Consider the following 142,325-nt stretch of genomic DNA (forward strand, 5'->3'; position numbering starts at 1 on the left):
CAAACTAAGCTTCCCTACGGCGTGACGTCTTTCTTTCTGTATCACACTGTTTTTATCCCTTAGGAATACAACAAGGTCGTATTTGTTGAAGGTGTTTCCCGCCCATTACGCTTACCACAATTTTTGCATATGAAAAAAAGAACAAACGTTATATGATTGTACCACGGAGAAAACAAAGAACGCGGTTCTAATACTTTGCTATAGCATTATAACTCACAGAGATGGAAGAGAACTTCTTGAGATTTCTAAATGCCATTATTAAATGCAAAATGCTTTATGTTTACTCTACTTTAGAGACAGCCAGTGTTGTCTCAGCCGCAATCAAGGAGGACTGTAGACAGGTTACACATTTTCTGACTATCAGTTAGCTTTATAACCACGGACCCATTCTGACAAGCGTTCTGCACCTGACCTCAGGTTTCACTTTGACTGCAGTCGAAAGTAAGTAAAATGACACTCTCATCTGATCTTTGACGATTTGCGTATTTAAGCTGCAAATATGGAACAGTTAAACAGTTAAATGTAGGTGATACCGTTTGATAAAACAATACGTGTTTTATTTAATGGCATCAATTGATTGCGTGTCGGCGCCGCCTCTTTGACAGTTCTCAGCTCTCAGGTTCTGTTCAGTTCGGTTCTCCTCGGGCTCGCGTGGGTTTTCTGCGGCTGCAGAGAGTCCCTTCCACCCGTGTAGCTACCTGGGCTTCCGGGAGAAGCTTCTAATTATTACGACCCTTTCCAGGAACGAACGCCCTTCAGATACGAGATGGGCGTTTAAACTATTATGACCAATGACTATCGGTGTGGTTTAATTGTCATAATGAAGGGTAGCAAAGCCAACAGTAGTGTGTAATTTGACACGGTCTTATCGCTCTGATGCAGGACTTCGGCAGTCAGCAGATCAGATAAATAAATCGTCACTTAGTGATACAATCAGAATAGCAGGACCAGCGGAGACGTTTGAAGAAAACTAGCAAGGCGGGCGGACATGTAGTGTTGCTATCAAGTTGCCCTTTGGTCAAGGGTGTCGTTAGGGATCAATCCACCCTCCTGACCGGCACTCCTTTCTGGAGGTGAGCACATCTGCAGTGCAGGAGGGGGAACGTGTTCAGAAATTCAGTTCCAGGCTTGAGGCTGTTTTTAGTCCCGGGTACACCACTGTGACGACATAGAAGACAGGAAAGGTATGTTTTGATAATTTGAATTAATATAAGTAGTATTGTAAAGGGTGTGTTATTAATTGCACCGGCGGCATAAAGTTGTTGTTCGGATATGGTACGTTTTCCCCAAGAACACCGAGTTGTAGTGTTCACTTCTGCTGAATTGGAGAAATCCGTTACTATGCGAGGTGATGGGAATTTAGTTTAAGACACAAACAGCAGTCTTTTTCAAACACTGTTTGAAAATTGCTAATGTGAATATAGAGGGAAATCAATTATCCTAGTTTGTGGGTTTCTGTTTAGTTTAAAATATTTTACTCCCGTATACACTTGATAAAATAGTTTGTGCCTGACAGTGCAATTTTGTAAAAAAAAAGTAAAAGTAGTTACAGATGGTTATTATTATTGTTGTTTAGATTAGGCTGTTGAGACTGACTGGTATAAAAGTAAACTGAGTCGTTTCGTTACGGATAAGAGACCGATACCTCTCAGCGCATGCAACTACGCGTGCTATGAGTCAGAGAAACAGTCTTCTGCAAATTATGATCAATTGCACGTAATAAAATATGCTGTGACAGGCAAATCGATCCAATAATCGTTTTATTTCTTACATGCGTCACGAAGGCTTGTTTATGAACATTTACAGATTCCACAGGATGGAGGAAGTTCCAGATTTTCGCCTAGTTTTTTTCACGAAAATACTAGACATTGTTTTCTGCATGCTTCTTTGCTGTTTGTATCGCGCAAATGTAGAATTTCAGCTTGCAACATTGATATCCGGACTTCCTAGAAGGTTGAGAATACCCTAGCACACCTGAAAGAATCTTTCCTGAGAACAGGATGCCCATTTTTCACACGAAGGATTGTCATGTTGTTGTCATATCCAGTCACGTCGTTGAAGCCGATAATCCTGGCTTCCTTCAAGAAAAAGACTTAATTGTTGGCTCAACTAACTACCTACCAAACAGCCTAATGTCCCCAACTTGTTTATAACCTTTTTAAGTTCTTATTTTTTGTTTCAGAATTATTGTACAACTGCTATTCCGTCCAGGTAGTCAAAGAAACTGTGGGACTCTCCTAAGAGCTGGAAGCATTTACTGTACCACACTACTGATTTTTCAGAAGTAACAAGTTTGCTTGAGTTGTGGTGCAACTAAGACATTTCACCATAGACTCCAAGACCCACAGGGGAAAGTTGTAGAGTACAAATATATTTTGCAATATGTTTGTTTTCTTAAGTGCAAAAAAAGATATAAGAAACATGATCTGTCTGCAGGGTGTCTGACCTGTGCTCACTTCATCTCATAAAGCCCTAATTTTTGAGGATAATGCCCTGCATGACGGGAATTAGCTGCTTGCCTTGGTTGTTTCTGAGTAGTAGAGTTTTTTTCCTCCTGAAAACAGTCTTGAAAGCATCAAATCTGCCCTGCCCTTGTGCACAAGAGTTTCAGTTCCTGCTGGGCTGCACTGTTTCATGGTTCAGTTAGAACATTGCTTCTGCTGGCCTCATTCACGTTTTGTTCAGTTAAGCAAAGGAGAATTCTACTATAATCTTCCAAAGTGAAATCATCCCTTCTAGCCTTGTTAAAGGGTTCAAACAGTTTTCCCAGTTTTTCAATCGCCAGGCATAAGTAAATTAATGGTAGTGTGTTTTGAATAAAGCTGAAACAAAGGCTTTGTTTAGCACCTATAACTGAAACAGGAGAGTTCCTTCTGAGGGCATTACTCCCAGGTGATAAAGGCAAGGCATCACGAACATTTATAACACAGAAGCAAACTTTGCAGGAAATCCCAGGGCAGCTTCCGAGTAATGAAGGTTGCATTAGTTTGGAGAAAACAACAACAATAGTTGCTTTTGAGTTTAAATGATGTCAGGGGATTGCTCAGCGCCTGTATACTGAGACTTATCTGTACTCACGGGAGTGAATTAGCAAAATTAATTTTCCCCTTTTGCACATACACTTCGACAACCTTTCTGCCACCTCTGCACAGGGTCATGGGTGCCCTCGTGCCACAGTGATGCTGGCTGGCCCCAGAGACCAGGACCTGCGCCCACACTGGGACCTCGCTGAGGCCACTCAAGTTCGGATCTCGTGGGGCTCCTATCATTGGGCCTGGTAAGGACAAGACTCGACAGCGAGAGATCTGGCCGTGATAGGTTTAAAGGTAGGTTTAAACAAGCTCTTCAATGCCTTGCACTGCTACTGCCCTGTGTGTGTTGGAGTTGCTGGTAGTGCTGCTTTCTGCTTTGTGTTGGTGGAGACAACTGGCTTACCACCTGACAGTTCTGTGTTTGTGTGCTTTTCACCTGGTGCATGCTTTGCAGAAGGATGATTTTTTTATTTAAAAAAAGGGCGGTGTGGTGGCTCTGTGGCTAAGGATCTGTGCCTGTGGCTGGAAGGTTGCCGGTTTGTATCCAGCGGCAGGCAGAGTAATCCTACTCCATTGGGCCCCTGAGCAAGGCCCTTAACCCCAGCTGACCCTGTGCTCTGACCCCAAGCTTCTCTCCCAGTCTGTGTGTCTCATAGAGAGCAAGTTGGGGTATGCGAAAAGACAAATTCCTAATACAAGAAATGGCCAATTAAGTGATCTTATCTTATCCCAAGCGTTTGTGGACTATGACAAGCACTGCACCATGAATGGCTTCCTGCCATTCTTTACTTTTCTCTCCCTCCTCTCTATTTTGTGAAGCTGGAAGTGTGAATGTTTCAGAGTTCAAAATTAAGGACGACAAAGTGAATCTATGAAAGAGGTGATGCGCTCAAACCCATCTTTTGCTGAAGAGCACACTAATTGCATCGTGCTGCTTAATGGTTACAGTTGTCTGGCTGCGAAACGTGCTGGACACTCATGTGGTTTTGTGACAGAATGAGGTCATATGTCTGACAGACAATGACCGATAGGCCTGTGACTGTTTCATCTTGCTCAGTTCAGCACAGAATTCTGTCTTATTTTGTATTTCCTGTCTTCGCGCGCTCTCTCTCTCTTCGCCCCGCACTCTCTTCCTCCCACCCTCTTGCTCGCTCTGACTCGCACAAAGTCAAATCTCTAGAGACCCAGCCCTCAGACAGCAGCAGCTGTGCTAAGCGCAGCCACCCGAGCATCCTGCCGAAAAGTTTCACTCTGTTATTCCAGCCCAAGAAAAGGACACGGGACATGGTTTGGACAGACACTGTCCTGACGTCAGGAGCAGCGTGAGAACGTAAGTTAAAGCTCATCTTCTCGGCCAGTCTGAGTCCTGTTCCACTGCCTGTTTTGTCTTTGTCTTGGTTATTACGTATTCTAAGCACAGAGCTGCTTCCTTTCACGAAAGATTTGAGATTTCAGAAACCTTGGTGTGGCACTGTAAGCAAAGTAGTCTCGCTAACCACATCTGTGAATTTTAGTGACCAGGGTGCTGGCTGGCCTCCATTAGAAGAGAAACGTTTCCCATGTAGAGTTGAAGTTAACAAAAGAGCAGTTGTTCCATGTGTCAGTCTTACCAGCTGCCACTGGCTTGTGGAAAAAACCTTTAGGGGCTGTTGTTTGTATTCATGGTGGTGCACGTTCATGCTTGTTTACGATTGATGGTACTTTTAGGTACTAAAGAACAAAATGCGCTTCTTGTGACTAAGATAGTGAGGATACAGTTATAGGCAAGCAACGAACTGGCTTGCTTTTTTACTGAAATAGGAATTTGTGATGCAAAGACGTGTGTGTCATTTTTTCTGGGCGACATGACAAATAATAAGCTCATGATCTGACAGACTGAGGGGACAAAGGAAAGAGCTGTGTGAGCTCATTACTCAGCCAGGCACCCTCTCATTTACTGTACTTAGTCCATCAGATCTGGTTCACTCGTTTCAGAGTGCTGCATGCTGTAGATTTCGTCAGACTCTAATTCTGGATGTCTGAGAACAGTGGCTTAGCTTAGGCAACTGTGTGCTTGCACAGCTGCTTGCCTCATCACATATGTAAAAAATAAATATCAATGCTGCAAACACAAAAGTTTGTTTCTCTTTATGAAGCCTACAGCCCTGTGCCCTAATGGAGTTTTGTGCATTAGGTACTTAATTTGCTATGCACTAATTGCACTAATTTGCTATGCCATCCTCTCCCCTTGAAAGATGGTGTAATCTATCAAAAACTGTGGATTTCAGAACTGAATTTTGTGCATAAGCGTGGGCTGTAGGAAGGTTCTCTGTAAGTTTATGAATGAAACAAGTGGTCTAGGAAGTCAGTGATATATAGGAGTGCTGACTAATACTTGTTCTTAAGAACCATCTGTTTTTTGTTGCAGTACATTCACTGAGGTTTTTTTCATGTGATGATTTAAGGATGCCCTCCCTTACATACTAGTCTGTTTTATCAGGTGCTTATTACTAACACCGTACTGTAGAACCAGAAATGTGCAGAATGGAATAGTTACTTCACCTTTTCTCAGTGAGCATGTTTGCAGAAGTTACACCTACTTGTAACAGGACTGGGCTGACAGGATGCAGAAGGCAGCTTACCAGTTTTATTGCAACCATCAAGCATTGCAAAAGATCACAATAACAAATGTTTTCATCTCTTACCTTAATTTCAATGAATATTGCTAATCCCGTGAAAGCTAAGGGCTGCTTTTGAGAGGAATTCACGGGACAGCTGTGGATTAACTACAGGGTGTGTGCAGAGCAGATGGCATTGGCCTTGCCTCTTTAAGGACTTTGACCCTGCTGTGTACCAGCTGTGTTCCTTACGTCTGTATGTGGAGAGTGCACATCAGCTGTGATCTTAGGCTGTTCGACAGGATCTGCTTTGCCCAGTTCTGCTTATTTCACCTGAAACTCATTGATATTTGAATGTTAGGGAGATTTTTCTAGGCAGTATTTTTTCTTGTTCTCACTTTCAGATCAGGTGTATATGTAATGTCCTGACCCATGAAAGCTCCAAACCTGAATTAGCAAATAAGAAAAACGTGTTGGTAGAGGAGGACTGTAATTTCCAGTTTAGACACCAAAGCACCAAAGAACGAGGAGCAGAAGACATCAGATGTCCCACGTTCATAGGAAAGCTGGTAGACTGTATGAATAAGAAACTCACTGAATAGCAGCTAAAAGGAAAGTGGCAGGAAAGTGATTCTGTACAATTGGCTCTTTTAATGTGTCTATCGGCCCCATGTTTGCACATCTCCATGCATTTTGCATCCCCCTTCGCCTTTCTTCACACTTTGCACGTTTGCAGCAAGACTTGCTGTGCTTCTCGAGAGGCACTGCTGTTCATGTGTGACTACGTGTCAAACTGTCAAAAGACCAAGTGCGTCTGGGTTACCAGCTTTTTCCTGCCAAGCCAGGCAGTCGTGGTTCTGTAGAACTCGCCCACTCGCCTGCTGGTGTTAGTCCCAGCCAAGGTCTCGGTTGAGCCCTTGACCCCTTAATTGATTTAGCAAAATAATTAATTTGAGGTGTGTGACCGTTTTCAACTCTTAAACTTGAAATGGAAGGCTTTCTTTTGACTATTGTGTTTTATGAGAATAATAAACTTTTGAGTAGCAAAGCGATGTGCAAATAAGTAAATAAGTTTGCAGTAAGAAACTTGTTAGTTCAATCTGTCAGTGACGCCCCGCAGGTGTGTGGGCCTCCGGGACCAGTAGTGGGAATCCCTGGAGGAGAACGCTGTCCCAGTGAGTGGCTGAAGGGGATTGCTTCTGCACTCGCCCCTCTTTATGGCAGCAAGGAGCACAATCACAGATGAGCAGACCTGTGCCTACATTTGTAGTTTTGTTTCACACCGTGTATAAAAATAGATCGGCCTGACGATTATAGCCATTTCCCTTTTTTGTAACTGCTGACATTTAGCAAAGTCTGTATGACAGTGGAAAAGGAAAATCTATATTAATTTGGAGGTTAAAAAGGACAGAGGATTTCTAACTGATGCATGTTAAATGATGTATAGACATCAATTAACACATCCAGAGTGGCTTGACGAGGACGTATTGAATATGTGTTCTTTTCCCTTCCTGTCCTGCAGTAGTTTTGAGCCATTGAGCACTTTTTGGGGACGGCTCTGGTCACTACTGGAGCCTGGATCGTCTCGACTCTTGATCATTATTGCCCTGGACTCTACTTCTGGTTTTTCTGAAAAAACATTTCATGCATTTTTTAACAGCATCTTCCACGTCAGGTCCTTGGGGGAGCTGGAGTCGAACCTAGCAAGCCACGGGCGCAAGGCAGCTTCCAGATCAATTTCAAGTTGATTAGCTAATTGATTTAACCTAAATTGCCTGTGGATCTCCACCGATCAGCTAACACTGAACAGCAGCCAACTGTGTTTTATCCTTATAAGGAATTATTTGCTACCACATTATCATCAGCATGGTCAAATTGTTGTCAGCAATAAATGACTCCTTTTCATTTAGCTCTCTGTGACGCAAACTCCTTTAAAGAAAACGCTTCAGAAGTAAGGAAAGTACATAAAGTGCAGTTAGTGCTGCTAAAGGGGGTTCCACATTTGACTGAATTATGTGGTGCCCTTACTTTTTCACACAACGCTTCCGATTGTTATTTAATAATAATGCCAAAGTAAAATTTGTGTGCGTTATCTGTCACTTGAGATTAGATTTAACTACTGTTAGGACTTGGTGAAGGTCAGATATCTCATAATATGTAAAACCATGGAATCTTAAGAGGCTGTTATTTCTGTCTAGCAACACTGTAAGACTTAAGTCTCTTAAAAGTGTTTTCTTTTAGCCGAAATTCTGATTGCACAAATTATTGCTCACTGACTTTGCAACCCCTGATGAAATAGTGAAACAGCCACCTTATCTCATCTTCCTTTAGTCACTCGTTGAGATGAAATTTATTTTAGAAATGAAAGATTATTTAGTGATGAAGAGACAAAAAAATGCAGTGACTCTGTCTGGTCACTGCGTGGTCAACGTGGGTCAATTGTGGAAAGTGCAGCTGCTTAAAAAGAAGTTTGCGGAGTTCAGACTCAAGGGACAGACGTGGAGATATTGTGTCCTGAGAGACTTTAACCAGACACTTGATGACAGTTTTCAGTTTAGGATGTCTTTGTGAACTGGGTTTTGCATGGGAACTAGTGAAAGGTCTATTTCTCCTTTGTGTAGTCAAATCCAGAGTTGATTGATATTTGTCCTCCTAAAGGCATTTCTCTGTTCCATTTTAGTGAACGCAAGATTACTTTCTTTAGCTTGTTTGAAGGGAAGAGATTGCAACATGTAGTGGTGTTGGTCTCATTTCTAATCAGTTTAATACTTAGTCCTGTATTAATGAAGGGCACTTGAAATAGTCAGGAACCTGAAAAAGACTGTTACATTTTCAGCAATGTTGGGAATAATTTAATGCTATAGTTTAAAGTATGGACCCATTATCCCTGTAAAATGTATATTATTTCTGTACTTGTTTCTCGCACCATTGTAGTGCAACACTAATGGAAATGAAGGTACAAAGTCCTGAATGTCACATCCTCACAGAGATGTAATGAGTTTAGCAAGTTGCTTCAGAAAGCAGAAGCAAATAGAAGAGTGAATATCCTTTTGGTGTCCTGTCCTTTCTCAGGAGAAAATCTCATCCCTGGTTTGGTGGAGTTTTAGCTCCACAGTAGCCATGGCCCCCCAAGAATCCCAGAATCCATCCCACTGCCTCTTTGACCGCTTCACCACCGCGCAGCGCTGCAAAGATGTGCTGGCCTCCTTTGCTGAACTCTGTCGCCACCTAGAGGTTGACCCCCGCGACTACCACCACTTCTACTCCAAGCTGAAGGACAGGTTGAACTACTGGAAAGCCAAGGCAATATGGACCAAACTGGACAAGAGGGCAGAACACCCTGACTACCAGCAGGGACAGGCCTGTGTCAAGAACAGGGTTAGTGATCGTGTCTTTGTTGTAGGGGTTGGCACCTTCTCTCTTGCCAGCTGTCTTTACCCTCTCATTGCTGCTGTCTTCTCAGTATGTACTGCTTTAAATAACCCCTGTTATTGAACCGTTTCTGGAGAGGGTTTCAGTGCCATTCATCCATTTCAGTTTGATATTTCTTTGTTTTTTTTTCAGTGAATGCACTCATCTATCGGAGTGGCTGCTGTGATTTAGGAGGATTTTCTTTTTTCTTTTGCTCTTTAATACATTTAATAAATAAGTTTTCCTTGCCCACTTTCAGGTTGATTCTTCAAGGTTCTAGACTGGTAAAGTTGGAAACGACTGTTAACAGCTTTGTCGGTTTCAGTGTTTAGTGCTGGGGGCTGGACCCTGTGGCCTGCGCACGGCGATTGAGCTGGCTTTCCTGGGCGCCAAGGTGGTTCTGATTGAGAAACGGGATACCTTTTCCCGAAACAACGTGCTTCACCTCTGGCCCTACACCATCCATGACCTGCGGGGCCTGGCTGCCAAGAAGTTCTACGGCAAGTTCTGTTCTGGCTCCCTGGACCACATAAGTAAGTTGGTTTTGATGCACGCAAGTCTCCTTGACAGGTTAAGCAAAGTGAAACCTCTTGGTTTCTTTAGAAGAAACGCATCAGAGCACAGTGGTATTGAGTCCATTAAAGAACTTGGTGTCACTCCATTGCATTCCTGATAGTGCTGAATGCACTCGATCTTGCGTAACAGAATTCTTTACCATCCTGATGAAAGGCCCTGCATGGCTCTGAAGCTTGTGTCGCCCACTGCACAAAAATACATGCTGTTTAGCCTGATTAGAATATTCCCTTTTTCCAAAATCCAAAAAAATCACAGTTGAATCCCAACTGTAGTATTTAAAGTGGCATCGGAGTAAGTGCATGCTCTTTTACCCAGGTGTCTGAGTCATGTCATGGATTGGCTTAGAATTTGTGATCATGAAGCCATGCAAGATGAAAGAGTTGCAAATTCATGTTAAAAATGTTTTGAAGTAATTATACTAAGCAGCATTAAAATGGCAATAGATCTTTTTTTATTCCTTGTACTCATTTGCTGAGCTCTTTATGGCTCTTGGGATATATATACCAAAACGTGTATGTGCTTGCCTGGCCTGATCCAGTTTGCATGCATGCTGCTCCCTGTAGGTATTCGTCAGCTGCAGCTCATCCTGCTGAAGGTGGCCCTGATCCTGGGGGTGGAGGTGCATACATGTGTGGACTATAAGGGCCTCATCGAGCCCCACCTGGGAGACTCGCAGGGGGCCACAGGTAAGGGATCATAGGTCAGGGTTTACTGTCACTCAACCAAAATGAGCAGGAGTGGTAGTTGACCTCCCCAATGACCTCAGTGCACTTAATCTCAGCCTGCACTGCCAGCAGATCTGAAGATATGGGGCTCCGGGACAGCACACTTCCACTGAAGTCACTGGGAGCTGCTTTGTGTACTGGAAAGAATCTTTGGTTTTGCTTCTCCTCTTCCTTTCTCTCCTCCCCGCCTCTCACTCAGTCCATATCTAGGGTCATCTGTAGATTATGGGAGTATCATGCATGTCTGTATTGACCCCATTTCCTCTCCTGCTTGAAAGCAGGCTGGCGAGCAGACGTGCTTCCGGCTTCCCACCCAGTCAGGCAGTTTCACTTTGATGTCTTCATCTCTGCAGGAGGCGGCCGCTTCGTCCCTGAAGGTAACCAGCTTTTTTCCTTTCATTCATCCCTTTCTTTTTTGCTTCTTTTTTATTTATAAGCCCCTCCCTCTCCCATACACACACACTTTTTCTTTCTTCAATCCATGGCTGTGTTGCTGCTGCTGATGGTCCTGTCCTCCTCCCCTCCAGGGTTCAAGAGGAAGGAGATGCGCGGTAAGCTGGCAATCGGTATCACAGCCAACTTCGTCAACCACCACACTGCCGAAGAGGCGCAGGTGTCAGAGATCAGTGGCGTGGCACGGATCTACAACCAGAAATTCTTCCAGAGCCTCCACAATGAGACGGGTCAGCTCGCAACCCCTCTTACCACCTAAGGGACAAACTATTGTTTTTCAGTCTTGCCACTGCATCTTTCTACATGGAAAAGTATTGTTGTTTTTTTTTAGTCGGTGTTGGTAGGCTAGATTTAAAGGAAGTCATGAAGCTTTTTTTAGAACGAAAGCTGTTAATATATGTAAATACATCAGTCGGCAGACTGAGGTAGAAAAGAAGGGCACTTTGACTTGTAGCATATAGAACGTCCGAAGCAATTTTTCAACATTTAAGCAAACGCATTTCTGCCAAAGTTCCTGGGTTTGTACTGTCTGAGGAGGTACACACCCACACAGGCACTGGTGACTGAAGAAGGGAGCATGTAGCGAGGTGCATTTGAATCAATTTAAGGGAAAAGGAGGTTTTATTTGGCACTTCTGGCTTTAGGGTTCAGCCATCTTAGCAGAAATCTGGGGGAAAATGTCAAGTCATACTGTGTGCAACAGACTGAGGCGTCTTTCCCTCTTTTCAAACCCACAAAATCCAGGCATCGATCTAGAAAACATCGTTTACTACAAAGACGATACCCACTATTTTGTCATGACAGCCAAGAAGAAGAGCCTTCTGAGCAAAGGGGTCATTAAGCAGGTGAGAGAGTATTTTCTAACGTGGGGAATTTGAAAGAGAAATTGGTATATTGAAAATTTCTACATGTTTTGAAGAGGTAAAAAGCTAAAAGGTGGTTAAGGGTTTTAATGGCTTGTATGCCCTGTATTATACAGGCTGTGCCAGAGGGTGATGCACAGTCGGCGGAGTAGTGCCTTGACTAGATGGGGTAGAGTTGATTGTAACCGTGTGACCACTTTCAAGGGCTGTGCCTGTCCTCCAGCTAGCACCAAAGCACTGCTGTTTGTGCTGCAGATTTCACAAGTGTCGGTGGCAATAACCTGCCTGGCATGGTGCAGCACTGTCTCAGATGACCGGTACAAGGAAAAAAGAACACCCCCTGGCACAGCAGTGTTTCATGGTTTGCAGACTCTCGCATGTAACCCTTCACAAGAGTCACCCTGCACAGACATAGAAAGTTACAATTCTCTTAAAAATACCTTTTATTCTTCATCAGTACATTTCAGTCACTGCTGTCTTCCTGCACTTTATTTGGTCATTATTGTTCCATTGTGCATTTTGCCTCATGAAAGCAATTGAAAGATGTGATTTATAATTCTAAGCAGAGTGAGCCCAACTCCTGAACAATCTAAAACAGGCCCACTCTGTTCTGTGCCAGGTGTTAGTGTCTGATGAAGCAGTTCAGAGGGATTAACCAGGAATAATCCTTGTTAATTGCACAGATCCGGGCATTACAGAGCCTCTTTCTGGGCCAATGCAGAGCTCTGTATACACTCTGGCTTTGCATTCTGTTCTGTTAGACAACGCAAGTTTTCTAAAGAAGAACTTGTAAAATGACATTGTCATGGAAACATGATGAACGCCGTGAACGTGGGGCTTCTCAGAACAGGAGACAGTGTAAGCAGTGCTTCCTCTCAAATACTGCTGTGCGGTGAGGAGACTAGAATGGTTCTTAAAACATAGTTGTGGGGTCTGTTATTTACTGTTACTCGTATTAGATTAACGCTTCCTATGTTTTGCTCGGTTTGTGTCTGTGATGGATTGGTTTATTAGTATTTTTTTAAAATAAAATGGAACAGATTGCTTAAAAACATGGATTATATCATTCACAGATGTTTGTATGGCGGTTTTTAGTAAGTTTCCTTTCTTGTGAACATTCTGCCATTCAGATGCGAGGTGGGTAAACTGAGACATTTGAGAAACACAACATGATGATGATGATCAAGGCATTTTGTTTCAGAGCAAAATTCACACCCCTGCTTTCTTCTTCAACAGGGCTTGAAGATTTAGCTTGAGTTCACACAGCACAAATTTTGTGCCGTAGTTCTTGTTCAGCCTTAAACAGAATTTTGCAAAAGCTTTCCGATCATTTCTGCTGCTGCTATGGCTAACTACTCCTCTCCCCAAACCAGGACCACAACGATGCTGAGAAGCTGCTCTCCCCTCAGAACGTGAACGCCGAGGCCCTAAGGCAGTATGCGTACGAGGCTGCACACTTCTCCACCAACCGACAGCTGCCCGGGCTGGAGTTTGCGCTGAACCATGCCCAGCAGCCAGACGTCGCCATGTTCGACTTCACCTGCATGTTCCGGGCCGAGGCTGCCTCGCTGGTGCGGGAGAGGGGTGGCAGCAGGCTGCTGATCTGCCTGGTGGGAGACTGCCTTGTCGAGGTGCGTCGCAGGAAGTGCATGGCTTTGTGGTGCCGAACTGGACAGTCAGTGCTCCAGAGAAGAAGCCAGACATTGACAACATTTAGGATTTCAGAGCTGGGCTGAAATGGAGCAGATCAGCTTCTAGCCGAGTGATCTGAATAATTTACTTTTGAATTAAGTGATCAGGAGATGATGGGACCACTGGTGTAGAAATTGAGGTACCCCCTTTGTCCATTTTTAAGGTAGTCAATAGAAAAGACTTCACAAAATTGAAGTTATTGAGTGATATCTGTGTTCAGCACAGCGCTAGTTTTTAGATAAACTAAGGATTCAGAGGCAATGGTCATTTTAACAAGTGATATAAACGATTGATTCAGTTCAGTAGCTGAGGGCACGGGTGATGATACCAATTGTGAGGAGACTGAATGTGCCAGTGAGCCTTGAGGATCAGTGTTAGTTGTCCCTAAACCTGCTGTACAGCTGTCTGACTCTCTTCGGTTCTGGCTGCCTGCCCCTGTCTGTACATGCTTTGCCCTTACTGCCTGTGTGACAGTGTTGGAGGTCATTAGTACTCTAGCTCAAGGATACTGGGTTTGGCTCTGGCTTTGGGCTCCTGTATGTGTGTAATTGTAGCTTTTCACTGGGCCCTGCAGTTTCCTCCCAAATCCTGGAGCCATGCAGGTTAGGTTTGATTGGCTGTTGTCCATATCCAGGGGGTTTATTCCTGTGTGACCAGTGCCGGTTAGGTGTCTAATACAGAGCCAGATCAGTATGACAGGCTGAATAGCTTGTCCCCTTGCTTATTGCCATGCATTTCTAAGTTATAATTAGGAGAATGAGAATGTATTGTATTCTTAACACCCCTTTTACACCTCAGAGCTATAACTATCCCCTCATTTCCTCTGCCTGGCCACCGCATGTCCTGCCTGGGGAGAATGTGTCAGTCACGGTTACGGCTCTGTTTGATGCTGTTTCTCCCTGTCCGCTTGCAGCCTTTTTGGCCCCTAGGCACAGGCATTGCCCGTGGGTTCCTGGCTGCTTTTGATGCTGCTTGGATGGTGAAACGCTGGGGACAGGGAACCCCCCCTTTGGAAGTCCTGGCTGAACGGTAACCACCACTTTATAGTCCTGGGGAGTGGGAGAGGCGTGGGGCAGGCTGAAAGACGCTGCTGTGGTACCACCCCATTTCAACTTAATTCATGATGAATGCCAATGAAGCACAAGCAAGATATACAGGATATTCATTGTAGATGCACAATAACTCCTTCATACAGGAAAGCAGATCCCTTGTTATGCAGACTTATAATTTCAACTTCATTTGAAGCACTTCATCCCAATGTGTCACAGGAGCCCTAGTGAATGTGAGCCAAAGACACAGAGGCAGATTTCCCGGAAGACAGGAGAGCTAATGAGAGGAAAGAAGGGAATTCTAATGGAGAGTGCTTTACTATAATTCCAACACCTCCTCCAATTTAGAGCACTTGCTATGTTTTTTTTTAAAGTAGTTTTTAATTTATTTTTTAATTAAAATGTATAGTGTTCACGTTATTCTTTGCCCAGTGCTACTTGTACTATGAGCAATAGAAAATGCGAAGGAACAAGTAGAGGTTAACTAAACACTGAAAAGCAAAAAGAAAAAACACAACATTTTGGTTGTTGAGTCTCTTCAGGTGTCGTTTTCAACTCAACTGTAAAGTTCCCATTTTTTATTTCTAATTTTCAGTGTGGAATTAATCTCTGCTTGTTCCCTTCTCAGCACACTCCCTGACAAAGCTCCCCACTTGCACAGAAAGTAAAGTTTCTTTACTACTGTATTGAATTGACAGGGAGAGCCTCTACCAGCTCTTATCTCAGACCACCCCAGAGAACACCAGCAAGAACTACAGTGCTTACAGCATCGACCCCACCACTCGCTACCCCAACATCAACCTCGGCTCCATCAAGCCCAGCCAGGTCAGTGTCTGATCTTGGAAAAAGCTGAAAAGGTGACAGTCTGTTTTTTTATTTTAGTATTAACACATTAAGAATATGCAGTTTGACCATTTTTGCCAAAGTGGGGGGAAAATTAGATGCATTTCCAAATGTCATTTTTAACATTTAAGACATTAAAACACAAAATAATGTTTTAAAAGGTGGGTCAAATCCTATTTATTCTGGTCTAATTTTAGATAATTATAAATGCATAAACCATATTGCTTTAAGTTATGTTTTTTGTTTTAAAATGGAATGCTCTTCCATTTTTTTCCCCAAGTGTTATGCTATATAACAAGAATGAAATTAGTAAATAATGATTGTAAAATTAAAGGCAGCTGCTAGTTTTAGTATGACATCTCTTGATTTGGTGTGTCCTAGTAGTTTAACTTTCATATTGCTTTCTATAGTCTGAAACACTGTTTTTATCAGAGTTGTACAGGACAAACTCGTTTGGACACTCCTTCCACATGGTGGAAGTGTTTTTATTTTGTTTCCCCTCAGCTGTTTGTTTCTGTCTCAGGTGCGACACCTGTATGATGTGGAAGATCAGCTGGATGGACACAGGGCCAGCAGGAATCAGGAGAGGCCACAGCACACACGTCAGGGTCAGAAAACATCCCTTTCCTCCTCTCTCTTCACTTCAGAGGTCACGGCGCATATGCACACCTCTGCCATTTCTGATCCAGGTCAAATGGTCCAGAATATGTGATCCTGATCTCTGGTGTTGTATTTACAGTACAAGTTACTCCAGCAAGACCAAATCTGCATAACTGTTTAGGCTTTAGATGCTTAGTTTATCATAGATCTCTGCATTACCCTGAGGGCTGTGCATAGACAGTTAACCCGAGTGCCTACGTTTGGAAAGTTTTTTTTTTTATGCCAACCAAAACAAGACCCGGCACTGTGCGCTCCAGTAATTGATCCTGCATGCCTATATGTTGCCAGGGACAAGTACATCTGTAGCATTTGATCCTGGATAGTAACACCTCCCAGTTTTCCAGGTGGCCGCACAGAGGATTGGCGTTTGTAAGGGCATACAAAAGTACCTTTGTAAAAACAGTTCTTTCATCGGCAAGGCTATGCTCGATCACCATCTTCAGTAATTTCTAATTACTTCGATGCATGCAAATCTGACTTGTCTGCAGCCCACTATCTTAACTGGGATTGGAATTTTTTTTGTGTTGGTCTGATTTTGTGCTCGGTGTGAGTTGTACACATCTAATATCCGCCATGGTTCACCCATTTTAAAATGATGGGCCTAATATAGGAGAGAATGATGGAAGTGGTGTATCCATGCTGTGTGTGAGTGCCCCCTCTGACACCCAGTTCTCTTACCCCACAGACTCAGTAGGTGGGTACGAGGAGCTGCTGTGCTGGTGCCAGCAGCACACAGCTGGGTACAAGAATGTAAAAGTGATGGACCTGACGCTTTCCTGGAGGTCCGGGCTCGCTCTCTGTGCCCTCATACACCACTTCCGACCTCATCTCATGTGAGTACAGAGTGCCACGCCTACTGGCACCTATCTGTAAAACCAGTGGGACGTCAGGCATAGGTTTGCTGGCTCTGCCCTAACGCTTTGAAACTCTTATGGGGGGGGGAAGGAATTTTATGTGTAATGAACAAAAATTCTATTCCTATACCCTCCCCAAGGGGTGTTGCTTGTTTCATTTTCCATTTCATTTAGTTTTAGATGTACTGTAGTAAACGAACAATAATGTCTGAATGTGGTGAACACCTGATAGAAAGTGGCATACGCTGATTTTTTATTTTGAGCTCACAACCGCACCACAACTGGCTTGTCTTGATGGGGTCACGCTGCGCGGTTGCAGCCGAGGTGCTGCAGTTCTTGCTTCTAGGAGTGGTTTGGCTGATGGCCCCTCCCTGTCCCGTTTCAGTGACTTTGCTTCACTGGGTGAAGCTAACATCGCCTATAACAACCAGCTGGCGTTCGACGTGGCGCAGAGAGAGCTTGGCATCACGCCCATCATGTCCGGGACTGACATGGCGGCCAAGAGCCATCCCGACAAGCTGGCCATGGTGCTCTACCTGACCGAGTTCTATAACGCCTTCCGGGAGACAGCGACACCCCCAGGTCCGTACTGGGCAAATCTTTAGCCCGTTAAAAAATCCCATAAGCTGATTAAGAAACGTAATAATAATGTATATCATTATATAAATATTATATAATTTATATAGTGGTTTGTATCCTCAAGTGCTTTGGATATAGGAGGGGACCCACTTCATCCACTATCAATGTGCAGCCATTCTGCACCTGCAGATCAGGGGGTGGAGTGAGAAATCGCTGCACCAGTTCAATAAAGGGGAAACTCCAGGCTGGGCAGAATATGCAAGTCCAGGGTGGAATTTAACCAAAACATTTGGGTAAATTCCCCCTACTGTAGTGAATGTTGTCATGTGATTTTAAATGAGCAGGTAATCATAAGCTTAGTTTGCCATCTCATCCTAAGGATGGCAGATCCAACAGCACAGTGGCCCTGACCACCATGCTAGGGCACTGCTTTGAAACCATTCTGGTCCAAAGGGAAGAGCACCACCTACTGGACAGCCAACACTACTTACAGCAGCAATATGTTGACTAGTCTGAAGCCAGAAAAGGGTGCATTTAAGTAGTTCAGAGTGGTGTCTTGACATGACCGAGAACACTGAGAACAGCATTATGTCCACACCCCACTAGATAACAGCACACTGTCTTATGTTCTACACTGTAGGTAAGAGCTCTCTGATTTCTGACTTCTTGAATCCAAAAAGAAATGATAATGTCCTGATTATAATCATATATTGCTGTTTTTATTGTTATTTGTTTTTGATTCCTATATGTAAGAGGTGGGGCTGTTTTTGTGGTAAAAGCTGTGTCTGGCGTCTAAAACCAGACTGCCCCTTGAGCTGCTTCAATGTGCCTGGATTTTTACAAGAAAGAACATTTCTTGTCTTTGTTAACAAAGCCTGTTGTGTTGTTCTACGTCTGGAACCTACAATTCATTTAGAGTTTTTCAAAGAGAAATTGTGACAATGCTATGAATTTAAGATCAGAAATCACACTGGCAAACCCTAAAGTTTGCAGTAGTTACAGCTTGGCTGGGGGACTTCAGCTGAATTCCCTAAAGTGAATATCAGGAAATACCATGGGTGTGTACTTCTAACACTTTTTCGGATCTTAACTAAGTCTGTGAAGTTTAGTTCAATCTTAATTTTTATTGCTGTGTATGTGTTTTTAACATATAGATACAGAATAACAAACAGCTCTAAAAATGCCAAAGTCCAGGTCTGTGTTTTATCAGCAGCTACTTAATGTAGAAAGGAAAGCTGACGTGTTCAGTTACCAGGCAGCATTTTCCAGCTGGGGGTCCAGGTAGTCATGTCAAGACACAGGCGCACCTGAGACCCAGCTATTCTTATTGTGTCTCCTGGATTCAGAGGACAATAAAATCCTCCCAGCGATGAAGCCCGTCTCCCTCTCCAGCGCCAAGTCCGCCATCTTCTTCCTGAGCAAACTCAAGCACAACTCGCTACAGAGACGTAAGGTAAGAATGGATATTTTATCTGGCACGGGTTTGTTTCAGAGTTTTCACATTAGGGAATCCAGCATAACCCCCTGCAGTGTAAAAAATTCAAAAGAACTTAGAAAGTTGAGGAGCGAGAGGCCATTCGGCCCATCTAGTCCATTTTGTAGTTAGTAGGTAATTGTTCCAAGGATCTAATCCAGCCATTTTTTAAAAGAAGCCAGAGTATTATTGTCTGTAACTTGACTGAGTAACCAGTCGCACAACCCTTTGGGTAAAGAAGTGCTTCCTGTTCTTGTTTTGAAAAGCACTTCTAGTTGTGCCATATGCATAAAAATACTTTAAAACAAACTTGAACAGCTAAAAAGAATATCATAAAATCGAAGACTGTCAGAAATATTTGACCTACACAGAAAGAAAATTTGTGACGTTTTTTCTTTTTGTCTAATGCAGCAGAAAATGGCCGCTGAAAAAGAGGAGAAGGAGAAAGCAAAGATAACGGAGAAGAAAGGCAAAGTATGTTGGAACAGATTTTTTTATTGGTATTACTATTTATTGCCATCTTACTCTGTTTAAATTAATCCAGTTATTCAGTGCTGTGTGCAAATTGATCGTGGGGAAACTCCAGCTTCAGAGCGACACAGCACCGCTTCTTGGACAGTGAAGAAACATCAGTGCTGTTTAGGTTTTCACGGGTGACTGTCATTGCAACTGAACCTTAAAAATTGTTCTCTAAACCCCTACTTGGCAGCACCCTCGGTGCCTGATGGATGTCCGTCTTGGGCAGCTTGAGCTTCAGGGCCACAAAATGGAATTATGTGCACAGAAAGGAATAAGCATGTTGCATTAGGAATAAGCATTGTTGAAGCATGTTATATCTGTACACAGGATAATAAACATAACAAAGTTACTTTGTTGTGGGGCAAAGAAAGGTTAGAAGAAAGCAAGTTATTTTTAGAGTTGAACAAGGGAAAGAAGTAAGAATTCCAGAAAGCATGAGTGAATGTGCTCTTTGGCCCAGCTGGTCTGTGGGCCCAGTCCAGCAGCTCCTCTTGTGTTCCTGCAGCTCAGCCCAGTCAGTCCAGGAGGCCTTGGATCCAGTGAGGTGTGCTATTTCTGTGGTGACCGTGTCTACGTGTTGGAGCGGGTCAGCACTGAGGGCAAGTTCTTCCATCGCAGCTGCTTCTGCTGCAAACAGTGCGGAGTCACTCTGCGCCTGGGCAGCTACTCCTTCGACAACCAAACTGGTGAGCTTGAGAGTGTGCTCGCTTCAGGGCATTACCTCAACGTAGAGACGGAGACAAACCTCATGGCATATTATTGTAAATCAGTTACAAATACAAATAATTTTCACCCTCTGTAGAAAGTTTAAGTTGACTGAAGTTTTCAATGGTGTAGAGAAATTGGTAAGAGTCCACAAGTAGTCACTAGGAATATAAACATGTTTATGTGTTGGGAGGAGGGGTCAACGAAGAATAAGATGTCTTTCTTGGCATGTCATTGATTTAAATGTAAAAACTTAGATTTTTCCTCTTCTGCAAAAACAGTCAACCTTCGTTAAATGAGATTGTTGGTGTCTTCTTTCTCCTGTTAGGCGAGTTCTTCTGTATGCAGCACTCTGAGGATTGGCCGCTGGACAGCGAACGAGAGTCTGCAGGCACCCAGGTACAGCATTTTCAGTGGTCTGAATGAAATCGGTCTGAGATATTGCTTCTTGGAAAATGCATGTGCCAGTACATTGCCTTCACATCAAATAAACCCTTTCAAAATGCAATCTAAAATTGGTGGAATGCTAAAAATCTTTTACAGTGATTTAAGAAAGCCAAAGGCAATCATGTAAAAAAAATGTGGATTATATTGTATATTCTTTTAAATTACTGTGATGATGATTTAAAAATAAGATATAATTAAGGAAGTGATTTTGCAAATGTAAGTGTCCATTTCATGTTTCACAGTTGCAGTGAAGAGAACTCATTATGCTGCATAATAGAAGTTATCAACTTCCAAACCTACCAGTCCATCTCATTGTAATCCTGCCACAACTAGCTATTTTATCTTCTTGCTTAATTTCAGAATTACGGAGCACATTGGATGTAGGACCTGTGAGTTAGCAGATATTTCATCAAACATCAGGGCATTTTCCCAGGATAACCCGTTTATTTCCTTTTTGCTCTAGGATTGTGCAGATCACAGGCAGCCCGATTCACAGACTGTGGATAGAAGCGATAGAGAACATCAAACTGAAATAATTTGCGTGCCTCCACGCAGAGATTACGATGTTACAGACCACCCTGAAATCGTACACTTCCCTGTAACAAAGCCTCCTGTGGACTCCTTACCTGAGGACCAGTGTCCTGTAAGAGTTGGGGAAGGGGAGCATGCTGATGCTGGTGGCAATGTCACTGACTCTGCTGTGGCTGTAATGAGTTCTACAGATGGGCCAAAGGAAGATGGTTCTGCTACCCAGCGTCCTGTGCCTGCTGTCAGGACTTCACGGCTCAGATCACAAGCCACTATCACAGGGAGTGGGGGACTTGTTGAAGAAACTAGTTTAACCAGGACCAATCTTGATAATACAGGTCCACCAGTACCAAAACCAAGAACCTTGGCACTGAGAAAGCCAGCCGTCCCCTCATTAGAGGTAACCCACAACGAAAGGGAAAGCATTCAAAAAGAGGACAAATCTGTTGAGGGCTGGGAGGCTGATCACAGTGGTAAGGGTAGCATTCCCATGTTGATTGAATCCTGTGAGGTTGATCATGGAGGCGAAAGCTCCTCGAAAGAAACTACAGTGGAAAACCCTCCAGGGCCTTCCCTGCTTAAAGATGGCCCAGAATCGGAGAATGCTGAGAGGCACAACACACCCACCCTGAAGAAACTGCAGCTGACTGAGGAAGAGAAGATGCGGTTAACCAGGCTGAGTTTCAGCATCGACTTTGAGGACCAGGATCCTTCTGAACCTCAACCAGGAGGTGATCCCAAGGATACTCCTGACCTCCTGGCACCAGATCAGCCTGCAGGAGAATCAGGCCATTGGAGTGGGCTGGGGGGTGGCATCAGGGATCAGTGCAACAGGAAGTCTTTCAGGAGAAAAGAGGAACAGACTGCACAGGCCCCAGTGGAAACCCAAGTCACTCCCAGCCCGCAAAGCACGCCTAAGTTCTCCCAAATCCAAGAAACTATGGTCGGGGACAGAACCTTAGGTAAGAGGGCACAGAATTATTGGCATAATAGTCATATTAATTGCACCTTAAGTTAACCTTTACTTCTCCTGAGGGTTGTTAATTATGTAATATTAATTATGTAATATGATAAACCATCTTGCATTTGTAACCCACAGTTACCCAAGAAACTGACTTCTACCAGTCAGAAGATGATGATGATGATGATGATGAGGAAGATGACGTCTTTACCGGTGACGCTGATTTTGACCCGCTGTTTGATGAACGGGTATGCAATACTGATTTATTGAAATAAAACGTATGCCTTTTTCTGCATATGTATGTGAAATGTATAGATCTTCCAATTCCTACTGAGACCACCGTGGTTGTTTTCATTAAATAACCATGTGCATTAGCTTAACAGGGTGATTGTACATTGACTATGTTTGGATCTGAATATCCTGAGATCATTTCCATTGCTGCCTGTAACCATCAGGACTGACTTCTGATGATAACATTGTCTCTTGATTATCCGCTCCTAACTGTGATGTTTTATCACTTATATGACTATGTTGCATCTTAAGCATTTCCAGACTATGAACAACATTTAGAATAATAAACAGTGTTGAAACATTATACTCTTATAAATGTTTGTGGTTTACCTCGGTAAAACCGTGGTAAAAACAAAAAGGGTTTGTGTTAATCTAGCAATGGTTACCAAAGCCCCACCCTCTCCAGTTTCAGAGAATCCCTTCTGACCCTCTGGAGGCTGAAAAGCTGGAGCTGCTGAAGATGAGAACCCTCGAGAGACACGCCAAGATGTGTGAGCTGCAGAGGTTTCACAGGGCCCAGGTCAGCCTGCGCTCTGCCATCACTGACCATGCGTTTTACAGACAAAAAACCTTGCGTGCCCATCCTTTCAGTCTAATTATCTATCCTATATATCTATCAAGGTGTACACCTTGCAGAATTTGATTGATTTCTCAGCTGCAGAAACGTGGTGTAACGTAAAAACATTTTTACACATGGCATAGATCTTGACTATATATGTGTGCATCCTTTGTGAAAAGTTGCAAATAGAAAGGAAGAGAAGTGAGATTTTCTTTTACATAGCGGTGTTTGACCCCTCATAAACAATCTTCCCTGACAGTTCCTCTTTCTCACAGTCCATACAGCGCCGCCTAGAGGAAATTGAGGTGACGTTCAAAGAGCTGGAGGAGAAGGGTATTGTCTTGGAGAGGACTCTGCGAGGAGAAATTGGTAAGGATGTGCTGTATTGAGACGATTTAAAGCTTCATCAGTGCTGCACCGCACAACTGCAGGAACTCTTAAGCAATGCAGGAAGGTCTTTACTGATACTGTGGACCAGTGCTGTTGTCATTAGTTGATGCTAACAGTGCTGTGTTCTAGAACACCTCCAGCAATAAGGAAAAAATAAAAATGACAATGGAAAGGAATTCTGGCTCCTTGAAACTGACTGTTGACTATCCCCACCCTTCCCTTTGCACAGGCTCTGATGGGTCCCCAGAGATACTGAATAAGTGGATCCAGCTGGTCCATGAAAAGAATGCCCTGGTCTCAGAGGAGTCGGATCTCATGGTGGCGTGAGTACAGCCTGCTTTCTCCAAAACTTCAAACTGTCTGGAACCCAAAGCCCTATTAGAAGGCCACTAAGGACAACCAAAATCCTGCTGTGCTATAACAATGATTTTGGTTCCCAGTAGTTCAGTTACAGTACAGTTTTAATTTTAAGTGCACGTGTAAAGAACTGAAGGCATGTCAGAATCTTTCAACTTCAGCAGGGCTGGTAAACTGCTTGTCCAGTTGCAAAGCTCTGCACTTTAATCTGCTCAAAGTGATTGCTGGACAAGGGCTGTTTTTGTTAATTCAGCAGGATTTAATTGATAAAAGTTGCTACACAAGTTGAATTGATACTGGTTAAGGAATAACCATGGATAGGAGCGAATATAAGGAAATGAATGATTTTTATAAGGTTTCCAAGAAAAAACAACTCACTGAAATTGTTTGGTGTGGGACTATAGATAACTCTTCTAAATCTGGAGTTCTGCAAGTTCTTTTTAGAAATGCGTGTGAATCCTTGAGTGTCTTAATCATCCTGTATTAGAAGATGCGATTTCTTCTGCCCCTCTCAAGGTCTCGGCAGCTGGAGCTGGAGGACAAGCAGAGCAGGCTTGAAAAGGAGCTTCGCAGTTACATTGAGATGAGTGGTGCGTTACAGTACTCATGCCACCTCTACCGCATTCTGATCTACAGAGATGGGTATAGCCTCACTGTCCTCTGTTAACACAGTCTGGAAGGAAAGCGATCTCCATCTGTTTACTTTTCTTTATTCCAGTGCATCACCAGCACTATTATGTTCCTAAAAACAATTCTAAGCTAATGGACTTTCTGAAGTAATTAATCATCCTGTAAATTTCCCCCTTTAGAATTTTTTTTTCATATCACAGGAGGGATTTAAAACCTATGGTTTAAGATATGGGAAAGGTCACAGATGAGGACTTGGTCTTGTTCTTCTTTAGTCATTAGTAGCCAATGGAGCTAAAGACCTCATCCAGCTGTTTCTTCCAAGACTACAGGGAAGTCTTCTTCAACAGCAGTGTTGGGTATCATCAGTACACTGCTGATACTAATAGTGTACAGTTGCGCATCTGGTTTCCGCTCCCAAATATGCTTTCATTGTGTCCTTGGTTCCTTGCTTCACTGTAGATCCTAAAGTGGCCCATTTGCCTGACTGCTTTCCAGCAGGTTATTCATTTTAAATTATTTTAGAAGCTGGGTTAATTGGACAGATAAGGTTAAATTATTAAAGCACTAATTGGATTACTTGCCTCAATTGGCATCTCTTGTTTTGCACTCTTTAATGCTTAAGTTCTTATTTGTGTTTTGATCCTCTTCATGGCCCTTTTATCTTGACTAATTTAAACAAGGCAAAAGTGCTGCACAGCTTGCTGAATAAGCAACAACAAGGGTGGTCACTCTAAGATCAACCATAAGCTTGTAATTCCTGATGTGTGTGTGCTTGTGTGCGTTTCAGACTCAGTGAAGACTCCGCAGCAGAAGGCCAAGGAAGAAATGGTGCTGGAAGAGATGCTAAAAGTCGTGGATGAGAGGAATGAGCTAGTCACCTTCCTGGAGGAGAAGAGGCTGAAGGAGATCAATGACTGTCTGCATGGGCTGGCTGTGTTGGATCCCAAAAGACCTACCTCAGGAGGCGCCCAGGTCCACTGGGCATGAGTGCCTGGCGTGCATGCACAAAGGTACTAAACACAACACAAGCCTCCTGGTCATAGACACAGACCAGCTCTCAGGACTGCTGTGTCAGGAAATGTCATGCAAAAGCAGAATCAACAATATGGCAGCTGGCCAGCTGGGCCATGAGTCTTCTACAGACAGAGGTGCAGATCAGCCACACCAACTGAAGCTGCTGAATCTCCCGTGAGTGCTGAACTGTGGGGCTTGAGCTCTAGAAGACATCACTGGTCTCGTCACACATCACCCAGGCCAGGGACAGAATGAGTAAAATGCTGAATATAGGCTAAATGTCTGGTGTGAATGTGTGCAACAGAGATGAAAATTATCTGCCTGAGCAGATACACAGAACAGTATAAACGTCACAATTTGTGTGCTACTGGCAAATTTCTATGCATCGGGATAAAAAAGGGCAAATTGATCAGAAATCAAGAGCTTAAATTCATAGACTGTTAAAGAACAAGTCAAAATCCAATCTTGGCTTCTTTGAAGGGATAGGAATGAAGAATAGTGACTGTTGGCAGTTGTGCTGATTTACAGCATAGCTAGGTGAGAATATCTGCAAATGTACCCTGTAGGCCAGTGGTGCATCAGACTCACTTTCTGGGGGCTTGTCTGTCTTTTGGTATATGTTCCAACCTGAGAAGTTAATTAAACAATTTACCTAATCACCTGTATATAGGTTTTCCTTAAGGTATTTAACAACAGATTACACAAGACCTTCACGTCATTAAAGGTATGGTTACCTATAAATTAGCTTCAGAGCCTAGTTAGAAGTATTACAATTATACAGTTATTTAATTAGACCTAACATGAAACTGAGAAAATAGGTGGAACAAAACAGAAATCAGTGATTTAATAGTGACCCATATAAGCTGCTGGATTGTGGCTGTCCAGGACCAGGGTTGGAGATCTGTGGTGTACAAACTCAGGATTTGAGGACCCTGGCTCTAAAAGCTGTGCGTTTGCATTACACAGAGTAAGATCTTTTGCCATTTCTCCTTTTATATAAATTAAAATCTATATTTGTATTATTTTTATTTTTTATTTATTTTTTATTGCTCATCTGCTGAAGAGATAAATACTGATAATGTATTGATTTTCTAAAGGAATGTATTCTCTTAACTTCATAATCTTACATCTCAGGGGTACCTGATAAAAATAGTGCAATGTAAGGAAAACTGAAAATGCCTTCTATAGAAGAAATTGTGTGTGGCTCTAGGTTTATACGTTGTTTTTTTTTAGTCTCATTTCATCTTGGTGTTGAAATAATCCTTCATCAGAGTCAGATCCATTCTTTTATTTCTGAAGGTCAAAACAGGAGCCTGCAACCCAGAGAGCCATAGTCCTGCAGATATATATAAGGCTTTACAAGCAGGCTTATATACTCATTGTGCAGAGGTCTGGAAACTGTTGACTTCTCCTAAAGAAGCAGCTGATTGATACAATTAAATCATTCAGAACTGGAATGAAAATGGGAAAACACTGTGGCTCACTGGGAGCATGGCTGCTGACTTGTGTTGGAGTAACTGTGCACTTGTACATTATCCTTGCAGCCATGATCCGTGTTAAAACCAGGCTTTCTCTCTTGGGGTTATGGGTTCCTTTATATAAACCTACCGATGGAATTAATGTGAAAGTGCATTGATGTATACTCCAAACTGGTGTTTTCTGCATACAGCATGGGTTCCACACATTGTTTACACACCCTGCGACGTGACTGCAGTCTTGTCAATCCTCCCGACTTGAAGCTTGTGTTTTCCTCCTCTGCAGAATGGGATGGTCTTTCTATTTCACAATCGTAAACTTCTAATTACATCTTGACAAATGTTTGAATGCTCTGTTACACTGGTGTTTGTAGTCTTTTAATAATAACAATTGCTTTCACATTTACAGTGTATAGTGCTTTTCTGGACACTCCATTCAAAGAACTTTACAGGTACTGGGGACTCCCCTCCATTAACGCCAATGTGCAGCCCCACCTGGATGATGCAACGGCTGCCATAGTGCACCAGAACGCTCACCACACATCAGCTATCAGTGGGGAGGGAAACAGAGAAATGAAGCCAGTTCGTAGATGGGGATTATTAGGAGGCCATGGTGTTGGTAAGGGCCAGTGGGGAAGCTTTAAAATCTATTTTAAATACCAGGGTTACACCCCCTACTCTTTTCAAGAAACACCCTGGGATTTTCTTTTTTAAATGACTACAGAGACTCAGGACCTCAGTTTTACATCTCATCTGAAGGATGGCTCCTTTTTACAGTATAGTGTCTCCGTCACTATACTGGGGCATTAGAACCCACACAGACTGCAGGGAGCGCCCCCTTACTGGTCCCAATAACACCTTTTCCAGCAGCAACCTTAGTTTTTCCCAGGAGGTCTCCCATCCAGGTACTGACCAGGCTCACACCTGCTGAGCTTCAGTGGGTTGCCAGTTGTGAGTTGCATGGTGATATGGCTCCTGGCATCTTTTGTTCTTCTTGTAAAATACTTCATAGTGCAATGTTTGAGACTATTTTGTATAAACTTTGTGTGTTTATATGGGTTTTATAACTTGACATCAGTATTTTGAGGTCTTATAATGCTATTTTATGCATTAAGAACAAAGACATGCTAGCTGCAGCTGATAATGGATCATACTTCACAAGCTCTACTATGAGTTTTGTGAAAACCCACAGAAACGGCCAAAATGCTCAATTACCTGCTTCTAAAACCTTATGTTCATTTGCCAATTGCTGCTTACCCAGTGTAATTTAAATACTTGATGTAACAAAAATGACAAGGGCTTTATAAAATGCAATGACGAGGCATAATGTATGACCATTAAAAACTTTACATTTATTCAAAAAAAAAACACTTGTAGGCCTTTACTTCTGTTAAAAACACCTCTCTTTGTCTGATAAGAGCAACGAATGGGCTGGCTTTTAGACTACTTCACACCTAAGAGTGGTCTCATTTTTCTTTACACTTTGCTGGATGACCAGTGTAGTGAAACAATGGACAAAGCCATTGCTCATTCGAAACTTGAGTTTTTTTCACCAAAGAAACTGGATAGCCTTGTGCCCCAGGCTGCTCCAGTGGAAGCTCATTTAAAACTGAAAACAGGAGCCACTTCTTGAACCCAATGAGTTGTGCCTCCTAAATCCTGGAAATACACTTAACAGACACTAAATCGGAATTTTAGCCACAAGAAGAAATGTTTGTATTTTAGTTATTAACATGTATACATTTTAAAAATGTTCCAATAGACCAATTATTTACATTTCATATGCTGTAAACAACGAGAACGAAAATCATTATTAACACTAATGATGTTTAGTTTGTGTATTTGACATAAAATGTATGTAAAGGCTTTTTCCAGGTCATTCTGGGTTTACCATCTGCAATGCTCCATTGTCGGGGTACAAAAAAGACACGAACTGCTCAATACCGGACTCGCTTGAAATTCGTCTCTATATATTTATATTCAGGGTAGTCCACCCGGAACAAGCATAAAGGAAAACACTAGGTTATGTTGAAGTACATTCATATATGTATATTCATGTTCCGGCGCTAGAGGCGCGCTATGGAACAGAACTGAGCGAGGCTCTCCCCAGGAACCTGAATAGCCCCATACGCTACCGTTTCTCCCTGAAACATTAGGCGGTACTTATGCAGGTTCCCGGGCCCTCGCTCCTGGTGCATGGCGGGCTGCTGGAGGTGAGTATCCCAGTTTGCGCTGCAGCTACTACGAGCGGAGGGAGAGATGGGATAGGAAAATGGGGGAGAGTTGGTAGGGTTTCTCAGAAAGGCAGCAGGGTGTTGGGGTTGTTCGGCCTTTAAGCAGATCCGAAAAACGGTTAACACCCGGGCTCTTAGAGCGGCATTACGGCATTACATCTAGGTACACTTTTCTTAATAAAGTGAGCAACGATTCCCCTAAAGGAGCTCAGAAGTTTAAAATAGCAGCCCTGTTGTTATTATGATACATTTTTTCCCCTGCCTGCTTTTTATTGAAGTTAAGCTCTTTAAAAGTCTGCCCTGCTGAGAGGGATGACAGCATTCGTTGACAAAAATATTTTAATTGAAATTTAGTGCCTTAGGGGGAGTATTTTTAGCTTTGCAAGATTTCTGGCGTGAAGCCTGAATGAAAAGCAATTCTGTTGCTGGTCCACAGGTGAAGGATGGAGAGTCTAGGACTGCAGGCTGTGACGCTCAGTGATGGCTCCACTGCTTACATTCACCAAGCCATCAAAGGTAAACCACTGGGGACTGGGAGGGATTCGCAAGACTCTCACAATAGAGATGATCAGCATTTATACATACATAGGAACATTATTACATAGGAACAGCTAAAGGTTTATTCTGTGCTAAAAGGAAGCACCTCGCTGAATGCTGAAAAAGGTTCCACAGCTGAATTGTTGTCTGTTTTTTCCTTTACATGTTCCTTTGCATCTTATGCAGCTACCTGTTTGAGAATATTATATTCCTGTTATTTCAAAGTGTGAGAATTGGTTTTTAAAGGAGGGTAAAAATGCAATTATGCTTTTTTTGTTTGCTGTGTCTGCCTGTGGCTTTTCTCTGTGTGTGCATGTAGTGTTTAACAAGTCAAACAGACTAGGTTTGCATAGAATCACTCTTGGGATTGAGTGGTAGCCTTGTGAAAGTGAAATGCCTCATTTTGTCTGTTTTTCCCAGAGGTTATTTTTGAATGCAGTTAATTAGCGAAATGTAGGGCCTATGAGATTGCCTGATAACATCCTTCAAATAGTAATATACATGCTGAAAAAGATGAAGTTGAGCTCAGGCTTCAGTGTCTCAAGAGTCTTCAGTTTTCCTTCTGTGTTTTTCCTCCAGACGGGAAGTTGATAGAAGGAGACACCATCCAGCTGGAAGATGGGACCACTGCGTACATCCAGCAGGTCACCGTGCAGCAGAAAGGTGAGACTGCACAGAGCCACCTGTGCATGAGTCTGTATTCCTGCTCCTGCAGAGCGACAAATGCACAGTATTTCTCTGCAGGATTTATTAACACAAGAAAAGTTACAAACAAGTTGAGTTGATTCAGCCCATCTAGACTGTTTGACAGCAGCTCCATTGATCTGAGGATCTCAAATATCTGTAACTTGAAAGAAACCAGAGTATTGGCTTCAACCACGTGGCTGGGCAGTTTGTTCCACACTCTCACAACCCTTTGGGTAAAAACTCCCTCCCATACCAGCTTTTAGAGGCATTTCCCTATTGCAGTGTTTCAGTGTTAAATCTGAAGAACTACACTAGGTCGTCATTATCATTTGAGGATGTTGAATATTTGTATCAGGTGCCCTCTTGGTCAGAGAAAATTAAGATTTTAAAGGTTCAGTTAAGTCGGCTCAGTTAAGTCAAGCTAACATCAGAACACACTCCACTGGAGCGTGATTTTCAGAAAGCGGTAAAAGATTCAGTAATGAGTAACACTATTTTTTTTAAAGAAGAATGAAGATGACCTACAATTAATTTATATCTTACCTTCAAAATAAACTGTGATTATACCCTTTTGTTTTGAAATCTATTATATGATGTCCTTATTTTACTTTTTTTGCTTTAACTATGATGTTGGTCCACCATAACCCTTAGTAAAAGCACCTACCAGCTTTGAAAAATAAGGTGTTTTCAATCTGAGATTTCTAGAATGTGTTTTGCTTTAATGCCAAAACGATCTTTTCATGTAAGACACCCCCCTCTGTTGAAGAGGAATATACAAGCTCGCTTGTGTTGAAAAATGAAGAAATGTGCAGTTGTTACTCAAAGCGTTGCTCTCAGATTCTCTCACAATGTGTTCAGTTAGCTTCACACTTGGTGAGTGTCTGTGTTGCCTTGGTGTAGCGTGATGTTCTGCAAGGCGCATGCACAGTGGGCTGAGCCATGCCTCTCAGTAGATGTCTGTGGTCAGGAAGTCCTGCGGCTTTTTGCAGATTTCGATCAGCCAGGCTGCTTGGTGAACCTAAAATTGGTTGCATGTTGCACAACCTCGGGGAGGTCTGTACAGTGGACCTGCGCTTAGCTCTACATGTCATAACTACCTGCTGTTTAACTCCAGCTCACCCATGTCAGAATAACCCGTGCCTTAATCTTCAAGTTATTTCTTCACCGTAGCAGAAGACCCCAACTGTTTGATAAAGATGAAAATGAGCTCTGTGTCTCATTTGAGCCCTGTTTGTGTTTCACTTGCACATTTTGTATGAGCCAGGCTCATACTGGCACAGGCAGCAGTGTAAGAGAATGTTTTATTTCTGAAGTTTGGTTTCTGTATGGTATTTACTGTGGCTGCCTCTGCGCTCTCGGGTCTGTGGTTCAGTTGAGGACTAAACATTGCAAAGATGCTGTGTAGGTTAAATGGTGTAATTGTCCGTGTAATTGTCTTTGTGTGTACCCTGCGATGTACTGTAGGTATGTTTCTGGGACAGGTTACAGGCAACTGTGGCCGTCATAAGATTAAGTGTTAATTTGTGTTAACAGATGGATGAATGTTTATGTAGTTTAAAAGGCTCATTTGGAGGAAAGGGGTTTGTTCATGAAATGGTATTGTATGTTTCCATTGTACAAGTCTCTTAGACTAGAAAAAGAGAGTGTTCTCTATAATGCCAAGCATGTTATTACAATGTACAGTATAGTCTCAGACTGATCAGAGCTGCTCTGCTGATTTCAGATGCTGCCATTCCAAAAGGCCTTTTTATTTATTCCTTTTTATTTTACATATACCTGCCTGAAATCACCAGTTGTTTTTTTCTTCTTGGTTGATGGCTGTGATTCTGCAACTGTAGCTTCATCAGGGAGGATCATGATTAAGTGTGGGCAGACTCCTCTTACCTGCCTGGCTTTGTGTCGTTCATCTTTTAACACGTCACAGAAGGAGGTTTAGTGCCCATTGGAGGAGAGATTTATCCCACAGTGGAGGCTGTGACGCTAAGAGCAGAGCCCTTCGCCAAAACCTTCTACTCCAGTTTTTTCCTGCCTGTCATACGACTCCCTGAGTAATGTGTCTTGGTGGGTTTCTGTCCCCTTTCAGAGACCATGTCTTTTGAAGATGGCCAGGTGATCCAGCTGGAAGATGGAAACACAGCCTACATTCACCACACCCCCAAAGGTAGGTCTGAGGTTTAAATTTAACTCTCTGTAAGTCTGTGGAGCCATCTGTCAGCACCATGTAATTTGGTGTTATTTTGGTTGAAGCTTTTAATAGAGCACATCTGAGGTTACTATCAGCTGTTCGTTTCATACAGATTTTAGGACCAGCTGAATCTGCTGGAGCAATCTGGGTACAGTACTTTTCTCAAGCATACAGCAAGAAATAATATCTGTTATTTTTAAGACCAAAGATGGAGTGCCAAAAAGATCCAGTGATTAAGAACCAAGTTGGATTAAAAACCAGAAGATGCAGCATCTCTGAAGTTTAGAACTGCTGTAGAACATTGAAGGTATTTTGTGAATGAAGAGGACCTGCATGAATCAAAACTGTGCATAATAAAACAGTTTGCTTTTTAATTTCCAAACAGTTAGATGCACTGTTTAGCATAGGTTGCATAAATTATGTTCCTGGTGACGCACATAAAACTCAAGGGGTTACACCAGTTCCCCATATTAATGAAGGGAAGTGTGACACCTGCTGTCTTCCCTCCTCCCTAGATGGCTACGACCCCAGCGCAGTGGAGGCTGTGCAGCTGGAGGATGGCAGCACGGCCTACATCCACCACCCTGTGGCCATCCAGGCAGGCAGCACCATTCTGGCTGTGCAGGCAGAGGGCGATCTGGAGGAGATGACAGCTGAGGAAGCAGCAGTAGACCCTTCCATCGCTTCTCTGGAGCAGTATGCTGCCAAGGTCAGAGGGCAAAGGGAGCCAAGCTGGGCTGCTCTACTCTCTTGAATGGTTTGGCGCCCCTGCACAATTGTTTTTTCCTGCACCTTTGCAACCCAGTCGCCATGTAATGTTACTTTTCAGTGCCTGCTCTTTCAGGTCTTGAGAATACACGGAGGTACTGTGCAGAGACGTTTACTTGATAGGATGTGAGATTAATAACTACAGTAATCCAGTCCTCGATTACAGAGGTGGGATTGAAGATTAACGCTCCCCTGTTTTTTTTCTTTCCTGTGCAGATGTGCGAGTCAGATGTGGACGAGACCATGAGCAGCACCAATGGGCTGCAGGAGATGGACTCCGTTGAGGAGCATGCCACAGTCCAGGTACAGTAGAGAGGGCTGGGAGTGCACTGGGCCTCTCTGTTGCTTGCTGTCCCAATCCCTGGTCTGTCCACCCTGTCGCTCTGACTGAGTTCTGTTCACACCCACCCTAGAGCTGCTCTCTGACCATGACCTCCGTCCTTAAATGTGCATTTTGCATTTTAAAGGGACAATATTCGTATTCTACAAACAGTATTAAAATCAGTTAGTCGGCTCAAGGTAATAAAAAAACCAGCATCGCACTTCAACGACTGTCCTGCCCTGGCCAGCGTGACGGATTAGGCTCTTGTCTCCCTGGCCACTGGGAGTGCAGACCGCAGTGTCCGGCCGTGACAGGAGCTCCGTTGTTGCCTCCAGGTGCTGTTGGAGGGGGAGCCGCGGAGCTTGGGGAAGGCTCAGCAGAGTGGGGAGAAGTGTTTCCGCTGTGACTACGAGGGCTGTGGGCGGCTGTATACTACTGCACACCACCTGAAGGTCCTGCGCGTTTTACAGTTTCCCTGTGTCTAAAGTAGCCGTAAAGGTTGTCCAGAACTGGCGCGTTCTTTACAATGTTTACTGTGAAGTAATGTGATTGTTTGATTTGTGACATACTGTAATATCTTAAAAAAACATCTATATGATGACACACAGTGAACATGTGAGTCTGTGTTTTACATTATTAGCTCATTGGGCACATAATGTTTTTTTTTGTTTTAAGTACTGAACAGGTTGTTTTGTTGATTGAATAGTATTGTTCTTTGGCATCTACTCAGCTCATCTGATTTCATTAAACGCCAGGTGATCAGTTTAATATCTGAGTTAAAATTGCCAAAATGAGCAGTTGGACTCTGCATAAGATAGATAGATAAATGGAGGATGATGATGATGATGGAGAATAATAAAATCATAAAATAACTTTAATAACAAGAACAGCAAAACCTGTAACCATGCCTCACTTAAGTGATGAACATTACCTAGCTGCTACTGGCTGAAGTAAGGCCTGATTATCTTTGAGAGAAGTTTAAAATTGGTTGTCTGTCTAAAAAATATGTAACCTAGAAACTAGAATACTAGGTTTCGATTTGGTAAATACTTTTACTTTTTTACCAAACGTTTACGTTTTGCAAATGTTTAATTGGATTTCACAGTGCCTCTGCTGCTGCTGCTAATGACGATGATTATTCCGATTATTATTGTTATTATTAGGTTCATGAAAGAGCTCACACTGGAGATCGGCCCTACCGATGTGATGTCCAGTCATGTGGAAAGGCCTTTGCCACAGGCTACGGGCTGAAGAGCCATGTCCGGACGCATACAGGAGAGAAGCCCTATAAGTGTCCTGAGGACATGTGTTCCAAGGCTTTCAAGACATCCGGGGACCTCCAGAAACACATTCGCACACACACAGGTACTGCAGTCCTCTGCAGGGGAACCCTGCAGGAACTTTCCCAGGGACAGATCTTACCTGCACTGCTCTTCAGCCAGTTTGGCGAGCCCACTGGCTTCCCTCAGCTACAGAAGGCACAGTGCAACATTGTTTTTAGGAGGATGGTGTTGGTCATCATTTTCAAATAAGTGGAAAGCTGAATCCATGTAAACTGTATGCTGTTTCAATCAGTTGTTTTCTTCCATCTGGGAAGAAATTGTTTGTCCAAGACTTCGTTTTTAAGAGGAAAAGATCCCCACACACATTTTTTCCGCATACCTGGAAGAAAAAACCAGACACGGGGGCCTGGGGGCTGGACTCGCGTTGATGTAGGTGTGTCGGCTCTGCAGGTATAGTGAAGAAGGGCACAGCCGTCCTCTGTGAAGGGAGGGCAGGGCCCTGCGCCATTGTAACGGCTTGTATGTTCTTTCGCTCTTCCCAGGCGAGCGGCCATTCAAGTGCCCGTTCGAGGGCTGTGGGCGCTCCTTCACCACGTCCAACATCCGCAAGGTGCACATCCGCACCCACACCGGGGAGCGCCCCTACATGTGCTCCGAGCCGGGCTGCGGGAGAGGGTTCGCCAGCGCCACGAACTACAAGAACCACATGAGGATCCACACAGGTGCGTGCAGGGTCACGGGTCTAATACAGAGCCCTGTGTGTGCTGAAGGGACTATATACAGTGGGAGGTACCCTGATTTGCAGCACATTTATCAACACGAAGCGGTGTACTGGCACCGTTGTGGCATAACCGTGCTGCAACTGCGTTGGCATAATTGTAGAAAGTCACGCTGGTTGTCCCCCGGCCATGCTGTCCGGGCCTCCATCCTGAGATCGGCAGGGTGGCAGCTGTCGGTGTCCATGAGACTGTCCCTCTACGGTTAAAAACTGTCGCTCAACAGAATGGTCTTAGGGAGGATTATAAAACTAAAGTGCAGAAAATGGACAGTGGGCGGCATTTCGAAAGCACTTCTGTTAGCTAAAATAAATAGCTGCGTCAGCATGCGTAGGCTGCCAAGGAACAAGTAAAGGTTTATTCCATGCTGAAAAGAGAAGAAAAAGAAACACAACGTTTCGGCTGTGGAGCCTTCTTCAGGTGTGAAGAAGAACACCAAGAAGGCTCCACAGCTGAAACGTTATGTTTCTGTTCTTCTGTTAGTTATATGAGAATATCAGCAAAAATCTCATTTTTTAAGAAGCAGCAGTAGAAAGAAGTACTTTTCAGCGTTCTAAAGAAAATAAGAAGAGAATTGACAGAGGGTACTCATTTTGTGTACCTGGCTTCCTGTTCTATTTCTGATTTTCTTCTGTAGGTTTCTTGTGTTAGATCCTTAGCTACATAAATAACCATGGTAAACCTTTCTCAGTGCTTTGAATGCACTGCAGTAACTCCGTAACACTACAGGCAGCACGAGTGCTGGAGGCTGAACAGATGCTACACCCCAGTGACACAACCTAAGAAACAAAACCCACCTGCAGCTCTAAAGATGTCTGTCCCTTGTCTGTGCTTCCAGGCGAGAAGCCCTATGTGTGCACAGTACCAGGCTGTGGGAAGCGGTTCACAGAGTACTCCAGCCTGTACAAGCACCATGTGGTCCACACGCACTGCAAGCCCTACTCTTGCAACCACTGTGGCAAGACCTACCGGCAGACCTCCACACTGGCCATGCACAAGCGAACCACGCATGGAGACTTCGATGCCACGGAGGAGAGCGAGCAGGCCCTCTTTGAGCAGCATAGCACAGGTGGAGTAGTACTGTCACCTGGGGCACAGACAGAGTTGAGCTTTCACAAGCTTGTTTTAATGCGCATGCATGGTATAGAAAAATATATGATTAAGTGTATAGCAATTGGTCAGTTAGGTAACTGTAATAGTAACATCTATTCAGTCTACAATATGCTCCAATTTTCAACAGAAAGTGATAAGCAAGAACAGGTTTTTACATTGCATACTACCATTGCCATTTCAAAGTGAACTTTTTGCATGTCACATGGGATGGACAACACGATGCTGCAGTGGTTAACATTGCTGCCTCACAGCTCTGGGACTCTGGGTTCAGTTCTGGTGGAGCTGGTTAAGTGTGTCTTTCCAGCTCATTCTGATCCTGTTTGTCTGTTTTTCTGGGCTCCACAGACGCAGAGGGAGAAGTCTTGGAGCCTCCAAGCAAACAGCCAAGAGTTGCCTTTCTGGAGGGGGAGGAAGGGGACGAAGAGGGAGAGGCAGAGGATGGTGGCAGAACTGTCTCTTCTCAGGTTACCATGGTTGCACATGATGTCATTGGGTCTCAGGTTGCTCTCATCACTCCAGACGGGACTCAACAGGTAGGAGTGTTGGGAAGACAGATGGAGGATTTGGAGTTCTTTTAGTACCAATGATCCAAATTGGGCGATAGAAGCCTTTGGTTAACAAGTTGCATCATTGTGCAAATACACTGCAGTCCTCAAGTTTTTATTAATGTTTTTTAAACTTACAATTCAAAAGGTTTTCCAAAAAACAATGTTTAAACACGCTGAAGTTATACATCCTAGTTCTTGTGTAATTCCAAAGTGAAGTTTCTCTCTAGAAGATGGAAATATCAAGAAGGTCTTAAAGTATCAGGAAACTGATAAATATCATAGAGTTTTTTAGAATTAAAACACTAAGGCTCAGTGGTCTTGGGTCCTGCGTTCGATTCGAGCCTGGGGCAGCTGACATATTGTCCCCTGTCCCCATTTTCCTCCACGTGATGTGCTTTTCACCCCTCTTCCAAAGACAAACCGGCTAGGTTAATTGGTTTCTCTAAATTGTCATGTGTATGGCCCTGTGATGGACTGAGGTCCTGTTAAGGGAGTAGTCCCACCTGGTCTGTGTCCAGAATAGGCTCTAATTTGTGCGACCATTACCAGGCGTAAGGTGCTTTCAAATAATTAAAAATGATTCTGTGCTCTCTTTACCATGTCTGCCTGTTATCTGTGTTGCTAATGCCTGTTGTCCCCAGTGGGAAACGTGTAGGCCTTGACCTCTGCTTTGACTTGATATACAGGTAAGCCTCTCCCATGAAGAGCTGCAGGCCCTGGGCACAGCCATCACCATGGTAACACAGGACGGCACCACCATCACAGTCCCAACGCATGATGGTGACATCACAGGTTCAGGGCCTCACACTGTAACCATGGTTGCGGCAGATGGCACAGAAACACAGCCGGTATGTGAATTCTATTGTCCAGACAACAACAATTCTATTGTCCAAGACAACAAATCATAACAGAGTAAAAGAAGGAACTGGCTTTGTCACAGTTTTGCTCTTTTTCTTTTTAACTGTAGAAATCTTAGTTAAGATGTTTGTTGTCAAGTAGGTATTTTCCTGAATATCTAATGACACAGTAAGATCACTGCATCCTAAGATGGTTAAAGGTTTATAATAATTCTATATTGATTGTTCTACAAGGTGATTTGAGTTATTTGAAATCCAGAAGATGTCACTTTATTTACATTTAAACTTTTTCCCCCTCACCTCACTCTTTCAGGTTGCAATAGTAACATCAGATGGCATGATAACTGGAACCTCTGAGCTGTCGGCCCCTCATTACCAGCAGGTGGCGCTGTTGGCCACAGCAAATGGCACACAGATTGCCGTGCAGGTCAGTCAAATTCAGCAAGGCAGTGTCAAACCCTGCTTACACAATTTAGGAAATTCACAAAGCGCATCCCTCACTCTTTTCGTTATGTGAATCGAAGTTAATGTTGATTATTTATTTGTCTCCATGCAAAATGTCCTCTTTATTTTACTATTGATTCCAAAATTGTATATAGAAATCTACAAACTTATTGTATCTGTGTTGAACCCTCCCAAATGGAAAAGGCCAGTGGCCTTTTCCTGCAGTGGCATGGTGTTCGAGCTGAGGGATAATCTTCACAGACTCCAACTCCCCCAGCCCTGGCAGTGATCAGCCACTCGTGCCACTCTGCTTGGGGAGTCCTGGTCACAGTCCAGTTAATGACACAGGTCAGAGCTAAACTGGTGATGTCAGGGCAACCTGTGGTCTTGGCGTGCACCTCCAGTATAAAGGTGGAGCCATTCTGGAGCTAAGCTTTTTTACCTTTTGTTTCGTGAGCATTGGGAAAAACACAAAACTCTCTTTAAGCCTTTGACTTTCCAATGAATCCGTGACATTGTCTTGTGTGTCTGCCCAGCTGGAGGAGCAGCAGACCCTGGAGGAAGCCATCAGCTTGGCTACAGCTGCGATTCAGCAGGGGAGCGTGGTTCAGGACGAGGTGACAGCTCAGGGGGGCTGCTGAGGAGCAGAGACGGCGCACCGCACAGTTGCCCCGCAGCGGGGAGCAGCTCAGAGACTGAAAAGGCCAGCCCCAGCCCGACCAAAGTGCAGAGACGGGAACAGGAGCCAACTCCCCATTGTCTCTTGCCAGCTTTAACACACAACTTCGTCTTGGCAGGAATTCATGGCTCAAATGTGGAGGTTTGAGAGGGTGGCGGAAGGGTCATGTGCTGTTCATCCGGAAACGAAACAGCCCTTGACAATCTCCAGTTGAGCAATACAGAAAGCAGGAGAAAACTGTGGACATTTTTCCCTGTATTAAAAGTAAATAATAAAAACTCAGAACTGTAAGTGTCAGAAAAGGTCTGGTATAATAGTTTTATGTCTGACTTCAAACTTCACCTTATCAAACAAGAGAATTGACTGTCTTACTTTTTGAAGTCTACTAACCTAATAAATTTTAGAAGACTTGGTTTAAGCATTAAACTTGTTTTTACATGTTTTATAGACTTACCAGGTTAATGGCAGGGTTACTTTTAGGCATAGGCAATAGGGGAGGCTTGGAGAAGCAGGTGAGAAGTTAAGAGAAGCTAATTGCTTCATTGCAATTATAAAGTGACCAGAAGTAGTCAAGACCTCAGTTTCACAGCTCATCAGTAGGTTGGCACCCCTATGCCCCGGTGTCCCTGGTCTCTACACTTGGACGTTTTCATACAAAGAGAAGAGTGCTACCTACTGGTCCACAAACTGTGATGAACATAACCTTTCACCTGGCTGCTTCTCATCGTTGTGTGTGCATCGGGATGATATAATTTAGAATAGAATGTTGTTACCGTTAATATCTCTATCTTGGGCTGCTGGATCTGAGATTAATGTTTAGGTGTGGAATGTGGGAAATTAATACAGTTGAGACATTCCCCTTCAAGTGTTGTAACGTCACTAGGGTGACTCATCTCCAACAAACATGAAAGAGCTGAGCCTATGCCAGCAGCTTCTTGTGGAGATCTTGTGCCTCGACAAGGATTTCCATTTCTTTTGTCTTCCTTGTCCCTTTGAAGTTGGGTTAGAAGCAAGACTGCAGTTTTCTGCTTAGGCTGGAATGACAAGAATGTTTTAGTTTCCATTTAATGTGTCATTTCACATTTTCCTATTCTTTTACTCCAATGTTCAGATCGTCATTTAACTTTGGCCAAATGCAATCAATATTGGTTGAGGTGTGGCATTAAGCTGTTCCTGGAAATGTGTGTCACAGAGTGATCTGATGGTTTCACTGCATTCACTGTACCTTTATCTGCGCTGGCAGAGTAAAAATGTTACTTGAGAGGAAGAGTGTGACTTACTATAATACTGCATGTATTATGATCTGGGTTTCAGAGAGGAGCCAAGAGTTTTGCTAGGCATGATCTTTCAAACTTTATTAAATTTGGCAACTTGATCTTCACAGTGTACAGGCTTCAGTATTTGTCAATCTACCTTCAGATTCTCAAAATACTAAATACTAAATAAAATATTTTGGATGCATCGTTTTCAAATTCTGTCTCAAGTAGAATCTGAGAGCACGGAGGGTGTATAGTTTTCCTTTAAGTAATCTTTTCCTTTTTACAATGTCAGTGTTTTACAGATAGTGATAATTCCTTGCATTTCTGTGATGCTTTTGAGATCTTGGCAGTCCTTAAATAATTGAATAATTGGCGTATGTAATGAAAGCTCAGTCACTGCCTTGCTATGGTATAACAAAGGGTCTTTACACCATTATTTCCTGGCGTTTTTTCACACTAAAACCCCTCCACTGTCCCTAGAATGACCACCAATGCATTTTTATTATATAAAAACATTAAAGCATGCTCCTCTCTTATCACAGTTGTATTATACAGGTTTGTCTACACCTTCTGGGTAGAGAATAAGAGCTCAGGTGAAGGACAGAGCTGCTTTGTTTTACCATTGTGTATCTTTTATTTTGTTCCAGGCCTGTTCTGGCACTACAGTGTTGCCTTGCAAGGCGTTTTGTATTTTGCTCCAGTGCAAAGTTCAGACAACTGGAATATAACTTCTTAGGTGAAATCGTAAGTAAATGCAATACAGATCTTCCCAGCTGCAATGAACCTAAAACTGTAATGTTCTTGTCACTTTTGCGGTGGAGCAAAAGCTTAGTTTATGAGGCCCTTTGTGAGATTGGGCCCTTCTTGTGTGTGATGACATCAGTTTCTCTTTTTCATTGTTATTTTCCATCAATAAAAGGAATTTGGTTAATAATTTTTGGAGTGTGTCCTGTGTGTTAACCCCTGGAATGTTATTATCAGGAGTGCCAGGCTGTTCACTGTTTTGAAGTGATTTTGTATAAGTGAAAGGGTGGAATGGCAGCTGTTTATTGCTGATGTCTCACAGCTCTTGAGTCCTGGGTTTGATTCAATACTTGGGCACCTTCTGATTGGAGTTTGCATGTTTTCCCAGTGTTTGTAGAGGATTTAGTGTAGTAGTGCTTCAGGCACATGCTGGTTAGGTTAAATGTGGGAATGTGTGTGCCCTGCGATGGACAGATGTCCAAATGTTTTACCATACAGTCTAGATGGGATGAATGTCCTGTCCAGGAGATCCAACCTGCCTTGCAGCCTGAATTAGGTTGTAGGCTGCGTCTGAAAATGTTTCTTTTTTTCTGGGTGGGGTTTGGGAGAGATGCTCTGAGACTTTGGCATCCAAAGACATGCAGGTTATGCATAGTGGCTTACCTCAAGGGGTAGTAGAGGCATTTTCTCAAGTGATTCACCCTGTGTCGGATCAGTAGTTCTGCTACAAACAGTGTTCTTGTGCGCACAGCACTGCCAGGAATGGAAATAGGAAAATAACAGCTTAGCTATGTTGTTTTTGGGTATTTTTTGAGTTTCTGTATCCTTGGTGGGGGAAAGTTGGTGGGTATGTTATTCCATCTTCCTAGCCTCTCTATATCCCTGTTTTTTTACTCTTAATGTTCCTCCCATCCTCAAATCCCACCATTTAACCCCGGGGAAGGGCGATACTGGTCCCATAGTCCTGGCATGTCAGCAGTTTTAATTCCAGCACAGCTCTGAATATCTAAAACAGGCTTGGGACCAATGTAACAACTCCATCCATCTCTCAAAATGCTGTTGCTTTGGACAGATGGAGAAAACCTGCATGCATATCCTACTTCCAGGTTTAGGATTTTACCCACTGCTGATTAATTCTCTTATATGGGCCAAACACAGGCAAAAGCCACCAGAAACAGTCATCCCAGGAACACGTCATTGCTCTTATTTAGAGTCACTGTCTGCTCCTCAGGCTGGGACAGGAAATCACATACAGGGCTGCAGCTCTATTGTGTTCCCCACCCCCCCCGCCCTAGTAGAATTGATAGCTGTTCTGCTTCTGGCAGGTGTAGGATTAGATGTTTATTCCTGTAGTGTGTATTGCAGTGAGAAAGGAACAGAACTTCCACAAACCAATCGTATGGCAGATCTGCTTTGAACGTGCAGGGGACCTTATTCAGGATACTGTATGGCAAAGGTAAAGTCAACCCAATTGGTTAGCTGTGAAAACTGGGCCATGAGACACAAGCTAATGAGAAGTGCATATTTTTGACTGAGAACAGGAGAAATAAAACCTCGGTCCTTCGTCAGGTAGTCGGCATCAATTACATAGCAGCCAAACGGGCTAGAAATAGCCCCACTGGTATGTGAGCTTTCTTACGTTCTTGTTTGTGATTTTTGAATATTACAATATTGAGTTACTAAAGTTAAAATTTTATCATGCACGTGTAAGTCAGGAGTGCTTATTGCAAATGATTGCCTAAAAAGAAGGACCGCCAGCACGAATATCCCCTCTTTTTTAGGGGACCAGTCCGTACTTCACAGCGTCTCCATTAACACCTTAAAACAGCAGAACCCGCTACACCAGGACGCAGCTGGTTCCGTGCTCATCCGCATTCCTCAGCCGAAGTCTCGTGATGTTTCGTTGTCTTGCAGGCTTCTGCCTGTTGTGTGAGCAAGTAGACTCTCGCGAGATATGTGGCTGCCGGTGGAGGGGGGCTGGATGGGTGTAGCAGGGAAGCAAAGATGGACGTCGGAGTTGGCGGAGCGTTGGTTGTCAACAATAAACAGCGAGCGATGTTACCCAACAAAGGCAGGGGCGAGTTCATCCGAAATCAGAGGAAGGACTCGGAGGTAAGGGAGGGGGAGTTGGTGCGATGCGATTTGTTTTTGAAAACAAGCTATCTTAAGGTTCTTGGCTTAAGAAGATACGCAGGATACAGCCTTGGTTGCGCTTAGTACATACAGCAGAAATACTCGAACCTTAAAAAAGACCCAATGGCTTCGTGTGCATTTTATATATTGAACTGATCTTCCGTCGTTATTGTGTAAATGGGGAACGCGGGGAAGAGAAAGCGGAGAAGCGACGTTATTAATGCAACACGTAGTTACTAATGGAAAGAAGTTCGTCTCCTGCTGTACCACTTGGTGGTATTCGCCCTTGAAATATTTCCATTCTAGGCATTATTTTATACTGTTAATGTATCCCCAAACTAATTAGCGTTCTGATTTTAAAAAGCACAGACTGAAACGCAGTGTATATCATGGGGATTGTGGCAAAAAAAAACACATCCCGTGTTTCGTTCTAGCCGGTGAGGAAGGATGGGAACTGGCGTTGTCATGGGAACCCGGTGCTGTCGCGGTGGTTGGAGGGGGATTTCAAGGCCAGATCGCGTACCACAGTAAAATGAGGACAGAGGGGATATAGTATTCCTTTAATCTGAATAGACATCCCCACCTTGGCCAAAGAGATGCTGTCAATATTATGACACTTTCGTCTAAAATGACGAAATGCATAGGACCAATCTTAAAGGTCCGGGAGCTAGTAATGGACTCGTTAAACACGGTCTGTACAACTACTACAATAAAGTGGTGTTAAATCATTATCTTAAGTAAATGCAGAGTGGCGTGGAGGTTAGTGAAGCACTAGGGTATCTTCCATCTGGAGCATGCACAGTCTGTCTTTGGCATGTGGGATTTCTATAGGCGTTGACCACTATCTTTTCATTTTTTGCTCCAGGCTTATTGATTTCAGATTTCTTACTGGGACATGTTTAAAATTTGTTGTTACCTCTTTAAAAAATTGACTGACGTTTGTAATTGGTAATCAGCCTGAACTTTGTACCTGTTTTGGTGCTCCTCCTTATCAAGGTGTGTATCCCCTTAAACATAATCCTGTTGGCTTCTACAGAAGGAAATAAAAACTTGATGCATTGCCAGATTATTCTGAATTAGTCTTTTGAGAGGGTATGTTTTTAGTATCCAGCATTCTCCCATACACTAAACCCCTCATCCATTTTCTTGGATTGATCACTGATATCCAAAATTCTGGGTAACAAAACCACAGCCTCAGTCTGTTCACTAGTTATATTAAAATCAGAACTACACGTCTATATGCTTAAAGTAATGTGGGTGGCAAGGTTCAATTCCAGCTATGGGTGCCTGTCTGTCTGGAGATTTCATGCCCCCCTGTGTTTGTGTGAGTTTTCACCAGGTGCCATTGTTTCTGCCAACTTCCTAACTGAATGTGGGTTAGGTTTAGTTTAGGATTAGGAGGCTTTAAATTGACTCTTTCCAGATGAAGAGTTTCAGGAGGATTTTGCCTTGGAGGAGGTTTGTTCCCTGTACTGGCTTTGTGACTACAGTGAAACGGAAGTCAATGGGCTGGATGGACTAAACAGTAAAATAACTGGCTTCTGAGAAAATTGGCCCTGGTGTGAGTGTGTGCATGTTTATGCCTGTGACTGTGGTGCTCTGTGATGGACAGCTGTCCTACATTACCTGTGATTGGATAAAGTAGTTAGAAAATGGAAGGATGGAGGTCACTGACTTGTACACACATGTTGTTGCTTGGCTACAAAAGCAATCCTGAACAGTCAGACAAAAGTTGTGTTCGTGTTTTCCAGGGTTTTTCTGAATCTCCTGATCTAGAGTTTGAATATGCTGATACAGACAGATGGGCTGCAGAGCTTTCAGGTGGGTTGGATATTTCATATATTGTCTTCTGGGTGCTTAAAAATATACAAGCTTAATTACACAAATATTCCTAAAGAATATTTTTATCGCCTTTGTACAAAATTGGAGAAGTCATGTTTTAAATTGCAGTACTTTATTTTTTTCTTCTGTTGTTTTGTAGCTAAGACTATTCCTTCTTTATGATTGTTATACTGGACAGTGATCTTGTGTTTGTCACGAGTCAGTTTTCACTAGATTGCACTGTGCCCTGTCTTGTTTTCAAAAACAATATTGGTGTCTTTTACTGGTTTGTTTTCTAGAGCTGTATAGTTACACAGAGGGACCAGAGTTTCTGCTCAACAAGAAGTGCTTTACTGAAGATTTCAGGACACATGGTACTTTTGATTTAAAACAAGGAGAACTTCTGTTGAGTGGTTAATGTTCAGCATCACAGACTCTGCTTGATTACTGTTTTCATGCAATTTATATTTCTGTATACACCTTTTCTAATATTATTTTGTATTTATTATATATCATTTCTGTAATATCACTGTCTAATACTCATTTTTTATAGATACAGCACTGTTTTTAAATATAGCATTTTAATATAGGAGCGAAACATTGTATCAGAAGCCAACACGGGTTCAGATTTCCCATCCAATCAATGTTCACAGATGCAGTGATAAACATGGCTTTGAGCTTGAAGTCCTTCAGGCTGGTCATCAGTTCTATGCTTTGCCTTCTCAGTGACCGATAAGAAATGGACAGAACTGGACGCCACTCAGCACAGGGCCCATGCGATGCGGCTCCTGGATGGGCTGGAAGTGACGGCCAGGGAGAAGAGGCTCAAAGTAGCCAGAGCTATTCTGTACATGGCTCAGGGTAAGTCGGCAAATAGCTCAGGAATAGCAGCTTGTGGCACTGTCATTAAGGACTGTCCTGTGACTGCTATGGTGTGAAACAGTTGGGAAAGAGTCTGTATTGCACAAGCTACAGGGCATTTTCTTTACATTGTATGTTCAAAATATTGTGTTACAAGCAAAAAGAAGGAATTTTAACCTAACTTGTTCATTTAATCACTGGTGTAAATCTCAGCCAGTTGCCTCTTGAACAATTCCAGAGTGTTGGCTTCAGTGCCTTGTCTAGGCAGTGAGTTTTAGACGCCACCTTCATAACATTACAAAAGGAAAGGTATTAAGTCTAGAAATCTTCAATTGCTTCTTAAATGGAGAGGGTGTTAGGTGTGTAATGCACAGAGGTTGGATGGCGGCGTCTCTGAGGAAGTGACTCTGTGGGTGCTAGAACCATTTCAGATTTTATGAGTTTCAAGCCTTTGTGTATATACAAGCCAGCACCAGATGCTGGGTATTCAAACTAGTTAGATCACTCTGAGTACATTTTCAAAGATGATGAATTTACAGTTAAATGTCATTAAATCTGAAGTGGGTCAAAGTGTCATGCACTTTGAGCGGTACTGTAGTATGTTATTGTAGTATGGTACTGTAGTATTGCCGTATCTTGGCGCCAGGATGTGATATCTTGTTTTCCAGGCACATTTGGGGAGTGTTGCTCAGAGGCCGAGGTGCAGCACTGGATGAGATACAATATCTTCCTGCTTCTGGAGGTGGGCACATTCTCTGCCCTGGTGGAGCTGCTCAACATGGAGATTGAGTAAGAGGGGGAAAGAGGGTGGGGGGGGGGTAGTATTGGATTGCTGTCTGGCTCTGTAACCCTTCTGAGAGAGTTATTGCACTGCAGCGCTGAGCCAGGAGTCCCATTAGCATCATTAGCTGTATGTCAAGGTATCGCATTTCACTCTGAGCTGGTTTCACATCTTGAACTTAATAGCTTGTGGAGTCCATTTGTTTTAATGAATTTGAGGTTTATTGCTTCATACTAAAAAGCTTTGCTAACATTTGCTGTAATGGAAACTGTGCCACTTGGCTTTGTAACCCAAGATAGTTGTGAGCCTGCTTAAGTTGAGCTTCCCCATAGATGTCAGTGATCTCCTCGGTATGCAGACCTCCACTACCACTCAGCACTGGGGAATATCTGATGTGCACTATATTCAGAACTGTTTTTAGTTCTCATTTCATCATTTGAATAAATGCTAGGCACTTTAGACCCTACATCTAAAATAAGATGTCTTATTTTAAAAAATGTGGGATTATCCTTTTTTACCTGTTCATTTTTTAATGTCTTCAAAAACAAAGATGGGATCTTAAGTGTTAAAATGCATGGATAAATGTGTGGGTTTAAAATAGTATTATGTGGACAGGCTTTTCACATCATTAATACCAAATGCCAGCATCCGATCCAACCTGAAATGGCTCTGTTGTGGGACTTGGTTTGTCTTCCTGTGTTACGACAACATTCCTCTGTCCTGTCTGTAGTAACAGTGCAGCCTGCAGCAGTGCAGTACGGAAACCAGCGATCTCTCTGGCTGATAGCACTGACCTCAGGTAAGGAACCCAGCAAGGCCTTCAGACCAGGGAAACATAACGGAAGGTTCAGTGTGATGCTCACTACTTGCTTGTAATTTCATATGAAATCTTAAAATTTGCAATAGTAGCAAAACTAATGACTGAAGCAGTTTTCAGTATTCAGAAGAAGTAGCATGCCTCACTCCATAACACACCGTTTCCTTTTGTATAGAACTACAGCATGCCTCACAGCTTCATGTTGAAACACAATTCAATTTCTCTGTTCTCTTGCACAACTTGTGTGGCAGCTGCCAAGTGTGCTCTGAGTGTGATGTGATTGACATGGCCTTTATGCTGCGGCAGGGTGCTGCTCAACATCATGTACTTGATGGTGGAGACTATCCAGCAGGAGGACGAGGCTGACAAACCAGAGTGGAGGGCTGCCCGTGAGACCTTCAAGACGGAGCTGGGTAGGTCTCGAGAGTGCAGGGCCACAGCTGGATTGATGAGGAGTTCAGTAGCCTTTGGAAATGAGTGAAGTTAATGGGCAACATCCGACTCATCCAGAAAAGTGTTGTTTCTTTTTCTTATATACCAATCTAATTTGAAATGGCCAATTGTTTTAAGATCCTGTGCCTGTGAGGAAATGAAAAAAACCTTTGGTCATGCTCCCCTGACACGCCCATCTATCAAACATTTTACAGACCGCTAGCTCCACAGCACCTGACAGGACATTTAGAGGCAATTGGAGGAACTGCACATCCCCAATTAAACACATCCCATAGCTATCCTGTTCATTTGCTGGAAAGCAGAGAGAGCCTCTACCATTCCAACTTCAGTGGCACTTTTGAGTGATGTCACCTGGGCTGCTGATCTGAGTGAGGACTTGAGGTGGAGCCACTCAGGATCTCCAGCACAATTTATTAAGTTAGAAGTGTTTGTTGGATGTTTTCCCATTTAAAACAGTTTTTTTTATATATTGTATACCGGAAGTGTTCTTTATTGGTGTATTTTTAAAAGAAAAAAAATGATTTCTTAGACTACTTATAAAAAGGCAGCGGTATTCACAGATTATTAGTGTTTAATTATGTGTTATTTTTTGCCATTTTATGAAATAGTTTAAATTCTAATCTAGGAAGTGACAGCATGGATGTAGAAAAGTGAATTGTAATATAATTCTTCACCATGGTCCTCTAAGAGTACTGATAGCAGATAGAGGATGTAAACTTGTTCTGTTGCTTTAAGGCTCCCCTCTCTACAACAACGAGCCCATCTCCGTCATGCTGTTTGGGATGGTGACCAAGTTCTGCAGTGGGCATGCTCCCCACTTCCCCATGAAGAAGGTCCTTCTGCTGCTCTGGAAGAGCATTCTGGTAATTTTTGCTTTGCACTGACTTACATTAAAAGTGTGTTTTCTGCATTCTGCAAAGCATGCCGACAACCTTGGTCAAGCTGGAGGAAAGGCAAAAAGCATGCCATCTGCTATGAAAACCTTACTCCCCTTTCAATGTAAAATTTGTCCAGCAAAATGGGAATATTCTGTGTGCTAGCCAATATAAGAATTTCCAGTAATCAGTTTGCTTTTAAAGATCAACTGTTTGAAGCAAGAATTTAAAGAACTGTTAACAGTAGTATTAAAGAGGAATTCCTTCTAGAATATACAATATACTTACTGAGGATTAAACTGTAGATAAAATAATAAAAGATTTCCAATCCATGGAGCTCACATCCATCCAGAATCAGGACGAGGGCATCTGAGCCAGATTTGGAGCTTTCAATAATGCCTGAGAGTGGTCTTCAGTACTCTGTGTGCTTTGACAGTTCACACTGGGAGGTTTTGAGCAGCTCCAAAACGTAAAGATCAGGAGACGGGAAGAACTGGGACTGCCCCCCTTGCCCGAGGACAGTATCCGGGTCATCCGCAACATGAGGGCTGCCTCGCCCCCTGCCTCCGCCTCTGACCTCATCGAGCAGCAGCAGAAACGAGCTCGCCGGGAACACAAGGTAAGGCTTTTCTGTCAGGCCTTGTTCTTAAGTGGCCTCAGGAGGATCAGACTTGTAACTCGTTGGAATTTGGCATCTTCAGCTGTTGAAACAAAAACTGAAATCTAAGCTAGTATGATGATCGAGTGCGGTTCAAGGTCTAGTTACCTTTCTGTGCTGCATCAGAGCCCTGTGGATGGGACAGAACTAGACTTTTTAAGGTACCCTCTAGCATTTTCTCAGAAATGTGATCGTGCTTAACTTTTCTACTTCAAAATATTATGATTGTTAAATACAACATTTTAAAAAAAGTTTTAAAACCAGTATGCTCTAGATTCAACGATGTCAACATTGAAATCTCCTAATTTATAAATACAAACCTTGCTTTTCTTCCTCTTTCTGTTTCTATTTTATTTTTATATATTCTTTGTAAGTGCTGCCAAATCAAAATATGGATTTACTATATGGTTGCCTGTATAAACTGTTATATGACTACTGTGGCATTACATGGGGATGTGTGCAGTGTGGAGGTGGAGCCCTGGATTAGGGGCAATGTGTTGCCTTAGCAACCACAGCTGTCCTGGCCAATTAAGGACGAGCCGCAGCTGTGGAGGTCCCTTAAGACACACTGAGCACCTCTCCAAAGGGACGAGCAAACCCCCGCAAGGGGAAAACCTTCCAGCGACAGTCCTGGAGGGGATTGTGACGAGAGCGTTTGAGATTGCGTTTTTCCTTCGTTTCCTTTTCTTTTTCTCCTGTCCTGCCGTGTATCTCTACTGGGGGAGGTTAAACTTTTCCTCCCCTGTCCTGCCATGTATATCCACTGGGACAGGTTGAGTTTTTTTTTTGTTGTTGTGGCCACACACTCCTTTTCTTCCAGACTGGACCCTGTCAGATAGGGTAAGTCCAGTCTGGATTCCGCTGTCCCTAGTGGTTCTATTTTCCCAGGATGGACCCGGTTAAGAAGGGAGTCCAGCCTGGAAGCCGCTGTGCAAAGCAGCACATTTTTCATTTGTTTTTCCATTTTTGTTGTTTTTTTTCCAGTTTTCGCTAACCTCACACCAGTGCCTCCTCCCCTCAGAAGGGGCGTCGAGTCTTACCGGTGTTCCCTGTGGCTCCTCCCTCTCCTGCTTTGTTACTCTACAAAACTATACAAATTGCAGGGTGGTGTGGAAAGTTACACCAATCTGTTGCTACTCATAAATTGTAAATGTAACATTTTCCAGGTTTTGCCCATACTGTGAAAAAGCAGGAATTTAATTGGCATCAGTGTCTTGGAACCGTCTGTGGGAAAATAACAATTGAAACGTGTGTACCATGCTGGAATGGTCACATGACAGGAAAAGGGGTTTGTTAGATGATGTTCCCAGATGACCAGTGGAAACTCTCTGAGCAAATAAAATCCTATGGCGAGTATATACGAGGAAACGTGTTTCTTCAAAACATGTCACAAATCATTATCAGGAAAACAACACTGACAAACTCCAAACAGCCCATGATCATTCTTGCCACATGCTTCAGAATGGATGAAAGCCTTGCTGCAGCGAGTGGCACTGCACTGATTGCAGTACATTGCAGTATATTGTTATTGCTTGGGAGTTTTCATGTTAAACAGACATGGTCTAGCAGGGTATGGATCAATAAAATGTTCTGTTAGAAGTTGGCCATCTCTCAAGTCATGTTACTGAGGAACTCGTGCTCACAAAGTCTCTTCTGATTGCCCAGAGGCAAAATGTTTCTTGAAAATGTAGAAGCCAGGCCTACTCGAGGAAATGTGTTTCCTTATTTCTGGAAACAGCCAGCATACACAAGGAAACACTGTGCCTGGAGCACGCTCCCATGTGTATGCTAGGCTTAAGACTCAAGAGGACAACTGCAAAATCCACGTGCTTTTGTTTCACAAACTGTTCATCCACTCTGTCTCCCTCCTGTGTCCCTGCCCACAGGCACTCATCAAACAGGACAACCTGGACGCCTTCAACGAAAAGGACCCGTACAAATCAGATGACCCCCGAGAGGACGAGGACGATAATGACGACAATGACAACAGCCTGGAGCCTGAGACCTTTCCCCTGGAGCGAGACGAAGTCATGCCACCCCCTATCCCACATCCGCCCTCTGAAAGAGTATCATTCCCCAAGGGCCTGCCTTGGGCCCCCAAAGTGAGGTACGTATAGCTTTTAGGATTTTTCACTGCAAGGTTTAGTGACATATAGCTTTCCTGCTGCAGCAGAGCTGCTGGAACAGGATGTAGTCAGACCTTTACACTGGGCTTAGAACTTTTATTCTGAAGCCCAGATCTTGTCTGGTTGTAGAATAAAGGGTTATTATGCACTTGGACTAGACTGGAATTTTGTAGTTTTCTTTCTTTTTCAACACACTCTTGTCAGTGGCTTATTGTTTATTTTTTTTTCTCCTTTTTGTTTTTGATTGCTCTTTTTTCTGTTGTTACTATTGTTAAAAATGAAAATATTTGTTTCGGATTTACCAGTGCTGTTGCTACCGAGACGTAGTGCTGAGTCTTTTTTCCCCATTGTGGTTTGGAAACTCGTCCTTATGTTTGTCTTGCTTGATCGCAATGCTGTTTGGTGTGGTTATGTTTTCAGGTTCTCATCTTGTCTTTTGAGCAGATGTTTTGTGGTGTTAGGGCTATAGCACAATAAGCAGTTAGCCTGACATATGTTTACTCTTCATCTGTGGATTCTGTGGGTTTATTCTTATTTTGAATTCTGAAACATCTTTATTGAAGCCCTGAGTCTCTAGGTCTCTAGATTCATCTAACTTAGCATTTTTTTTTCTCACAGCAGTTTTTTTCCTTCTGTTACAGGGAGAAGGACATTGAAAATTTTCTTGAGTCTAGCCGAAGTAAATTTATTGGTTACACCCTAGGAAAGTAAGTAATAGTTGCTTTACTGAGTTATTTTTTCCATTTTTAAAGCCCTTTGATATACAACCCCCCCCAAAAAAAAACAACAACAAAGTTTTTCTTTAATGTAGCCAGTGAACCCTAATGTCTATATGCTTTGGGTAAGGGCATGTCTTTATAATACATGTCAGAATCATTTAAGTTGTACAATCCATGAAGATCCCCAAACCTCAGTATTTCAGACGTGAGCTACTTTATGTTATCCAGATGTTCTTGTTGACATTTTTGGCAATGATCCTGCTTGTTGGGCATCTTGAGTAATTTCTTCTTTGGACTACAATTCCGTTCTTTTTCCATATATCATCTTAATACTTTGACTAAAGCAGTGAAGGTGCTCGTTGATCGTTTAAATTGAGCTCTTTAGCCAACACGTTGTTGGTGGGAACCCAGGCTTTGTCTATCAGCCTGTTGTGACCTGTATCGGCACCTGTAGTGCAGTTGCAGTATCCTTGAGTGGCTGTGCAGCAGCGCCCCCTTGTGGCTTGCTAGCTTCCTATGATCTAGCATTGAGAGCTGCATTAACACTAATTCTCCTGTAAGGCAGTATAGGATTGCCAGCATGCAAAATGGAGCACGATTATGAATAGTGCATAAAGTAGAGTACAGGAAAATGCACACACATTCCTCAAATCTCCTGTGCTGGTGCAAGTGTTGTATTAGTGAACTGATTTGATTCACAGTTGGGGGGATTGTGTAGTGTAAAAAAATGGTGATTCACAAATGTTTGTGTACGTACAGGGTGATTAGAATATTGTTTATTACATCGCTATTGTCAGCACCTTGTATATTTTTATATATGCCTGTATTCTTTGCACAAATTTAATTGATACTAAATTAGGAAGTGATGATGTTTGGCTACAGCATAATATAATGCTTTATTTTTACAGTTTTAAGATTTATTATGAAAAGCTATTTATTACCATTGTTGGGTTTATGAATCAACAGTGTGATGTGAAGCATTTGTAAATAAGGAGGTAAGGAATACACTTCATAGTCATTAGACATTTCTAAGTGACTTTAATTAAAAATGATTTATTTTTAGTGTAAGTGATTGGTACCACATTGTAACACACGCTTTGGAAAATGGAGAAAATCTTGCATTTGTCACTCAGTGTATTAACTTATGTTGAAAGATCCCCAAATAAGACAGAGTTGAAAGAAACGTGTTTCTGTTGTTCCTCATCACAGTGCTTTTCTTTCCATTGCAGTGACACAGATACAGTGGTTGGGCTGCCCAGGCCTATCCATGAAAGTATCAAAACTCTGAAACAGGTACTGTATTACACGTTGCTAAAACTACTTAAAATGCAAATGCTTTTCTTTTAAAGGGGAACTGCAACACCCCTTTTATATTCTGGGATTAGAAAGAATTGGCATTGATGAATGCATTTCGAACCACAGTAAAATGTACACAGTAACTTGTGAAACCTCCCATTACAACACAAAACATACAATTCATGGGAACTCTTGCTCTTGCCTGTGGCGAGACCAGAGGTTTGCAACAACATCGTGAATTACAGTACTTTCACACTTTCACAAAGTTCATGTTTTTAAGCTAAATTTGAAATTTGTACGTTTTTTCGCTACCATCAATTAATTTATTTTGTTACTGGGATTTAATAATCAGTCTGAGAAATTGGGACTGCAATTCCCCATAAGGCAAGAAATATACTACATCAATTGTAACTTGTTATGAAAAGATTTATTTCTCACTTTTGTCTTGTGGATTTGCAGACTTCAGTGTGTTAGTAATTTATTTATGCAACTTTTACAGCATAAATATATATCTGTAGCTGAAATTCAGATAAGAAAAGAAGAAGAGTTTCAGAAGACTCCACTTTCTGGGGTAAGTGGACTGATTTTGTTTTGTGGAAGTGTCTCTGGAACCTTTACTGATGAAGGAAAGCATGAACCACTTGGTTTAAAAGTATTGTTTTTTTATACCCTGCCCAACAGTACATCCTATGTATAGAAGCAGCCTGGCCTTTGTTTGTGGAGGGTACAGATGTGTCTTAAGCATGTTCATACATGTCTTTCTCTATATGGGGCACTATATGCAAATGCAAAATGGATGAGTATTGGAGGCCATGGAGCTCCACACGCATGTTCTTGCAACTGAGTGTCACTGCCACTGACCACCTGCACATGTTTGTGTTGACAAGGGGGAAGAGGAGGTTGACATGAGCCCGACGGAGCTCCTATATCAGGGCATTCTCCCAAGCCTTCCGCAGTACATGGTACGTCTGGTAGCTCTGTTACTGGCGCTCCTGGAGAGTGCACAAGATTGACTGTTCTCACCCATTATTAATGTTTTAGAACAATCAGAATCATCAGCCTTCAGTATTTTAGAATTAGTCTACAGTATGGCCATTTTATAGATGTATTTTATTCAAAGTTGTTAAACTTCAAAGTTGTTCCCTAAAGAAATTAACTTTTAATACTTTTTGGTTTCAGATGTGGAAAAACATGTTTTCTTTTACTTATCAATGCAAAACTAAAAAAATGAGAAACCTGTAGAATAGAGGAGACGACTGAAGTTCAGGTGCCCCACACCAGCAATCTCAACACAGTAGAAATGCTCAGTTGACATAGGTTAGATTAATACAATAAAATGGAAGATTAGTTTGGTAGTGAGGAAATCATTAGATTATATTTCCAGAAACGTCATGGTGTCAGGGTAATAGCAGAGTGGATTGAGATAAAGTGGGGTATATGGGGAAAATCTGGTTGAGCACAAAATGGTACAAAGTTTATCATGCATGTTTCTCTGTGATTAAAACCTCTGTCCTGTATAATCCTCAGATGGGACAATTCACTCTCCCTCCTACTTTTGTCTTTAGATTGCTTTGTTAAAGATCCTTCTTGCTGCTGCCCCTACTTCAAAGGCCAAGACTGATTCCATCAACATTCTGGCAGATGTCTTACCCGAGGAGATGCCGTGAGTGTTGTAAAACCTGGCTGTGAATTTTCTGCTTGTGTAATTCATTGTTCTCCATTGATACAAAAATTGTTTTTTTTGCAAACTTCTAGCAAATGCACAAGCAGGACTCTAGTTTGAGTTCAACTTAAAAAAAAAAATCAAAGTCTTACAATCTGTGGTCACTTTTCCTTTAGTCTTTTTTTCTGTGCAGTGTTCCATGGCTTTGAGGAACACAGTAGTCAACATGTGTATTACTTTTTTTTAATATTAATGACTTCTTCTAATTGACTGCTGCTCATGATCAATTCAAAATGGAAAGAAGTAGGAATGATGCAAAGGAAAGCCTGATTCCAGGTTAAAAGACCATTTCTTTGGCAGTAATCTGTTTTAGGGATCTGAAGGAATTCTCAGTCTTGCTCTACAACCTGTATATTATTGATTGCTCGGTCGACATCACTCAGGAGGTCTGTAGAATCCCACAATGACATTGCATTTGTTCCTGCTGTGATTCTTCTCAGCACAACGGTGCTGCAGAGTATGAAGTTGGGAGTGGATGTAAACCGGCACAAAGAGATCATTGTAAAAGCCATCTCTGCCATCCTGCTGCTGCTTCTCAAGCACTTCAAACTCAACCACGTGTACCAGGTATGGCCGACTCAATAACAAAACCAAGAAATAGGTTGAAAACTCTTATTGTAACACAAAACAATCAGCTGTAACTCTAAATCTTTGTTCTTTTGCTTCCCTTTGTTAGTTTGAGTACATGGCTCAGCACCTTGTCTTTGCAAACTGCATCCCTCTGATCCTAAAATTTTTCAACCAGAACATCATGTCCTACATCACAGCAAAGAACAGGTAAGCTGCCTTCCAGAGCTTTTAGTGTAGTCCACGTTTCAGAGGAACTGTAGTCTCTCTGTCATTACAGCTATTTGTAAGTCTTATAGACTCTAGCACATCAATACAGGATGTATGACAGCGGAGGGAGGATAAGATAGTGGACATGCTGAATTTGAACTCTACCAATTTAAGAATGTGTTCTGATTCATTTGCCTGAAAAAAGCCTGCATTAATTTTTTCCAAATAGAGGTTACCAACACATGTGTCCAACACAATATAGTATTAAGTATAGTTCAGTTCATGTTGTTGGCTTTAAGCATATGTTGACCATTTAAAAAAAGTCTGTCCATGGTACATGGTAGCATAAAGTGTCCTAGCTATGAGAAAGCAATGTAGTTTTTTACATGTTTGTGCTTGTTTTTTCTCAGTCATTTAAGATTGTATTGAACAACTTTTTTTTCCTTCCTCAGTATTTCTGTGTTAGATTTTCCTCACTGTGTGGTACATGACCTCCCTGAACTCACTGCGGAAAGCTTGGTAAGAAATCCTACCTGGAAAAGGGACAACATTTCATTGCATCTCTTCATTCTTAGTTGAACAGAGCCCATTACAAACAGAGCTTGTAAAATTGAGCAGGCCCATTCAGACAAGAACACTGTGAAAACATAGCAGTTTGGATAAATTCATTTCCATTGCATTCTCATCAGCAGTGGCAATACACAAAATGGGGTGCTATGTTGATTCAGTGCCCATGATGACTTGTCTGCATGGCAGGAACATACACACAAAATGCATTTGTGTGTGTATGTGTATAAAATCTAATTTATCCACATTTTTTATGATACATTTGCTTGATAAACTTTGCAAGACCCTGGGCTTGTACATGTTTAACTGTGATGTAAATGTTCTCCAATTTCTGTTTTGATTAGCATTATAAATTCTCTTCAGTGCACGCAAGGTAAACTGCAGTGAAGTTCTGTAAATGCCAGTTAATCTGGTTCTATTAACACTGAACTCAGAGAAAAATCTATACATTTAACATTGCTAAGTGCAGTTTGCAGTAGCTCCAGACATGCTTTCACTTGGACCCCTCTAACACAGAAATAGATTGGTTTAATATTGACCACAGCCCTGGGTCTCAAAATGAGAAAGCTCAACATTCTGTCATACCGTTTTCATATATTTTTGATTACGTTAAAACACAAGGAAAGTGTATGTACCAATAACAATTCCATTACTAGAAACAGCTGTATACATTATGCATGGGAAGCATAATGTTATGTAATATTTTTCCATTTACAATTCCTTAAATGCAGATTGGTGCAGTTTAATTAAACAGAGAAAAACATCTGTTCATTGAGTGGCTGACAGATTCTTGTTCTGCATCCGACAGGAAGCAGGTGACAACAACCAGTTCTGCTGGAGGAATCTCTTCTCCTGCATCAACCTGCTACGCATCCTGAACAAGCTGACCAAGTGGAAGCACTCACGGACTATGGTGAGGTCCATACTTATGCCTTTACCTTTGGGGGGGAACAGGAAGTGTTCCAACACAGACATTTCTGCCAGTGTAAATTGTTGTTCTGTCCCACTATATGTATAGCTTTTTGTTTGGCTGGCAGAGGTTACAGAAGTGGAATGTAAAGTTCAGGGTTTCAAACACCCAATAGTGGGGTCTCCCCTGGGTCACAGGACCAGAAGTTTGTAACTTGGATTCTGGGAGCAACATTGCACAATAGGTGGCATGGGATGGGCGATATTTGGCCAGGGCCCATTCACTTCAAAAGTGGTTCCTGTGATTGGCTGGGAGTTTAAAAGCAAGAAGCATAGCTGTGTTCCATCTGGCATGACCTCTTCTGTAGGGTCAAAACATGAAAGCCTTTGGCAGATGGGCAAGATGGAAATGTGACTGCTGGTCCTCCTTCCTCCCTGTGCACTGTGGAGCTGTAAAGCCACATTTAAATAAATGTGGTTGGTACATGTTTATTCTGAATTAAAAATCTGGGGAAGTTTGTGAAGAATGGATCTTTCCGATGTCCCCTGGAAGGGGCTGCATTTGAGCAGCAGAGGTGAAGGTTTCGAGCTTTTGCTTTATTGCTTTGTGTACTCCCTCACGGCCCATCCCAGATGCTTGTGGTGTTCAAGTCAGCCCCAATCCTGAAGAGGGCACTGAAGGTGAAGCAGGCCATGATGCAGCTGTACGTGCTGAAGCTCCTCAAGGTGCAAACCAAGTATCTGGGACGCCAGTGGAGGAAAAGCAACATGAAGACCATGTCTGCCATCTACCAGAAAGTGCGCCATCGCCTCAATGACGACTGGGCATATGGCAACGGTGAGTCCTCTTGCGGCACTTAAAACGAGATTGGAGAGTTTCTGAATATGGTTTTCTTGCATCTATTCTATATGGCTGTGTATTTAAGTAAGGGTTGCTGAAAAATACTGTAATCCTTATCGAAGGCATAGATTGGTAATACCACTTCTCGAAGGGTATATTGTTGTACAATATGGAGATTTCTCTCCAACAAGAAATGATTATACCTTGAACAAATGGCACAGACCAAAAGTAATTAAGATCTAATGTAGAATTAACCAAGAGCTCATAATGCTAACTCCATCATGAATGGTGTATTAAAAACAACACTTTATTATGTCACTCATTTTCATCTCCTTAACAGTACAAAGGCAATAAATGAAGCCAATTTAATACAGTATTTCACTTTTAATGTTATATCTCAATTGCCATTTAAAAATCTTTCCTTCAACAATTTGCATTGCACTCATCCTTCCTCCACCTTGAAGTAGAAGAGCACGAGTCCTTGGGCTAAAAGGAAAAACTCCATTACTAGCCTTGTGATTCCATCATAACCATAGGTTTATTTGTATGAAAGAAGGTTAGGTATAAGGTAAAAGCGGCGTTAGTGTCTTTAATTTCATGGAAACCAAACCTGTGTTTTCGGCAGCAGACCTGGATGCCCGGCCCTGGGATTTCCAGGCGGAGGAATGTGCGCTGCGAGCCAACATCGAGCGCTTCAACAGTCGCCGCTACGACAAGGGCCAGGGTAATCCCGACTTCCTGCCCGTGGACAACTGCCTGCAGAGCGTCCTGGGACAGCGGGTGGAGCTGCCGGAGGACTTCCAGATGAACTACGACCTCTGGCTGGAACGCGAGGTCTTCTCCAAACCAATCTCCTGGGAAGAGCTCCTGCAGTGAGACGCTGCCTCCCCACCAATCTCCCCACTCATTCCTCTCCCTCCAGCAGAGGGCTGTTGAACACTACAGTATGGAGCGGACACCTTACTCTCTTCCTTCTTTGAATCTCTCTGGGGTTCAGAAGTACAAAAGGGAGTACATTAGTGTATATAGTCATACCTCCTGTTGACCAGGTGTTAATGCCTGTAACGTGCTTCTTACCTGAGTTTTCTAATTCTTTCTCCCATTACGCTAACAATGGTCTGCTGCACGCAGCGGCCACTGAACACTGCTTATTTATTGTGCATACAGTGATTGTGACATTGCAATCTGTACTTAACCATAATACAAAAGGGGCATATGAATTTGGAAGCCTTGATGTTATTAAAGAACGCTACTAGAATTTTAGGGAAGTATTTCTAATGTGGAGAAGAGACCTCACGCCTTTAAATGAGACCAGAATGAATAGGCTTCATTGGTACAAGTTAAAAAAATCCATTCACTGACTAAATTATCTTTTGCTTCTTAATGTGGAATTGGTGTCATTCATCAGCCTTTGGAAATGGATAAAAAGAAGCTTTAGCTTGTGGTTGGCTTTAATTTAGGTTTAGCTAGAAATGACTAAGAGTGCTGATGGGAGATCAAGTAAAACAGTACTTGGCTTGGAGGCCCTGGCAGCAGGCTGCACATGGAGTTTCTTTCCAAAAACTGAATATGGACAAAACCCTTAAACTTGTTCTTCTTCAACCAGTTCTTCTGAAAGAAAAGAGTAGATAAGGTTGTGAACAAAAGGGTTATGTGTAGCATCTGAAATTCTGGAGTTTAGAATGTTAACCTATTTTATTTAACATCTGAAGAACACTTTTTTTTGTCCCCTTTGACAGTTTTCTGATGGATCTTTTCAAAAAATGACTTCTACATTCAGTAGCTCATGAATACTTAACTCCAGAAGTCTTGCACCATCTGGAGTGAATGATCATTGTATTGTGGTGTGGTGGGTTAGCATGCTGCTAGTCAAAACTGATGTTTACACAACAGGTGGCTCTATGTTGCTTATCAGAGAAAGAAATGGGGGCTTCAGTATTTTTCATTTTATGTAAGTCATGTTGTAGTTTTGAATGTGGGGGAGGGGACCATTGGTTGACTGTTCATGGAAATGGCTGTTCTCCATTTTTAAGTCACATGAATCTGAAAATTCTAAACTATAAAGAAGCAAATTAATCATGACATTCAACTTTTTATATACTGTATTAAATAAACTATCTTGCTGTAAAAATGTGTAATGTTTAATATTACATTTTGAATACTGCAAACCCAGGATATGGGTTTCATCTGCATAGGTTATTACAAAATGCTTTTTAGGAGACTGAGCACACATTTCTAAAGTCTCAGATAATAATGCATTTCTTCCTGGGAAATTAAAATTTCATAGACCACATGACAGCTCTACCTAGGGGAGGTGTAAGGTCATTCGTGTACAGCAGGGGTGTTCAATCCTAGTCGCAGAAAGCCAGTGTGGCTGAACCTTGATTAGGTCTGTTCGAGAAGCAGCGCCGAAGAACGGAGAGAAGCTGGTAAAAGGGTCCAAAGCCGAAACAAAATAGCTTAAGATGTTTATGCAATTAATAAGTACTGCGTGTGTTTTTTTTTATTCATCATTAACAACCTACATAATAAAGGGACGTTAATCTAATACTGGCGTCACAGGATCCGTCTGTTCCGCTTGTTTTTCCTTTCATGTACAATAGAGTGCGACAAAAGTGAAGAATGCCATGAAATTCAGAAAAACCATGTCGACGATTTTTAGAAATTAATTGTGGTTAGAGACTGATTAATGCGTGAAAATGTAAAGCCATTTCAGAATAGAATAGAAAGTCTCTTAAATCCAATAACGTATAATAAAAACGAATTCTGGCACGATTCTGTAAACTAACGAACTAGATAAACCGTATATCCGCAACGGATTTGTAAGCGTCCTTTCTTAAATTTCCTGGGTGTAGTACAATAACGCCGGAGCCTAGCAGAGATGAGGCGTCTTTTGGCCGTAGCAGGCTTACGCTACTGCACTTCCTAAAGATTACTGCTGTCCTCATCCCTCAGACATGATGCCACCTGTGCCAGACAGTTACAGTCTGCTCCCTTTTCAATTTGTAATTTTCCCCCCAGTAACGGCGCATATGCCGCGGAGCAACCATCAAATCCGCAGTTCATACTTCTGTTACTTAGGACGCGCTACATTTACAATTGACCGAAAAGCGTTTTAAGACTTTATAAGCAAATGAGTAATATTTAGCGTTGCTTTTGTAGAAGAGTGTTATTTTGATTTTAGATGTTAACCTTACTAACAGGATATGAAGAAGACTGAAATGAATCATTTCAGAAGTCTAATATTTAGCCCTTTATTCGACATCTTATTATGGTATTGCGTAATAGAAAAAAAAAACATCAAAGCTAAAGTTTTTGATCCTTAATGCATTGTTCAAATTTTGAGCGTGCTCTGGGCAGAAGAGAAGTATCTGGGCATATCCAAAGCTACATTGAACCGGATTCTATAACCCCGCACCAACTTGGTGGACGGCTTGGTTCAGCTCTTGATTCCAATAACGGCGCTCCTAATAAAGCAAGGTGGATTAATCCTTTAAAATATGCTTCTTTTTTAAAAAAAAATCACATTTTGCTTACGGCTTCAAATGATATACGCGTTACGTTTTGAATCTCTCTATATCAAATATAAACCAAATCCAAGATAAACAATTTCAAACGTTTGACACAATGTGTTTTAGTGTACTGGCGGTACTTTAACTGCAACCTTTGTTAAATGTGCTGTTTACGAATAGACAGTTATAATTGATCGATGAATACACTGGCTACCAGTCGATAAATCTGACATTTTAAGAAGGTAGGTGATGTTGGGTGAGATTGCTGTGTGGAGTAAATTTGTTGACACTTCGAAGGTCTGCAAGGACACCCGAATTTTACTCCGAGAGTTTTGGAAGAATTAAAGTAAGAAAGGCAGACATTTACTAAATCCGATCGTACAATTTTAAAGATCTATATTTAAATATCGAGTCTGGTAAACAGTTTATTGTTTATGTAGTTAATAGTAGAAGCAGTAGTAAATGTAGTTAATAGTAAATTTAGTTGTGGAACCGTCAACATTCTCTAAAAGAATTGTATCAACAAAAAATTATAAACAAACTTATTAAAATGCATAGCGTTCACTGATTTAATCGCATTAAAACATTTCCATTTAACGTACTGAAGCATATTATTGGGGAAGCGAATTATGTAATCCTGAATAAAACTAGTTTCTTTGCTTTTCAGTTTAACTTGACTGGAAGAACGTTTCACCTGCCCTGGACCACTTTAAATGACGTCCACACGGCATACAGACGTGAAATCCAAACGAAATGCTGTCTAGGAACAAGAGGACGTTAATTATACGCTGGAAAGTATGGAAAAATACAACGTTTAAACTGTTTAGCCATTTTTAGATTTGTGATTTACCGGATTGCTCCACAGCCAAATCGCTGTACTTGTTTCCTACTTTTCACGGTGGCATTATTCTCTGCTAGTTCCATCGTAGGAACATATGCAGAGAAAAAATACGTCAGCAGCTTACGACGATATTCCTCGGAAATGGGTTAACGAGAAAGACGTGCAAGGATTCTCAAACTCTCTGTAGTCTTTTTTTTAATGCAGCAATAACACCTGTATACTCTCAACTCACCTGCCTGAAGGCGGGGCCACCAGGAGATGATGATGACCAGGTGATGTCGCCCATTCTGTCCCGGGATTGGTCATGAAGCATTGCTTCATCCGGGTACAGCGTTCTGGAAGAGCTACACTTCCGCCGGTAAGACCCTCTCATTATTTTAATACATAATGCATAATAATTGCACGGCACAGTCCTTCAAACCGTTATATTTAATCATATCTTTTAAATATCTTTTTGTCCCTAGCCAGTCATGGAATCAGCAGGGAATTTACCGACTGCATCATTAGCGTTGGTAAACAAACATCTTACCCATTTTGCCATAAAAGACATATCTAAATAATAAATGGTCTGAATAAAATATTATGATCATGGATCACACCATATCATTTTGTGTGCTGTATGTTTTACACACCTGGATGTTTCGTTTGCTGTAAACCTTTTGTAATGCGTCTCTTGTTATACCATACTACAGTGTCTTTGCTGCTTTGGACTAATTGCTGGATTGTGTACATGTGGTTTATTTACTTCTCTTCGTGACATTTTCATGTACAGAATGTTTTCTCCGACATTTGATTTTCCTTGCTTTTCTATAGGCAATTGTATTAAGTACGCTGTTACACCGATTTTAATTCTTGGAGTCGATTAGACTATTTTATAGAACACAGTTGTTCTCAGGTGAACTTTTTGCTGTTACCCAAATCAATCCGTTTTATGGTATTCCTTAAAATCATTAATTGCATTGATTAGTGTTGACCAACAAAAAAGCTTGGTCTGTTTTAAATTTGTGGTATCTTACTGTATAATGATGGTGTTCAGCCTTCAAGGCGCATAAACAATGCAGACAATTTAATTATGATTTTTTTTTAGAATGGAGGCACGTGCTATGTACTTGTTAATGTTAATAATATTATTAGATAAGCAGACGCCCCATTATTCGGGGTATTTAGAAAGTTTGCTATTAAGTCTACACACAAAGTACGTACGTGCTGTCCCTTCTCCCTCTGTTAAAGAAGCTTGAAGCCTCATGCGTAAACGAGTCATTTTTAGTTATTTTACCAAAGTCTAATATGCAATATATTACAACGTAAAAGCGAAATAAAATTATTTCTTACTACTTAAAAAATGTTGAACAGTTTCAGCTGTTCGCTGAAGTGAAAATTATGGACACAAGCTTACCTATTTTTCAGAAGTCTGCAGGTCGCAGTACTAAATTTAATAAGGGCAGATTGAAATTGTGTCAATTATCCCTACCACACAACTGCAATTAAAAACCAGCAACACTCCTGGATGAAACGTGGACTGCACTGTTCACAAGAACAAAAATGGTTTCTAAAAAAAATCATGTTTCAAAGCGAATGTTTTCAGCAGTAATTGTTTTGTGTATTTAAGGATCAGTTAACCACTAAGTACTAAACAGGATATACGGGAAAAAATGGCCTATTCTCGTTTGTAACTATGTTCTTATTTAATGTTCCCCTGCACGCCTTCTATTAAAGGCGTTGTACAAGATTGTTTCGGTCACTCATTTTTAATGACATTTTACAGTAGGAATATTTTTTCCCACATTTGCCTGTGAAAGTCGCTTGGCTTCATAATATTACACACTCTACGAATCGCTTTTATAAACGTGATGCTCGGTAACTAGTGTTGCACGAGTTTTAACTCGAGGGTCTGCGCTGGTTTACGGGCGCCGTGTGCTCGCGTTGTGGAAGCGGGCTGGACTACCCTTGAACCGTCTGCCTTAGATTTCCGATTAAACTTGGGGCCCAGTTTGGTTTATGCTGGAGTAAATTCGGGGTACGTTTTTAAGAGCTAATCGGAACCACGGATTAGGCAAAGGCGGGTAAATATTTAGGATACATAGACAAAATCCATATTCCCAAGTAACAGAATCGCCGGCATTTTGAAGAAAGATTCGATCACCTTAAATATTCTTCCGTAATGGAACTGGTCTACGAGATTATTCTACCCCACAGCTTTAAATAATGTTTGAATTTTGACTGCCCATGTTAGATGAATTTTGATGTTTGTCTAAATAAGTACATGCATACTTAAATACAAAGTATATTGGCTATATAATTATAGCGCTTTAAGTGGATGTCCAAAAAAAGCACTATATAAGCGTAAGGAATTATTATTATTATTAAAGTGATTGAGCCCGTTTGCCAGTCTTTGTGTATTTACACGCAAACTTGTAAATTCCTTGTCAGTCTCTCGGCTTGAAAGAGCAGTCTGTTACCGGACCGGATCATTACCAGTGCTGAATCGGGCTTGATCTCTCGAGCTGCGCTGCTGATGGCGAAGGGCAGCAGGAATCTGAAGCGGTATAGCAGCGCTTTGATCCGCCTTGAACTTGAGGGGCGAGGCGAGGCCTATAGCTCTGATCCTTACCGACACGAACGGTAATGGTAAAGCATCCCCAACACTCACGATGGGCTTTTAAATGGGGTGGCCGACCATCCTAAAAATCAGCGACAACTACCCGCTTTTGGGAGGTCACGATTAACACTATGGCGAGAGTTAAGAACCGCATATTCTGGAGTGCTAATCAAGTTTAATTACCATCCTATTTAATTTAAATTGAATGTATTATTATTGCTCCCACGCTGACTCAATAATCCAAATGTAGAAAAACAAACATCAAAAGATTTTAGATTTTAAGATCTAAGATTGTGATAATACTGTCCGTTCTTTAACAGTCACAACATACCGCCGTTTACCTGCAACTGTCCGGTTTATTCCTCTTCGATAGATCACACAAATAAACCGATTTGATCTTCATTTTAAAACTGACATATCCTTCAATGAAATAATTATGCTCCGTGTAGTTCTGTACTCTTTTGAACAAAAAAGTAAGCTTAACGCACGTACCTGAAATAGTACAAGACCAGAGGCAGATACCTTAACGGCGTAGTACACTTCTCACCTGGAGACCTCGCTTCCACACCCGTCAGACTGACCGTCCACGTCTTGTGCACAGAGCGCCCCGTGATGTTCTGAGCGGTAGGAACCAGGCTTTTCAGCTCCTAATGAGATTTCCACGTCCCTGTGATAGGTAGTGAAGTCGGCGGAATGACACGGAGGCTGCTGCGCCACAGTTACCACATTTGGCTCGCTGAGAGAGAAGTAGAGAGAGGCCTCCGGTCCGAAGCCCCATGCCGCCTTTTGTCTCGGGTAGTTTTCGCTGATGAATGGCCATGATTTATAAGCAGCACCCCGGATTTCCTCCGGCAGCAGGCCGGGCTGATTTACTGCGTTAATGGGCACGAGCAGAACACAGGCCCCAACTCTTCGCTCCTAAATAGCAATAAAAATCAATTGCCGTGATAGACTGACTGGTGTTAGGGTTTCTTGTACAAAGGGCAAGAAAACGGCAGGGAGCTTTCGAGATAGAGATGAGAACGTGACAGAGGCGCTTTTGGTTGACTTGTTAAATAGAGGCTATGTAAAGTGACGTTCTCCCGCTGTTTCAGCAACTCGTGCAACATAGGCGTGAACACTGAAATAACAAAATCAAGCTTCTATTGTGCAGCGAATGGGGGGTATTTTCGGTCCTTTTTATTTAGAACAGAATTCATTATTTGCTACATTAAAATATTGACGTTTGCGTTAAGACCTGATAAAATATAAGTGGTTTTGCATTTTTATTACGAGCGGAGTGCGAGAGGTACATAAGGTGCTCGATACTTAAAGTACAGAGGTACAGTTGCAGGTGTCAACATAACCCGCCGATTCGCTGTACTTACTGGACACCGCAGAGAGCCGCATGATCTCATAGCCTTTCCGATCTACAGAAAGGGAAAAACATTGGTTTAAATATAAAAGATTAATAGCGATGCCTTTTGATATCAGTTTATAGACCTTTTTTTCTACAAAAGAAAAGAGCAACAAGAACATCTTCAATTACAGACGTCTCTGTGGGCTGAGTCAGTCCATTCCGTCTGCTTCAAACAGCTTTTCAAATGCATCTCAAATCTTTTAAAGAGCACAGAATAAGACAGATGAACCCAGAGGGAGTTATCCGTGCGGCCGGATAAATGTTAGCACGGGAGAAGTTATAGAAGATTAAGAAAAAAACAGAAAGTGGAAACAGGCGAAAAGGCCTCTTCGCCACGAAAAGCTGATGTTTTAAGACGGTTGATTGAAAATCCCCACACACCGCTGTTACCCCCGCGTGGAAATAACCGCACACAGAATGAATGGACCGACCCCCCCTTACTCTCTCCTTTCTTCTGAAACACGTCTTTCTGAAGGTTTTATCTCGTCCACTTAATCTGGGATTTAATCAGGGGCCTGTTTAGCTGGAGCGAGTGCTGCCGTCTCCAAGGGCCTTCCTGGAATTCAAGGTTGGGGGTGTGGAAAGTGTTTCTGACGGGCCAGCTTCGCTTCTATTGAAACCACATGTCGGTTCACACAAAAACACGGCACAGAGAGGGAGACTGACAGTTAATGCTTTCCAGCGTAGCTGTCGTGCCGCACGAAAAAAAAAAAGTAAGTGCATTCTAGCCCCGGAGCGCTCTACCCGCCTGGAAATCTGCGAGTGAAAGGTTGGTGTTGAAAGACCGGTCCTACGGTTCTGGTACCGCTTTTTTAAAGACACATCTTCTACATTACTACCGTTATGCCAATTACCCTCAAGGAACAACTATCCCCGGAATGGTCACCCCGTCATCAGTTCCAGATGCAGCTGTCCCGATGAAACCAGTTGTAGATTGCAGATTTAGCTCTGCTACTGCTGGCTATAAAGCTATGGTCAAACATTTAGCATCACCTTAAACCTGTCTGCAGTCTCCACAATGATGCTTGCCTTATACTTACCTCTGTAACACTGCCCACACTGCAGTGTGTATGTAAGGCCTTACTAGGCAGGGAATTAGGGGCCACCCTTCAGAATCCATTCTGAAAACAGTTCAGAATGGGAAAAAAACAACGCCAACTTGAGTTTCCAAGACAAAATAACTGTCATACACGTTTTGAAGGGCCCTGTGTTGTAGGCGGATAGTTTCTCGAGTTTCTTTAACTTCTCCTTCCCACAATTTTATATGGTCAAAGGCCCTTTGCAGAAGACCCATTTTATACTAGAACCAATGAATTCTGCTTCTCATTTTCCACCCCAGAACATCTGATCTGTACATTTTGACTCAATTGCGCTTGTTGCACAAACATCTTGTAAGTCTGGTCTGTTGTGCTCAGATCTGCGTCTTTGTGCATGCTGTGTTCTGCTGCACTCCTGTGCTGTATTGTGCTTGCAGTACAGCAATCAGTCCTGCAGTCTGTGGCATTTCTGTAAACTAAACCCAACCACATACCTGATCTGCTGTGCAATTCAGTGGCAGATGAAGTGGGTCTCCTCCAATATATAAGGTGATTTGGGATCCGTTGGGAGGAAAAGCACTGCATAAATTTAATAATAATTATAATTCCTTACACTTATATAGCGCTTTTCTGGACACTCCACTCAAAGCGCTTTACAGGTAATGGGGACTCCCCTCCACCACCACCAATGTGCAGCCCCCACCTAGATGATGCGACAGCAGCCATAGTACGCCAGAACGCTCACCACACATCAGCTATCAGTGGGGAGGAGAGCAGAGTGATGAAGCCAGTTCAGAGATGGGGATTATTAGGAGACCATGATTGGTAAAGACCAATGGGAAATTTGGCCAGGACACCGGGGTTACACACATTTAAGGAATTATTACTCAAAGGGGTTGGCACGGTGGCACACGGGTTAGCATTGCTGCCCCCTGGGATGCTATGTTATCTGTGTGGAGTTTGTATGTTCTCTCTGTGTTACCTCCAGGTGGGTTTCCTCCACGGTCCTCCAAAGACATACTTGTAGATGATTTGGAGTCGGGGAAAATTCACCCTAGTATGTGTATGTGTCTGTGTGTCTGTATGTGTCTGTGTGTCTGCCCTGCGATGGACTGGTGTCCCATCCAGCGTGTGTCCCACCTTGCGCTCGCTAGATCATTCTAGACAGAGAAGAGGATCGGATTCGAGAGCGTGCGCTGGTTTTCAGTCCTCCGGCAGGCCAGGGTGGCTTCGGGGTGGTGCTGTAAAAGAGAAAGCACACGAGGGAGCCACAGGGGAAAAAATGGACCTGAAGAAATGTCTAAAATTAAACCCCAAACCGATTCGCTTCATCTGTAGTGCTGTCACTCTCTGTTCCCGTTTAATGTTTTCGAAATCATCTTTCCCACATTTCATCTCCTGTCAGTAAGGGCATCGCGCCACACCACACCACCTCTCTCAACCCCCTGCTGCCAAAGCCCCACTCTCCGACTGTGCATGGCTGATACTTCCACCTTCAGTCGACTGGGAGGTAGGGGGTAGTGGTCAATTGCAGAGAAGCAACAGAATTTGCAGGTCTTCCCCTACTCCCCCCTCTCAGGAAATCTACAGCGCTACAGTCGAGCGGGAAGCCAGGCACGGAGGAGCCCACAAGTTCTGTTAAACACCAAACACTTATTCCACGGCCAGGGCTCATAAATTACCCAGGGGCCACGTGCGAACAGTGCAAGCACATCTCCGCTCAGACGGGGGCTGAAGAGGCATAGCGAGGGGGGTCGGCGCTGCCATCAATATTCATTGAGCCGCTGTTCGCGGTTGCAAGTTAGTTTTTCATTAGCAGAGCTGCCACTCCGCTGTGATGCATGGAGTGCTGGCTGACGTTTGTTTGAGCCCTGGCCAGTGGCGAGTCCTCCCTCCATCAGCTCTGCAGAGCTGTCTTGCACAGAGTGCAGGGCTCTGTGCTGCCTCTGGAACCCGAGTTTAAGGCTGTGTGCTGGAGCGCAGGGGTTCGAGTGACTTCTCCAGCTAGGCCCCCTGGCTCTTAAGACTCCCTGAGTGCGCAGTAGCTGTGTCAAGAACAGGGCAGAGAATTTATCTTTTGTTTCATCTTCTCCTTTCTTTTTCATGTTCTTCCTTTCTCCCTCTTCTCATTTATTATCCTCCCTCTGTTATTGTGACACCCCTGGCTTGGAGTCCTCTTATGCTTTAAACTTTCATGTTATGTTTTTCATGTTATGCATTGTGACCAACAGTGTGTTTAGTATACGTGGCTGTTATATCTACATTGTACTTTTGACTGTACAGGGGGATATTTGCAGTTGATTAAAATACATTCATCCCCAGTGAGAGTAATGAACCGATAGATGCAAACAAGAAAACACTGTGTCCTGGAAATCATGACTGACAGAACCGAGCCACAGCATGACTCAGACACAGCCTACCCTCTAGGCTTCTTCAGTTTTGTGGCCCTTTCTATTATAAAAAATATCCAGGCAGCAAATAAACAACGTAAACCCTTCAGGATTAACGCAAATCCCAGCAGGATTTGGAACCATTCTTCTAGGTCTACAGTGGAATGGAAAAAAAAATATATATTCCAACCCTGTATTAGGGCAAAAGATTCCTTTTTTTCTGGAAAGGTTGGTAGTTCTGTGGTCAGACTTTTGCAATAGATTGGAACGGCCTAGCGAGGGATTTGTCTGGGATTAAAACAGTACACCGTGGGCCTTCTTGAGTCATAAAGTGAAATAACACACTGTACCATTACTGCATTGGAAAGTATTAAAGTACATAATGGCGGGTTTAGTTTAATGAGCTGTGTTTGGTACTGCAAATGTGAACTGGCAGGCAATGGTACACTGGGAATATCCTGAGCATTATAGCAGTGAAGTGACTGGGGCCTCAGGAACGATAGGTGGGTGTGCCTTCTCTTCTGGGCAGCGAACTGACTGTCTTCCAGCTCAAGTCACACCTGAAATAAAATTCTAACATCATGCCATTTTTAAGCTTGCAGCCTTAATGAATTGTTAGCTTCAAACTTTCCTGCAGTGAGTGCTGAGTCACCAAACATGTCAATATACGTCGATATGGAATCAGCCAGTGAGGAGAACAAATTAAGCCAAATACAAATATGAGATAAAATCTCATATTTTATGTGGCATGTGGTTTTCAGTGTGCAAGGTGTTGAGACAGGGCTGAGTGATGTGCACCTGTTGGGCTGGGGTTTAATGCAAATTTCATGCTTAATTTTTTAATGCCTTTTCCCTGTTTGATCTCTGTGTCTCTTTATTAACATTGTAAATGTGAGCATGCCCATAAGTGACTTCTCTGGTTCGATTGGGCTCTTAAAATAGTGGACTCTGTGGACATCAACCCCTTTCTTACCATCTCTTAGTCACCGTTTGGCATTCCTGTCTGGTCAGGTTCAACCCAGTGAGAAAGAAAAGGGTCAGAGGTCAAACCTGTGGTGCACAGTTTTATGGTTGTTTCTTCAGTATGGCATTCGCTCAGCTGAACAAAATGGGTGGAGTGCCAAATTCTAATTCCCTCTGAATGCGTCTTCTCATGGCTGAAATATAACGCTTGGTAGAACAGACAATGACTGGAATTGTCCAGTGCTTTAGCCCTTCAAACAAAACTATATATGGGAAGAAAATGTTATAGTAATGATAAAAGATGTTCCAAAAAGCATAAAACATCCATGAAGAGATAGTAACTTGAAAAATGTATTCAAATATTCCAAAATCAAATTCCTGCTATATTTCCTCTATGTATTTTCAGTCATTGTAGATAACGGTATCTGCAGAAAGATGTTGTTATTATGATGCTGGTGTATATTTTTTTAAAAATGAATCTACAGTACAACAATATGTTTTAGCTTAGAATGTTTATTTTTCCTCTTTTTCTTGTTCCATATTCAGATCTGCATTTTATTGTTTTGTGGTGGAATTTAAAACGACAATGTTCATTTATTGAACAGTTAAAGCTCAGCTGATCTGTTAATGAGTTGGAGGAAAACTGATAAACTGGCTCTAGGTGTTCAGTGGATCTCTGGGCACTGTGGGGTCATCAGAGGAACTGATGTCGGGAAGGCTGGGTTCAAAGGTCAACAGGAAGTGGAAGGTAGCACAAGAGACTCCAGCTGTTTTATTGCTTATGGTGATCAGCGCAATCACACTTTGACTGAACAGAGGGAGTGTCCCACACAGCAGCTCCATACCTGCCTTGAAACAGGACTCACTTGGTGTGTCCGTAACTGCACTACAATATGTGTTCCTTATTAAAAGTTTTTTCCCTGTGTACGAACTGAGGGGGTGATTATGTGGAGAGAGAGAAAAATAGGAAATAAAACTTTGCAAGGCAGTAGGAGCCTGTAAAGAATGAATCACTCAGTATTTTTGTGTAGTGGGGGTTGTTTTTTTTCCCCAAACATCCTGTTTACATATTCCAGTCCTCCTGAAGAACAGGGAGACTGTGGAGAGGAGCGAACCAAATAGCAATCTAAGCTGACAGCAGCCATGTCCCGAGCCAGCGGCGATGTCCAGGAGAGCCAGAGTGGACTGGAGGGCAGAGGGCGGGTGGCAAATGCAGCTCTCCTTACCACCCACAAGACGTGGGGAGCGGCTGAGAAAATTCAGAGTGAATTCAGTTGGATGATGCAGTGTCAACACAAAACCTTCGCAGGCAGTGCTGTTTATTGAATAAGGTGTCACCCTTTCTCAGGTATGAAATCTTCCATAGGCTTGTTCATATGGCCATTCTCTCCGACTCCTGTTTGTTGTATCAAAGACCAGATTGGGTGGTAATTTACCCAGCTGCTGCACCTCAATGAGTCATGCTACAACCAGAGCTTGAATGGAGGTTCCTGGTGAAAAATACTGTATCTTAAACACTTTGACCTCCCCTATTTCTCCTGGAATATTTTTTCTTCCTCTAAACCATTCTCAGATTTGATGATTCCATTTAAGAGAAACTGTCTGATTGCAGGTGGTAAAAAAGTATTTCCCCCAGTAAGTCCAAACAGTCCTCAAGGGTTGTTGTCCACAAGGTTTTTTGAGATCTCTCTCAATCTTGAGCTTAAGGAGAAAGAAATGTTTTGACTTATCCAGTTAAGCAAAAGCGTTGAGTTAGGTATGTCATGTCATTGGGAATTAAAATCCCCCCTCAAAAGTTTTGGGAGGATGGTGAACATGAACTATGTATGATTTTAAGATGCAGTTGTCTTACCCAAGCAATAACCATTCTGTGCCACGTTGCTCTGTTCTGCACTGACACTGACCATTAATTGCTGCCTCCAAGTCTGACTAATCCAAAAACGCACATGGCACATAGAGACACATTTACACACATCGCCCCTCCCACTTGCTCAGGTCCAACCAAACAGAGACCTGCTTGTCAGTATTTCAACCGGAAATGGGTCAGTAATACTGCCACCACAAGACACTCACATCCACGATCAGGACTTTACCGGTCAGACAGTATACTGAATGGGGATTTGTCTGTGTCAGAATGTACGCGTTTGTTGTCTATTTGTGATTGACTACAGTATGTGCCCTCCTCCTCTATTCACATGCATCTTCTGCAGCAATTACTCATGTGACGACTTCATGGGACTCAGGAAGCAGGTGAGAATGTGTTTATTTATGTGTGCTAGATTCCATTGTTACATGCTCATTAAGGACTCGACTGTAAAGAGAAACAGAGACTGTCTGGCCCTCCAGGAGTGGAGTTGTTTTCCCATGACTGTAAGACTGTAAGGTATAAAGAATAAGGTATAAGGTATAAAGAATCATGTAAATCCCTGATATTTACTCCTCCCAGGTGTTGTACTGTATTAAAGTACAATACTCTTTTCATGCTTTCATGCATGTTTAATAGAAGTTTAGTAAAACAATATAGATTATAGATTATAGATTCACTATAATGTATTCATAGTACTATGTAATGAATCCACAGCATCACATTGATCTTTTATGCAGAATCTGCACCTCTTTCTAAGTGTTTACAAACAGTTTAAAGGAAAAGTGTTAGGTTAAAAGGTTTTTTTTGGGGTAACTAAATGAATGTTAGTGATAAAAGCATTAGATTATTTGTGGAAAAAAATGTAAATGTCTTATTTTATTCAAAACAGCTGTACTAGATTTTGTTTATTAAAACACATTTCGTTTGGTACAAAACCTAAAACACAACAAATTAATTTCCACCCACGAGGCACTCCTCTGTGGGCACTGGGCATGTCGCTGTGGGCCAAAGAGTAAAGGCACAAGCAGGTGGGTCTATAATAAAAAGAACACGTGGGCATTCTGGTTTTCTAATGGAAATGAGCTGCTGTGGCTTTAATTTGTCATGGTTTCAAACGTCATTTTTTTAATCATTACTTCTTGAGTAAGTGGACAGGCTCCAGGTATCTCAGGGTTAAAATGGGTATAAAGACTTTCATGGAAAACCAAATTCTCATGACTTATGAAAGTGCCTTTGGTTCTTATGAGGTTTGGCAATAACTCGTCTCTTCTGACGAGACTTTATCAAGTCACTATAACCCAATAAAAGGAAAAAAAAGGCTATAATTAAATCGAGAAGTCCTTGGCAGTGCTAGGTCTTTTTTTAAACATGTTCCCTTGTGCCTTCAGGGCTGTGAGTAGGAGGAACTTTACCACACAGCCGGGTTTTTCCTTTACTGTTGCATAGACGTCTGTGAAAATCTCACCATTAAAAAGGGGGCTGTGAAAGTGTTGTGTGTCCAGAGCTTCACCAAGCTAAAACTGAAGGCAACATTTCTTCCCATAAGCCGTCATAAACCAGCCATCTCACAGGGCACTTGCATGTCTCAGACTGTGCCCTGGCATTTCTGAGCGTTCAGGCAGAAATGAAATGAATGCAGCAGCTCATGAAAGCATGGCCTGTTTTCAGGGAGGAGTAGGTTGGTCTCGGGTGGAAAGACAAGAAAAAGATTAAATAATGCAATGTATTATGAGCCAAACCGAGCTTCTTAATGGTCACAGCTGGAAAGACTTTAAGGTTCACCTGCGATCTTCACGGTGCTGGTGAATTAATTCAAGTTAGGCAGTGTTCGCGGTTCATAGTGAGTGGAGAGAGTTCAGTCAACAGAGACAGGGTGTTGTTGACATAAGCTCGTCCAGTCTTACAAAACAGAATGGAGCTCCAAGGGTCTGCACTGTGCTCAAGTACCATGGAAAGATGGGAAAGGGAAGCATGTGGAATCTTTTACTGCACAATGAAGAGCAGGCTTCCCTCGGGGTTAGCATGAGAGGGGCTTTCTGTGCTCAGATGTGGCGCTGTGACTCAGCAGCGATCTGCTGCACAGGCACGCAGAGTTCAGAACTACCTCCAGTGCTCCAATCCACAGCTCTGGCACAGGACGAAGAAAATAGATGCCCTGGCTGGGAGAGAACACCTGTTCATTCTGGACCAGGGAACAGTGCCAAAACACCAGGTTTGGGAGAGGAGGGGTGAAACAGTAAGCGTTGCTAGCCTCTACCATCTGTGCATACGCTGCACAGCCAGGACAAGCAACCTTAGTCGTGACAGAAATATATATAAAGGGACTGGACTAGCAAAGCCCACAGGTGCTCAATGAGGCTGAGGGTGCCTTTGCACAACTCCGAAATACAGCACAAGAATTGAAAAACTAATAAGACTAATAAATAATTCACTGTGGCCGAAGGAAATCACAATGAATAAGCGGAGATGACCATGTGAACAGGCCACATTGAGACAGGATGGGATTTTAAAGCTGCCCTTTGATGAAAATGTGTACACTCAAAATTTCCATTCCATCAAGGACATGATGCTGGTTGTGCTAATTAATGGATTTTAATGTAAGAGAAGCTTTAAAATCCCAGATCACCAGGAAATTGTTAAACTTCATTGTTAATAACATTAGGGACACTTTATGAACTGTTTGTTGTGGATTGAATTGGCCTAGATTTGCCCCTTTGAATGATCTGCCTAATTTAGCACTAGAAGGTACAATATAACAGTTTTGTGTAGCAATCAATATCAGTTTGTATCCGCTCTGCGATGGAAAAGTTTAAAACATTTATTGTTCGTCACCATTACACGTTTTACATACAACAAAAAAATATGATTAACATTCAAAATTCATATTTAAATAGTTTTTTTTCCTTCTTTGTTTTGCCCACCTACAAAGCAACACCCAATTAAAAAAACAACAACAATTAAAATTACTAACATGTCACACAAAAAAGGGGTCTGTGCAAGCTGTCTGCAGAGAAACGAGGTCCAGCACTCCAACACGATCCTTCACTCGAGTTTGACGGTAGACACAACAGAATGGCTTGTTTCCAATCAGAGGGTGAAATTCTTTTCCATCATTCCCAAAGGGGGGATTTCAGTACTGTGAAGAGCAATGGGCTGCATGCCATCGCGGACACACAGGCAAAGGCTTGTGGGAGACTGGTCGCTGTAGTACCTGACGAGAGAGTCGAGGATGGGGATGTGGGGGGTGGCCGCGGATGTCCCAAGCCCTGATCTGGAGATCCAGCTCGGCAATGCCGCGTCTCTCGCCCCCAGCCGTTCAGATAGAACTGTTAAAAGTGAATGCACTGTCCTGCCCCAGCGCAGCTCCCCAGTCTGTGCACCTCTCAGCGGGCGCGGTCCTGTAGTCACGTGGGCCAGGAGAGGAGGCTGCCTGGCTCCTTGGCCTTCATACGCAAGGCCACCAGGCCAGAGGGCTTGTACTCGGACTCGGGCATGGGCACGGGGTCGAAGGAGTGGCTGCCGAGGCTTGCTGGGAAGCTGTGGAGGGAGTAGAGGCTGTTGATGCCCGGGTGGTGATTGGGAGACCCAGAGATTCCCATGAAGCCCGGGATGTTGCCGTGGGAATGGGAGTACGGGGTCATGCAGGACGAGGGCACACTGTCGGGGGACAGGACGCAGCCTCCGGCCGAGCTGCCAGAGCTGTTTCCGGGCCACAGGTTGTTCTGGATCTGGAAGATACATGATAGGGACAAGGTTAATAGCTGGGGGTGCCAGAGAAGCCCTTTTCACAAGGAAATAGGGCTTAGACTGCCTCTTAAGCAAGGGGCTTGTTAGTGAACTATTAAATAACTAAACTAGTCTTCAATATTTATAGTTTCCTTCATTCAGGGGCTCAACATCTTGGTAAAGTCCCTTCTTAAGATGATAATCGGTTCAATCGTTGAACTTGATCGAATTGAAATTGGGATTAAAAGAACTCTAGAAAGCCTTGTTCTTCTCCAGGACCTGTCAACTTGACTGTCGCACAACAGTCTTCTGGAGTGACCCAATACTCGCGCACGTCTCTCTGCCCCTGGTCGCCCAGCCCGGGATTCAGAGCTTGGCTGCCAGGGGGGCGGGGGTACCTGGGGGTAGGCCTCGGAGCGCGGGAGGATGGAGATGTCGTAGGTGGCAGCGAAGTGGTTCCGCACCTCCTGGATCTTGCCGTACCGCTCCCGCTTCCTCCACTTGGCCCTCCGGTTCTGGAACCACACCTGCAAGGTCAGAGCAGGGAGCAGAACCGACATGAAAACCCAGCGCTCAGGCCATCACTACGGCGACGAACACGATACGACATAAACCTGGGCAGGACAGCTCCTGGACGCCGGGATCATGACACTTTTTAAGGTAAGAGCAGAGGATGATGTAGCGAAGTGCAGTAAAACAAAGGCAGGGTTCACCAGCGAGAGCTACGGTGAAGCATGACGCCGTTTGCTTTGAGATTCTCTCTCTGCACAGAGCTGCACAGCTTCAAACGCAGCTAACCAGGAGTGACCCCCGCTTGCAAAGTGCACTTCCTCGTGCAGCAGCCACTTAACTGAGTTAATTGTGGTTAATTGAAGGTAGACACGAGGTTGGCATTTCCCACAAGTCTTGTTATGTGTGCATAGTGTCAACATTCCTGGGCTTTATGACTGTAGTCCATCACTGGCAGAGATTTTACATGACTGAGTCGAACTATAAAACAGCTGCATGTGTGGATTGCTAGCACTATGCAAGGTCTCAGGCATGTTTTCCAAACCTGGACTGCTCTAAATCTAATGTCCAGAGGCTGCCGGTGGCAGATCTTCCTCTGAAGGCTGGAGGGGTGGGTGTGACATTAGGGACTGCAGCTGGAGAGGAGGCCCAGGAGGGCCAGAAGGGGTTGCAGGGAGACAGTACCTGGACCCTGGCCTCAGTCAGCTCCGTGCGCAGTGCCAGCTGCTCGCGGGCATAGACGTCGGGGTAGTGCGTCTTCTGGAACACCTTCTCCAGCTCCTCCAGCTGGAAGGTGCTGAACGTGGTGCGGTTGCGGCGCTTCTTGTTCTTGCCCGACAGGTCGATGGAGTCGGCGATGGAGTCTCCGGGAAGCTCGGCGGGCGGCTCCTTCATCTTGGCGCAGTCATCCAGCGCAGGGCGGCACTCCGAGGGCAGCATCTGGTAGCCCAGGGGCTTGGGGTGGGGCTTCTCCCCGGCTGCGAGGAAAATGGGGGGGTGGGGCAAGGTCAGAGGGAGACGCGCTGGGGCATTAGGTTTCCGTGGAAACCCCAGACTGTTTATCCATGGGGTGGGAAAGTGAACAAGTAATATTTTACCATCACATAGCAACACGAGCGCCACAGCAAGAGGAAAGACACACACAAAATGTAGGTAACAGTAGAAATAGAAGCCTTCAATAAAAATAGGCAGGCTTGATGCAGGGGTTGAATAAATATGAAACAATGCCAAGCTCTAAATGGAGCTGGCTCAAACACAGGAGTACCTTGGACTCGTTTAGAGGCTGACACGCAAGGCTGGTATTCTGTCAATGGGCCTGGAAGGGCTGTGGGAAAACGGGCTTGATTCCAGTACATTTGGGGGTGCTCATTTTAATACGACAGGGCCCTGTAAGTTTAACAGTAAACAGGCTACGGATCTGCATGCCTTGCTTTACCCAGGAGATACATGCCAGTTAGAGGAGGAAGTAAGGTTAGGACAAATGAACTTTCCCATGTGCTGTCTGGGCAGTAAATTGCTTTTTCGCTTGAATGGAAAGTGAGAAGCTGATTTACTCACAAGACAGCAAAATAAAGATTCAAACTCATGATGCTCATTTGTGCTATTTTTGGATTGCGACAGCTTGTCTGTACCTCAGCATATTCTTCACTCTGGAGACAGCTGCAGAAGCAGTATGTTTTATCTCTCATATCATACCAAATGCAAGTGAGGTTCGTATATACAGTACCATAGTCACCCATGTTCTGTTATTCAGCTGCGTTTAATATATCACTGCTATTAATATAATTCAAATAATGTTAAATGACTTCCTTAGCTGACTGGACTGAAGATAGCAAGTTTTATAAAGTTTCAATCTGAAGAGTCAGTTAAAAACAGAAGAAAAAAAAAAGCAACAATGATGACAATTTGTATTGACAAATGTAAACATTATTTTTTGAGTCTGTATATGCAACTGTTAATCTCAACTGGCAGAATTTTTTCTTCATCATTCTTCACGTTTGCCATGGTAAAGTCACATTGCAAGTACAAGGTGTTACAGGGGTAACAAAGGACTTCACAACCGCAAAAAGTCAACCTGAAGAAACTGGTCTTGAGCCGTGACTTTAAAACAGATACTGGATTTGTGATATAACGAGGGAGGGAATTTCACTAGAATGGAACTGGACAACTGCATGAGCTCTTGACCTGGAGTTATAAGTGAGAATAAGACACAGGCAGAGATAGAGGCTGTTAACAACTCCCAGGGAAGCAACGCACTGAGATTTTTAAAAATACTTTCTATTTTATACATCTTAACAGCTAGGTGTGGCATCCCTGCTGTGTTTTTTAATGCAGAATTCAGCTTGATTTTTTCCATACTAAAATGCCAGATGCAATTTTTTTCAGCTTTTACTTTCCCTTACATTAGAATGCAAACTTTCCTCTCCAATTCCATAACCAGAACACTATCAACCCGTGAAGTCATACAAAGCTCTTGGTGAGAACAGGAATTACAGACGGTGTCTCTCTTTAGAGGATAATGACTTATAATAAGACAGATAAATCTCATTATGTTTTATGAGGCATATTTTTTATTCACAAAATGTAAAATTAAAGAATCAAATACATGCTAAACCTCTGAATAAATGTAAATATATATATATAAATATTGTCACTGTATGCATTTATTTTAGAGAAACAAAGAATATTTTGGGGGATATTCAATGCTTTTGCTGTCATTTTGATTGATTGGTCATTTCTGATTAACTGTTACACTTGAGTGACTTTGTTGCATAGGTACTAATTCCCTTCTTTAGTGAGAGTGTGGATTGGCCACAGGTTATACATCGAGTTAACCTGCTGAAAACCAAGAAAGAAAAATAGAGAAAGGAACCGATACACCTCTGGTTATGAAGAGAACAACGCCTTCATGCTATCAGGATGTTAACACAATGCCTCAGGAGGACTCACCAGCAATGAGGCTCAGCTCTCTTCAGTGGCTTATCTGTCTATTCATGCCTCTGAAGGTGCCAGAGACAAATGGGATGATAATTGTTGTCCTGAACAGACAAATCTATGGTGAAGGCTTGGGCACAAGTGTCTAGCTGCTTGGAGTGATTCTATAGACTCACCCTGACATGATAATATTCTAACAAGACAGCTCACATTCTCATGTTGCGCATGTTACAGCAGTTTTTGAGAGAGAGATGACAATGTGATGGTTATAAGGTGGGTTCTGTACTTGCCAGATGTATGTCTCATTTAGAGCTCAAGGACAACTAAACAGATACATGCTTTTCCAGGCTCTACTTGACAAATGGAACAGAATCCTACAACACAATATGTTCAACCAGGCACAAAACAGGAGCCTCAGATTAAAAACTTGTATTGCATCCAATGATGGCCTATGGTTTGAAGCTACTGGCCTATGATTTCACTTAAGATCCCCTGCCAATCTCCCCATGTTCATCTGCATAATGGATTCACCTGCATCAGGGCTCGGCATGCAAGAGACTTAGTGGAGACCTGCACTGTCTAGGGAGTGGCTCACCATGACTCTGAGCCTGTAAGCAACCGGGATCGGATCCTGATACAGATACATCTGCACCTCTCATATTAGTCAGGGCTTTTCAATAAGATGTCAGAGCACCTGCTGCAAAAAAACATTCAGCCTTTTTTCTGATAATTATACAAGGCTTGCACAGAGCTGAGGGAAAAAAGGGATTCTGAGAGGGCTGTTTTGACACCAAAATGTCTCTCGGACTAATATGCTTTCCAGTCAGATGGTTATAGAAGCCAATGATTGAGAAACAGACTCAAAGTACAGCGAATAAGATGCACGGTAGAATGGCTACGACTGCACATTACCGGGAATAAAGAGGTCTGCCTGCAAGTTGATTGTTCCCCTACATCATTGCAAGAACAGATGTCAATTAGAAGCATATACTGTATGAAGGATCACAAATTTTAAAAAGAGAAAGCAGGCCATATAAACAAGACAGGACAAATATGCAGTCGATATTTTCAAATTGAAGAACACCACCACTATGTTTCTATAAATATTTGTTAGTTTTATCACCAAAATTGTATTGACCTTGTTTTACATTAACTGTACAAAGCTCTGAATACACCTCCTGGAGTGCAGTCTATTCACCAGCATGTCAAGAGAAGATCAGATGTTTTAAGCTTTTATCTTCCAGGTTTATCTACTTTCTGTATAACATGCTCTGTTTTTTCTGGCAAGTCAGTACATCACGAATATCAGAATTTATTTCTCTCACATGCATAATAAAGAACTATTGGTATATATAGTATACATACTGTAACTTAATCAAAGGTTTAATGATAATTTTTGAAATGTTAAAAACATTGCCAAGAAAAAAAAGAATATTTTCCCACAAGCCATGGAAAATCAGAACTAGCTTAACTGTTGAGCAGGACCTTATCCCCTTTTATTGATATTGACATGTTCTTGACAGAAACCCTGACTCCCACAAATAAAGCCGGGGGGACCCCATTCTTTCCAGTTGTTTAAAGTTGTGAGAGAGAATCTGCCTTGAAAGTTACCCCACTCGCAGAAATCACAAGCCATTTTGATAGAGAGCAAAGACACAGTCTTAATAAACAGTCTGACTTTCACCAAATGGACCATCTACAATGCCCAGGGTGTCAGTCACACACAACGCAACCAACTCCCTGAGCCACCATCCCTCCACACTGTGCAGCCTCTGTAATCAGTCTGAAGTATTCCCTTCCTGGGGTTTCTGACAAAACAGAAATGTTTCCAATATGAAACTGGAAAATGTAAGAACTTCCACTTGGATTTCATTGTGCAATATATAAACTCAAAGCATTCTTTGGTTGTGGGAAATGAAAATCAATCCAACTGTCATCTTGCAAAAGTGGAAATTCACAATACTTTAATGAGTTATTTATATCTCCCAATTCTAAGAAAATAAAATCTAGTCTTCCGTTTCAAAACTACATTTTAGAAACAAGTGGGAAAACTCCCGAAACGCACCAGGTTAACCTGAAGTGGGTTTAATCAACCCAACATACACAACACACACTCATTGCTGTTCACTGTCACCGCTGTGTAACTGTAAACTGTATTTTCCCCCTTTCTGCCTTTTATTAACACTGTACATGTCCAAGGACACTCATGGTGTCATGAGTTCTTCTGCTTCCAATATGCATACTCTTCCCAGCACTGAAGACCTGCGGTCTAATAAAGTGGGCTCCATTCTGGCACTGTTGCTCTGCTAAGGCATTAACATTTTCTTTTCAAAGTTAAGCTTGGCATTGTGAAGGAATCGATGCAGGAAAGTAACTCAGTTGGGCTGAGAAGCCTGTTCTCATTACATCATTTTATAATCTAAGGTTTATAATCCAAGGGTTTGTGAGCGGGGTGGCCGAGTAAAAACTGTGCGAGCTCACATTCTGCGCTTTTCAAGGGCATTTCGTTTCACTTTCTAGTCCGACAACTGGTGCCTCCTGCCGCTGTCCCAACCACCTGTCTTTCTGTTCAAATTTAAACACCTTAGAAAGAAGGAGGCTGGTAAAAACCAAACCGGGAATCTTGATTTGAGAGAACCCTGATTGTGAAGCTAAAAAAGTAACTCTTCGTGGAACTATGTTGTGAAATTTGTCCTTCTTCACATGGACCTCTGCTGACCCTGCACCCATGCTGAAAAGAATTTAAATAGGCAAGACAGCTTCATTCATAACACAGATGAGCGACTTATCTTAAACCTCTTCTAGAGGACTGTGTGTGACACCAGTAGTGCTGTCGAGAGACCTTTGGCGAGTTCCGGCACACTGTGGCTGTGGATGGGCCGCGGAAAACGCACAGAATTAAAGAAAATACATGAAGCCCGGTTCTCCCCACCCAGTTCAAAGACAGTTTTCCAAGAGCAGACAAAACAGGAAGGCTGGTATTCCATGTGAATCCGAGAGACGAGGGACTGGAGGAAGGAGAGGGATCTCTGACATGGAGATGGTTGAGGGCCTTGGTATTGTACAGAGACACCAGAGCTGGAGCGGGGGAGTCCGCCGACTGATTTATCAAATCAGATGACATCTTTGAAGAGAGAGTGGTGCTGATAACGACATTTTTTTTAACAGACCACTGTTTAAAGTCCCAGTAAAACACAGCTGTGCTCTTCAAGAAAAGAGGACTATGTACTCTAGTACTAAACTAATAGGTTAAATTTCCCAATGGTGACCTTCTTCTCCTGTAATTTCAAAGTTGTTTTCAGAAAAGAGACCAAAACAATGTTTTCTATTTCTTGACAAGCTTGATAGGGACATATCAGAATGATAAGAGTAGAAAGCCACATATTATCTTGTTCATTTTTACGTATTTGTAGTCTGTTGTTTAAAATTATAAAGGGTACATCATTGTCATATTAAGACATTGTCCTGATGTTGTGTAATTGCCTGCTGGAAACCATAGCTTAAGTAGGCCTTACTGTTGTATTGCCAGAAAATGAACCAGATTCATATGTCTTTAACTGCCAGAAGTGTGTTGATTTTGGCAGCAATATGAATTGCAGTGTATATTATACTGATGATTAATATTATTAGTCTACATAACAGTGTCTTTAAATTGTTGGAATAAATTAAACTTGGATCATTTATGTCATTCAGTGCTCTCTTTAGTTACGAAAAAGATTGCTGACTTTTAAAAAAACGTCACAGCAGAGTTAGAATCAGTGTCGCTAGAACAGAACAGTTCTTACAGTTTCTCGAAATGCTGATCTCTCTTCTTCGGTTATGCTGGAAAGACTGCCGACTGGCTATTTACCTTCTGAACTATTAGCATTTTGGCTTTTAATAAGACCTGACTCAAAATTCTACAAACTCGAACATTTTTCAAGCAGTCAGTGCTTTAGAGCGGTGGACCTCCGTCCCTTGTCGGGATATTTTATAATACTAGAGAGGCGAGGTCAAGGGTTTAAGCTTTAATTTATACCATAAGGCATTATCAAGCTGAACTGTACGCTTTAATCGTCTTGGTTTACCATTCACGATGAACCGTACCGGAAACTAGAAACACATAGAGAAGGTCAGATTTAAAAGAATAAGGATGTATATGCGGATTTTCTCAATATCTAACACGTTCGCCATTTTCGAATTTCAAGGCTTAAATAGTTTATAGCGGCATGTATTTTTTTTCTTTCTGTATCTTGAAATTATGTTTTTATTTTAAATGTCAGAGAGCAGGACGTTTATTTTTATCGAAAACCAACCGAAGATAGTCATGAGTTTTTTCAAAAGGTCGCCTGACAGTGGGTTTCGCCTCTTGGCCTCCACCATCACGGTTTGCTTTCTTTAGGCTTAACAACAACGCAGAAGACAAAACGGTATTAAAATATTCCTATATAATAAGAATGTAATTATAATAGCTCTCGGTACTCTTGAGAACAGAGCCAGTTTCTGCTTTTCAGTTATCAACTCCAGACATTAATGCGAAGATAACGAATGGGCCTACTACCGCACAGATGTCTGTAATGTGGAGCGATTTAAAAAGTGTTAAAAAAAACGTAAAGTAACTTTTTAAGTACTATTTAAAAAGAATATGAGTTGAGCCTAAGTTTTTCGACATAAAACATTGTACCAGGGAGTGGTGCTTAGTATTTCGTTTGGACAAGTACAGTGTTGTATTGAATATGCACTACCTTAAACAAACTGGGAAATTCAGCATGTAAAATATATTCTAAGTTCAGGTAGCCTGTTCTATCAGAACAGATTTCTCTCGGACTCGTATAGCATAAAAGAATTTTTGTGGAGTCGGACGTTGGTAGAGAAGCGTGTTTAGACTACTGAGGCGGCAGACTGCAGCGAAACTGTGGAGAAACCGCCCGTTAATTGTGAGGCAAGAACTGAAGTCGGTCTCATAAACAGACCTTTGCCCCCATCTTACTTCACTTCAAAACTAATTGTAATTGTGGTGTCAGGGCGCTGATAAACCGAGCTGACACTTTTATCGCTACCCCTTAGTTCCCGCAGACATTTCTAGGCCGTTTGATCCCTTGTCAAACGGACATGAAATATTTTTCTCGGATCCTTAAAAAAAATCTTGTAGCCTCTACAACTTTATTTTCTTCTTCAGGCGTATGTTTTTAATTTCTGTGTTTTTCAGAAAAAATAAATTAGTGCCTCGCCTTCAATTCGTTTTCGACCCCAAGCTTCGAACTATTCCCTAAAAAGTACTGGACACAACCAGTAGATGCAGGGTCCACATAACCTCTTCTGATATAATTTAAGACCTACCTTCTGCAAAAATACTTTGTACACAGGAACACGTTAAATTAACAAAATCCCAATCAGGGAAACTATTTTATTAATTCGCGAGTTTTCAGTAGTACCTTTAAATTCTACAACACCATAGTAGTAAAAGGTAAACCCGTTGCCCTCCGTACAGATTGGTTGCCTTCTATAGCTGGGCAGCCTAATCTGTCATCAGGATGACGCACAGCTGGTGCAATCAGTGCTTAATGCTTTGCTATTAAAACAACGGAGTGTTTACCAGGACAAACGCCTTTAATTACCCTGCCTCTCTCACTCCCGAGGGTTTTCTGTGCCTTAGCCGAGACATTTTGTGTACATTTAAAGTATTTTTAAATGTGAAATTGTTTTATGGATAGACTAGGAGTATTTGCAAAAATAACAGAGCGATCAAACTAAATAGTAACACTGAGAGAAAAAGAAATGAAGCGATCACAGAATCGTAATTTTAATGTTCTGTTTGTATTGCATTATACGTGTAAATGATTTAACTTTTTTTCATTTTTCTACCTTGGTGACGCCCTGCAGATTTTGTGGCGAACTAAAATAATGTTTCAAACCATAAAATATTGAACCATATGTGCAAACAAAATTTCAGTAGCAAACATCCTCTCCACACGTGTCATCGAAACAATCACAACATGATTATTTGTCAGCACTTAGGCCTTTTCGAAGCACAAAGCAAGCAAGCAAGCTCGCACAGAATCCCGACTTGTTTCGCAATCCAGAAACATGCCTAATTAATGCGAGTTTTCGCTCTGCTTCAGCTGTCTGTTGAAGAAGTTCTCCGTGCATCATAGTTTAATTATGTGTAAGCTTTTGGATAACCGTATATGGACCACAAATATAACGTCTGATATAAGTGATTCTGCGCTGTAAGATAAAGCGAAAAATGATTTGTAACAAGAAAAACAAAGTACAGAAATGAACGATATTTACTGGACACTGTTGACTTACGACTTATTTCAAAATTTGTCCCTGAACCTAATGACCAAACACGTATATGACTGGCGCAGTCAGGCAAAGAAAGACTATTAGTGCATTCAAAACCTATAAAAATATTTTTGGAATCGGCGCACATTAAAATAACATCGCATTTTATGAACGTTTTTACATTTTATTTGTCATCCGTTCACTGGAAGAGTTTTCAAGATTTCTCAATAATTGACAGTCTGTGAATTATTAGTTTTAACACTAATAAATAGCATTAAATGCATGTACAGCATGTGTATCTGGTTTTATTTTAGACGCTTTGTAGATCTTTAATTGTATATCTGTTATGCAAAGTACGTATATGTTGTATATTGTATATACACGTTACACTTTTGGACCCTGTACATTTTATAGACTAATTTTCTATAAAATGCTTCCGTGAATATTATGTTTGAATAGTTAGTTGATTAAAAGTCAGTTCAAGTATTTTTATTGCACAACCTTATTTAGGTAAGCGTGTGTAATAAATACACAACGGTCAGTGTGAGAAGAAATGTATGTGTAAAATATGTATCTGGCAAGCAAGGCAATACAGATTTTTATTTTATTGTTGAAATGTAGTTCTGGTTTTTGAACAAGCAAAGTATTTAAAAAAACGAAATGAGTTTTGTAGACTTTAGCTTATTGCAGTAATGCCATTTTCATGGATTAGACTTTTTAAATTTCTAATAGTGTAAACAGAATTTTTAAACACCTAACATTTAACTAGAAGAAACTCTAATGGCATCATACTGCCGTTTTTGTTAACCTCTCCCTCTTTTCGCCAATGAAATACACGCGGAAAATATCACAAAAATGTAAAAGGATTGGAGAAGGAATGTAGTAATAATCATATTCACCCGTAATTGCGCACGCAGATCAATGGTAAAACTGCTCTGCCTCTAAACTGTTTAATATTTCTCTTTTTGAACAAACACTGAAGAGTCAGCTGACGCCCGATGCTCGCAAATGTGCATGTTTCCATTAAAAAGAAAAGAAAAATATTGTTTTCAAAATAATCAGAAATTGACGTAATAATAAAAGGCATTATAGCCTAGTTCTAGTTTCTTTCCCTCAAAATTTTAAAAAGAAAACTGGTAATCTAAAACACAAACTGCAACAGCGACTGTTTTAAAAGACGTAAAAAACAAAGTACAGGTTACAAAAATCAAACCCTTCCACTGTATTATATAAACTAATACCTTTGTCCGTTAGAAAGTTTGGACGATTTCATTTAAGTAAGAAATAAGTGACTGAGTAATCATGTCAGGCTTTGATTGCTATAAAAATAACAATTAAGTAAAAAAACATGCTACAAACAAGTGAACTATAAATCATAATCACATTTTAAAAAATATTTTCGATCCTAGAAAAAAAATGTTTATCGGCATTTATACTTCATACTTTTATTTCTGCTAATTATCATTATTATTACACAATTAATAAGAATTATGATTTCTGAATGAATGGTTCACTTTCACACACACCCATGCACATTTATGTTTCAAAATACGTTTTTTCTCAACACGGACTGTCTTCCTCTTACCTTCCTGGTTGTTCTCGTAAAAAACTGCCTTCCCGCTTATCGATAAACCCTTTTGGCCCGGACTGATATTTTCCAAGTATTTGCTCTGGAGTTTCACCGGGGAAACTCGGGGATTCGGCGTGGCGCCGCCGTGCGCAAATTCGCCTGGGCTCTCGCAGAATCTCCCCACCCGGGAGGAGCTGTAGAACTCGCCCCTGAGGCTGAGCCGGTGCTGGTGAGGGTGGTGCGGGTGGCTCGGCAGGTCGTCCCCGGGATGGAAGGAGCCAGAGCTGGACTCCAGACCCGGAGAATTGTCTGGAGTGGTCCTGTTAGGGGGAGAGCAGAAAGACAAACAATTTTCCGCCTCCATCGCTACAGTCCAGCTCGCGGCTTTTGAACTTTCTGGGGTCTTATTTGGAGTGAAAACTTTTTTGAGATTTTTTTTTTTACTTCTCCATTTCCAGTGGGTGGGATTTAAAAAACATAAGAAACAGAGACCCCGCGAAAACAGGAGGGGACTTAGCGCAGTCTGACTTAATCCAGTAAGAATTCAATCACGTGTGGTTTCTGTCAGTCCAATTAACTATTTAAATCCATTCCCGGTTTAGTTACTAAAACAAACAGACTGAAAGAAAACCAAGAGCGGGGGAGAGGAAAATTTGATGCAGGCCAAAAACACGACCCCCAGGTACACCGACAAGGCGGCGCACGCGATTGGCGGAAAGCGAAAATAATACAGGAACTGTGTCCGCAGGAATCAACGAGAAGGTGACGTTCAGGATCCTCGACATCAGAGCTTACCCATTCAAGGTAGCCGGACAAGAACAGCAAAAGAAAAGTCTGTCTGGTTAACCAGCGAAACCAGGTTTTTGCAAGCGAGATGGTCTTCCCACATCACAGAGCTGTCCTGCTTTACGGAGGCAGGGGTTAACTGCACAAACTTCATGTGAGATGATATTGCCTATGGGGAATGACGGCTTCATCCGTCCATATCGTTTGACAGCAGAAATGATTTATCCAATCTATAACGCTGTTCAACAAACCAACAACAGCCATTTCTAAGCACACAAACACCCATCACATACACGAATAATAAATAGAGGTCGACATATTTCATCGCATATCAGCATATTTAAATTTCAGGATGGAAGATCGCAACGCGATTTCATTTGAAAGTTAATTTGGCTCCAATGCCTTAGGTATCCTTTTTTTTTCCTATTCCCTGTTTCTCAGCCATTAAATCATATCCGATTCTTTGCATTAGCGAGAGCAGCTGTATATTAAAGCATGTAAACTGTAAAGACTATAAAGTGTTCGAAAATGATACATAGAGCCATGAGTGTTGTATAAATCTAAATATTTAAGGCACTGATTTAATATAGCCTGTATTTCTAATTAACGAAGTGAAATTTAGGTCTCATTTAGTCTTATCAACATTTTAGTTTTCAGTTGTAAAATCAATGGTGGTCTGGACATTCATCTCTTCGAATTGTCAGGATCTGCTAATTCAGAGTTAAATATAACATGTGGAAAATTACCAAAATTAATGTATTTTATTATTTTAAAATAATAAATAATAACGTCATAATATATTATTCCCTTAATGTTTTCAAACAAATATTCCCGTTACAACACAAATTATGTTGTTTTTTTAGGATATTTCTGTAGTGTATTCCACTGTCCTTCTGTAGGTTTCCTATGGTAAACTACTATAGTAGAACTATCCTACTCGCAACTGTTGGTCATAGAGCTCTGAATAGGATGGATTTTAAGCGATTGTTTTAAGGACACATAAAAGCTTGAATCGTAAAATTTCTAAAGTTTTGATACTTTGCACATTTCTTCTTGCATCTTTAATGATCGACTTGGAAGATCAACCTTCACAGTTAGGCGTCGGTAAAAATGTAAAGATTGATGCGTATACAATCAACTCTTACGCAGATAACTACAAATTCTAAAAAAAAGATACACCCCTAATATTGCTTTTACAGTCGTGTCGAGCCGCATGGTTAAAGGTACAACCAATGAGTCTGTTTTCCATAGTATATCCACTGTTAACGCAATAAACACGCAACAAATGTTCGTCAGGCACTAATATCTCGGTTAATACCCAACAGCCTACACAGACAAATGCTATGGTGTTAGATAAAAATAGATGTATTGGTTAAATGATATAACCACTAATGTGAGTAGTCCGCATGATAAAGAAAGCAAGAAAAGAAACAGTCGTTCAACTGGCGCTTCGGTCTGAAGACGCGTCAGAACGAATCTTCAATAAACTTGTACAAGAAAAAAATTAGTGTGTTCAAAAAAAATTACCGGTGAGTTAGGATGAATGAAATAGGTGATTAATAAACGGTAATTAACAACCAATAACCTGAAGCGCTCACGGGTTTCTGATTTAGCTGTCAACCTGAATTACATTTCTGAAGAGTAACAGTTTCCATTTGGATTAAGTAAAACCACAAAACTGTGAATTAGGATCATTCTAGATTATTCTCATGAACCAGAGTGCATTAACATCAAATCCTGGGAAAATTTAAAACGTCGAATTACTGCGATCAAAAAGAGCCAAGCCGAAGCGGCCCTAAAGCACCTATTTTTTCAAATAAACGAGGAGATACAGTAACCGCCAAAAAAAAACAAACAACAACAACAACACAAATACCAATATCGTCTATTGCTTTGATATGATCGGTTTTTATGTGGTTTACAATCACAGGGCCAAACAATGGAGAAAGGAGCGTTGAGTTTTGATATAAATGACTCATAAGTCATTAAATATTACGACACTTATGATAATGTATAATACAGCATAAAACGAAGAAATTGGCCACGAGTTTTTATGCGTAACGGTACCCAGTAATGTTGCGTTTAGGAGTAAAAGCAGAAAAACGTGTACAATTGCTTCTACACCAACACCCTTCAACTGAAATCCAGTCATACATTAATTATCATATAGTCAATTTAAGATACAGGTCTTTAGCCTGTTCGCTTTAAAAACATTCACCCATCCAAGGCGCACTAAATATTATACAGCGAATAAAGTACTTTAAGATAACAGGTTTCTGTGGGTTAATACAATTCTTCAGTATTCTATAGAATATCTTGTGTCCTAAACGTTTCTATACAATTTTACTAATACAAATAATGTGTTCAAAATTAGAACTTCTTCATGACAGGTTAACTTCAAGTTTCGGTTAGTAGCATTTGCCAAAACACTGTGAAATATTTCTCATCCAAGCGCTGACTGTAGAAAGCGTAGACTAAGTGCATAATATAATAAGCGGAAACTTATTTCCGAAAGATAACGTCCGTAAACACGTTATTCTGCATTGAATCAATCGTGCGGACACTGGCTGCTTTAGCTAACTGTGAAAACTTCGAGTTGTTACAGTGTTGTGCGCCCGTGTCGCTAGAACTTTCAAACTGACCTTGTCGTATGGAAACGACAATGTCTGAAGCTGAGGGGCACGTGGAGTACTTATCGCACCCGATCTGGAAATTGAATCCTTTTATATCTGTATGCGGACAATTACTGCAGAAACGCCAGAGGGTCTGATCGCTTTCTCTATCCCATTTCAAAACATCAGTTTATTTTCTTTGCTCTTTCACTGAACTATTACGCCGTCCATACGAGAAATACAACAAAAAAATCAGCTACATAAAATAGAGGCAGCCTTAACGGAAGGAGAACGGTTGCATTAGATTAAAGTTTCATAAAGACTATCCTCGGCTTTTGACTTTATTACTCCCAGAACATTACAAGGTCAGCGCACGTGCTTTTATATATCCCTTCTCGTTTTAAATCACACAGGCATCTAACATGAGCTCATAATGTAGAATTAAGGTTGTTCACATTAAGCATAGCCTGCAAAAACAATAAAAAATACGAAGGAAATACTCAACAACACTGTCATTGTTTTTTCCTTGTCGCTGCTTTTTTCAGCGTCACATTCCATTTGGTTCTATACGTGTATATGCCCCCAAATATAAAACCAATAACGCATAAGAATTAAAAGGCCAGTTAAAACTAACTGCTGGAAGTGTAAGATGGAGTTTTTATTAAACAGATTGAGTCACAGACGTGACGTCGGGAAGACAGTGGAGGCTATTAGAAAGCTAGCGGGACGGGTTATGTCCGGCTAGTCATTTCATCTTCCCTCAGATAAATATCTAATAATTAGTATGCACTGAAAGTTCAAAACAATTTGTTGCGGAATGAATTCGATACACAAATTTTACGCGTGCGTTACCCATTAATTTAATTGATGCTCGCCCTCAGCAAAGTGAAATCCCATATTACAAAAGGAAAAACGGAATACCGAAATATCAAGGATTTCTAAACAATTTTCTTTTCTTGTTGAGTTAAATTGCAACCATATTTCTCATGGAAAACATGGAAGAATAAACCTACCTTTGTTTTTGAATACGAGTTGTGTTTGAGGAAAAAACATCCTCCTAACCTTACAAACCCGAAGGGATCGAGAATCTCAGTACGCTGCCTTGGTGTTCAAGTAAAAGTGTATGGCGAAATACTTCATCCTGACGTTAATCAGAATTAAGTTCACCGACATTTTCTCATATTCCCAGAATATTTTGGTAAGCAAGAACTTGACCTGAGGTTGTGTGTGTTTTTTTGCAAAATTTAAAATACAAGAGGAATCCATTACTTCCGTTCGTTAGAATTTCCATGGTGACAAATTACGTCTTTTTTCAGCTCGCTGAAACAATAACAGCAACAATACCCTAATCTTACTGGACAATGACGCATTCGTATAACACTACACAGAGTCATTATGAAAGGAAATATGGTGCATTCAGCTGATGGCACTGATGTTACCTAACAATCAAAAATTAATAATCATCATCAACAACCTTATCATGAAAACGATGCAAACCCGTTAACCCTTTCACTAGAAAGTGTAACTGATTTTCCCCGAAACTCATTAAGACACTTTGTCCGACGAGGTGAAAGTTTAGAGGTACAGTTTCCTACACTAACGCATATAATAGAGATTATTTCTCTTAAATCCAGCACTCCTTTGTTGCAACCGGCCTAAGCGCTATAAACTGCTTTCCTACCCTCTGTGAATACTTAGACCTGCAATAATTCTATTTGTGCTTCATTTCAGATAGGCTTTTGAGCTCATTTTAATTGCAGTCAGATTAAAAACGGGCGGGACGATAGCGTGACAGTGAGGCGTTTTACCGCTGGGATGCACGTCTGGGTGGAGTTTGCGTGTTCTCGCCGTCTGTGTGGGTTTTCACTAGCCTACTGTTTTCTTCTGGGTTTTTGGGTTGCAGCTACAGTCGCTAGTAATAAGCGACTTTATAATTATGGCTAGAGGAGTTTTATAATTAACGTTACCTCAACATACCATTACCTCAATTTCCAATCAACATTTTCTCAACTAGAAGCGACTGGCAACCACATGTACCCGAAATAAGAGCCCAACGCTCCGCACGTTTAACACTCCATTTGAGCAGGGAAAATATTAGAATGAGATCATATTAGAACATAAGAAAAGTTAACCCTTTTCGCGCACCTTTCAATAAAATGACAAATTGATATGAATGTGAACCACAGTCTTTAAAATGTTTGACCTCAGATCAAACACATAAATAAACACATTTGTTGTATACACCTGTATAAAACAACACTGATTATATCGTCCATAAATTCCCAACACTTGTTTTTAACAAGAACGCATACATACGTACTGAATGAATTGTGGCACATTTATTATATGTATTTCAGAAAACCACGTAGTCATTCCGATTATTAATTAACTTTACCGGGGACAAGCATATTATTGACTATCAAACGAGTTTCCTAAAAGACGCCTATAACTCATCCTTACAATATAAATGTATACAAAGGGGAATTGCTATTAGAGCACCAGGTGTGCAGGAAAGAGACTTTAAAACAGAATTACACGAGTGTTTTTTTTTAAAGTCACAAAAATGAGACAGCCACCTAAATTGTGGGGTTTTACCGCTGTAGGAGCGACAGACAGTAGGAAACCCTAAATAATCCTTGATTCAGCTTGGAGCTCCAAGCCAAGACTTTATGTTGCAAGTTTAAATCTATAACGCTGAATGCACAGGAAACTATTCCAGTGAAGCAAGTGAGTTTTTCTGCAGGATGATCTTAAACGCTAAACAGAAGAAACGCAATATAATTTTTCTGCCCGTAGAAGACTTACTAAAGGTAACTGCAGTTCAGGAGCGGATATCAGAACGAAGAAAAAGGTGCAGTTAAAAATAGTCTAAAATCATATTCATGTTCCTTTTCGTGACAAGGTATTCTTGTCACCGTCTTATTATCGATGTGCTGTACCTGTTTATGTAAGACCTTTTTGAGAGTAAAGAATGCCTTCACAAAATCTTAAAAGCCGTTCAACAGGCTCGGTGTTAAATACTGTAGCGCGCAATCTGTTCTTAAAAAGACAAGCCATTATAAATATTTATAAATATGATTCTGACTGAGCATTAGACGTTATGCATGATTTATCGTATTTGCCAGGTAGAAAGCGAAATATCTACACAGGTATTAGACTAGTAGAGCAAAAACAAACAAAACAGGCCCACTAGATCTTCAAGGAGTGTGGAATTTTTGGACTGTGGTTTTGTGGATTCAGTGATAGGTGCGACTGGAGTCTGAGAGTTGAATAAAGAGTAAGGGCCGACGGCATGGAGTTGAAACCAGTAGTCCATTCATTATTTCTATATGCGTTTTCAGATTCCCAGTTTTCACAATCTGTCATTTACGCACAAAGCACTTCACAGAGTCTGTGGCACCGGTCCAGCCGAGGAGTTTGACAGCAAGAGCCTACAAGCGAGGTTTGGACGCCTGTGACCTGAATGGAAGACGAGGGCGCACATCTACGTGACTGAGCGGGTCAGCCTGGAGCCATACTGACAGACAGGTGTGTAAACACCGTTTCCATTTGTAGTAGCTGAGGCCAGCAGCTAAAGTTCATTTCACTTTCTACTTTAAAAGCCCCGCGTTGTCAAAATGAAGGAAAAATAGAGGCTTCTTTTCCCGAACAGGGATTACTTAGACCTTGGTGGAGATTTGAAATCGGACGATCTACACATGCACGAAACTGATAAAAGGAATACGGTTTATAAATCGCATTTCAGATATGTTACTAATGTATATCTCCTGTATGTACTGACATTAAAAATGCGACAAAAGCTATTGGTTCCAACACTCTTGTGTCGCGTTTTCAGTGCCTCTCTGTATATGATCTTTGAGAGGAGTGCATTATTTAAAATTAGAGGTTAAAAAGGAGGGAACATTTTTAGACGTACTTATGGGTTAAATTGTTTTAAAAACATCTTAGCAGGGCGTTTCGTACGTCTGGCAAGGTTAGAACAAAGTTCTTTACCCGTATTATTCCATGAGCCAATTTGACTGTATAAAGTGGGACCAAAAAATATATTAAAAATAATCGTAACCAATGTGAATCGCTTTGAATAAAAGCATTAACCAAATACAATAACACAACCGCAGAGAAGATTTTTTTACATGTACTCAAGGTACATATATATTAGTTCTTAGGATTAATAAGGAATGTGTCCATGTTTATATATTTGCCCAGATGACCATAAACTGGAATTGAGATGAAAATGCTAGGTTCCCCATGCCCTTCAGGTGTTCGCGAATACGTAAAAACATAAGAAAAAAGCTACAAACGAGAGGCCATTCGGCCCATGTAGTTAATTAAATCAGTAGTTAATTGATCCACGGATTTAATCCAGCTGTTCTTTGAAGGAAAGCAGCACATCATCTTAAACAACATGGCTAGCTTGTTCCACGCTCCCACAACCCTTTGAATAAAGAGGTGCCTCCTGAGTTCGGGTATAAATACGCTTTTGCTTGTGTCGTCAGGTTCGCGTTTTACCGTTCATGCTGTAGAAACGCGTTTGGTTTTGCAGGTTTGCCTTTACGGATTTCGACTGCTTGTATAAAGGTAATACAGCGAGGGTTCTTGAATACAGATAAGCCTAGTAGACTCTCCACGTGAAAGAGCCACCTATATTTTGCAATATGAGAGACCCATTTTTTTATTACAGAGAACTGCTACTCTTGGGGCTGATTAGTGACGACGACTCATTGACTTATTGACCAAGACTTATATCAGGTGTCCGGGGAAAGGCGAATAAACCAATTTCACCCTAAGGTCTTTTTCCTTACGTTTATTGCAGAAGTACATGTCATGCCATTAAGTTACGGTTTTTAAACCCCTTGGCAATGATGAATTTGCTACTATGTACTATGTGTTTTTGTCACCCGATTTCACGTAGTTCAGCCTGTTACTGTTGGGGTTTAAGACACTGCAGCACAGATCTGTTCTGCTTCACCTCAAGTAGACCCGGGCTGCCGTTTTTGGTGGGCAGTGTCTCTGTGCCTTAGCGCCGCAAGGGGAGCAAACCGGTCGAGTGCCTTTCAGTGCGTTTGTGTACTTATAAAGTCCTTCTTCTCGATTAGAGACACGACTCTGAAGTGAAGACCTGAGCCGACTGGTGGTTTCTTCAAAGGTAGTTCTATTCATAACCTAGCATGGCTTCAATTGAGAATAAGGATGAAATATAGGGAGTAGCCGGACAACCATGCCGTTGGCGTTCGTGTAAGGACTTGAAATCCTGTAAGCTCTCTTCTCCAGCCCGAGTACTTTCCTGATATTTGCTAATATCACTACTGGCGTACTACGTAGGTCCGCATCCCAGAGAGATAATTTAGAGAAGATAGACGCGAAGCTTGTTAGACCCTGAGAAAACAACACCCCTAAAAAGACAACCGATAATTGTTCGCACCACAGAGCGCGGGCGCCACTTTCTATTCAAGGAACACTTAGATGTTAGCGAGGGCTTCAGTGTAACCCCAACCGCTTTTCAGACAGAGGCACACATCCTGAAAGTCCCTGGTTCTAAACTCAGCCTAGACCTCATCTAGAAAGTCAATTGGAGTTTATCGAAATGTCAACTAAAATCCGTGGGACAGGACAGCGGTAAGCACGTCACTTCGATAAGAGTCACAAAGCACATATTAGATGCCACTTTGACGGTGCCACTACAAACACAGCACTGCTCGTCTCATGAGTAAAAACTGTTAGGTTTCTTGTAATTGCTTCTACATCATTTGTGCTTTCTATTCGTCTCATCTGCGCGGACAGTGAACGAGCACATTGTTTGCGAAGTGGAACGGTATTACGGTCTGCGCACCCGTGTTCGAACCCGCAATCTTGGCAGCTGAATGAAACATAGCCTGGAACAAACCTGTAGATCGCGAACACGAGAATCGGGAGTCCGGCTTGTCAGAGGTTCAGTGCAGAGACCCCGGACACAGAGTTTCCCATAAATTCGATGGGAATTTATCGGCGGTGTTGTTGCTGTTGTTGTTTTCCTGAAGACTGTAAAAGTCAATGTATGAAATAAACACTATTAATGAAAAAAGACCCAGAATCAATAAAACAAGTCGTATGTACAGTCTTACGGCACATCTAATAATATCTCTCATTTGTATTTTATTTCCTTTGGGGAAAATGTTGATGATGGCGAATTTGTGTTAATACAGTCCATCCCACATGTCTATGCCATTAGCTCCATATAGCGCAGCTCAAGAAGTTTCGAAATCTGTGGATTCTGAAACTATCTGCAGTTAAAACAGTAGCATTCATAAAGGAGTCTTAAGGCTGCATAAGCTTCCTAGACATGTGCACCTCAGGGACTTCCATAGCCCCCGGTGAACCTGAGCAGTATTATGTGAGGTTTATATCTATAGCAAGCCATACGCCATAGCAATCTAGTCATCAAGGCCTGCGAATACAAATATCGGACTCTTGTTTTTTCAAGCACCCAGAGCTGCTCCCATGACTTATGTGCTGCATGTACGGGAATGGACAAGAGCTGTTCAGTAAATCGAGAAACACATTTTAGCGTCGCAGCGATGCTATACGAGCTGCTCATAGTAAGCGGTTGGGCGCTGAAAATGATCTTTCGATTCCAACCCTGATAGGAGTGTCTGGCAGGCAGATTCCAGCCTTTCGCACCCATCACAGGGCGCCCGACACCAGGCCTCCAGAGCTAGAATCCAGTAGGTTTTGCCTCTTAAAATACAAAGTGCAAGTGCAGGTGACTGCTCTCCATTACAAGGCGCTGCGCTAATTTGCGTGTTCGGAAATGGGTGCGGGTAGCGAAGAGTTAAGCTCACTTTTCTACCAAAGACCACCACACATTTGTAAAAAAGAAACTCGAACCCGAAATAAAAATGAATCAGTTGAGCCGATTTACGATTTGACCGTGCTTATTCTAACGAAAACGGAGCAAATATCGCTTGGCTTAAGTCAGTATTTTCAGCACAGAGTAATGACCTACAGTACATTCAGCATTTCGGTGTCGTTTTTTGTTGTTGTAAATCTCCATGTAAGCAAACGGAAGACTTGCTGTAACTTACTGCATTTACTGTTTGTAAATGTAAAAAACGTTTTTTTTTTCCCGTTTAGCCGACGAGTCAACACTATGATCCTCAACACATCGGCTCCTCAACCGAGTGCTAGATGAGCGAAGCGGGTTCGTAGTGTTCACCCGAGATCGCGGTTGACGTTTCGATGCGTGTTTGAATTAGGTCTCGTCTTCGGTGCTTATTATTCGTTTTTACCGTCCCATTGTGGGGGCACACACACACTTACCGGAATAAGCACACGACCTGAGCATTTATTGACAACAGACGCATCAATGTGCAAACCTATCCAGCACGGTTTGTGCTGTTAACTAGTCGGAAGACAACCACGTTACGTTAGCGCAACATAAACGCGCAGAGCTCTGTATTGCATTATACTGAATATTCCGGTTTATACTCAATATACTCATAAAACTAAAAAGACTAGACTCTTTCGCAGATGAAATGAGCATATTCATGTTTATTAACTTTGATATTTCAACTTCATAGAAAGACATGCTTGCGTTTCCCTAGTCTAGATTTTACTACCATATCTACTGTTCTTTTCCTCTGCTTGTTCCCGAGTGAAGATAAACCATAACCACCGCACACGAGCTGTGAGAAGCAATGGTATCTAATAAACCGAATGATCTAAACAAGTCAGACAGAGCCTACAAAGACACAGAACTGCATTATAAAATGTCCGTCTACCTATGATGGTCTAATCAGTATTATCATTTCTACTCTGCTGTTTTTATTCACAGTGACTTAAACCTGTACCCACTTATTCCACTGTATACATGTTTGACGTTTTATTTCTATAAAGGTCTTGCACATTTGTGATTCTGTGATTCATGTTTGAATTTCTTTTCCATAAACTGTGGATTAAAGCTATTCATTACCAACTATTCTCCTCAGCTTCCAGTCCAGGCCCTGGTACTAATATAACTCAAGCTCCCTGCCAACACTTTCCACTACCTCCATCTCATCCTGAACTCTGACTCTTGCCAGGTCTTTTCTCCTCCTAGGTTCCTGTTTCTCCAGCCTCTCCTCTGGTTCCCTGTATCCTCACACGTCAGATTCCAAACCTCAGATCTCATCTGCCATCATCTCTGCCACTCAGTTCCAGTGTATCTTCTGTTTCCTATCTTGTCCTACACACTCTCTCACCCTTTCCGCTCCTTCTCTCCCACCAGAGAGATGGTAAGGCCTTTAATCCTATAGCCTCACCCTTCCAGAGTGGAATTACACAGCTGCAGAAATCAGAACGACTAATCCCTGACCACGACTCTGCGCACTGCTCCAGACTCATCTGTTTAGACAGCACCTGTAAGGTCTCGGCTCTGAACTCCAGCCTTCAGGATGTTTTACACTGTACTGCATCAGTGTTTTTACATTTCAGACTACTGGTGCCCTTTGTAAGTAGCGTATTCACAACATGAACAACATATTCACTGTAAATGTGGAATATGTAACAATAGGGTGTTTACCGCTTTCTATTCACAAGTATAAGCTAGATATTATTTGATTTCTATTCCACTTTTCTGTTGTTTTAGCTTTGTGTAGAAGTTGTAGTGCACTTCCCGATTGTGCAAGCCGTCTTGCAGTTTTCTGTTTTATTCTAATTTGCAACAATACAACATTGTATCAAACATATTTTACTTAACGTAAAGACTGCACAAGCTTTAAGCCCTCCCGGATAACAGTGTCTGCTAAGCAAATAAAATACAGGTCTTTTACAAAATAATTATCTATCAATTGAGTGAGAATGATGAATGAAGGGGAATAATGTCATCAAGGAGTTTTTGTTTCTAGATGTACAGAAACGTCTGCACTAGCTGTGCACAAGATAGTTTTTTAGCACATGATTGCACGGTGCTGTGCCAGGTCGCTGGTGCTCACTAGACTCTGAACAAACTGCACACAGGGTCTTCACTTTCAGAGAGCTGGTGTACTTCTCTGTCCTCACCGTGACCTCCTCTCAGGAAATCATTCCAGCCTGCCCTGGCCCTGCAAGGTCCCCCTATACCCTCAGATTCTGTGGCACAGACACCAGAGATAAGCTCGACTTCTGACCTCTGACCCTGGATATCTCTGTTCCAAAGCCCCCGAGCTTCTCTTTCGTCCTCTCAACTGAGCTGGCTCTCTCTGCCTGGCCGCCGCAGTCTCAACACAACTTCCACTTGCTTTTCAGCTGGGCTGGACATAAATCACCGCCACAGAGGCCTTGAAATTCAATCTAGTCCTGCCACTGAATATTCTGCAACAGCACAGCCAGGCTAGGGGGAGGAATAAAATAAGAAAAACAAATAGAAGCTTGCTTTGTACTTTTCACTAACTTTGAAACACTCAAACCACGATTCCTCCTAGTGCCGATTTTCCTCACCTCCAGTTATTCTCACTTCCACTTTGATCAAGCCTACTCCCACTATCCCAGGTCTCACCATCCTTGTCGTACTTTGGTTCACTGTGCACAGTTTTAGCAAATCAGAATTCTCCTGACAAAACACCAGTACTAATGGATAGGGGGTATGGTCTCTTGTGTTACTCCACAAAGCCCTTCAAACACTGATGTCAGTGTGAGAAAGATTCACAGGGAAGAGGGGGAAGTATCACACACAAAAAAAGCTTTGCAGAATTGAAAAGGCACTGTTTTGTGAAACAGAGGAGAATGTTATGGCCGTCAAACGTCCGGTATTGATTAGGGTGCTGGGACAGTGAAGCCTCTATAGTCTGCCCAGGCTGTTTTATTAACATTTAAAACATGTGCACGGTTTCCTTCTGTCCCCTTTCCCCCACTAAGTGCTCTTTTGCCTTTTTTATCCTGAACAGGAGCAACAGAGAACCTGAAAACTGAATTGAAATAGGCTGGGAGGTGGAGGGGAGTAATTGTAATTCAATTATCCGCAATGAATGCACAGAGATGATCCTGAGTTGAACCGGACGGGCTGCCCTCTAAAGACCCTCACAGACCCTCTTCTGTGGCTGCCGGCACGCACGCCAGCTGAGCTCTTGATTGACAGCTGCCGACCTCCTGGGGTCATCAGACGGGACAAGGGGGGGGGGGGCCTGGGGGCTGAATTCGATGGCTGAAGGGAGTCAATGGAGAGGTGGGCGACTGTCCTCTCTCTGACCTCTACACCCATCCATACACCCCCCAAAACACCCAAACAACCCGGACAGGAACCCTTGAGACCGATCTACCTGGTTCCAGTGCAGAGGGGCAATATGTTAAGGTTTAGCAATCCGTGTGCTAAAAGAACCCCCTAGATCCCCTTCCTGCAAGAATCTTTAAAGGCTTATGGTTCAGTTCTGAGTCACCTGCATCTTGCAACAAGTCGCAATCAGTGAATAACTGCACAGTGTTGAGGGCTGCAGATGCTTGGAGTTGCAGTTGATCTGTGGTGGTAGAAGGGGTCTGTGCCTTGTAAAGATATTGCACCACAGTACCTGCAGAAGACCCGCCTGGGTGACAGCCCAGATGTGTGGCTATTAATCATTTGAGATGTGCTCTACTAATAGCCGAATGCTGATGGTGTGCTAACATTCCAAGGCAGGTAAAAAGTTCTTGGATTGAAAAAGAAAGAAAAACAGAAAAATAACTTACTGAATCAGAACCTGTCAAGAGACTGAGAGCAACATGGCCATGGATTGCTCGGACAATCACAAAACTTTAAAGAATGTGAATTCTTGACATGCTGAAAAAAATATCTAGCATGATCGTAAGTTTGCAAATGTTTCTTTTTGCTCACATTGAACATAAATTGAAAAATAAGAAAAGTCTGAAAGGCTAAGCAAACCTCTGAGGAATATCATTCACGATTTAACCCCCTCAGATGGATTACAGGACAGCAGAAATGAAAACCTCCTTTCCGTGTGATCAGAAAAAAACTGACGCAAAAATTCTAGGCAGGTAAAGTCACTGTTTGCTGTCCTTCGGCATTCTGTTACAAGGAAATATGTGGGAGCTCTACAACCCATTGCCATTCAGCTGGTAAGTATGACAAGCACTGCTAGACTGCCTGGAGTGAGAGACAGAGAGGGAAGACCAGATGTGTTCAGGAAAAGGAGTCAATAAACAAATTTGGCTTCAGAATTAAATAAATACAAAAAAGGTTCAAGGAAAAACAAACCAGTCGGTAATGCATTTAAAAATAATCAATGATTAAAAAAGCCAGTTGTGTTTTGGCAACATCCAGGTAAATAGTTCTGTCTCTGTTGACAAAGACATCCTCGATACATATGTGAAGTTATATACACAAACAGACGTATACACAGCACATATAATGCATATATACACACACACACATTATAGAGGGAAATAGATAGAACTCACATCTTTGATAGCCTCCCAGCTGTGTCACTACAGTTCCCCAGTACATTACACTGGAAACATAATAAAGTAGAGAGATCAAAGCAAAGAACTGAGAGGAAAACGTTTAAGACCAATAGGCAGAAATAAATAATTCAAGCAAATGGTGAACACACAGATAATGTCTTAAAACATGTAAAAATGTTTTGGAAAAAAATATGCAACAATCATCCATCTTGACATTGCTCATCATTTCATCACCTGGGGTCTGATGGGAAGACCTGCTAGACTGCAGGAAAGGTTATTGCTGCCTCAGCTCTTCAGGAAGGCTGAGAGACGGTCAAAAATGGAAACATCCGTTATAATGTGTGTGCAGGGAAGCATAGGTAATGGCAAGATTCCTGGCACTTACCAAGGTGAAGTTTCCGAATTTGTGGACGGCGGTTCACAGCTTTGATTTGGGGTGTCCATGCGTGCTGTGTGCCCACAGCCCCCTGTTCCCTGTGTGGCCAGAGAAATACAAGCATGCTTGCAGACGCGTTGTGCTCTTTCTGATTTCAGGAGAGCCAATCTGCCCAAGCAAAAACAAAGAGAAACAATTATTTCCGGGGCATGTCCTGTTACAAAATTATTCCTTGTGGCAAAATTTCTTGATGTGCCAAAATGGTCTTTTTCAGGGGCACAAGCAACTACTTCATTTAAAAAGTACACGTGGCTGAAAAATAAGAAAAAGCTTCTGAACTACCACCACAAAGGATGTGCAACTGATATGATCCCCCAGGGAAACAGCTCCCATTCTGACGTCAAGTGTGCACAAGGACTGCATGCTCGTTTTAAGGGATTGTTGTTTCACTCCCCAGCCACTTTTTGTCAACTTGCCTTTTTAAATGAAAAGGTATAAATGTGAATTTAACAGAGGGACATAGAGGGGGTACAAAAAACATACAATATATCTGCGTTTTCTCATTTGAATGTACTTATGGAAATATACCTGGGGGTCACGTGGGGCTAGAAAAAAACAGAGCAAAATTATCTGATGTTTTGAACTGGAAGCTGAAACTGTGTTTTGTGAGGTGCATCTGCAGTGCTATTTAATGATGAATTTGTATTGAGCAAATAAATAAGGTCAAATGCCTTATTTTAAGTAGCTCAGGTGTGTAGCGTAGTCTGCAAAGGAACAAGTAATAGGTTTATGGCTTCACAGCCGAAACATTGTGTTTTCTCTCTTCTCTTTTCAGCATGGAATAAACCTATTACTTGTTCCTTTGCCTTATTTTAATACTTGTTGTGGTGAGCCAACTGCAAATCTCTGTGCTTATGAACGTCTGCATATCTACACCTACAGACAGGCCCCAACATACACAACATGCAGAGGTAGACTTTTATGTCTGATGTTCTGAAACATTGGGCTTTTATGAACATTTTGGCTCATGTTCAGTGCTTTCCTGCACTCTCCTCTACACACAGATTTTTAATGAAGGACAGCCCAGAGGAACTGTGTTTCTCCCTAACAATCTCCAAGAATCCATAAACAGGCAGCTTACCAAAACCATCTGGAGATCCGCTGACCTGAAAGCTGAGGACGTGCGCCAGTGCTAAAAATAAATAATCACTGAAGTGTTTATAGGGAACCACGGCCGAAGCACCCTCCTGACCCGGCACAGCTTATTGAATTAAACCTGATCATGCAATGGCCGTGAAGGAGTCCTGGCACACTGAGGGGCAGCCATGGGATTCTCATTAGCCGCAGTAAAGATGGCATCCTCTATACCTAACTTTCCAGCTTCCTCCCGGATTCCTAGCTTTACTTTCACGGATACAGGACCACCGAAGATCATCGGAGGCCCTCCAGCCTCGCAACTTGCTGGAGACTTTGGGTCAATGAACTGAGAAGCACATGACATGTTGCACTGAATAAGGAGGAGCTCAACTCAGGCAGTCTCTGCCTGCCCGTGCATGCATACACGGGGGATTTGGGTAGTCTCTATAATCATTTATTTTTTTCCCCTCTAAAGATGTCTAAGAGTAACATTGGAGGCCATCCAAACAAGACTTTGTTTGACCCTGGCATCCTGGCCAAATTTCCCCCTGGCCTTTACCAATCATGGTCTAATAATCCCCATCTATGAATTGGCTTCAATACTCTGTTCTCCTCCTCACTGAGAGCTGGTGTGTGATGAGAGCACTGGTGCACTATGGCTGCCATCCCATCATCCAGGTGGGGCTGCACATTGGTGGTGGTGGAGGGGAGTCCCCATTACCTGTACAGTGCTTTGAGTGGAGTGTCCAGAAAAGCGCTATATAAATGTAAGGAATTATTCATTATTATTACTAAGCCTGTCAGCAGTTTTGTTACTCATATGAAAATCAAATGTGAAGTTAGGAGCAGTGTGCTATAGGAACTAATTTATCCCTCCAGCTCTCATAGCCTGGATTTCAGTGACTTTTCAATGCTTAATGATTAGCACAGTGGTTGAATTCCAAACCATCCAAATGGAAGAGACTACTGGTCTGGTTTCTCCACCCTGCCTTTTAATTTAGATAGAATACCGCTGCCTTTCAGCTATTAGGTCCTTGGTTCGGCTCAGTGCCTTTTGTAAGGACCTTGCATGTTCTCCCAAAACACAGGCTGTTAGTGTTAATTGGCATCTCTAAAGTACTTGCTGTATGTATGCGGATGGACTGGAATCTCATACAGGATGCCTTCCTGTCTTGAGCCCTGTGTTTTGACAATGATCCATCTCACTGCGTGTCTGGAGGTTAAAGGTGATATTGCAAACGGATAGACTTTGTTAATGACAGTTTATATATGAAATATGCAGGACTAACAGTAGTTCCAGTGCAAATCAAATCCATTCCAGTTCATATCTGTGGAGATAACGTAAGACACTGGAGCTTGCAGGTGGAAGAGGAGATTTATTTAGCTCTGCAAGATCGGTGAGACTTTTTTCACTTTTTCTGAGAAGAAATTCAAACCTGCCGATGTTGCCATAGCAGCAATGAAGCAAGAACCATTTCATTAACGTCAGCGACGTGTGCACCTGACACCGAAGAATCATCATGTTTCAATTTCCCTCCGAAAAAAAGAAAACAAAATGGCAGCAAACATTGTCCTGGTGAAATATTCAGCCCATCTGGCCCCATTTTCTCCACAGGTGCTTGTTTTCTTATTTTTCTTGCTTCAGAGCAACTGAACGAAAGAAAAAATAGCAAGGAATAAAACTGTCAAACTTCACCTTCTCTTCTCTCAGAAGAGAGAGGACACTTGGATCCTCAGTGGCTAAGCAGCCCTCCTGACAAGACGCTCCCAGGCCTGTTTGTTTGTTTGTAGTCCCTTGACAACTGTGAAACATCCTTTCTGCACAGAACAGGGTCGTTTTCTCCAGCTGAGTGGGTTATGGTGTTCACGTCACCCGCTCCCTCCAGCACAATGCTCTGTAGGATGGCATTCAAATCACAGGCTTATGCAATAGTGCAAGACATCACAGTCCAAGTTTTATTTTGTGTCCAGGAAGGAAAAATGGGTTTTATTATTATTTGGTATATATTATTACAGACCTCTCAGAGTGCATTTTTTAAGATTGTTTCTCCAAAGGAGGTACTTTTTATGTGTCAAAGTGAATTATGATTATTTTTTATGTGCAGTAGAAGTTTCTCCTTTTATGTACTTGATTCTAGTTTATAGGGAGGAACACAAATGAAACTGCTGCCAGTCAAAATTCAACCGTCCACTTTCTAACTGCTTGATCCAGTTCAAGGTAGCTAGGAAGCTGGGTCCTGTCCTGACCAACAGCAGGCACAAGGACGGATACAACCAGGGTGAGACACCCGTCCACTGCTGGTCCACTCAAAACCCTGTGATTCAATTTCTCTCTAATAACATTAAATAAAATGTGATATTAACTTTTCATTTTAAATGAACAGGCTGCAGTAGCAGAACGTCTGCAACGACCTAGTGGCCCTCACATTCACCAATCTGACTTGACTGATTGATGGATGGATGATGATGATGAAGCTTTTTTAAAGAAATGTGTTAAGAGGTCTAGACTCTACAAGAAACCACACAGCCAAATATTAACTGGGGATGAAAACAGAGGTCAATGCTGCGATGTCTATGTGCTCGTATTTAGAGAAGTCAGACAAAGACTCAGGCTACAGGCTGGTCTATGAGCATGCAGATAGGCTTGGGAGTGAGAGAGGACACGCCAATTGATTGAGATTCAATCACCAATGTGACTGAGACCAGTTCAGAAAGGAAATGTGAGCAATGATTTTTATTTGTGATTGGAAAGATGGGACAGAGTTTGGGAGAATGTAGATGCATACTTGAAGATATGGGCACTGGTTGATTTGTAATGATCTAGAAGGCACTTTCTTGTGATGATGAAGATTATTATTATTAGGACTGTTGTGAGTTTAAGATGGGAGAGTCAATAAGACACTCTTAAGGCGAATTCTGATTGGACGAAATGGGCTTTCAATGTCCATGCCCTCCAGCACGTTGTTCTGTAGTTTTAATTAGCGGCACAAACCCATCGCCGAGCCTTGCTGATTCGAGATTATCTCTGCACCAGCGAGCGCTAACTAAAAAGAACAGCCTGGACTGATCATCTCGAACCCTGCCGAATTCACTTAAGCAAAGAATTTAAAATGTTCTTTTTGCATTGGCCGAAGCTTTTACAGTAGCATTTTTATTTCTTTAACCGGGTTATTTTAACACAAGGGCGTATTTGCCTAATCGACTATACAAAACGTTACTTGGTGATACGATTCTGATAGCGCCTTTAACGAGGATAGCCACAGAACATTTTATGATATACATCCTACGCTATACTAAGATACATTTTGAATACATATACTAAATGTATAGATCATATGGAGGCCATAATTATATATACGCAAAATATGGCAATAACAAACGTAGCTGTGTAAATTGCAGGTTGTGTATCATTATTTCAAAGGAATGGATTAACCTGTTCTGTTCAAATTGACTCCCCACTCTTCCCTTTATTATTTGACAGTCAAGGAGGATTAAAACTTCTCCAAGAGGAAGCGAGGCTCACAGACGAATCCTCTTAAACCAACAAGACTAAGTGCGTCTCTGTATCAGCACAGCGCGCACTAGTTCAATTCTTTCGCTGGCTGGCATCGCTGTCTCCCTTCCTCTCCCAAGTGGGACTTTTTTAAAAATCATGAATCTGTTTTAATTACAAAGGTATATAAAGAGAGAAAGAAGAGATACCAAAAATCATGAACCTGCAGACTAGGCAGAGTAAGACAGAAAGGGGGATTTGCTTGATAATACTCAGAGAAATAATAAAACAGCTGACTTTGCTCATAAACGCTCTTTAATATGCGTTTTTTTTTGTCTAATATTACATTACCTTAATCTTCGGGTTAGTGCTTTGAGGTGATTGTTTTTCAAGGCGCTATATTAAATAATGCTTCTTAGGTATTTTTCTCCCAATGACTGTCTAAATTATTAGGATTATTTGCGTTCATCGGCAACTTTAGCAATTTAGCAAGCGCCTTTAAAAGCAATTTATTATTATTACTACATGATCAACAATATTATATCAAAACAACCCTGTAGTATCGCTGGAGAGGACATTTAACATACTCAGCGTTAGAATTCGGGATGTTTTGGTTTTTAAAAACACATTTTTCTTGTAGTGTTCTCGTTTTTGGTGTTTTCTTTGTCATGCTGCGTTCCTACCTTCGCCCGTTTGTTTGCGAATTAAAAGATTGAATATATGTTAATCTGTTAATTACAAAACAAGGATATATTTTTTTTTACTTCACATCACAGTTCTAGGTGTAGCGTTCACAGGTGACGCTGATCACTAATCCTAACTCGCAATTCAGCCCTGTGACATGTGCTGTTGTTTCAGGAAATTGAACGACAGCCCAAGTATAATATATATTTAAAAAATACGGTTCATGCCACAGGTTTTACCAAACTGGGATCATCTAGTAAACCTGCAATATTGCTTTTAAAGATTGGTGTGTCAATCTTTAAGCAGAAAATACGAAACAGTGTTCGTGACAATTGGTATCCGCGGTTTTTCAGGACTGCATTTCATGAATACCCCACTAAGTCACAAACCAGAGGGCGGCGACTGAGGAAAAGAGTACAAATTACAAAATAAAAAGATGCTCTTAAAAAGGTCATCTGTTACTTTGACATTTCTTTTTAGAAAATCCCAATGTATTTGTTTTGCTTGGAGTGTTTTCAGAAATAATTCCAACAACTGAATAAACAGCACAAGTCATTGTGTTTAGCAAAACGATTAATAAGAGATTGCGTTAAACTGAAAAGTTAAAGTGCACGAGTTACACGTTTTAGCCATCTCTGACATTCTGATATCTTATCGGTAATATTATTATTAGCGTTAAAGCACCAATAATATTGTTTTATGTGTAATTTGCAACAAAAAACCCCCAACAAATATGTGTGCTACAAACCGTTCTTTTAATTCGTATTTTCTGATCAAATTCTTCTGAACGTTATTGCTTAATCAAAACACGTTAATTATGCAAAGAGTTTATTTCACTGTCTTCAAAAGAGAGGTAAAACTATAGCGCTACTTTGATCGAGAGTTACATTTCAGTACAACGCATGTAAGTGACTTCCACTTCCCACAACTTGAACCTCTTGCAATAAATGGGGCTATATTAAACAGCTTGGCTTTCATCTCTTTTCCTCTGTCACTTGTGCGATTTATTGGGCACTCGAGGCACACGCCTCTGTCACCCCCTATCTATAGCACGCTAACCTTTTTGCAGTACTGCAATGCTGTCGCGCTGGTAGTCACAGGCTGAGCCCTGGCGTGTTTGCTACGCTTCCGGCTTTGAAGTCGCGCGGCCGCCCATTCGTTCTCCCGTGACAAACTGAAAGAGCCTCTTTCTGCTCGCTCGCGCGGGTTACAATGCGGAGAGCCGATCGGGCTCGGACTACAAATAAAGGTTTATTCTCTTTTGGAAGTCTCACGTCTGGGCATCTAATTAAACCGGAGACACGAAACTGGAAGATAGTAAATTATTGTATTTATAAGTCATCTCTTTCATGGCATTATAAATGTAAAAAAAAACGGTTTGGGGGCTGGCATAATCTTACAGCCATCATAGGCTTCACAAAGATCGGATTGTTGTTGCTGACCATTGTTAAAAAACATTTAAATATCAATTTAAGTTGTTTAAATGTAATTTTAAATTATTAGAGGAGTGTAAAGTATAGATAAACAAAACCAAGTTCAACACACCTTATACAAAGATACTAGAACACAAATGATTATCAAATAAAAAAAATAAACTGCCAATATAAAACGAACACAACAGTCCTACACCACAAAAACAAACGTTGTTAAACAGCTATCTCATTTAAATCAAAAGAAACGGGTGGTGTTTTATAGGTCTGTGTTTGCAGGAAGCAGCGCAAATCCAGTTTTAAACATTCAGCTTTCTGAAGGGGTTTTGCGCTGCCAATTAACAAACAGCTCTAAAAAGTGTCATGATAAATGTGTCTTCTTCTCGGAGACTCTGGGGTTAAAAGGTTAACACCGAGAAAACACACTCGTAAAGTTTAATGCCGCCGTTTGCGCTTTACAGCTGAGTCGATCAAGTTTTAAAACGGCCTGGGATACAGAGGCTTTGAATTTCCTTCATTTCATTTTCGACACTTGGGCGGCTTTCTGAGACCAGTGAGCTCACACGGTTGGAAAAGTGAAATAAAGTGATGGATTTATCGCACGATGGGGCTGGTATTCTAAAACAGCCCGCTGCAACGCAAATACAATTTCTGTAAGCCAAAAAAATAACTACAGGCTGCTTTTAGTCGAGGAACACGAGTTTCCCCAAACGAGCTACTCTCTGAGGTTACGGGAACGCAGTTTAAACTTTGAAGAATGATTTTTTGGTCCTTTAGGCCTAAATACTTCGACCGGACACAAAACTACAATCCAAAAAAATGTAATTAAAACAAGAAAACAAATGCACTAGACACTGCGCTTTTCTGGTCTTTAGAGTTTGAATGTTTTCAGAATCGTTATCCGAAACAAAAAAATACATCAATAAAGATAATGGAAGTGTTGTGTCCTATTGCCTAAACGACGTCCTAGATCTAATACATTAAGAAGACAGCACTGGTCGGTCGAGCTTCAGGCCCCCACGTTACATTCCTGGAATGCAGATAGTTGGTTGGGCACATTTCAAGTTTTTCATAGTGAGGAGGAATAAATGGAATGACCTGATGTAAAAACACGATGTCCTGGTGCTTATCTTCTATGTATCCGCTTTGCTTGAGAGAATTAGTATTTAGTATTTTTGTCCAGAAAAAAATGCAAGCGATAACGGGTGTGGGCAAGGAGATACATTTGTATTTTACAGGCAAAACTATTTTTGTCAAGGGAAATTAAAACACGGGGCGTTGTTTATTATTACAGCCTAACTGTTATTATTACTCGTTATTATAACTAATGTTTATAGTGTAGGGTGCCGAACATATCCACTCCGATTGAAACATTTGTAGCACTTCATTGTTTCAATCCTATTTTATGCTCGACGCAGCGGCCGAGTTTCTGTTGCATTCCGATAACCACACCAGTCCCCCTTTCGTGACGTTACTGCCTCCCAGATTCTGGGCGAAAGCCGTAGCCCGTCTCACCCACACGGCCGTGAGACACTCGCTCGGTCTGGGTCGGTTACAGCAGAGATACTCTACATCAGTTCCTGACTGAAAAACACTCCGAACCCGGTCTCATACCCATTTCAAAAGGGTAGTGCTTTTGGTTTTCATTCCAGCTCTTCGTTTATTTAACCTAATTATTTTAGATTCTTGAATGTACCGTATTTTGCCTACCTTTAACTTGATTTAAACTGATCGCTTAAAGCGTGCCATTTCCGGAGGTGGTTCTGCGGAGCTCCCAGGTAACCACCAGCCATTCGCAATCCTTAGAGACAGGTGACCTAGTGGAAAGACTAACTGTTGCTGCTCAGGACCAGGGTTGGAGCCCCCCAGATGTGTAAGACCTGCTGAAGCGGAAAATTATTCCAGGTACACATCTGCAGTCCTGTCAAGAAGCCTTACCTTTGCTACATCATATGAAACGACTGAATCAATTACGTTGTTGAAACTTCAGCTGTCACAAAAGGCAAAAAGCTCTCTGCAAACTAAAGTAGAGAGCTCTGTCCAAACTGAAAGTGGTCAGTTCTCAGTTGGATTTTTTCCAACCCTAAGCACAAACACTGTGAATCTCCAAACCAGCAGCGCGCCCTCCGGTAATTTTCATCCATCATTCACTGTGGGTTCAAGGAAGAAATTCATGGGAATACGCCTTGTGATGAAATCTAAGGAGTGAAAAAAAAAGCAATCTTAAATCTACTGTGGTACAGATGCATGATTGAATAGTTATTCAATAAAGCTTATCGCTTTACAAGACTATACAGAGTTTGTACTTCCCCTGCATTGTGGTTGCAGTGTGGGGTCCTGACATAAACCACTAAATACAGTGCTATAAAAAACACAAGAAAAAAAACTATGTTTACAAAACACGATTCACCATAATTCTGGGGATTTCAATGTACATAAGGGCATAAATGTGCAATTTGCCCATCCAATGCGTCTTTATATATATTCAGAGTGGAGTGTATTGAGACTATTTTTTTACAAAGTCATGATATATATAGTCTGTGCTTAGTCACTAATACTCTGGGGTCAGTTATAAGCAACAAAGTCAAGTGTTGTGGACTTGAGGCCTTCACATTCTCTGCTTTCAAAACCTCCCAGTAGAACTCCAATTATTTAGAAAAATCAAGCACACTCGAACTTCAGAGCTATATGGTCTTCAGATGGTGTGAAAGTTAAACAGCCAAGTACCTCTCAAACCAGTCTTCAAGAGATTCTTTTCGTTTTGTCCTAAACTCACTCTTTTGGCTGGATAGACTTTTCCGATCTGTATGGTCATCAGGAACATCAGCTGCAGATATTTAGCGTTGCATTTGATTAACTATTACAGACATTCGCAAAGGAAAACGGTGGCCACCATCTTACAGGCACAGAACAGACGGGGGGAAAAGTCCTAAAGTATTTCAAGCTAGCCAAAAGCCTCTGGCGCAACACATGTGCAGTCTTTCTGAATGCTTGGGATCGGAGCTCTGATGGAGACCATTGTTGAGGTCTGATCTGAGGCAGCTGTGTGGTCTGATGCGCAGCGTCAATAGATGCAGGAAATCTGGGGTCAACTTGGGCTCAAACCAAACCCTACCGCCTGACCCCTGGGGGAGGGGGGCATGTCACATGACCTTCCCCAGTGCCACAGACATCCTGGAGCGACGCTGCCTGGAGCAGTCAGCCACCACAGGAGGACACACAGTCACAGAGGCCCTGCGCATCTTCCTCACAACAGAATGACATGCAATCCAAAAATGACAAAAACCACAAAGCAGCACACGTTTCCTGTTTGTGTTATTTCTGTTTTAAGTTATGTATGTACAGTATGGTGTATATGTACAATGGATCTTGCAATAGCAAATAAAATTTCCTTACATGACCAGAGCCTAAACCATTTTACGAAAATAGAGGGCAGATATTCCCTCGACTGGAGGAAAGTGATTCTGTACGTGTTCCGAGGACCTCTCGGTATGTGCCAATACTATGTAAAAAAGATGACGAAGACGAGGAAGAGGAAGGAAAATAGAATCTACTTAATTTAAGAAATTAAGACCAAACTCTCCAGCTCATCAGAGCTACCCTCCTGTCCTCCAGTCTGACCATGTGGTGGTCCTAACTCAGCCCCTAGCTGCACGTGCATCGGAACAACAGCTGGAGTCGGCTTTGCTTATGCCTTTTAAGATTTTGAAGATATCAATCAAGGCATTCTGCACAAAGCCAATCCTCATTAACGTGGCATGTAAAATCCATATTTGAGTGCACGTCCAAAGAATACTGAGTTATGGTATTCATCTGGCGAGCTAAAGAGGCTGGGCTTGATGAACAGTCACACGATCCTCTGGACTAACAGCGAAAAACACAACAGGCACGGTAAAGGAGGGCATAGCTTAAGAGTGTTTCTGAAACACAGCACCATTGTGAGCATGGTCCCCTGATGCAAGTGGAAACGCTAAGAACTCTCTTCCTTAGCTGCAACGTCTCAAGAAAACTGAACCAAGTAACTGGAGAGTATCAATGCATGTCCTGCACATCTAAAGCTGGAACCCTGACAATTCAGAATCCCTCTCTGCACCACGTTCCTGTTGCAAAAAGCCAGTTTGCTGACAGAGGGGGGGAGTGTGGCCACTCAGTAACATGATTCACAGTTTATCATTCCGATTATATATCACTGCCTTCAGCTTGACTGGGGTATCGCACACGTGAACAGGGGCACGTTGAAGTTGTCAATAAGGAGTACATTTCAAAATGGCCTTTGTGCTGAAACCAGAGGTAGGCCAGCAGCTTCTACTTTCGCCAGAGGGCTGTTTTTTATTTCTGGCTGCTGAAAGTTCTCTTGATCTGGCTACTGGTATTAATCTGGTTCACTTTCAGATGCTGGAGTGATTCCGCACTGCGGGTCTGGAAAAGAGAGAAGTGGACGCAGGAGGATTGATTTAAAAGGCGGTGGGTGACTCACAGGCTGTGCAGTCCGTGTGGGGGTGTCCTTCGTGGCTCCCAAACAGCTCAAGGTAAACTACAGGGGCTGTGGGCTCCTGAAGGTGAAGAAAATGTAATTTACTGCTGGGCTCAGCCCACAGCAGGCTCTGCACTTCCCAGTGCAGGATGTTATTACAGTTCCTGGAGTCTTTTGGCTAGCGCTGAAGGCTGGGGTCCGGTCTCGATCCACTTCATCCCAGGAATACTCCCCCCAGAGAGAAGTAAACAGTGAACTCCTCTTTGGGAAAAAAACAACTAGTTTGACAAGGGGCAGAACTGAAAAACCTCATGAGCAGGAATTCCGTTAATTTTAGCCCTATACTTCAGCGTAATGGGTCTATCCGCTAAACTTGCTCTTGTCTCCAATAGTTATTTGTTCTTAGCTGCTAGCGAACAACAAAAGAGTTACTTAACACTCCAGAGAAAGACTAATTAAGTAAGTAAAGAATATCAGTGAGATGTCTCTCATTAAGAGATGTGCTGAGCTATTCACTCTGCATTGCGCGGTATGTTAAACAACGAGGAAGAAAGGACATGGGTAAATGTGGGTCCACTTTATTGACTTAACAATCTCCTTAAGCCTTTCCAGTCACTAAGACTGAAATAGCTTTGTTAGAATAAAAGCAAATAAAACAGAACATGCAAGCTCTTTTGTTATGGTGTGCAAGAGCACCCAGCACCTGATTAACCTCCAAGCCTATTTCCATCACCAGGTGGTGTGCAACAGCTCCCTTATTTAAACAGCCTGCCGTGCTCAGCTGTCTGGGACACCGTCATCAGACACCCCCCCCCCCCCCTCCCCCCTCACTTCCAGCTCAAACTGGAATGGCGAAAGTCCTGCCTCTCCTACAGAGCCCCAAACACAGCTCCCCGAGTGGCTCCTCGCTCCCCGTGCTCCTCTCTGGGCCTGGCTGTGACCTGCTGCTGCCCCAGTCCTGAGACGGAGGCTCCTCTGACCCGGTCCTGAGAGGGTGACTGCAGAACGGGCCCGTGCCCAGAGGGGGAAGACTTTCCCCTCTCGCTCTCCCTCTCTCCGCTGCAAAAAATTCTCCCCCTGGCTTTCAAAGCACTCTGTGTCACGAGACTGATTAAAACAAACACTGCTTGTATTTTTGTACCTAATCCAATTGTGAGCTTTCCTCCAGCCAGCCAGACCGATCAGAGTATTGGATGACCCAGAGGCATTCCCGGCTCAGCTTAAATTTCAAACACTAAGGTACATCACATATGGCAGCCAAAGAGTAAATAAAAGAGTTATTGGAACTCTTCTTTTTATCATACATTTCTAAAAAGGACATATTAGGAGATGGCACATGGCAGGAGGAGATAAGAATTGAAGTTCTTGTCAGTGATATCTCAGCTCTACAGTACTCGACATACTCAATCTAAGTGGTGCAGAGCAGGAGAGTGCCGACTGGGGCTTTATTGAGAAGGATTCCTGGGGCGCCCCTGTTTGTTGTTATATTAGCCCAGGCTTGATCAAGCTTAGCCAGGTCAGCCTTCCCTTTGACCTGTAATAGAGGATATGGAGAAAAGACTTCGCAGAGTTCTTTTTTTCTGTGAAATACACGCTAAATTAAGACCTTTCCATTGCCTGTGGTTCAGACTATGATAGGTCTATGAGAGCTGTAAAATGAAAAATCAGAACTGAGCAAACATAGAAATGAAAATAAACATGGCGGCTTTGTTCTGTAATTAGGACCTGCCGGCTTTCTTTTTATTTCATCGTGTTTAGTTTTTGTGTTTGTGCATTTCTGTCAAAGTATTACAAACCAAAAATAAAGCAGAACCTGAAAGAATGGCTCATAATTCTAATTACAGTAGATAAAACTGATCTCTAGGCAAATCTTTGCTTTTCCCCATAGATATTTGCTATTAGTGGGAAAGCAATCACGGTGAAGTGAGAAAAATGCTCTTTAAAATCAAACGAGCTATTTTCAGAGAGCAGGTAGCCCTTCACCTTCCCAAAACATGAAGGGTTTGTGTCGTCAATGAAAAAATCGCTACCGCCATCTTGCGGTAAAACCGGGTAACTGATTACCCCAACTGAATCCTGATCTCGCGCTGCATTCTGCGATGTGACATCCAGCGACAAGGGGAGAAGCGGAGGGAGAAAATTGCGTCTCTCTGTCTACTTACACAGAGGGCAGAAATAACTGGTTTGTCTATAAGTCAGAGGTGTCACATACACTGTTTGGAGGGCCTAGTGTCCACTGCTTTTTCCAACGAGAGTAGTTAGGTTAATTAAACAATTAACCTAATAATTCAGACATACAGGATGTTACTGAAGGCGTTTCACGGATGAGTACTCAAAACACTCCCTTCGTTAAAATAATGGTTACTTATAAAACACCTCAGAGCCAAGTTAGAAGTATTACGCTTCTGCAGTTAATTTCACGCTCTTTTTATGTAACCAAGAGCTTAGGTTGGAAGAAAAACCAAACTAGAGAACACTACACTCTCTGGGAATGGAGTCTGGCACCTCTGCTATAAATCATCTTGTTCTGGGCTGGGAACAAACCTTGCCCGACGCCATACTTAATGAAATTACAGCAATGACGAATATCGCCATCTTGAAACCGAGTCTCTTTTGACTCTGAGGCTACCCTTTACCATGGGGCTTCGTGTTTGATTAAAATTAATGCCCCAAAATGCCCCGTCTGAACCTGGGACCACTTTGCTGCTGAAAAGGAATGATGCCACTCTTAAGTATCGGGCAAGAGACTCCGAGTTCAGTTTAGAAGTTAAATTTTCAAATCCGTCCCAGACAAGCTGATTAACTAGAGCAGTGATGCATAAAATCCAGACCCAGAGGGCTGCAGTGTCTGTGGGGTTTTGTTCCACCTCTGCTGCTCCTAATGACATAATTGGGATCACTTATCTCAGTGCAGCCAGTTTAGCACTTTCCAAAAGTCCTCTGCTGTTGATGACTGAAAGTGACCTAGAAAGACTGAGACCCCTCGTAGACTGGATCACCGTCAGTCTAAGCTGGGGGTGTCCAAACCTTTTCTTCATGCTCCCCAATCCAATTAGTCTTATAGGGATCACCTGAACGTTCCTAATCAACCAAGAAAATATACTGATCAATTAACTTAAAAGACCTGGTCATCAAGTGATAAGGGTACAAAGATATTGTCCTGTATAATTCTTAAAGGATCGTTTATTTAGTGGTGACCTAGAAGACCCAGGACCAGGGTTAGAGACTCCTTGTCTGAAACATATTCCCTGCCTGCCCTGTGGAAGCAAAATTGTCTGGCTTTTTCCAGGAGCTACAGTATAAGACTCTCGGCTCTGTATACCCCTGTAAAGTTTACAGAGGTTTACTGTCTGCTGTAAAGTTGTAAGAACATGACTTTGTGCTCAGTAGCATCTCAGTTCACTGCAGGCTCCCTAGTGACGAGCAGCTGAAAGACCGAGCGACTTAACCTAAACTGCAGCACGTGTGCTTCCCCAGCCTGCGCCAGATTTACACCCCTCCATCGGCGCAGCGGGCTCCAGAGGCTTCTGAACTCGGTTGTTTACTGCTTCCTCGGCTCACGAGCTAACGAAGGGAACGTGGACCTGACTGATCGCCTCCACTTTCTCCTTTGATTTCTTCAAATGGCCCGGGTCCCAAGAGACCCGGCGCTGTCGTCCTCTGCTGACAGAGGCGTAATTAAGATGTCAAAGAACTCTCCGCCTGCTTTCCAACAGCCATAATTTGTACTCCACCAAACTCATAAATGTTTCCACACTGGTTCACCAAAGTGCGTCTGCCAACAACAGCTCATTAAATTACGCTCCAGGCATCCAGACAACCTGCACCCTTCCACCAGCTGATTCTAATCAGACCTGTTCTGATGACAGTGCCCACAAAAAGAGGGACTGAGGACTGGGCTTGGGGGGGGATGGAGGGGCAGATCAGATATCAATTAGGGCTGTTGTTTCATAAATCAGCTGCGCGCAGAATCAATGTAGTGCAATTAGTATCAAATAATGCTAATCGCCCTAGACTTTCTGTGCCAACAGAGAATGGGCAGTAGATAAGGAGAAGGAGAGATAGGTGGATTTTATTTCCAGAGGAACAAAGAAAAGCACACTTATTTGCAATGACAATACTGTGTAGCTCTACTCACTTATTAATACTCACTGGGTATTATGAGGGAAGGTTCTTATTTAATTTCATTTGATTTAAATTAATTTGATTTAATTGCAGAGGGCGCAAAAGGGCTGATTTGCATATGAAGAAAATACCCGAAATTAAAAAGTATTCAAACCCTAAGGTCAGGAAGGTTTTGGTCAGGGTCCATTCACAGCAGTGTGACGAAGTTTCATTTCCTGGGCTTTATCACAATCGCGGTAAACCTGTTGAAGTGTGGACTGAAGAAATGTCTCATTAGGGTGTGATTTAACTTGCGATGTGACTTGCATTTGGTTCAAAGAGAAAGCGCATTCACCTCATATGATACCCAGTGTAGCACTTTGAAATAATGTCTGCAAATGCATAATGAATTCCAGCAGAATAACACTGTAAAAACACTTGTGTATCTGCACTTTCTCTCGATTCTGCACTGCTGGAATTTGAATTAATCTCTGTTCTTGCCATTTACTCAGACCTATTACATGTAATTGCACAAATGCAGACTAAAAATTAATTCCAAAGAATTTGGGGCAACTACTTTCTTACATGCTATTTCTATGGTATTTGGTCAAGATTCATTCTGAACAACAACTTTTTTAATGTTACCAAATCCGGACACTGAAATTTAACTTAACAGCTAATAAATTACTACATTTTAAGTTGTTGAAAAAACAGAGGTAACATTTGTTTAAAAATGGAACTCGGTGCCCACTCAAGATCTACAAAAAGGTACGAGGATGCTTTTCTGTATTGTCCCAGTAAGCTATTTCTGCTAAAGAAAAGGCTAGTCTTCCTTGTTCTCAGCCCTGTTTGAACAAAGAATGTGCAAGTCAGTGGACTGTAAATACATCCTATTCAAAATGAATTCCTTCAGTTTAATGCTCCCACAAATATATGGCCCATTATACCAGGTCCCTTAGAATGATTATTTCTAATATATGGAGTTGTGCCCTTAAATTCATAGCCCTATAGTTATTTATATTTTTACCTCAGGAAGAGTGCAGAGAACGTCAGTCTGAAGATATACTGCCCAAATTATACCTCTTAATAGGAGCAGAGCACGTTTAAATTAGAGGCACTTTCTGAGTCTTTACGCAGCACAAGACTGTAAATCAATCTTCCAGACCCCGAGTCACTTTATAGATGCTGAACTTCTCAGTGCGGTAAAGAAGGAATTGTTTATAGACTTGCGGTGTAATGTTGCCCGTCTTCATAAATACGTTAGTCGAACCTAATGCGAAAAAGATGACTTGCTTTCCGACACATAGCAACTAAAATAAAACAAAACACTGGCAATTGTTTTTACCCCCTCCCTGCCACTCCTCTGTCTGTCTCTCTTCTTACTTGTCACGGTCTTTCTGCTGTTGGCTTCTGCCACACGTCTTTGCTTCCCTGCAGTATCATGTCAGGAGCCCTCTGAAAGCAGGGGAAGCCAGCCAGCTCTGCTCCAGGCTTGGCTCAAGATGCGGGGCATCTAGAACAGAGCTGCACAATGGCTCGAGCGAGAGCTCCAACTCCCAGTAATGGGTTTTCCAGAGAAACCGAGCCACGAGGTCAGGCCTCTTGGGAACTTCCAGGGCAATGCAGCCAAAAACCGAACTTTCTGGTGCTTCTGCATGCCCTGGCCAGCAGTTGACTGGAGACCTCAGAAACCAGAAGCCTAGGGTCAGAATGGGTTCGTCTTACCTTTATGGAACCCTTTAATTTAATCTAAAATCCCTTTTTTTGAGAATATATGGCATATGGAATATATAGTAACGCACAGACGTGGAGGACGAAAAGGAAGAAGTGAAAAGCTCCTCTACTGGAAAGAAGTAGAAGTCCATGTCGAAAAAGGGGCCACACACAAGTGCATTAAAGGGCATACATTTTTTTGTCCAGAACGGAGGAGATTAGGAGGGACTGATACAGTCTGCAGAATCGTCATGGTTATTGTCAAAGGGATGCTGATGAGGGCATGAATGGGGCATGCATAGGAATCACATTTAGGGTAGAGAGAATGGTTTAATGAGTGGTGCAGTGGCACAGTAGTTGTCAATGCAGTCTGGGGCACTGGGTTCAATTCCAGAAGTGGGGTGCTGTCTGTGTGGAGTTTGTATGTTCTCCCTGTGTTCACCTGGGATTCCGCTGGTTGCTCCAGTTTCCCCCCATAGTCCAAACACAAGCTGGTAGGTTGATTGGCTCTGATATGAGCGAGTGCATGTCGGTGTCTGTCCGTTCTGTGAAGGACTGGCATCCCGTCCAGGGTGTACCCTGCCTTACACTTGCCAGGATAAACACTGGCTCCCCCACGACCCTGAATTGGAAAAAGTAGTTAGAAAACTGATGAATGGAAGTAGAAACGAGATAAATAGAACACAGGATGAAATACGAGTACTAAAAAACAGGATTTAAAACTGTCTGAGACCTCTTGGTGGCAGCATAACACAAGTACTAAACCAATTCATTGCTTCCAGTTTAGCAGTAGCTTCTAAGCATTTTTTAAAATCTGAATAGTTCTCATTGAAAACAAAGTAACCAGGACGGAACTATTCAAGTCAACTTAACCAGCCACTGTCCCAGAGAAAAGTGAAAGAAGATAGTGGAAAAGATAGATAGCAGATAGATAGACTTAAAAACACATCTCTAGCTGAAAACTTCAAACGCTTTAATATCAAATCTCCAATCAAAGAGTTCAAGAGCTGTGCAATATGCCATTCTCTCTTAATGCAACTTCTCTGCCCCTGCTGCACACAGTCGATTCCTGCATCTTCCACGAGCCAGGAAGATCTGGAAAATGAAAACTACATCCCATTTTGTTCTTTGTTAAATAAATACATGTCAATTCCTCACCTTCCACGCTTCCGGCTTCTCTGACCATATTGCGTTGTTGACAGTACTACTGACTTCACCTGAAAAGTCTGACAGCGACTCTGACCTCCAGGAAATAATGCAATGGCTTATGTCTCAATCTCCTTATCTGTCTTCAGCTCCAGTGTTACCAATAAAGAAGAATTCAGACCCCCTTATCACAAGAAGAAAAATAATTTGGATTTGCAAATCAATCTAAGTTGAACTTAAATGGAAAAGAAAAAAAAACATCGGATCTGAAAACAAGTTAACTTATTGCTTGGCTGATTGATTGCAGTCATAAAGTCAGTCTTTAATCTAGAAACACTACGAATGAAATGCATTATGAAAGACAAGGCCTGAGGTTGAGTAATCAGATGAGCTCTGACATTTTGGCTTTTGTGGTGGAATGGCACAGATGGGGTCCGTCTTTCATTCCTCTGCTGCCACAGGAAGTACTCAAGTGCTCAGGAGGAAGATAGAGGAAGTATTGTGTTGTTTGAGTATTGTCACTTGGATTGTGAAGACGAGAAAAAAAGCAGCTCCAAGCATCTAGACCTATCACTGCCTGAGTATCAGGCCCTGCTGCACAGCAGAACGATTAAGACAGGACTAAATATCAAAGACTTTTCCAAGTTGGACAAAAGCAGGGAAATGTACCCAACTGAACTCAGAATTCATTTAATTTTAATTTTAAAAATATAAATAACTTTAAATGTACAGTTAAGTAGGAAAAAATACAATTTAGGCATTTTAAATTCTATATCAAGAAATAATGAAGAAGCCTACGTGGAAGCATCTCTGTTAACCTTAAGTTTCTTTCAGCATCCTTGAAAAGGATTATGCTAGTCATGTGTGACTATGGATAGTAAAGGTCACAAACTGGGGGTGGGGCATTTAGAGGTGCCAATCGAACATTAAATGCACATTTCTGGGAGACTGTATGAAACTGGACCATCTGGTGAAAAAAAAAACATGCACATTGGGGGGACCATGCAGACTCCACTTAGAAGGTGCCCAATCGAGGGTCAAACCCAGGAAAAAGAAGTTGCTATGCTCTGCTGTAGCCCGTTTTTTCGGTGTTGTTGCTCAACTGCTTTATCTGCACCTTGTCCCCGGAAAAATGGAGCGACTGAAACGGATGCTAAATGCTCTGAATCAGACCACCGACACCTAACATCGCTTTTGCATAATTCATGGTGTGCTGTGCAAGATCAATAGAGATACAGGGCACTGAAAGGGAGAGACTGGATGAGTTAGAGGGAGAGAGTGAATGATTTATAGCGCCTGTACTGCATCGGCTGATGTTGGCACATTTATTACCGGGATCTGCACACGGCGCCCAGGCTGTCTGAGCTGGGTCTGGCATCAGGCCAGGGTGATAGAAGAAAGCCCGTGTCAGAGAATGGCAGTGTCGCCATTTGTTAGGTGTCATCTGGCTTCATTAGCAACAGGCAGATGTCTCAATCGCTGTCTGCAGGGTCTGCGTGATTAATGAAAGGCCGGGGAAATCAGAGTTTCTTCTCCCACATACAGGCAGACAGGCTCCTATATTGTTTTGTTTTTTTGAGCTGCTCCTGCCGCTTGATGAAAAATGCCCACCGCATTTAATTTCTCAGGATCCAGCCGTGACAGAGTTCCAATGAGAAACATCTTGATTGATCCAACAAGATAAAGAGAGAAGGGAAAACTCAGTGCTAATATTGAACGACTGTTTCTTTTTTTTTCTTTGTCCATTTGTGTCTGCAGACTAAAACATCATAAGGGTTTAAGTCCAGTCTCCGGACTCAGGGGTATGTTCATACTCAGGCCAAGAACTGAAGTTTATCCTGGCTACTGTCTCATCTCGTAGTCTGAGAGGATACGCATTCCCACCATAGAGGAGACACTGGTCCATTGCCGGGTTACCCCAGTAATGCTGATGCTGGTATTTAATTATACACGTATTCGCTGTAGTAAGGGTAAACTACCATGCTCAAGGATACAACAGCAGTGTCCTCAGTGATCATGTCTATCCACAAGCTTCTGAATAGGAGTCTGGAGCCACAGTTTCTACGCTGCACAGCACAACTCCATACACTGAACCCAAGAGCACAAAGACTTAAATCTGGGAAGACTCACAGGGTGATGCCACAATAATGCAAACATCCCTAGCATAGAGATTATGTGAGTCCGACACAACCCCATGCACAAAGAGGAGCAGACACAAACACAATACTGGCCTTGGCCTGCAGTTTGAAGGCTGAACCACTAGTAAGTATCCCAAAAGATGCAAAACTGCTCTTGGAAAACAGGACTATGCACCAGATGTTAGGAGTTTTCAGTGGAATGGACCAGGGCTGTGTAGGAGATCAGGGTAGCCTGAGCTGCTCACAAAACAACAGCGTAACAGAGCGCCTTCCTTTGCCAGGCTCAAGTCTCCTGGTGCAGTACGAAGCATAAATATAGAAACGAGGGATGATATTGCATGCGTTCACTCTGAACGATACCCTGAACTGAAATGTGACCTTTCTCATTGAGAGCTGAAGCACCCTGCTGCCACACAGATGGCTGCAGCATCTTTTAAAACACGCCCAACCTTGACACATGGGCCCTAGGCGTGTTGGCTCCTTGCAGATATCAGCAAAGGAAGACACACGTGATCATGCACAGGATAGAGATATGTTCTCACAGGTGAGCAAAGCCCATGCACACAGGTTTAACTGTGCACACTGAGCTAAACTTGCTACACACTCATGCACTGTGACACAGGTAAATACAGTCCCTAGTGCAAAGCCTGGAATAATCTTTCAGAATCTGGGTTATAATCCCACAGCAAAACCTTATTTTTTAAATGGCATGATTCATGATCAAATGAACTGGTATAAATACTACTATACTGTGAAACTCATACCAACTCAATGGGTGAAGCAATTAGAACTTATTAAAATACAAAATGTATTTTTATTCAAAATATTAAAACAGTATTTTGTGATAGGGATTTTAATATCCCAACACACTGAAATCCATTCTTGATAGAATAAATAACAATAACAGAGTGCAGGAGTAAACATCTCTGGACATAACCAAATGAGCTAATAAAGAGATTGTTTTTTGTTTCATGCTCTGAATGGACAGTCACACAAAAGGCCACATTTTATGGTGTGGTCCTGTCTTTTGAGGAAGTGCACAGAGTTTCGTCCACAAAAGAAAAAGGGCATGTTGACATAAATAAATTATTTACGACTGCCCTCCTGAATGCAGATTTTGTATTAAATAATTTAGCCATCGTGACAACTAAGAAAATGTATTATATTTTATACTGATAGGTATAAGCCCTTATAACAGCTTATAATATTAGAATAAACAAATATTTCCATTAAGTTAACTTAAGTTACAGTGCCCAAGGCCAGCCAGTGGAGACCAGTGCAATTTGGCTACAACTGAAATCTGACCAGAAGATTTGGTTCTTGTTAAAGTGCAAGAAGCAACAGCACGAACAGATTGTAGCCCTCAACCAACACCGCTGGCAACACAAGAGAACAATACTTTACAGTGGTCTATTCTAGAAGTCCTGAAAGCACAAACTAAACTAAAGAAAGAGCAAGGATGAGTTGTGTTACAATGAAGGAAAAAATGCCGACGTTGCGACACCGCAAACATCTTCCCTCAAGGTCGTTTTGACAGGTCTATAATAACACCCAGATCTGAAAGGATCGCTGAAATTACATTAAGCTGAGCTGGACAGCGCTCCCAGTCCAATCCACAAGGTGCAGCCCTTGAGGTGGAAACACTCCAGCTCTCTCTGTACATCTGCTGTACTGATCCATACTTTTAAACTTGTACTGAATGGTGAAATTGGTGCAATTAAGACTTACAGTAATTGATCTGATGTAAAGCTCTTCCTCAGGTTTTGTGCTGCTGATGAGTTTAAAAGAGACCTATGAAACGTGCTGGACTGCTGTACTCAAAGACCCCTGCCATACTGAAACTGTCCAGGTTTCTCCCAGCACTTCTGCATCACTGTGAGAAGCTACAATACCTAATTACCATACAGAGCTGTATTACTTCCACACTGTGGCCAAATTACTTTAAAAGGACTGGATGCTGAAAAGTGATGGGTCACCAGATACTTATCTCCTTTGTGCAGGATTTAGACGCCAGCGCATCACACCCAAACAAGAGCCCTGGAAGAGACAGATGCCACAATTGTATCTGAGCTGATCATTCTGGCTCTGGCTGCCTGCGAAAGAAAATTAATATATTCCACATCTATCCACTTGATGGCGCTGCAGATCCCCAGATTTTAATAAACTGCTAATCAAGATTATTACAGCCACTTAAAATTTTCTTTATGTTGTGGAGGTGTGTTTGAGGGGAGAGGGGGTAAAGGGAGCTTGTTCAGGTGCATCTAAAAAAATGGGAGGTGTAATATGTGAAAAAGAGGATCTTGTCATCTCACTGACAACAACAAGATGTTTTGTGTTGGGATCCAAAGCAACACTTACCAAGAACATAAAAATCATGGGGCAGCACAAAAAGAAAAGCCACAGTGACTGAATGATGAGGTGCAATTTACCATGCCTAAGACCATGGCTGCCATATAAAATTATGTAGTTCCATATATCTGTTTATATTCCAGTTATCTTTGTACTTTGTGTGTATCTTTGTCTGTACACATAAATCACTAACCCAATAAGAATATAAAGAAATTCACCCACTGTTGTCAGTGGCTAAGGAATGCACCTTTCAGAATTAATCAAATAGCAGAGTTGGGTAGACAGCTGAACTTGGAGGAGGGGGGCCTTGGAGACAGATGCTGTTATAAGCTGCTTGGAATCCTTGGTGAGTAAATTCAATCAAGTCACGATTATCCACATTGCTTTGATTCTTCTTTAAGCTTTCAGTTTTGCAGGTAGCCCGTAACTGAGGCTTTTTGCATAGCAGTATGCATCAGGCCCTGCAAGAACAAGTGACCAGGCCCAAAGGCGTCGAGAGTCTGCTCCTCTATGTGACTGGGTTTTTTTGCAGCGGCTTTAACTCAGTGTCAATGTGAAACAGGGCTTCCCCTTGGCAATTACTCTGATCATGTGTTTCGGCCAGCCGGCTGGGAGTCAGACTTGCCTAAAGCTGCTGCAGGTGTCCACCTGCCTTTCTACCACACTGTCTCCATCTCCACAGCAACTACGCATCTGATTTCTGATCAAAGACAGATCTGAATATCAAGAAATGTTGAATGCAAATGACAGTATTCTGGTGATGACAGTTTTATTTTTTATTGTTTTAGTTTATGATTTGTTTTGATTGTCTGGATCTTGCATTTCTGGTAGAGGCCAGAATGAAGGCTGCAGTGCAGGGAATTGCCTTTAAATTTCCTTTTGACTTGCTGTCACAGAGACAGAATTAAAACAGTTTGTTTTACACTCAGACTATACCTGCCTGCGTGGTGTGGACTCTAGCATCTCCAGGGCTGAGACCCGAGGAAGGGAACAAGCACTCTCTAATGAGATCTGCCGTAGGGTCTCTGTGTTTAACATGACAGGCCTCAGTAAACACCTTTGTGCCAACATGTCCTGGTGGAACAGTGCAAGTGAAGTGAACTGGAGCCCTTTCAGAGTCCCCTCCCACCAGGCACACGTGCACACAGAGCTGTCTGAGTCACCGTCACCTGTGGAGAGCTGCCGTCACAGGAGACACTGCTTCGCGGGCAGGTCTCAGGCACTGAATGCAAATTAAGGAGCATCAATGCAGAAAGCATTTCTCTAACAATCACCTCATTCGCCTCACAAGCAGCAGGCCTCGCTGAAGGAAAAGGAAGAGCAGAGACAAAAGCAAAACGAATGCGGTGTCACTGAAAGAAAACACGGCTGGCTTTCCCCTTGCAAAATGAAAGCTCTGGGTTTTAGACTTCTAGATGCGCACATGCCTGCAGCCCCAGATTTCAATGTACAGAAGCATGGGCCATCTTCTTAGCCACACCAGGCTGGCAGCTGACATCTGTCCAGCTCAGCACAGCTTTTCCCTGATCTTTATCCCCACCCACCAAGTTCAACCAGACCTTGTGAAAAGAGTCCGAGCTGAAGTAGCGGGCCTTTCTGCAGGGCACACTGCGATATCAGGACAAGCCCTTGCTGTCTCCGGTGTATTACCTGCGAGGCAAGATACTGCCCTTTTCACCATGCCTTGTAAATTTAATTGCCTGTAAATTTGCTTCTACTTGCCTGGTCTGAGCAGCTCTTGTCCAAAGTCAGCTGAAGATTTAATTACAAATCTTCTTTGATTGTGGCGTGATGTGTATCCACTGATCCACAGGTTGAAGATCAAACTCAAAGTTTCTGACCATTCTAAGGGACAGGGCAGAAAAACCTCAGTTCCTGTTTACTTTTTATCGAATTATTTAACCACTTAATTCTAATTAGCACCTTAATTGTGATAACGATGGTTTTACTTATTTTTACAGATACACTGATTCTTAATTTTGTCTTCTTTTGTTTTTTTAAGGAAAGACAGGTTTTAAAGAATGGGGTGTTATGGTAAGAAACTAATTCCCATACTTATACTGGGGGCTCAGAAACTTTTCTTGACACTGTACAAAAGCAATATTTCTACTATATTTATTCCAAGCAGAGAACAACCACGCAAATATCATGTCTGCAGTTTAGTCCATATCTGATCTCAGTCACGCACACAGACGCATTCATTCTCACCAAACGCATCAAACCAGTTAACATCTGCAGACTATGCTGGATCAGAGCCCCTTTGGAATTATAAAAGTGGGTTGTTTACATGGGGCTCTCTACAACTGAATGAAAATGTATTTAAAACACACACTGTTTTATAAATAACCATTTTGAACAACATAAAAAACATTAGTGCTCCCAGCCCCATTTAGCTTTTATGTGGTAGGAGATTATTTGCTCTCAGACAATGATTAAAATTGACAGGATTTAGGGAAAGAAATCCTAGCAAAGGCAACGCTTTGAACATGTATTCATGCCATTATTAATGGTTCTGAAAGCAGGGCCTGTGAAAGAGTTTATTCAAGGCACTCCCACGCACCAGATTATTTCGCCACTGCCGGCACTTAAAGGCTTTATTGGTTGGGAGAGGTCGCTGAAGAGGCCACTGTGGGCGGCTTCTCTCTGCTTTCCACAGTGAGGCAGACATCTACACTGAAATCCTGCAGGCACAGGTTCCTCACTGAGACAGCGACAAGTGTCAGAGGATCCTGTAGCCTGTGGCTTATCACCGGCACTACTGAAGACAGAAAGCCTAGGGCTTCCGGCTCTATTGTACCAACTGCATTCATCTGTATGGATTGTTCAGATCATTGTTCTCCTGCAGCTTGAAGCTGCTGCTCTGAGTTCTAGGGAGGGGTCAAAACCCCAGTGTTTCCTTGATTCAGACACGCAACTGACGATGAAAAGGGTCCGTCTGTTTTGTCTGCGTAGCGGATACTGTGATTACCACGGCATTTGTTAAAAAATTGCAATTCTCGAAAAAAAGTACAATTTTTTCAGCTGCCGTTGCGTACCTTTGAAATTTCATTACCAATTCATACTGTGGCTTTAGAAATAACAGGCTGATTGTGAGTTCTCTCCTCCATGTCCATAGTATAAGACACAGGCGTCCATATTTTGCACTGCGGACAACTCAACCATTCATTCATCAGAGCAGAAGTTTGCCCCCTTTTTGACCTCAGTGCGAAATCGGGCCAATGAATGCCCTTACGTGTTGGCCAATAAGAGCAAATAGGTATTTTTCTGGCACACCATGCTGTGAGCATGGACTTTCCAATGTCTCACTCACATTCGAGGTGTTTTATGGTGTGAGCTGATCACCAAGGGCGAGTGGATTCAGCGAGTCTGATGTCAAGCGTTGGCCGCTGACTGCTCTTGCTGTGTCGCTTACACAAACTGTCAAGGCTGAGAAGAGAACAAGCAGAACAGCCACCGCCTGTGGCAAGCCTGCTGAGCTTCAGTTTGCCACTTTAGAAGGGCGCGCCTGGAGGCTGTTGAAGAAGTGAAACACAGAGGCCGTCAAGCTGTCTTCGTGGATGATGCGGACCCTTGAAGCTTCCAAACTTATTCCAAGAAACTTTGAGAAACTAAGAATCATTGTTAACATAGACACTACCTCAGTAGCGGAGAGCCAGTGTTCGGGTGTACTTTTTTACATTCAAAACCTATTCAGATGATTTATGAATGTGAAAATGAGCGTCTCTCAAGGGCTGCAAAAAGTCTGGAAAACCTGAGGGCACACATGCCTCTGGAGTCCAGCTCTCTGGCTCTAACAGACCAGCAGTATTTCTGACACAACCCCCCCCCCACCTCTTCGGCTTTCATCACCCGAAAGTTCAGCGTGTGGATCCAGTGTCAGTGATGGACTCTGATTCACTTACAGTACTCCTGAGAGACTGGAATCGAGTCTCCAGCGTCCTGGCTCATGCAATCTAGCCTCCCTACAGATGTGCCTTAATTTAACTGGAGCAGCAATTTCTCACCACTCCACCTGACTGCTGTGTGCAGGGGCTGCTGTGCTTCAGTCATGAATTAAGCGATTCCCCTTCTATTTGTGTATAAAGAGATTTTCGATCCTTTGTGATGAGAAGTGCTATACAAATGCAATAAAGTATAAAACTGTAAATGCACAAAGATAGAGGGCATGTTGGGCATGAGACTTACATTTCCTGAAACTGTGGCTGTCAGACGTTTGAAGCGAAGCTTCCAGCTCCCTAGCCTGCCCTCTGGCTAGAGGTGACAGATTTCCCAGACACACATGTGACAGCTGCATCTCAGCAGAAAAAAAAAAGCTAAGACAGATTAAATCTTAGAGAGAAAATGCACATAGCTTAACATTGAGAGTGAACAGCTCATTTACAGTACGATTCCATTACAGTGGAAATACAAACACCTATTAATCAGCCAGCTGGGAAGAATCTTGTCAAAGAAGCACCCAACTGCCTGACTATCTGGCCAATTCCACACAGCAGGGAGGTACAGCTTCTGTCCCAGAGGCCAGGGGGTCTGCAGGCTTCCTAGTTAATAATAATAATAATAATAATAATAATTACTTACACATATATAGCGCTTTTCTGGACTCTCCACTCAAAGTGCTTTACAGGTAATGGGGACTCCCCTCCACCACCACCAATGTGCAGCCCCACCTGGATGATGTGATGGCAGCCATAGTGCGCCAAAGCACTTACCACACACCAGCTATCGGTGGGGAGGAGAGCAGAGTAATGAAGCCAAATTCTAGATGGGGATTATTAGGAGGCTATGATTGGTAAGGGCCAATGGGAAATTTGGCCAGGAAGCAGGGTTACACCCCTACTCTTTTTGAGAAACGCCCTGGGATTTTTAATGACCACAGAGTCAGGACCTCAGTTTTATGTCTCATCCAAAGGACAGCGCCTGTGTACCGTATAGTGTCCCCGTCACTATACTGGGGCATTAGGACCCACATGGACTGCAGGGTGAGCGCCCCCTGCTGGCCCCACTAACACCTCTTCCAGCAGCAACCTTAGTTTTTCCCAGGAGGTCTCCTATCCAGGTACTGACCAGGCTCACACCTGCTGAGCTCCAGGGGGCTGCCAGTTGTGAGTTGCAGAGTGATATGGCTGCAGTTCTCTTTAAAGCAGCAACACTGGGAGAAGCAGAGCTGGAAGAAACTGTTAAATTGGTACAGTTGAGTTGGAGAAACCTATTTGTGTAAAATCTCTTTAAGGAAGGAGAACGTGTATATGAGCCGAACCCCTTTTCCAGAGTTCCTCCACATTTGTGTGTGAAGGGATTATTTTAAATCAAAGCCATCAGCAAGAAAAGCCTGTGTCCAGCTGACTCTGTATGCCGTGGTGCCATGTGGCTGATTAGAGAAACTCTACAGGGTTACACACAAAGTGTTCTGCAATCTGTAAGGTCCTGTTTTGAGGATAACACAAGCCGATAACACAAATACGGACATTGCATCACCAGCTCTTTGCAATAACCACTTTTACATGGTGCACTACCCAACACCTACAGTATATCAAAGTATGAGCCTGTCTTATGAGTTCTGAAATTCCAGCAAATAAACATGACAGATGGACATGCAACACAGTCATTCTGCTTCCAGTGTATCAGCTGATATTTATTTTTATTATGTAAAGTTCTGGTTTTACATAAGTAGACTTGACTGCGCAATTGAAATTTGGCCTTTGAAGCAGGTATTTTCCACTATTTCGATAAAGATATTTCAGAACAATACAATTTGTGCCGTTAAAAGGCTTGGATAGTACAGAAAATATTTTAGATCTGTTCTGCTAATGAAGTTTTCTTCTGGTTCTCAGACAGCTAGGGAGCTCCCTTGGGGTTAAATAATTGGACCAGTATTATAATACACAACGGCGCTATATTGCAAGGGTGCAACTCCTCTTAACAGACGAGTATTCTCGATTTCTTCCCAATGGTTCCTGGAGGTGCAGTTCCGAGTCTGCCCTGCAGAGGCCGCCATAATTCCTCTTTTCCCCATTCACAGCTACAAAACTGTTCAGTCGTCGCGACACCCTCCTCACTGTCTCGTTTTGAGGGGATTCGATGTTCATTATAAGCTGTGAAGTGCGGGCGACAGACAACCTAATACACCGTTGTCACGGGGGGGATTTTGTTAAGATCACATGCAGATAAGTAAAAATACTCCTTAACATTGTAAATCATACAGTAGATTCTGGAAGGCACGTTTTTTGAACTGCCACTCCATCACTCACATCACATTCACACAGCAATGTGAATGGGTCTCTATTCTTCATACATCAAGAAATACAAGAGGGAAAGGTCATTCCCATGTTTGTTTTCACTACTTTCTTTGTTCCCGATCTCAGTGTACACACAATACTCTCTTCTTTAAATCTTACAAAACAGCAAAGCCTATGATAAACAGAGACCTGGCATTTTTCTGGATATTGAAAACATTTGCATCATTTAATGACTCAATGAAAATAAAGAGAGATTTCTATTCAAAGAATCCCCAAGAGAGTTTGCCTCCCAGGAGGACAGTGACCCTTTTCCATTCTCACAGGTGGTGTGAGGGACAATGACTGCAGCTGTGTAACTGTGTGCAAAATCCTGCCTGTTGTTGTCAGAACTCTTCTCTCCCTATTCCTTCAGAAGCCTCTGAGCCACAGGCAGCATTTGACAGGCCCCTGCTCAGGGACAAACTGCACATCTGGGATTTTATACCTGAGACACCTCTTCCAAACTTTTTAGACCCACCATAAGAGAATGTACTTATAATAGAGAGAATACCTGCTCTCTTGGCTGCCAGTAGCAAATTGATCGAAGCCTCTCACTCAGCTGTTTTACGAAGACATCCAGGGTAATATAAACTCTTTATGTAAAGGTGTGTCTCCTGTTCATATTCTTTAATGCCACTCCTTTTTTCCTACTTGTGTTCCTCACTGTGTGTTTCACTAACAACCCTAGTTTCTTTATTTTTTATCTGCTTTAATAATGATTTGGACAGATTTCATGGCTTGGAATTTAATTTACATGTCAAAACGTTTAAACCTAGTTATGTTATTACAGGTCTTGTGCTTGATTAAGTTAAACTACTTTATTCATAACAACACGCAGGAAGCACAAGATCTTATTGTCATGCTAGATAAAAGACAAGATGCGAAGGAGAGAAAAAGATCAGAGAAAGCCCTGTTGCTATGCTTGTGTTTACACTGAGCTGCATTTGTGGATTTTGAAATTACTTTCTGCTGTGAGGACACATTCAATGGGGTTTGGGTTTTGAAATGGTTCTGGGCCAGAAGATTTTGAATACACCTCTTTTAAGAAAACAAATGCTTTTTGAGAAAGCTGAATCATTTTAATTCCAAAAACCACTTTCAAAGCATTTATTATCATGGGTTATGTTTTCTGGAGACTCAGCCCTGAACCCCTTGCCTAATGTCTACTTCAGGCATATCGGTTTCCAAGCTGGCAAGAACAATCGAAACATAAATAAACAGTGTGGATCTGCAAAGCATCTCCTGCAAAATACATTTCTGCAAAGCATCTCCTGAAAGTGATTTACAACAGAAGGAAAAGGTTTTGAGAATTTGAGAGCTGGAGTCCGATGGATTTTATAGGTACTTTTCAACTAGCAACCAATTAGGCCAGCGTTAAACCACCAGTTTGTAGAGACATGAAACAACTCTATTGTGATCACATAGATGGGTGATTTGTTAAATTAAGAATTTAGAGATCATTTAGGGTTAAAATCTACATACTCTTCAGCCCTTTACTAGAGCTCTCTTAACTGAGCACATGACTTTCCTGATTCATCAACAGCTGACAGACAGGTGCTGTCCACGTTTAAACACCGGCGACCTATAAGACTAACTGGACTGGGGCTCTCCAAGACCAAAGCTGGAAACCTCTGATTTAAAGACACAAGTACAGGTGATTTGACTTCATGTCTAGCTAACTAGTTAAATTAATAATTAGGATGAGTAGCATGAGGACTCACGATGCCATATCTGATTTAAAAGGCTGGCTACAGTACTGCCCACCACCTCTCCTGTTTCCCAGAACTCCATTCCCCCTCAGAAAATAAAAGAGCATCTTTACTGAGTAGATGGTACCAGCTATAAGGTGATGTAAAGTTCTGTAGATATTTAAGAAGCAGCTGACCAAGACTCACCTAGCTATGCGAGATTGTTGAATATCTATTGCTTTACCAATATAGTCTTTTTCCTTATTTCAAATTCATGTTTAAGATTTCACTTCAGGGCTGGTCAGGCTTCTTTTATTACATTATTAAGGGTTACAGAGGTGAGAAAATACGTCTCTTCTCCGAGACATTTCCTCGAGGTGAAAAACTCACTAAATTGCAAGGATCCCTCTTCATCAGGAAGAAGGTGGCAGGTGAATTTCACACTGAGAACGTTTTTGGAAGGAAAAAAAAACATTTTAAGGGCTAAATAAGAAATATAAATCACACCTTTTGCAACAGCAGCAAATATACAGTATTTGTATGGTGAAAACAAAATAAAAATCTGAAGCAACGAGGCAAGGCATTATTTTTAGACTGGAATTTTACCACCCAATTGAAGAAATACAGCCGTATTTGTTAAATATATCATTTGGTATCTGAAAAGCAGATATGCCCTTGAAGGGACTCCTACTCTGTGGTTGCTGCACGAGCAAAAGAAGACAGTTTTATTCTGCGTCTGCTTCCTGGTGACCCACTTTTCCTGCGAGCTATGTTGACACCCGTCGAGCCTGAGAGCCGGTCAGGGAGGCGTGCTGGGCCTGAGAGTGAGAGAGAGACAGAGACAGACTGACGGGGAGTGGGCGACTGTACCATTCACCTGCAGGGGTGTAGCAAAGTGGGGAGGCCAGAAATGCGAATGGCAATTCGGCACTCCGAAGACAGCACACACCCTGAAAATGCTACAGAGTCCTGCCTTCCAGAGGGAAGTAAGATTTGCCTTCTCACAGGTTTAATTAGAACCTGTCAACCTAAGCCCCATGAGCACAACAGGATAAATCCACGCTCCCATGAGCAACCTTCTTGTTGCATCGCAAATGATGACTTTTATCAAAGGGAGAGTACCTAAACCTAGTCACAGCCAGGATCTGGTCACACTTGTGTACGGAACTCTTGATTTGTTATGAAAATTAAATGGAAAGTAGTGACTACCATTTTGCAAAAATACACAAAACAGAGAAGACCCCCAGGAATGGTTAAATATGCTGACTTTCTCCTTACTGTCTTATTCCCACAAAGGCTGCCACACCAGGCCGGAGTAACGGGGAAGTAAAAGCATTGCTCCCACAGGGCAGTGCCAGTCACGAACAGCCTCCAAACAAAAAACGAGCAAGCACTGCGACCGACTCCAGGCCTTTGCCATCAAAGGCGCCAGCCGCCGTCGCTCCAGCTGGGAGGCATGTCATGCGTGTTTCCCATTTACTTCATACTTCTCAAAGGAAGACTCGGCGAGAGGCACGGCAGCACGACTCCACGGGGGCTCCAGAGGGGAGCGCTTGGGGAGCTCTCTGAGTAAACCCACAGGACGCCTCCCTCAGCTCCGCACAGCTGGCACTTGGCCGAGGACGGAACAGGGAGAGTGAACCGAAAAATAACTTTAAAAAGAGCCATTTTTCCTTTAGCTGAGCCTTCTCTTGGCCCACAGAAGTTCCACAGACAAGGTTTTCCGAGTGCCTCAGCCTGTAGAAGCTGAGCTTTGTGACCATGGGTTTCGAATCAGTGTCGTGTTACTAGCTGACTGGGACTAGGATTCCCCATGAGGCAGCGTCCTATTGGCCGGGCCGCGCTTTGCGGGTCCTCAGAGAAACCCATGGCCTCCAGGGTGCCTGCGAACCCGCAGTGCTGCCGGTGAGGGATTATCAGCGAACCCCGAGAGAGGAAGTGAGGTGCCAGGGCTGTGGTAAAGGAGTGAATGGCTCGAACGTGTACAGGTCAGAGGAACTTCTATACTTCTTCATCCTTCCCTGTGTGAGCTTGTGGGGCTCATGGCTGCAAACTGAGACATAAAAAAGACAATTGTTTTTTTCATACTGGGAGGGTGTATTAAAAATAATCGGCAATTCCACCATTTAAAACAAGAATATCCACAGATTAGAGTATCTTGTGTTTCCCTTTCCCCCTGTATCATGTAGTGTAGCAGAAGACGGCAGGGATACATTGAGCTCTTTATCTACTTGCTTTGGCTACTCCTCATTTGTCTCTAAAGTGCTCTGCAAATCTCAATGTAATACCACAGCAGCCTTGACACACCCCCCTCTCTGCCTGCCAGGTCCATATTTATGGCTTGTCCTATGTAGTCGGCACCATCTGATGGCCTGTTTGTCTGCTGCTCCTGCCATAAATTCTCCTGAAAAAGAGCGAAGGGATCACTGCAGCAGTACTGTAAACCCCAGTAACTGCCCGTTGAGGTGGGGGCCAGTCCAGGGGCCACACTTCAGATCTGCCTCCTGAGAGATCACGCTGGCATGAGTCTGACCACCAGAGGTTCTTTCCAATCCTCAGGTCAGGCACCAGATCAAATCAGGAAACCTGCAGTCTTTTTCAGATTGCTGCAACCGCTACTGTTGTTTGAAGAAAGAGCCTTTGTCTCCTGTCTATGTCTAATCTGAAGAGAAATAATAGATTTGCTCTCAACATAACTCCTCTGGAAACTGAGACTGGAACCAAGATTTTTCATTTAATTTTCAGTTCCTAAAAGGTTAATAGATCCTCATATGTTTGGAACCTTCAATCAGGATCGATGTAGGATTCCCACGGTTTTTAAGTGGTTCAGACTCTGGTGCATTTCATAAAATAAAAATATGCACTGTATATATTGCCTCAGAACTAGATAATAAGCCTGAAACATCTACATCTGGTGTTAGTTTATAAACACAGGAGCTTGAAACAGTGAAGACTGAAATCAATATGCAATAGGAGCCAATTTATATTTCCGAACAATGCTCAAAAGCTGCAGAAGAGTCGTATTATCAGCTGGTAATGGGGCCAATCTTACTACGTTATGCTGTATACCCTGCTTTAAATACAACAAAAAACTCAACTTAGGTTCTGATAAATCTAAAAAAAAACCACTAATAAAGTCCTGCACAGAATATTAATACACTCAACCACTGCAATGCAATGGAATATGCAAAGATTTTTTACATCCTTGCAGAACATGTTCTCAATGTTATTGCAGAACCTAAGAGCCCTAAAAAATGCCTAAATCCATAAAAATGCATCTGGTTTTCCTCATCCTCTCTAGTCCGGTTTTAAGAATGGAATGCCTGGAGCTGTGGTCCGTCACAGAGCTGTATTCCCATCACACATTCCTTCTGGTAAAATCCGTCAAGAGGACGAGACAGGAACGCAGAGCGCAGAGAGGGGAGAATGGGAAAGGAGAGGCGGCAGTAGACGGAAAACTACTGGGAGAGGCACTGCAGATGCCGAGAGTGCATCCACACGGGTGTGTGTGTGTGCTGAAGAGGAAGGGAGGAGTGAGAAAGAAAAAAAAAACGAGAGCTGAAAAGCCTGAGCAAGTCTGAGCAAGCGAAGGTGAACACTCCCGTCAGCAGAGGCGGGCGATGTGCAAGGTAACATCCCAGGGGAAGAGGGGGGCTGACGTCAGCCGGAGGGTTTTAAATACAGTACAAAGCAGAAGCAGAAGCCGGGGCCTCTCACGTGGCTGTGAAAGACGAGCTGCCTGCCTGATCAGGAAGACGGGGAGGCACCAGGGAGGAGGCTGAGGCCCACTCCAGCCCACAGGGAGGCGGAAAGTCACCTGCTAACGAGGTGGGAAGGAGAGGTATGCAGTCACCCTCCCTGCAGCTGCTCGATTCTTCTTTCCTAAGCCAAATAAAGATTGCTCAGCCGAGTCGGCCACTCCTGTAAGACAGAAGCAGAAAAAAAACACATCAAGCAAGTTCACTTCAAAGCTTTATGCTGCAGCCTCTTACAACATCATAACAGTATGATTTTGAATAGTTTCCTGTGACTATGTGAATAAAGCATAATTTATGGAAGTAGCGCTGATTTCACAGAATTATGTACTTGCTTTAGTTGGTCTAGATGGTCCAAAATGGCCTCATCTCAGTTGTAACCATCTCAGTGTTTTTTAACCTTAAAGAAGGAAAACATCCATTTCACTTTTGTACTTCTCTTTCTGCAGTATGTTGCGCTACAGCTTTCTGGAAACTGGGAGGAAATGTTTATTTTGGTTAAAGGCCCCCATCCCCCCGTCTTTGACATGATGCAAAACTGAGCTTCCATTCACACGGTTTCATTACCGCGCTGGATGGAGTCTGGAAGCCAGCTAACACAGATGAGCAGCTATCATACTCTTAGGAAAACACGTTCCAGTGGAGTAAGTCAAAACAGTTGGAGAGGCAGGCTCCAGAAGGAATGACATACAGATCGAGGGTCAATCCCTCTGTTTACATTGGCTCAAGACTATCTGCACAAACCCCTTCCCTGCCTTCTAATCCTCCCACCTTCTTCTTCTGCCTGTGTGACCTTGGAATTAAGTCAAGTAGTGTGCTGAAAATGGAGCAGCATATAAAATACTACAGGCCTCACAAAAAGGAAACAGTGGACCGCGAGAGAGTGATGAACGAGCCGTAAAAAAAAGTCGGACATCCTTATCAAAATGATACCATACTCCTTCTGACAGCAGCAATATCTTTGGAAGACGCTGGTTTAAGGGGCAGGGAGTGACAAACGCGAAGAGCTGTAGGAGTTAATCAAAAAGACGATCCGCAATGTGAGATGAGCGCCCCGACAAAAACCGCGACAGCAGGCGACCTTGGGAAACTGGCTTTCTTGCTTAAGAGCTTTGAGGTCCAGACTGGTTTCCATGGAAACTAGGCAGCCTAAAGTTAGAAAGTAAGGGCAGGATGCTGCACCTCAGCCACTGCAAGCCTGCATCATGAGCAAACATGAGTGGCTGAAAAAAACAGACTAGGGCAGCACAGTGGACCTTACAATGAGAGATCTGTCCTTGTCACACACAGTGCATGCCACTAACGTCACAGTCAGACTGAAGGGCCTGCAAGACAAACTCTTACAGTACATATAGCAAGAAGCCAAATATGGCTAAGATCAAAATCTCTTTTGTTTGTACCAGTTGTAGAACAGGCCTAGGAAACCAGGAAAAATGACAATCAAATGCAACTACAATCTTTCAACGGTCCTCTATAGAAATTCTCTTAACTACAGTCAATATTGCTCAACCCTACAAAGAAAGGTAAGTCTAAATGAGCAAACAACTATAGTGTTGGCTCTCTGGGCACGATTTTGTAAAGTGGGGTGGCTGGTAAAGAGGAAATGGCTTGAAAATATTGTAATTGTAGTTGCATTTTATGTTTTGTTTTTTTTGTTTATACATATGCTTTCTGACTTCACTGAACTCATTTACCAACTTCCTCCAGGTCTCCTGCATTAAAGAGACCTGGAGCAAACCCACAGACACACCAGCTGTCCGGGACCTCAGTTGGTACCTCCTGGTATAAATGGAAGGGAAAGGCAAAATTCATGACCCACACTAATTTCACGGTAGTGCTTACTTCTTAAATTGGTCTTTTAAGTAAATAACCACATTTGATTTTTAAGAATAGGTTCCTGTCACTAATTAAGCATGATCTACGGAAGAAGACCTGCTTTGGGGGCATCTGAAGGTCAGGAACAATAGCACACCAACTCATCCATTTTTAAAAGTAAGTATTTTATTGGTTGAACAAATTCACATGTAGATGAAGAAAACATACTTACTCCCCTCCATCACAGTTGAATTCAGATTGTACATGTACTGCACATTCATTTGGGCAGGTGCTTTTATCCAAAGTGACTTACAGTACAATCACCATCTGATCAAGAGGCACTGGGGGTGTCCTGCGACACGGGGGGTCAGCACTTTCTGATGACTAATGTACTTTCAGACCTGACTGTTGTGACTTTGAGACTCAGCCCTCAACTGCTCCATTTCAGAAATGATTCCCAAGATACTATTAAACCTCAAGTATGAACTGCCATAGAAAACTATCCTACGAGACTGGTCAGAGGCTGAGAATGTGTTAAAATCAGTTTCGATTGCATCTGTTTGCCGAAGTATGTGATGGAAAGCACCAAGATAGGGTTTTGTTTGCACTTTAAACTTGTTTTTCCCTGTCTTGTTCCATTTTGAACTTTGTAGTTTTGTTTGATTTCATAAAAACAAATTAGTAACAAAATAAGGCATAATTCGTGGAAAAGGCCATGGCAGAAATGAAAACCTATTTGATGACAATTTCCCACGGAGCTTGAAACAGCGCTGAAAGACTGCTCACATACAGATAAAAGCAGTAGTCACCATGTTTGAATGTCAATGCTGCATTTTATACTTTTCTGTGTATACATTTAGTTAGTAGCAGATTTTTGGCATGTTTTACTGCTATGGAACCGATGTGAAAAAACCTCCCTCTCTTGTATTTTAAAAATCCATGATTCTCAAAGCCAGAGCTCAAAATTAAACTTAGATTATATAGCAGTGCTCAAACCAATCAAGCTATCCAATTCCAATATTCCTTCTCCTCGCTTCATCCCATCTGTAGGAATTAGGACTAGATCCCTGCACTTTGGAGTGCCTCTTAATTGCTCCTTACTTTATACTTCCTAAGACAAACTGAATAAAGACAGGGGTAATATGATATGTGCAATAAAATGCCTCTAGGATTTTGCAACCTGACCCTTTTTTGATCTATTTTCCCTCTAGCCTTTGTTAGTAGAATAATGATAGCTAATTCAATGTTCGTTAAGCATGGATTAAAGGCAATCCATCTAAAAATACAACTCCCTTATGTAATGCAAAACACCTCTGCCTGCTCACATACAGTATGGGCACAATCGATCCAAACCCCCCCTTCCCCCGACTTCAAGCGAGATGCCTTGTTGAAAGTCAGTCGATAGAAGACATTGACTGCAATGGTAGCAACATCAGGGGGGGTGGTGTGGAAGCTGTAGGTTTCACCTTTCTCTGTGGGACGTTCTGATCGATTAGCTCAGTTACAGACTTGGTCAAGACCTCCGTCAGTAACAAAACAGGAGAGCAGCCCAAATAAATCTGGGACTGAAAGAACTGTCAAGCATATGGTTAAATCTCTTTAGTCCTGGGCAGAGGGAGGACTTGCCACAAGCCTTCAAAATGCTGAAAAGAGCTGACAATGTGGACATTATGGTCAGCAATTAAATGAGGACCCGTGAGCAGAAGAGGACACTAAAGAGAAAGGACGAGCAGGACTGAGAACAGGAGACCCTTCTTCACGTAAAGGGTTGTGTGGGGTTTGGAGGCAGCTTGCCTGAGATCCTTTAAGAAATAACACGATGAGATCCTCACATTAAACAATTTCCCATGACCCTTTCTGTTTCCTAGTAAACATGTTCCCTAGTAGGATTTTGGGAAGACATACTTTCTGACACCAATCAACCTACCATCCATAGAAATGTGTTGATACATAGTATATAAAGAAAAACTGTAAGTATAGTACAACAAATAAATATATCACAAAATATAATGTCCTGAAATTCACCTTAATGAAATCATAGCTTTGTGATGGGGAACAAAAAAATCCCCCCCAATCAAATATTTATTCTAGTAGATCATTACGTAACCATTCTTCACTATGAACCTTATGCTCTTGATACATCAGAAATGTAAATTAAATATTCATTTCAGAGGATCACCATTGCTTAAACAGTAAATGATTTCTTAAATTATGATAGTGTAGTCATCCACTGCTAATATAACTAACAAAATAACGTACACATTATCTAGACTTATTGGAATCTCTGTGTTGCCGTGTGAGAAGCACAAACTAGAAGGAAAATTGTTGAGCTAAATGATTCAATAAGATAAGAGATTTGACTTTTTTAGAAAATAGATATCATTGCCTAGAAGAAGCAGAGCCAAATGATGCATTTTTGAAGTGGGTGGATTCCAATTCAGAAAACAAAGATTCAAGGACTCTCCTGAAACATGCTGCTGAATCACAGTCCAAACCAGCAGAACACCGTGGCTCCTACTCATAAAATACTTTACCTTTACTGTAGATAGATTCATGCTCTTGGTACTAAACCTGAAGGAATTTCATGCTATGAAACTAGTTCAGAACAGAATGCTGTACAATAAGTGTTTCTCAAAGTGATTCAGAAATACAGTGCATTACTGCTGTATGATTCTTTCTGAGGTCTCTACAGTTCTACACTGGCACTTCATAGTCGTGCCACATAATGTATTCCTGCAGCGCTGTTTGGCAATCTGACAACTGAGGGTCTTTGCAAACCTCACTTTAACATGGGATTTAAAGAGGATTACAACAGAAACTGGAGAAATTCAAAAACAAAACAGCCATCTGTATCATTCTCCTGTAAATGTAAG

General features: G+C 42.3%; 4 protein-coding genes across 10 annotated transcripts; 3 read left to right on the top strand and 1 right to left on the bottom strand.

Moving 5' to 3' along the window:
* Positions 1-866: 866 nt before the first annotated feature.
* On the top strand, positions 867-28,052 carry mical1 (microtubule associated monooxygenase, calponin and LIM domain containing 1). Of its 2 annotated transcripts, XM_088922291.1 has the most exons (26): positions 867-1,184; positions 3,153-3,326; positions 4,296-4,362; positions 8,702-9,007; positions 9,366-9,573; positions 10,180-10,302; positions 10,623-10,718; positions 10,869-11,024; positions 11,539-11,639; positions 13,031-13,288; positions 14,263-14,378; positions 15,097-15,223; positions 15,765-15,849; positions 16,587-16,734; positions 17,141-17,337; positions 18,681-18,787; positions 19,220-19,282; positions 19,833-20,013; positions 20,361-20,431; positions 20,943-21,969; positions 22,107-22,216; positions 22,666-22,779; positions 23,094-23,187; positions 23,438-23,531; positions 24,082-24,155; positions 24,983-28,052. In XM_088922291.1, the coding sequence occupies exons 4-26, from the start codon at positions 8,750-8,752 to the stop codon at positions 25,180-25,182; spliced, it is 4,008 nt and encodes a 1,335-aa protein (XP_088778417.1). In that variant the 5' UTR covers positions 867-1,184; positions 3,153-3,326; positions 4,296-4,362; positions 8,702-8,749; the 3' UTR covers positions 25,183-28,052. The 2 variants fall into 2 exon arrangements, with proteins under 2 accessions (XP_088778417.1, XP_088778416.1); XM_088922290.1 differs by lacking the exon at positions 867-1,184 and having other exon boundaries at positions 3,237-3,326; positions 10,620-10,718.
* A 799-nt stretch (positions 28,053-28,851) lies between these two features.
* Positions 28,852-41,310, top strand: znf76 (zinc finger protein 76). Of its 4 annotated transcripts, none has more exons than XM_088921442.1 (14): positions 28,852-28,897; positions 29,355-29,434; positions 30,035-30,118; positions 32,226-32,303; positions 32,843-33,036; positions 33,312-33,398; positions 33,753-33,869; positions 34,581-34,782; positions 35,243-35,422; positions 36,315-36,545; positions 36,935-37,122; positions 37,824-37,985; positions 38,308-38,421; positions 38,975-41,310. In XM_088921442.1, the coding sequence occupies exons 2-14, from the start codon at positions 29,362-29,364 to the stop codon at positions 39,077-39,079; spliced, it is 1,815 nt and encodes a 604-aa protein (XP_088777568.1). In that variant the 5' UTR covers positions 28,852-28,897; positions 29,355-29,361; the 3' UTR covers positions 39,080-41,310. The 4 variants fall into 4 exon arrangements, with proteins under 4 accessions (XP_088777568.1, XP_088777569.1, XP_088777571.1 ...); XM_088921443.1 differs by lacking the exon at positions 28,852-28,897 and adding an exon at positions 28,930-28,970; XM_088921445.1 differs by lacking the exons at positions 28,852-28,897; positions 36,315-36,545 and having other exon boundaries at positions 29,213-29,434.
* Positions 41,311-43,043: 1,733 nt separating this feature from the next.
* strip1 (striatin interacting protein 1) lies at positions 43,044-61,025 on the top strand. 2 transcript variants are annotated; one of them, XM_088920646.1, is made up of 21 exons: positions 43,044-43,232; positions 45,005-45,074; positions 45,374-45,448; positions 45,801-45,935; positions 46,604-46,724; positions 47,447-47,515; positions 47,840-47,946; positions 48,722-48,849; positions 49,298-49,480; positions 51,406-51,626; positions 52,287-52,352; positions 53,594-53,657; positions 54,160-54,231; positions 54,548-54,622; positions 55,226-55,323; positions 55,824-55,950; positions 56,060-56,160; positions 56,613-56,679; positions 57,536-57,640; positions 58,270-58,474; positions 59,103-61,025. In XM_088920646.1, the coding sequence occupies exons 1-21, from the start codon at positions 43,125-43,127 to the stop codon at positions 59,351-59,353; spliced, it is 2,448 nt and encodes an 815-aa protein (XP_088776772.1). In that variant the 5' UTR covers positions 43,044-43,124; the 3' UTR covers positions 59,354-61,025. The 2 variants fall into 2 exon arrangements, with proteins under 2 accessions (XP_088776772.1, XP_088776773.1); XM_088920647.1 differs by having other exon boundaries at positions 59,106-61,025.
* A 15,464-nt stretch (positions 61,026-76,489) lies between these two features.
* On the bottom strand, positions 76,490-88,456 carry alx3 (ALX homeobox 3). 2 transcript variants are annotated; one of them, XM_088922096.1, is made up of 4 exons: positions 88,108-88,456; positions 78,006-78,298; positions 77,210-77,338; positions 76,490-76,807 (listed from the first exon to the last, which is right to left on the bottom strand). In XM_088922096.1, the coding sequence occupies exons 1-4, from the start codon at positions 88,454-88,456 to the stop codon at positions 76,490-76,492; spliced, it is 1,089 nt and encodes a 362-aa protein (XP_088778222.1). The 2 variants fall into 2 exon arrangements, with proteins under 2 accessions (XP_088778222.1, XP_088778221.1); XM_088922095.1 differs by having other exon boundaries at positions 76,490-76,813.
* Positions 88,457-142,325: the final 53,869 nt, after the last annotated feature.

This window comes from Atractosteus spatula, chromosome 7 (genome assembly GCF_055471065.1).
Source record: "Atractosteus spatula isolate fAtrSpa1 chromosome 7, fAtrSpa1.hap1, whole genome shotgun sequence".
NCBI lineage: Eukaryota > Metazoa > Chordata > Actinopteri > Semionotiformes > Lepisosteidae > Atractosteus > Atractosteus spatula.

Coding starts and splice junctions, on each gene's coding strand:
- znf76 (XM_088921442.1), top strand. CDS start 29,362: ATGGAGAGTCTAGGACTGCAGGCTGTGACGCTCAGTGATGGCTCCACT. Junction 30,119..32,225: donor GGTCACCGTGCAGCAGAAAG/GTGAGACTGCAC, acceptor GTCCCCTTTCAG/AGACCATGTCTTTTGAAGAT. Junction 32,304..32,842: donor CATTCACCACACCCCCAAAG/GTAGGTCTGAGG, acceptor CCTCCTCCCTAG/ATGGCTACGACCCCAGCGCA.
- alx3 (XM_088922095.1), bottom strand. CDS start 88,456: ATGGAGGCGGAAAATTGTTTGTCTTTCTGCTCTCCCCCTAACAGGACC. Junction 77,339..78,005: donor TGACTGAGGCCAGGGTCCAG/GTACTGTCTCCC, acceptor CTGACCTTGCAG/GTGTGGTTCCAGAACCGGAG. Junction 76,814..77,209: donor GCTCCGAGGCCTACCCCCAG/GTACCCCCGCCC, acceptor TGTATCTTCCAG/ATCCAGAACAACCTGTGGCC.
- mical1 (XM_088922290.1), top strand. CDS start 8,750: ATGGCCCCCCAAGAATCCCAGAATCCATCCCACTGCCTCTTTGACCGC. Junction 9,008..9,365: donor AGGCCTGTGTCAAGAACAGG/GTTAGTGATCGT, acceptor TGTCGGTTTCAG/TGTTTAGTGCTGGGGGCTGG. Junction 21,970..22,106: donor GGTCGGGGACAGAACCTTAG/GTAAGAGGGCAC, acceptor TGTAACCCACAG/TTACCCAAGAAACTGACTTC.
- strip1 (XM_088920646.1), top strand. CDS start 43,125: ATGGACGTCGGAGTTGGCGGAGCGTTGGTTGTCAACAATAAACAGCGA. Junction 45,936..46,603: donor TATTCTGTACATGGCTCAGG/GTAAGTCGGCAA, acceptor CTTGTTTTCCAG/GCACATTTGGGGAGTGTTGC. Junction 54,232..54,547: donor AGAAGACTCCACTTTCTGGG/GTAAGTGGACTG, acceptor TGTGTTGACAAG/GGGGAAGAGGAGGTTGACAT.